This window comes from Anabrus simplex, chromosome 1, assembly GCF_040414725.1.
Source record: "Anabrus simplex isolate iqAnaSimp1 chromosome 1, ASM4041472v1, whole genome shotgun sequence".
Lineage (NCBI taxonomy): Eukaryota > Metazoa > Arthropoda > Insecta > Orthoptera > Tettigoniidae > Anabrus > Anabrus simplex.
The window spans coordinates 1,582,202,020-1,582,346,198 of NC_090265.1; the positions used below are offsets into that span (position 1 = coordinate 1,582,202,020).

The 144,179-nt window shown below is 40.8% G+C and overlaps 1 protein-coding gene across 1 annotated transcript; it reads right to left on the reverse strand.

Annotated features, from left to right (window-relative positions):
- Positions 1-13,168: 13,168 nt before the first annotated feature.
- Positions 13,169-64,040, reverse strand: LOC136881061 (protein obstructor-E). Its single transcript, XM_067153671.2, has 5 exons — positions 63,933-64,040; positions 31,174-31,470; positions 21,321-21,521; positions 18,432-18,627; positions 13,169-13,804 (listed from the first exon to the last, which is right to left on the reverse strand). Exons 1-5 carry the CDS (start codon positions 63,973-63,975, stop codon positions 13,663-13,665), a joined length of 879 nt encoding a protein of 292 aa, XP_067009772.1. The 5' UTR covers positions 63,976-64,040; the 3' UTR covers positions 13,169-13,662.
- Between the last annotated feature and the right edge of the window lie 80,139 nt (positions 64,041-144,179).

Genomic DNA, 144,179 nt, shown 5'->3' on the forward strand with positions numbered 1-144,179 from the left:
AAGGGTCATGAAGGTCGTGAAAATGGAAAACTCCCTAGGATTCGCAGCCTAATTCCGTCGGGGGTCGAAAAGAACAAGAGTTCACCAAGGGAGGTCGAATAGGATGGTTGAAAGTGAGGAGCCTAGCACAAGTAGGTGTAAGCAATGCCAGGACTCAACTAAGAAACCCATGGTCACCAATCCACGCTCCCTAAGTAAGAGCACCTGGGGATCATTTCAGTCTCCTCTTACGACAGGCAGAGAATACCGTGGGTCCTATTCTACCACCCCCACCCATAGGTGGGTCTATTTTAAGGTCATGAAGTGGAGTTCCACTAATTATTATTTGGTTTTCATATTACAAACATCAGTTACTTTGCTAATGTACACGTCCATGCAAATAAAACCACGCCTTGCCAGAAAATAGCACTAACTCAGAATTTAATACACCCGTGTTGACAGTTTAAAGAAACCAATTGCAATAATGTTTTCTTTCAGCTGGATTTCTTGAGCCTAAGATTTACACTTCTGTAACTTTGTAAGGCTTAAATTACAGTTTTCTTGCCATCTGCCGTGCGGGAGAATGTGAAACCCCACTTTGCTGGCCAGTTTCCTTCAAGATTTTCGAGGGGTTCGCTCAAGTCTTTACCAAATACCCTGAATTTCTCCATCAGTTGAGACAGTTGGTTGATTAACTCGAGTTTTTGTTCAGCAATGAACCCACACTTTTTAAAAACTTTTCTTCTTAATTCCAAAACGCGCTTGCACTCGCCCTTCAGGACATTGTTTCCCGAATACTTTTCTCACTCTCCTAGCAGATTCGTGCTTTAAAAATCTACAACACACGAAAATACACTGTTCAGTATATAATTCAGAAGACATGGAGTGCACTAAACCGATCAATTACTGTTGTATAAGAAGCCATCACATTGTACGCTGTACGGAAGCTTATCGCACACTAGCTGAGACCATGACATCACTAGGCGAGCTGTATGTACCAGGCGGTTATCGCATCATCCACTGGCCCAGAAACGACACAAACAGTAACTGGTAATTCAACGGAGGCTGGCACTGTACATGATCGTGGCCAAACAGGCAAACGGGCGATAGCAGATCAAGACATGTTGGTAACAGGAAGACTCTTCAGAGAATTTCAAAGATGTCTTGGGTCTTCAAAAAGTGAGGATTCCGACCACGCCCTGGAAATTAAGTGCCACAATGAACAGGCGGTTCAAGTTCCAGATATTCTTCAAGAGCAATGACCTCAACCTGGACATCAGAATACAACTTCTCCGGCAATTGTTAATCGATGAATCAATCAACCACCATTGATCTGCATTTAGGGCTGTCGGCTCTTTACCCAGTTTTTCCTTAAATGATTTCAGAGAATTTGGTCGAACATTTACCTTGATAATTTATTCCACTCCGTAATTCCTCTTCCTATAAATTAATATTAGCCCCAGTGTGTCCTCTTGAATTCCAACTTCTTCAATCTCGTTCATCTACCAATGTAATTCCAAGCCATCTTTCCACTGACAGTTAGGAACATGCCACTTAGTCGAGTAACTCGTCGCCTTATTCCCAAAGATTGCAACCGTTTCGTAACACCACTTTTTTTTTCGGAAATCACCCAGAACAAATCGTACTGCTTTTCTTTAGATCTTTTCAAGTTCCCGTATGAAGTAACCCTGATGTGAATCCCATACACTGTAACTATCCTGTAATTAGTGTCTCCCCAGAGACATAGAAGCCCTCTCCATCTCATCCTTACTGCAACCCCTCATGACCATATGAAGAGATCAGTGCCTTCTATTGTATTTGCAACCTCGTTAATGTGATTATCCCAATGAATAACGTTCTTTACAATGTAATGCAATATAACAATTAATGTTATTAACACCTAGGTATTTACTGTGATCCTTGTGAAGTACTCTCACCCCATCAACACAATAATTAAAGTCGAGAGGACTTTTCTCCTTGGTGAAACTTACAACCTGAATTCTCACACCGTTTAACATCATACCATTGTCTAGTGCCCAATTCACAACATCTTTCTATAGTCGCTCATAGCCCTGTAACTTATTTACTCCTCTATACAATATAAGTTCATCTGCCAAAAGCCTAAATTGTGATGCCAGTTCTTTACTGAGCAGGATCATGGACACTGAGAAGAGATCCTCTGAAAATAACTTGAGGCATTCGAGACGTGGTGGAATCGCCGTACGTACGCTTTGGATAAGCTGGATAGATAGGATAAGAAACGAAGACGTTCTGACACGGATGAGAAAGGAGTGGGAGATTATCAGCACCATCAAAACCCGCAAACTTGCCTACTTCCGTCATGTGATGCGACAACCTGAGAAGTATGGTCCTCTCCATCTCATTCTGCAGGTAAAAAATATGTGGAAGACGCGGCCAGCGGCAGAAACCCTGTGGTCCAGTCTTTCCTCAATAGCTCCTTTCCGATCAGCCATCATGATTACCGAAGTTCAGTTACGGATGGCACTTCAAGAAGAACATCCATGTAAGAACCAGGAGAGAGAAAGTCACTCTGAAAGAGACATACAATCACCGCGAGATAGTTTGTAATCAGGACCTTTTGTTGATAGTAGTTATATTGCGACATTGAAGTCAACGGCTTCGTGTACTTCGTGTCAATGAAGTATGTCTGATGTGGATGTCATGGTTGCACTGGTGAGTGTATTTGTAAGGGAATGCGACGAAGGAGTTGTAGTGTTGAGCATGGAGTAAAAATTCTTCTAGTAGAGACGACAGCGAGGTACGAACACATTTCTGTCCTGAGTGTTGCGTTCCTGAAAGTGAGCAAACCCTTTCTCAGACCTCAGATGAGAAGATAAATCATCTATAGCACAGGCTTCAGCTCGGATTCATTCACTTCTTAGTGCTCAACAACATAAAATTCAACACCACATTCATCGCCGTCAGTGTAAATTTTGATATACTGTATTATGAAGTAAACAATTATTACATGTATGAAAGAAATACTACATATCCTGCATTAAATTCGTCTAAATTACTATCTTATCTCTCATCTTGCGACAGAGTTATCGAAGCAAAATACCAGCAGTCTTGCTCCACAATTGAACATTTCCTAGGAACCATTACCGAAACTAAGTCAATGTAGCGTTCTTAGCGAACGCAGAATAACTGTGCGGGATGGTAGTACACTATGCTATCAAGACTGTGACAGTGGCCTCGTCGGAATCACCAGTCCCCTGAAAGTAAGGTCATATTATGTAGATCAGATCTCGACGGAGTGGGATACGTCACTTCTCACTACAGTTATAAAGAATACCATAGCGGATTATATCGTATTTATGTCTCAAAACTCTAACTCTTGTCTGGAATATAATTAACACTTGAATTGTAAGTATCAGTAAAATAAATGGTGTCACAACGAATAGAATATTGTTCGTGTAAAATATTTTATTCTCTTTACTTTTACACCACACACTACAATCCTTAGGAGCATGATCTACCAAGCGACCACTGCTCACCCCGAAGCCCTGCAAGGTATACGGTGACATATGGTCAGTGCGACGAATCCTGTCGGCCGTTTTTCTTGGTTTTCTAGACCGGAGTCGCCGCCTCACTGTCAGACAGCTCATCAGTTGTAATCACGTAGGCTGAGAGTACATCGAACCAGTTCTCAGATCCAGGCTTGGCCGGGAATCGAACCCGTTGCCTCCGACATTTTATTCCGCATTATATCGAATTTCATATGTATATGCTTTTCAAAGTAATGTGGGAAGTTGAAGTTTACGATATGGTATCTCAACTTCCACCAACATAAAAATAACCTACCTTCAGAAATCTTTTTCAATGCATGTAAAACAGTTACGTGGCGTAACAGTTAGCTCTATTAGCTGCCGACCTCGGAACGAACGTTTCGATTCCCGGTACTGCTAGAAATGTAATAACAGCAGGAGGGCAGGTTTGTGGTTGAAATGGTACGTGAAGCTCATCTCCATTGGGGGTGTGCCTGGAAAGAGCTGCACCACCTCGGGATGAGGACAGGAGTTTATTTACTTAGATACTTACTAGGGGGCGAATGATATCGATTCCATTATGGATGGGGTCGACTGTTTGAATGGTGGACCCTGAACTAGCCATACTCTGTTCATCTTAATAGAATTTAAGTAAAAATAAAGAAATTTGACATAGTATTTTAAAATATTGTGCGTTACATGGAAAAATGATGTTCGAAATTCCTGCCTCACTGTATCTCAACTCACACGTTAAACATCACTTCCTGCCCTTATAACACAATTAAAGCCTAGCAAATAGGTTTCGACTTACAAAGGCCAGAGCTCTGCATTTGGGAGGTGGAGGGCTGGTCTCACCGCCGGCTGTCCTGAGAATAGTTCTCCATGGTTGTGCACTCTCCTCACTTAGGCAAATGACAGGACAGTTCCTTTAACAGACCACGGCCGCTCCCCTGTCAACTTCTCCGCACTTCAAATCACCGCAACAAATCTCCTGACCTGAGAGAGGTTGTCACCCTCTAGAAGGCCCACCGTACGTCATCAGGGTAAGAAATGAAAGCACATTAGTAGTAGCACGTAAATAACCAAAGCGTCATTTAATTTACCAACATCAATCATTATGTCAATTATTACTGACCTGCATTTAGGACAGTCGCCCAGGTGGCAGATTCCCTATCTGTTGTTTTCCTAGCCTTTTCTTAAATGATTGCAAAGAAATTGAAAATGTATCAAACATCACCCTCGGTAAGTTATTCCAATCCCTAACTTTCCTTCCTATAAACGAATATTTGCCCCAATTTGTCTTCTTGAATTCCAACTTTAACTTCATATTTTGATCTTTCCTAGTTTTAAAGGCACCACTCAAACTTAATCGTCTACTGATATCATTCCACGGCATCTCTCCACTGACAGATCGGAACATACTACTTAGTCGAGCAGCTCGTCTCCTTTCTCCCAAGTCTTCCCAGCCCAAACTTTGCAACATTTTTGTAACGCCACTCTTTTGTCGGAAATCACCCAGAACAAGACGAGCTACTTTTCTTCGTTTTTTTCCAGTTCTTGAATCAAGTAATTCTGGCGATGGTCCCATACACTGGAACCATACTCTAGTTGGGGTCCTACCAGTGACATATATGACCTTTCCTTTACATACTTACTGCAACCCTTAAATACCCTCATAATCATGTGCAGAGATCTGTACCCTTTATTTAAAATCCCATTTATGTGATTATCCCAATGAAGATCTTTCCTTATACCAGGTGGCTCAAGAACGCCGTACTTTCTACTTACAAATGTCCCGCATGCACAAATGATGAGTGGGATGTCTACCAACCGATTTTCACAGGCGCACTACTGCCAGCGGGTAGGTTACGTCAGAATGAAGAGATAAGAACCAGCCTCTCGCTGGCAGCATGTTACTCAGCGATACAGGTCTAATGCACCCCTAGCAATAGTAAACATCGTTTTCCACCGCATATTTCTAGGCTGATGTATGGTACAGGCGCAATGTATTTGCTGTCAGCATATCGGCAATGGATAGTGTGTTCAGCAGCGACAAATAGACAGACATTATTTTAATTTGGACAACCTGGTCAGAACGCAGCCGAAGCTCCAAACAGACGTAGGCCAATGCCCCCTACACACGTATTTCACCGAACAGTATTAGTTTTTGTTTCATACCAGCAAATCTATTATCGAGTGGAATTTCTACACGTTTATAAATTAATAATTAAACTTCCTTTTCTGCATCTTTAGCGTGTTTACAAACAGTAGCGGTGATTAGGGGGTGGGGCGAGGAGGGACTGTGGCACCCTCCGCCCATTTTTTGGAGTAAGCATTATATTTTTTCCACTTTAGACAGCTGGAACTAGGAATTATTTAAAAAAATATTTGTACAAGCCTTGTTGTCTTATCTGCCAATTCTTTCGAGGGACTTGCTTAGGAATGTTAGACACAACAGTAAGATCTAGAATTGCAGCAGCATTCACCCTGAAAGGTTACGAGGTACAAGAAGAGGTGGCATGTGTTGCTGGCGGTGGAAGTAACCGGAGAATAGATATAATCGCAGTTGACCGAAAAAAGGACTTCAAATAATCACACAACATCTCCTGTACAAGGGTTTTCATCGGAGCAAGAGGAACCATATCAAAATTCTTAGTTGAGTTTTTCAGAAGTGTGGGCATTCCCAAGAATCTATACTGTGATTTAGCCGTCTTGACCATTAAAGGCTCCGCCCAAATTGTTACAAATCACCTCTATACTACTCCATACGAGGAGGATTACTCCAGGCGAAGCTTTATATGACCCTGTTATAATTAAGAGGGAAATTCCTCCAGGCAGTATTATTGGACCTTCATGTTTTCTTATATATATCAATGATATGTGTAAAGAAGTGAAATCATATATAAGGCTGTTTGCAGATGTTATTCTGTACAGAGTAATAAATAAGTTACAAAATTGTGAGCGGCTGCAGAGTGACCTCGATAGTGTTGAGAGATGGACGGTGGGCAAAGGTATGATGATAAACGGGGTTAAAAGTCAGGTTGCGAGTTTCACAAATAGAAAAAGTCCTCTCAGTTTTAATTACTGCGTTGATGGGGTGAAAGTTCCTTTTGGGGATCATTGTAAGTACCTCCGTGTTAATATAAGAAAATACCTTCATTGGGGTAATCACATAAATATGATTGTTAATAAAGAGTACAGATCTCTGCACATGTTTATGAGGGAATTTAGGGGTTGTAGTAAGGATGTAAAGGAGAGGGCATATAAGTCTCTGGTAAGACCCCAATTAGAGTATGGTTCCAGAGTAGGATTACTTGATTCAAGAACTGGAAAAAATCCAAAGGAAAGCAGCTCGATTTCTTCTGGGTGATTTCCGACAAAAGAGTAGCGTTACAAAACTGTTGCAAAATTTGGGCTGGGGAGACTTGGGAGAAAGGAGACGAGCTGCTCGATTAAGTGGTATGTTCCCAGCTGTCAGTGGAGAGATGGCGTGGGAGGACATCGGTAGACGAATATGTTTGAGTGGTGTCTTTAAAAGTAGGAAAGATCACAATATGAAGATAAAGTTGGAATTCAAGAGGGCAAATTGGGGCAAATATTCGTTTATAGGAAGGGGAGTTAGGGATTGAAATAACTTACCAAGGGAGATGTTCAATAATTTTCCAATTTCTTTGCGATAATTTAAGAAAATGCTAGGAAAACAACAGATAGGGAATCCGCCACCTGGGTGACTGCCCTAAATGCAGATCAGTAAAATTGATTGATTGGAAAACTCTTCATATTTAAGTGTTATGGTATATTTTGTCATATTTACGAAGCCTATCGTTGTAGAGTGTAAAAATAAATAAAATAATATGCCTGATCTGTTGTGGTAATGTAATACCATATCAACAAACACTTGAAAATACATCGCAAATGGAAATTGAATAATTACATTATTGTCTTTCTGCAGTTTGGTAACTTTTGAACTTACTGTGAATTCTTGATATCGATTAGTATTTTTTACATTTTTTCTAACTGTGAAATCATTAATCCAGAACCTCCGTGGCTCAGGTGGCAGCGCGCTGGCACTCATCGCTGGGTTCCGTGGTTCAAATCCCGGTCACTCCATGTGAGATTTGTACTGGACAATGCGGAGATGCGACAGGATTTTCTCCGAGTACTCCGGTTTTCCATGTTATCTTTCATTCCAACAACACTCTCCATTATTATTTAATTTATCATTGCCCCAGAGGAGTGCAATAGGCTTCGGCAGCCGGTACAATTCCTATCCTCGCCGCTAGATGAGGACTTCATTCATTCCCTTCCTGGCCCAGTCGAATGACTGGAACCAGGCTGAGGATTTTCATTCATTTCAAATCATTAATCCAGTGTTTTATGACAAATAGCATTACGTGTCCCACTACTGGGAGTGTAAACATACACATTCCTCGGTGTTCCAACCTTGGAGCAAGCTACATATAATCAACCATGAGAGAAACACGGAGTTTCCAAATTAGTCCCTGCTACTTTCAGCGATTGTCCTCGAGCCTCGTTTATAGACATCGCGAAACTTGGACGTATTAGAAAATGCATGAAGGAACGAAGACGAATGCAAAACTATGGGACATACGATTAAAGCAATACTCGCCTGAAAGCAACCACTCAGTACTCATTCCAGACAATAAATAGATCAGAGCAAAATCCATCACCTGCAAGAAATTATTTGATACTCATTTATGGAACAATTGAGGTTAATTTCCAAAGAATAAATCGCTAGATTGTATCGTAGATATTCCTAGCTATATTAAGTATGGAACTTCGTGTGTACAGGCTATTACTTAAGAGCTTTGGTATTAAAATTGGTGTCAACGCATAACACCTAACCGTATATCAGATATTATGACCAATTGTCGGGCTCCATGCTAAATGTTTAGCGTGCTGGCCTTTGGTCCACACGGTCCCAGGTTCCATTCCCGGCCGGGTCGGGGATTTTAACCTTAATTGGTTAATTCCAGTGGTTTGGGGGCTGGGTGTGTGCGTCGTCTTCAGAATTAGAATTCATCATAGGTAATGCCCCATCCTCACAGACACGCAGGTCGCCTATAAGGTGTCAACTCTAAAGACCTACACCAGGCCTCTCCGAAAGCCACAAGCCACAGCCATACTATGAAGAACCAATTTTATTTTATTAAATCTTTGAAGATATAACTGCCTCTACAACCCACCCTAGTACCTCATGAGTCCTGGTGTAAATTTTGGTACTGATCAGTGGAGGCGTGTAGATTTTTATAACGAACAAACAAACTTACTTTTGATTGTATTGATAATCTGAAATACAAAAACTTACAATTTCATGGAAGTAAATTCGTGCAATAATCGCGTTAACTAAGAGATCCTGAGGGATAGGATATTTGAGGTACATGGAAATAATTGTTAACAATGCTGAAATGAATTTATAAAGCAATACGATGTACAACAATATCTTGACGAAAAGGGTGCATATAACAGAAGAAATTTGCCATGTGAAGCACGATAGAGCATTAATTAAAATTCCATAACAATTTAAACATTGTGAAAGCAACGAATATATATTTTCAAAATGTATATTTCAATATTTTATGGTACATTGATATATAGTAACAATTACAACAGTCTTGATTATCGCTAAGCAGACCTTTCCGTTTGATTGAATTCCATACTTTATAACTTGTGTAATCTATATAAATAAAATTGTTCGTGTCTGTTTGTCTGCCTGTTTGTCTGTTCCACCATCACGTCGAAACGGCTGGATAGATCTCAACCAAACTTCATATTTAGAGTATACTCATCCCGGGGAAGGTTTCGATATGCATATCATTTTAAAATCTTTGAATACACGGGGGGTTTATAGGAAAACCAGAATGGTTTTTCCACCATCACGTCGAAACGGCTGGATAGATCTCAACCAAACTTCATATTTAGAGTATACTCCTCCTGGGGAAGGTTTCGATATGCATATCATTTTAAAATCTTTGAATACACGGGGGGTTTATAGGAAAACCAGAATGGTTTTTCCACCATCACGTCGAAACGGCTGGATAGATCTCAACCAAATTTCATATTTAGAGTATACTCATCCCGGGGAAGGTTTCGATATGCATATCATTTTAAAATCTTTGAATACACGGGGGTTTATAGGAAAACCAGAATGGTTTTTCCACCATCACGTCGAAACGGCTGGATAGATCTCAACCAAACTTCATATTTAGAGTATACTCATCCCGGGGAAGGTTTCGCTATGCATATCATTTTAAAATCTTTGAATACACGGGGGGTTTATAGGAAAACCAGAATGGTTTTTCCACCATCACGTCGAAACGGCTGGATAGATCTCAACCAAACTTCATATATAGAGTATACTCCTCCCGGGGAAGGTTTTGATATGCATATCATTTTAAAATCTTTGAATAGACGGGGGTTTATAGGAAAACCAGAATGGTTTTTCCACCATCAAGTCGAAACGGCTCGATAGATCTCAACTAAACTTCATATTTAGAGTATACTCCTCCCGGGGAAGGTTTCGATATGCATATCATTTTAAAATCTTTGAATACACGGGGGGTTTATAGGAAAACCAGAATGGTTTTTCCACCATCACGTCGAAACGGCTGGATAGATCTCAACCAAATTTCATATTTAGAGTATACTCATCCCGGGGAAGGTTTCGATATGCATATCATTTTAAAATCCTTGAATAGACGGGGGTTTATAGGGAAACCAGAATGGTTTTTCCACCATCACGACGAAACGGCTCGATAGATCTCAACTAAACTTCATATTTAGAGTATACTCATCCCGGGGAAGGTTTCGATATGCATATCATTTTAAAATCTTTGAATACACGGGGGGTTTATAGGAAAACCACAATGGTTTTCCTCCATTTTCTCTTATACTATTGATTTTCTGTAAACTTCGTTTACCGTACGTGAAACGTCTCTTCATTATAAACAACTTTCGTTATGTTCATAATTTACCTTACTCTTTACATGACGGAGAAATTTACAATTTTCTGCTGGTACCATGCTCTGCATTGAGTGACCGACAGACCGACAACGAACCTACAGGTTACCATGGCAACGTCTCTGACTGCATGCCAGCAGGGAAGTAACGTATTGCCATTTTCCTCATCATGCTTTTAAATACGTGGTTGTTCCTTGGGTAGAAGGCAAGAGAGGCGTCAATCGGCCTATCTGCGGGATATTGGCGGAATATCGTTGGATGTTATAACCGCCTTCGAATAGATTAAGTAATAACACCATTAGTCATCTTCTTATTATTTGTTTACCTAGGAATCAATGGACCTAAATTTCTCCTCTGTTAACGCTTTATTATATCCATAACTCACACTAGCATAATTTATTGAGGGGCATTTGATTTTCCAATACATTAACTTGGCATTTACATATTTGTCGTTATCCGGCTGTCCTCAGTTATAATCCATTTTCTATTACTTTCAACTTTCTTAACTGTATTATTTTCTTCCTTAATTACGCCGTATGTACGCGATTGGTACTGGATGTATTTCCACCAATACTCATATTTAGAATACACCTGTCCTTGATAGGTTTTAGGGCAAATATTGTTTCTAAATCCCTGAACTGACTGGGGGTTTATACGAAACCGAAACAGTGATTTTGCCTTGGTAGAAATTAATTTCTAAATCTTTTTTCTCATGTGCATCATTTCGATACGAGGATTAATAAGGGAGATATCATTAACGGACCATTTTTTCGTACAAGTCCCATCGGACTTAACTCTCGAGCGGGTGCGTGTAAAGCGTATTCCTTACAACTTGAAAACTACTGAAGACATTCGAACCAAAATTCATATTTAGCATCCACCTGTCCAAAGGTAGGTTTTAACCGTAAATAACATTTCATGTTCCGGAATGGACTGGCGGTTTATAGGGAACCGAAATGGTAATTTTACTCTTCCACAATATATACAGAACAAGACCAACCTGACTGGAAATCGACCAAACGTGATGGAATTCCACCTCTAAACCTTTTTTTCATGTGCATTTTTTCGTCAGGAGGATTAATAAGGGAGATATCATGAATGGTCAGTTTTGCAGGTTAAGTCCAGCGGACATAGCCAATAAGGTGTTTTACATGGAGCAGATTCCTTATCTATATAAATCAAATCGTAACGACTGTGTGCCTCTACACTGACTATTTTGGCGAAATTTTCGTACAGCTTTCCGTTTAAGGGGTAATAATGACCATCTGCATAATTTTTGGTTTAGTTTCCTGAAAGTCCTAATTTTTACCCGCCTCGCCCAAAATCCAGATTGCGGCATAATCTACCAGAAGAAAAAGAAGATAATTGAAATTTGACAAAATTATACGTTTTAGCCTGTAACGAACGGAAAACATCCAAGATCATTAAATTTTTCACTTTTTATCCCCGAAGAATATCGAAATATGCAGGCAATTTTAATGATGGTGCAGACCTTCGGAAATTCCTATCACATAACAGATTGCACAATCTCCGTTCAATTTGGAATGATCTACAACCTTGGTCTTATGACTTTTTGCCGTATCTGTATCCCTTTTACGTTTGATTTTTCTCTGTCAATCGATGTTAAGTCAATTTGGAATTTTCACATGCATAATTCATACTTTCGATTACTTATATGAAATACAGAATCACCAAACTCTTCACGAAAATTGGCCCACCGAGTAGCCATATGGGAGCCAAATGCTGTGTATGTAGCTGTCACATAATTATCCGAAAAGTAATGTAATGTGAGATAATCTTACAAAACCTTTACCCTGTTCCACGTTTCTCAATCTGACCCAAGAATAGATGACATATCATAGGACCAGCCCTTTAGGCCACTAAATCCGGCGTGTCTTATGGTATAATCCTTTGTCGATATGACGTACGTTTAGTAGCAGTTAATCTGTAAATGAAGGTCTTCAATATTGTAAACACGCATATACTTTCGTATGTCGATCTCCAACTCCTGTGTAACTGTCATTAGTAAGGAAGGTCTACAATTGTAATGAATAGTTCACTTCTCGATTTGACTTGCAGAAGGCAAGTGAGCATGCAGTTTTGTTTAAAACTCCCCTACCCGATTGTGTTTTGCAGTAGGCAAGGGTGCCCGCTATTATAAAGAAATGTCCTCATCTAAAATGTGACTGGCATTAGGCATAGTGGCCTGCTATTTTGATGGAAACTCACCAACTTGGTGTGACTGGCAGTAAGCTGGCTGGAAGTAGGAAAATGGGCCTGGCATTATAATGATAACTGCACAACTCAATTTCGAGTGATAGTAGAGTAATTACCTGCCATTATGATAGAAACTCCTCAACTGTAATCTGTCTGGAAGTAGGAAACGGGGGCTGCCATTTTAACGAAAACTCCCGAAATCGATTCTGTCCGCATAGTAGGCAATGGGGCCTGCAATTATAATGTAAACTTCCCAGATTGTGAATGGCAGTAGGCAAGTGAGCCTGCCGTTATATCACAAATCCATAACAAACACTTTACATTGGAAACAACGTACGGGGACCTCCCCATGCTCTTTCTCGGATAACGCTAAGAGACATGCAATTTTAAAACAATCTTATTTACTGCATGCACACTATTTACTTCGATATTTGAATACAATGTAGAATACCGTAGCGAAGCACGGGTACATTCGCTAGTTTTACAAATAAAAACCATCTTGGAACTAGACGATAATCGAAATTGCAGAATTGACGTGCCATCATAAGTGACAAATGGTGTTCCAGTGACAGAGGAAACTGCTATCTTGAGGCTTAGTTACCGTTCCTCATTCACTGATGTCCTTGAGAATGCCATTACAGTCAACATACTACCTCATGGATTGCTACTCAAAGCAACCTCATTCCTTTTGCCAGCACAGTACTCTTCAACAACAAGAGTTCTGTAACAAATTTAATTTCCTTATTCTCACATTTTTCCCAACCAATGCTTATTCATAAACTATGTTATGAATTGCACGGATGACTGAGAGCAGAATGACAATAAATCGCTCCGAACGTCCTTGAAGGACTTGCTCTTTGCACATATATTTTAGGTTCTGTAAATAAATCGCGACAAATTTAATGATTAAGTTATGTATTTCGTTGTGACGTGCACCATCAATTGCAGTAAGATTTTGGGGAAATAAGGAACAGTTTTAAGCCTCTTCATCTTCACTCTTTTGTCGTGAACGTCCTCCATTACGGTGCCTGTGGGCGGCGTCTGACTTGGGTTTAGGCTTTGGGTGCTCCAGGGCGTACAGCTCCTCGTCCGTCAATATGCCCTTGTACCAGTCCTTGCTGTAACACAAATATAAATCGTATGTTTTAACACCAACAGCTACATGGTAAATTTAGCCATTCATGATATGGAAGTCTGTAAAGGTGTTCATATCAATCAGACAAACTTAAGTAAACTTTTGAGGAACACGACAATACAGGGTATAGCGATAGACTCGGTTATACCACAGAGTGAACTATGTTCTACAAGTGCATAAGCTTCAAGAAGCAAATTTGAATATTGTATAGCATGGGCTGTGCTGGTGTTTATTTCAAACAGTCGGATTAAATTCTGCGTCGTAACTATCAGGACAATCTGAAGCTCCGAACTGGGTTCAGCTGAATAGAGCTTATATCAGCTCGTTCAGATACGCAGATGGCATGGTACTTGTAAGTGAGAACGCCGGTGTTAATTGAGGACTTAACATTAGTACCAAAAAAAAGAAGTTCATGGTTTTCAGCCATCAACCACATTGGGAGATATCGTCTTCTTGACCCTGCTTTACGGCCGGATGTTAGTATAGTGTAGAGTGTGTTGTATATAGTGTACCCGACCACCTGTTGATCACCGTATGATACGGTTCAATACACCGAGCTCGATATCTGCAGTCGCTTAAGTGCGGCCAGTGTGTTCGAACCCCACTGTCGGCAACCCTGAAGATGGTTTTCCGTGGTTTCCCATTTTCACACCAGGCTTTACCTTAATTAAGGCCAAGGTCACCTCTCTGTCCTAGTCCTTTCTTATTCCATTGTCGCCATAAAACTTGTCTGTGTCGGTGCGACGTAAAATAAATAGCAAAGAAAAAAGGTACGTAAAACTCATCTTATTGAAGGTTTACCTGTAGAGAGCTATACTACTTCGGATAATATGAGGCCATGTAGTTGATTACTGATTTATGAGAAACATGCTAACATAAAAATGATATGATACTAACATATGGACCAATAAAATGGAAAATGAAAAGTGGGAGAGGTAACTGCAAAAAAGCAAGATTGGAATTTTTGAAGTAAATTACGAGCATGGTATACAATGCATGTTCTGTTACTGTGTCTGAAAAGAAAAGGGTAAACAATAAATTAAACCACGGCTACAAACGCCCGTATGAGGATGTAAAAAAACCACGTTCAAGAAGTATTTATGGGATATCCTACAGTATATTAGTAAATTATAAATAATTTTGCAACATTTTCTTATTTGGAATACCTTAAATATTGTGTATTTTCAAAAAGGAACTGCATGTTTTAATTATGATTACAATACAACTTGGTAGTCATCTCTGACTGGGAGAGAGAGAGAGAGAAATCTATTTATTTATTCAATGTAACATAGTAGGCCTACACATGATTTTTGGCATATTAAGAAATAAGCTTCTAATAACATACATCGAATATAAAAACATTTCAATGGGGCTATCAACAGATATTACTGTCCGGCTCCATGGCTAACTGGATAACGTACTGGCTTTCGGCACATGGGTCCCGGGTTCGATCTCCGGGCGGGTCGGGGATTTTAACCTCCATTGGTTAATTCCAATCGCTCGGAGGCTGTTTGTTTGTGCTGTCTTCAGCATTAGAATTCGTCATAGGTAGGGCTCCATCCTCACAGACGCGGAGGTCCCTTGTACGGCGTCAACTCGAAAGACCTGTACCAGGCCTCTTCGGAGGTCACACGCCGTTATTATTAACAGATATGACTAATAGGTATGCAATGTAGTCAAGCATTGAGCATACATACACCTTCGTTTTAGACTGCAATGCCCTTCAGCATTCAGTCTGCAAACCTCGGTGAATTAACTACATGCCTTCACAATGTTCTATTTGCAACAAGCTCCGTGGCCTCGTTTACCTCTGCACCTCTAATCTTTAAATCATGAAAAAACATCATAATAATATATTCCTGTCTTCTAACACCCCCTTGTTGCTATTTATGCACGTAGTATTTTTTTTTCATTGAATGGCACAGCCCAGAGGCAAATGTAGCTTCCATGGTCTCGGTTCTATTTATGCCTCTGACAGTTTGAAAGGTGGTGAGTTATGGGTGGTGTTAATTCAAGACATTTTCCAATTTATTTTTTCAATTAGCTTCACATCGCACCGACACAGATAGGTCTTATAACGACGATGGGATAGGAAAGGCCTAGGAGTGGGAAGGTAGCAGCCATGGCCTTAATTAATGTACAGTCCCAGCATTTTCCTGTTGTGATAATGGGAAACCTAACCGCACGGCCAACTCGCCCGGTAGTCAAGACATTCAGAGCATGACTAGTGTATCTGGATGCTATGAAAGAAACTATTAATTTCAATCTTCGTACAACAGCGCTTTCTAGCGCAGTAAATAAAACAATGGAGAACTACCTCACTCCTCCCATAGTGTTGACGTTGATTTTTGTGGTTTCCCTGTAGTCACATAACTTTCAGTTAAACTATTTGAGAATTCAAGCAGCCTCTGGGCTGATAAATTGATAGACAGACCTCGTTACACACGTAAACATTAAATGGCTCACAAAATTCCTTTCAGAACCACATGAAATAATGTTTAAAACTATCATACAAAGGAGAAAAAGTTGACTATACTTTCAATAAAACTGGAATGACAATATAATTATTAAATTAATGTAGTAATGGTCCACCTTTGAATACTATAATACGCAATATTCTAAATTACATTAATCAGGGACTAGTTTCGGCCGGGGCTGGCCATCTTCAGCCTTAATGTAAAACATCTAATAGCTAAACAAATGTACATGTACAAAATTGACATAAAACAAATGAAACAAATATAGACAAATTGACATTAAAACTGGGATGAAATTATGAGTAAATTTGAAAATAACTAGGTTCTAACATCTTGAGTATGCTCATCATCGAGACTTTTTCATGTATTAGTTTATATACACAGAACTGTTAGTTCTAATACTGCTGAAAATGAATGAAAATCCACAGCCCGTTTCCAGTCATTTGACCGGGTCAGGGATGGAATGAATGAAGCCCCCATCTAGTGGCGAGGATAGGAAATGTGCCGGCTGCCGAAGCCTGTCGCACTCCTCTGGGGCAATGATAAATGATTGATAGGTGAAATGAAATGTGAATGGAGAGTGTTGCTGGAATGAAAGATGACAGGGAAAACCAGAGTACCCGGAGAAAAACCTGTCCCGCCTCCGCTTCGTCCAGCACAAATCTCACATGGAGTGACCGGGATTTGAACCACGGTATCCAGCGGTGAGAGGCCGGCGCCCTGCCGCCTGAGCCACGGAGGCTCTTCTAATACTGCTATCATTACTGATTCAATTGTAAACGTGAACTTGTAAAGGTTGATCCCGTAGTTCATCATCAAATCTATTTGAGTGGTGTTAGCCATATGCAACTCATTGGACACCGCTATAAATAACCACTAGCTGACGGAGAACTGTTAGATGTTGTTTTATCATCAATCAAAGTAATAAAATGAGATTCTCACGTGGTGTTTGTTAAATCATGCTGAAATGTTGTTGGATATTGTCAATTCAATTCATTAATTTAATTTTATCTAATTTATTCAGGTTAACATCATGGGCACCGCAATGAATTGCAAATTTTATACCAGACACAATGTATCTGTTTTAACCACATCTTCATGTGGTGTCCTGACAATGTCCAACAACATTTCAGCATGATTTAACAAACACCACGAGAGCATCTCATTTTATTACTTTTATTGATGATAAAACAACATCTAACAGTTCTCCGTCAGCTAGTGGTTATTTACAGCGGTGTCCAATGACTTGCATATGGCTAACACCACTCAAATAGATTTGGTGATAAACTGCGGGATCAACATTTACCAGTTCCCGTTTACAATTGAATTAGTAATGATAGCAATATTAGAACTAACAGTTCTATTTTTTCTTTGGTATTTGCTTTACGTCGCACCGACACAGATATGTCTTACGGCGACGATGCGATAGGAAAGGCCTAGGAATTGGAGGGAAGCGGCCGTGGCCTTAATTAAAGTACAGCCCCGGCATTTGCCTGGTGTGAAAATGGGAAACCACGGAAAACCATCTTCAGGGCTGTCGACAGTGGGACTCGAACCCACTATCTCCCGATTACTGGATACTGGCCGCAATTAAGCGACTGCAGCTATCGAGCTCGGTTAACAGTTCTGTGTATATAAATTAATACATGGAAGAGTCTTGAAGATGAGCATACTCAAGATGTTAGAACCTAGTTATTTTCAAATTTACTCATAATTTCATCCCAGTTTTTAATGTCAATTTGTATATATTTGTTTCATTTGTTGTATGTAAATTTTGTACATGTACATTTGTTTAGTTATTAGATATTTTACATTAAGGCTGAAGATGGCCAGCCCCGGCCGAAACTAGTCCCTAATTAATGTACTTTAGAACATTGCATATTATAGTACTGAAAGGTGAACCACTACTAAATTAATAATTATATTGTAATTCCAATTCAATACGGTTCAGAACCATGAAGTTTATAAACTATGATCTATAACCTATAAAACTGGAAGTAAAACAAACTATGTTTTATTCTCCTACGCATCTAAAAGTTAATTTCTGAAATTGAAAGTATGAATTAGTCTTAATATAAAGACGCAGATGAATATTTGTGAATGGAAAGGTAATATTCTCAGCCGTGGACTCACCATTCTGGCACATTTCTAGGCCAGTCACATTTACGGTCAACAGCATTGAACACCTGTCCCATCTTACAGCCGTTCCGTCTGGGGGTATCGCCGTTGATACACACATAGAAGAACTGGCAGTCTTCGGGGTCAGCGTAGCGAGGGTGAGTCAGACCTTCAGCCTCGTCCACCTTAGGGCAAGTGAACTGGAAGACATCTGAAACATTATGTTTAAAAACTCATTTAAAGAGCAATATCAGTCAAATAAATTAAGGTCATGAGTCTCACGTTAGTGACTGAAATAAAGTAATAAGAACATTCACTCCAGAATGGCTGCCTTTAGTATTAGAAGTAGACGCTAATGATCTATTGGCGAGTAGCATCTGCTTAGACCACATTTTCTGTACTCACCGTTAGGGATAAATGGCATTTACGAGCGGAAATACACAGTATAACCGTGACAGATGATTTACTGGCCCCTAAATGAAGTCTTTATAATATAAAGTAAACTGCTCCCAAACGTTAAATATACAATTTAAAAAAATATTATTATTAAATTTTTGTTGTATACAGGTTTTTAGTACGGGAAAAGAATTTGAAATAACTATAATAACTCCTACTGAGAAACAACATAAAGCACGCCTGTAGCAATATTAGATATTTCCTTCAATAATTTAAGCCTTAAATTGTAAGTTGTGATTGAATTCTCTAGATATCCTCAATATTAAAATAGAGTTCATTACTGAACAACATTTTAGTACAAAATATTTCAGAATAAGCTTTAACATTGTTAATGATTTATCATTGACAGGCATATTAATTAATTAACTGTACACTCCATTATTATGAAGAATACTGGCCACCAAGCCAAGGTGCTGAAGATGCCTTCGTTCCAACTCTTTGACAATATTCTCATCTCATGCATGTTAATAATAACTTATTCGAATATATTTTTAAAACACGGAATGCATAATGAATTAATTTTGTGATCTCTATGTGTTCTTCTGCATTAAGATAATTTCTACTTTGCTTAGAACTGGCATTATTTAAAAGTTCACATACATCAACTGCTGTTTAAGTATACCTGCAGAGCTTCGAATAGCCTCAATCTAAATGTATACCAGTATTTTATTTTTATATAGTTCATTCATTCATCCACTCAATCATGAATGCTCTCTTCCCATTTGGTGGCTATCCCTGACTGGGTGAGAAGGGTGTTTATTCCTTCATTCATGCACGAACACGATTCAATGATGACATCACTCATTCACCAATTCATATAGCCATTCAATCACTCATTTTCATTCAAAATGTGTCTTGTAATTGGATGATAACTCTATAAAGACTTATGACCCAAATGTAAGCACTAATACAACTTAGGATGGTAAGATAACTCTTTTAACTTATAGGACAAAATAAATGTATAAACTTTAAAGACAAACTATAATTTAGAAATTGGATTGAAATAGTTAATAAGTTTAATGTAGTAACAGATAAATAGTAATATGGAAAAGAATGCACATGTCAAAACATATTTCGGATTCCAGTAAATGATCACTCCCTCCCCAGCTGATCCGAAAGTGGGGTATGGGGGTATTATATTTTATACCGGTCAGTGTTCATAATAATGATGATCTCATGGACGGATGAAATCTTGTGAGTAGTACCATCAGGAAATGAAGTGGTACCAGACCTTTGAATTGAGGGTGGGTGATGGAATGCCCCAAAAGTGAAGGAGGAAGATGACTTGCGGACTTTGTGAACGGTGCTTAAGCCAAGAGCTGAAGGTACTGAAGATCCCGGTACGAGAAGGTAACCAGACTGGTGGTGTAACTGTGCAACATATCTTGGAGGAAACGATTACATCAATTAAGTATTTAGAAATCCTTAGTGTTATTCTGCTGGTCCCGCGGTGTTAGGGTACCGTGCCTGCCTCTTTCCCGGAGGCCATAAGTTCGATTTCCAGCCAGCCAGATCAGGGATTTTATCTGAATCTGAGAGCTGATCCTAAGTCCACTCAGCCTGCATTATCACAATTGACAATTGACGTTGAGATAGCGGCCGCGGTCTAGAAAGCCAAGAATAACGGCCGAGGGCATTCTTCATGCCGACCACACGACACCTCATAATCTGCAGGCATTCGGGCTGAGCAGTGGTCGCTTGGCAGGCCATGGTTCTTTGGAACTGTTGCGCCGTGAGATTTGGTTTAATAATATAATATTGTTATACCTCAACTACTACTCATTCCTGCTTTGAAAAGTGTAACATTTATCTGGCAACAAGTTGGTGTTCACCTGATCCGTCGTGTGATTTAACTTCCGAAATCGTATTTCTATAGGTAGAAGATCTAACATTCCCAATAATTTTAGGGGTATTACCGAATATATGTTTGAGATCTATCACAGTAACGACAACAAGAAATTTTGCAACACTTTCATTATTTGAACAATTTGAACAAAACTCACGATTCTATTCTTCATCGCTGGTCGAGCATGCGGTGCGCTATCTCTTGGCCCATTCTGTACATAAAAACGAATTCTTAAAAGCAAATTTACAGGAATTTTCATTGAAAATTTACTTATAACAATGGGGCGTGGCCCATGAAGAGGCCCAGAGCAGGTCTTTCGAGTTGACGCCGTATAGGCGACCTGCGAGTCTATGAGGATAGGACTCTACCTATGATGAATCCTAATTCTGAAGACGACGCACCCACCCAGCCCCCAAGCCACTGGAATTAACCAATTAAGGTTAAAATCTCCGACCCGGCCGGGAATCGAACAGGGACCCCCTTAACCAAAGCCAGCATGCTAAGCAGCTAACCATTAAATGATATTATTTTCAAAATGCTGTTTGTTCGCCCCTAAATTAAATGATAAATGATCAAATATAATAAGTAATCTGAGTACAAACCTGCAGAGGAACAGCCCTTCTTCTTGGCTTCATCAGGCCAGGAACAGATGCCACTAGCCTCGTTGTAGACCAGACCATCTGGACATGTGATCATGTTGAACTTTCCATCCACGCAGAAGTAGAATTTATCGCACACGTTTGGGCTCTCGTGAGAGAAGTATCCGTTCTTACGGGGGCAGTGGAGGCTGGGCTGAGGGGTCTCTGGAAAGAGATTGGTACACATCAGTAATCTACATATGTATAAATTGTCATTGTGTTCGAGAACAATAAATGTGTATCTAACACTTTGCCTTTTTCCCGCATTAAGTTTACAGCTAAAGGATCCTCTTATATCTTGTCTGTTCTTTATGACATCACGTCAATTCTGTCAACATAACTTGAAGAAACTGACTATTTCAATTAAAGCAAAGCTGACAAGGGGTACACTTGACCTCAAACGCACTGACTCGCATGAAATCATGCTTATAATATAGATAGACATTTCATCATAAACTTATGGGACTTTTTCATGCAAAACTCAGCAATTGCCTGCTAGCACCGTTAGAGTTCTACATGTTGTATCTGTATTGACAAGTATAGCTGCAGTACGAGTGTTCCTCTTGGAGTGTACGTTTTCGGGATAGAGTGTAAACTGTGTACATTGACAACGTGAGAAGAATTATCCCATGAAGGTTGTAAAAATAGTAAGAGACAAAGTTACGATGTGCTGAATATGAAAACAGAAATAGAGTCGAAGTTCGCGAACATGTTACATAGCATAATAATGCAGATATGTAGTGGAGTTGACACAGAAGTGCATGACTTTACACTGGATAGATATACTGATTTTTAACGAGAGGAAGATCCTCCCCTGAAGGTGGCTGTTGAATCCGTGCGAGAAACAGAAACCGTCAAGTCAAAGTGAGTACGACTAATCTCCAGTCAACAAGTCGAGAATATATTGATATATATTGATGACAGCATACTGGAGAACATTAATGAAGACTATCACAATCGTGGATTCAACTCCTACAGAAAAGTAAGTGCATTAGAAGTAAATCAAATTGCAAGTTAATTTTAAATATTGTGACTGGAAAATGACGAAAAGGAGCTCACTTCAAAGGAAATAGACTGACACAATTTCAAATTTTAAAGAACATGCAAGTCGCAATTTGATAGATGAGCGTGGACCTACAGTTCCTTATTGGTATCTGCAAATGTGGGCAATGGAATAGTCTGAAATACTTGGCCTGGACAATTTCAAAGCTTTGATTACTTTCATCGCCAATCTTCAGGCTGACTATGGTATTTCATCCAGGCATATTGCTACATTCGTCACTGGGAAGGGCATAGGAGAAAATAATAGTATACGTCGGAAGGCAAGATAGTTTTTGGAGGAAGTGAAGAAGGGAGTGTAGACAAAGTCGAATTTCATTATGAAACATCTTCAATGTCAACACCATCTCACAGAGGAGAGAAAATTACAGCTTGTGCATTGCAGTCTGTGCATAGCTCTACATACAGTTACACAACTGGTGTGGCTTTATCAGTGGTTGGCATATTAGATATATCTGTTTGCAAGAGACACACGGCAATTTCAGTGTACATCTTTCAAAGAAACTTGAAACAACATGTCCACGAAACATTCATGTGGAGGTAATCAAAAGTGGAAAAATAAGGAAAGAGCATATGAAACGTTTTCTAACTTCAGTCCCTTGTGAGCATGTCAGTGATAAGATCCCTTTGGTAGGTGATTCCTGGTCAGGTTTAAATCCAAGTTTTCCACTCAAGATATCACCACCGAAAACAAAAAATACTGCTAAGTTCTCGATGTGTACTTTATTTGGCAATAAAAGCTTCCTGTTAGAAGGATCGCTGATTTTGTAAGGCTACGATACAAAAACCAAGAAGTAAAGTTACATGATCGGCATTTCATAATTAGAATTCACACAGTGCGGTTCAGAGCGTTCGAGGACAACGGTGTCCCTTGTTAAAGTATAAATCGCCGAGCACTATGGAGTAGAGTGATAATTTAGAAGAATTTTAAATATCTCCACTGATATTAATTCCCTTCAAACATTATGTTAACAAAAGTACTGGAAAATTATTTTACCGGTCCTTCATGTATTTTAATTATTCCCGTCCGAAGAAGGATAAAAGAGATATTTATTACATTTCTCAGTGTTTCTGTTTTAAGTATTTTGTCATTATGATTTTGGTTAAGTGAGGTATTATATTTTTGAGTTCACTAGGTTATATTATATATATATTCCTAAATATAACGTGGTGAACACATATACAGGAGTTAATGATATGTCTTGAAGGCATGGATTTTCTGCAAGGGTGATGATGGAGTGATACAGACTAAAAACACTGGGGTTTTACCGATTTTACCGATATCCCGTTGCTGTTTGGCTGATAAGAACTGCTTTAGGGATTTCCTTTTTCGTAACTGAATTAGCTCGATTGGTTGTACGAAACCGGGTTGTTTATTGAGACTAGAGTGCAAACAGATTTTAAACGTACCTATAATCACCCTTAAGTATAGCAATTTATGAATACAAGTGACCAAAAGGATCAAGAATACTTAAGATTACCATACGACCCGGTTTAGCCAGGACCGTACCGGTTTGGAAGCTCTGTATCGGTGTCCCGCACGGTTCATAGTTTTATCCCGGTATTTATGCTTCATTCTTTGTAAGTGATCTTATGGTGTTGACGTATTTTTATAACACGTTCACCTTTAACATTCACGTTCACCTCGCTGCTGGCCCGCCCATGTTATTGCTGCTCCGCCATTATTGTCGAATCTACTGGCCCCGCACATTATCGGGTTTGATCATCGCATTAATTTCAATCTTGAAACTAACTTACGGTCGGAGCCAGAGAACAATTTCGACTTCCTTTGTCGACTTCTGCAAGAAACTTAGAATAATTAAAGTAGGAATCGATGCCATTGGCCTCACAGCATTCAAAGAATCCATCATATACATTTACATTGGTCCTCATGTTAACGTATTCACTGCACCACAAATCTTTCCTTCTGATATTTAAATTATTTTGTTCATATCTTTAGGCTATTTTACTAATATAATAAGAATGTAGCTCTGTCAGTACATTCATTTTCCTTTTGTTATGATTTTGAGAGGGTTGATAGCATACACGATACGGAGACGGCATCTGCCATTTTTGAAGGTGTTGCCATGCAATTCTGTTTATATTTAATGAATGCAAACAAAATTCATATCCGTTTCTTAATAAAAATGCTAATAATAATATAGAGGCATTCAGAATTCTTTTGCACTTGGTTTGATCTCAGTCCATGAGGTAGGAGCTGAGAAATGACGTTATTAACAACGAGAATACCGTCTTTAAGCCAGAGAGAAGCAAACAGTGAGTTTAGCGACCGATACTACGCCCAGATCTTCTGTTGGTTACTTGCCAACAAGAGTGATTATGTTTGATATTTTATTCCTTTCTTCTCGTTATGTACAATGTGAAACCATTAGAAGTAAATTCTTTAACATACTTTCCACGTGCACTGACTGCGAGACTTGGTCTTTCTTACTGCTGCTCTATTAAGAACTTAGAATTTACTTTCCTTACATCCGCATCTGCAGTACCTCTAGCACCACACATGTTGTTAGACTTCAGGTTTAGTTATGTACCATTTCAAAACGCCAGTAGTAGCGTTTCTTGCCGATCGTGGTGTTATATGCCTAGCCTCAGCGACTTTCCATGGATCGATGGCTTCTCCACACCCTTACTCTCTTCTTTTTGAAAAATTTCAATATATGTGAACTGAAGCCAACATGTTCTGACATGACTAAAACAGTGGACACATTTTGATATAGTTCCCACTGTTCACCAGTTCTATAAAAGGTCACACAATTAATTTCCCCGCGTGCGAAGCCGTGGATAAAAGCTAGTTAATTTGTACATTTTGTTGTAGTATTCTTAGGGTTACCATATTATGTTTTCCACAAACTTTGAGTTAACAAATGTAAGGGAAAATGTTATTAATAACAATAATTACATTATCATGAGTTGAAACATTTAATTTTAAATAAACACTCGAACTCAACTAATAACAAAGATTATCACCTAGTACCGGTGACTGATGAGACTTTGTTCTTTCGAATGGGCCTACTTTGGATAACGCTTGTTCAACTGTTGGGCTTTGATCTTTGCCCAGTATTATCGCATCTTCTGCTGGCGTAACTCCTTTCCCTCTTCTCTTCAGGGGTACCTTTCCTTCGGGTTTTTTCCTGAAATCCACGGACTTCCTTCAGGGTGCGTCTCACAGACTGTTAACTGTTACATTTACAAACAGGAGTTTTAAAACGGAATTTGAATATCAATCAAAAATTACTGATCTGCATTTAGGGCAGTCGCCCAGGTGGCAGATTCCCTATCTGTTGCTTTCCTAGCCTTTTCCTAAATGATTTCAAAGAAATTGGAAATTTATTGAACATCTCCCTTGGTAAGTTATGCCAATCCCTAACTCCCCTTCCTATAAATGAATATTTGCCCCAGTTTGTCCTCTTGAATTCCAACTTTATCTTCATATTGTGATCTTTCCTACTTTTATAAACGCCACTCAAACTTATTCGTCTACTAATGTCATTCCACGCCATCTCTCTGCTGACAGCTCGGAACATACCACTTAGTCGAGCAGCTCCTCTTCTTTCTCTCAATTCTTCCCAACCAAAACTGTCTGTTTTGGAGATGTGTTATTCCCAGTTCTTTAATATCCTTCTAGGTTTCTGTCAACCAAGTGGCACAAACCTTCTTGTTTTGCCAGAAGGTGAACAGACGATTGGTCAGTCGGTTTGGAGGCAATCTTGCAACATGACCATAGAGAGCTACCCTTCTTTTCCCTGCATATTCAGAGAGCCTCTCAATATGTTTGTAGAGCTCTTCTGAATTCCCCATCTTCCTTTGCCGGGCCTGGGATCTTCCTGAGGATTCTCCTCTCTCTGACTTCTAATTTCTCTACCAGACCTCTTCGGTTCAGGGAAAGATACTCCATGGCATACAAGGCTTCTGATCGTATGACTGATGTGTAGTATCTAAGTTTCAGGTTGCTTAAAGACATTTCTTGTTGTAGGTGCTCTTAGTCAGTCGATAGGCTAGTTCCAACTTGTCGACTCTCGTAAATATCGATGCTCTTTCTGATAAGTTAGGTTCAATCCATTCGCCGAGATATTTGAATTTCTCAGTCCTCTTGATGTTTCCTTGCTCTAGTAAAATCTCTCTGTTAGCTTCTTTGATGTTGGTGAAGAATTTTGTGTTCTCTAGCGACACTTGAAGACTCACTTTTGCAGCCTGTTTCCCGAGGCAATTGACCTGAATTGTTGCCATTTCAATAGAATCAGCAATCAGTGCCATGCCATCTGCAAAGGCCAGACAATCTAGAACCAGTCCATCGTTCTTACGGCCCAAGTAGACACCACTCTGAACACCTTGCGCCATTCTCTCACAAACTTTTCAAGGACACAGCTGAAGAGAAGTGAGGAAAGTCCACCCTTTGTCTCACTCTAGCTTTTATCTCGAAGATTTCTGAGATCTCGCCTCTAAATTCAACCTTGGAATGGGTGTTTGTCAAGATTTCTAGGATGAATCTGCAGGTTTTGTTGTCTATCCGTAGTTCCTGGAGTACTTTATTACGTGTTTCTCTATCAACGGAATCGTAGGCCTTCTTCAAATCAACAAAGGTGACGACCACCTTGCGGTTTCCCATCTTGGAGTATGCAAGTAGAGTTTCAAGGTTGAAGATCTGTTCAGCACAGGATCGGGTTTTCCTGAAGCCTCCCTGATATTCTCCCAGTTGACTATCCAGATGATTTTCTGCCCTTGTTAGTACCGCCTTGGAAATAATCTTGTATGTTACCGGGACGAGGGAAATTCCACGGCAGTTGTTTAGATCAGTAAAATCTCCCTTTTTGTGAAGCGGATGGATCAGACCCGATTTTCAATCAGGTGGTACTTTCACTGTTTCCCGCATGTCCTGGATGATATCGGTGAGCATGTCCACGGAATGGCTTCCAGCACATTTCCACAGTTCAGTAACGATAATTTGTTTACTTTTATTGACGTAAACATTTTCCCCAGATCCTCAATTCCGAAGGCCTAGTTGAATTTAGTTAATTACATTTTTACTTTAGAAAGTGGTTCAGAGATAAAACATGTGCGGCAACACCTGATTTTTCAATTTTTCGTTAATTATCACTTCACTGTGTTAACGCCGTAGGATATCTATGGTTACCATCAGTTTCGAGTTTTTAACTAGTAGAGGTAGCCTCACTCTTCTTACAGCACCAGGAATATTTATCACTGGAATAACCTTCTTAAGCACATTTGTGTTTGTTTTGATTTTCTCATAAAATTCCCTGCAGGTCAAATTGAGAGCAGAGCAAGGCTCGAACTCTGTTTTCGTCTAGTCTATTTTTATAAGGCGACCACATGTTTTTCATTATGTAGAACACACATTTCACAAGAGCTGATGCCCCAGGTAGAGAAAAGACAAACTCAACTACTTTGTGAAAATTACGAAAGAGAATAGTCTGTTCATTGGAGTGTTTGAATATTTTGACCTATTTATCTTCAAGTGGCCAAAAACCTGGCTTTGAGTTAACATCTTTCTGTTTAATAAATCTCTTAATCAAAGATAGATCATCAAAAATGTCGTCAATGTTTTATTCTACTCTCTTATACTACTATCCTTCTTGGTTTCTGTCAGCCAAGTAGTACGAAACTTCTTGTCTTGCCAGAAGGTGAACAGAGGGTTGGTCAGTCGGTTTGGAGGCAATATTGAAACATGGCCATAAAACTACCCTTCTTTTCCTTGAACAGTCAGAGAGCCTCTCAATGTTTGTAGAGCTAACAGTATGTCGCCTTCGGAATTCCCCATCTTCTTTTGCTTTAGTGTTAATTAGTTCTGTTGTTTTCTCAACTTCAGACCACTTAATTTCAGTCTTGTTTATCCCGCTGAAGGATTACACTTCATGAACCTTTCCTTCCCACAATTCAATATACTCAGTGCATCTCGAATAAAATGCAACCATTTCTCTAAAAAGTGTTTTAGCTTTTTCTGCTAGGCTTTGCTTCAAGTGTTTGAGTTCGTAGGCCACTTCTGTTGCAGTAGTGTTAGTCTTCTGCATTCTGAGAATTGCCTGATTAAATAAACGCAGCTGCTCACAAACAAACTGCAAGTACACTTGTGCACATTCATCTTGAAGAACTTATTAATTACTGCTGGGCATTGCTCTTTTGAACAGAAGTAGGATTTAAGTCCGTGGAACATCTGGATGGTCCTTTCTAAGCAGGAAGAAGAGAAAGAAACCTTGTGTTCCCATATCGTAAGAGACTCTTGAATTCTACATTCACAGAATCAAAACAAGGTTTCAACTTCGCGACACGCACTGTGTATATGTGAATGTACTTGGATATTTTCACCGCAAGAACTTCAACAACTGTAGGAAGAACATCCACTGCTCTTTGAAGACAATTGTGTACCATATGGGCAGCACAGCCAATACCCAAACGTTCTCAGTCAAATTCGTTATTCAGCTGATGGTACACGTTTTTCCACCCCTTCACTCCCCCAAAGTTTGTGTTCCAGTTATCTGCACAGAAACCTATAACTTTCGGCTCAAGTTCATACTTCTTGATGACAGGTACTAAAATGTCGCTTAATATCTCCGATGTTTCCTTTGGAGTTGACGAAATGTCTAAAAATTTTACTTTTACTCCCTCTGAAGGCAAGAAATACCTCACTAACACTAGTAACATTTTTATCTCCCGCATATTAGAGGTATCAATGGGCACGGTTACTAAAGAGGAGCTAAAACTGCGCATATCACTGATTCACATTTCGTACGTGCGAGACTAAATTTCGCGTCAAACAGTTTCGAAATTAGTCAGCTGGTTTAAAACTGAATCCATGAGAGGCTGTGCGGTAAACGAAAGTTGCTTCTTCCATTGCAGGTTCCTTGTTCTGATGATCCGTGTTCTTGTAATACGAGGTGATATTCCAATTAGATACTTCTGATATAGCAGATATGTGCTTCACACCTCGCACAAGGTATACGATATCAGATCAACCTCATGTGTTACAGAATAAACACTGCCACAATGTGAACACGTAGCTCTGCTTTCTTGATTACACAGTGTTTACAAAAACAAATATTCTTTCCGAAGCTTACTCATTTACAGTTCCGTTTCTGCATTTTGAAAAGAAAGTAGAAACACTTTTTTTTGCTAGGGGCTTTACGTCGCACCGACACAGATAGGTCTTATGGCGACGATGGGATAGGAAAGGCCTAGGAGTTGGAAGGAAGCGGCCGTGGCCTGAATTAAGGTACAGGCCCAGCATTTGCCTGGTGTGAAAACGGGAAACAACGGAAAACCATTTTCAGGGCTGCCGATAGTGGGATTCGAACCTACTATCTCATGGATGCAAGCTTACAGCCGCGCGCCTCTACGCGCACGGCCAACTCGCCCGGTAGTAGAAACAATAGCACAAGAGAAAGACACATTCGCCAAACAACAGAGAAAACAATAACCAAGTGGTGGATTACTTGCGTCATTACACTGATTATGCTTTCCCGTAGCTAAACGACGTATATACAAAGAATCACTGCCTTGTTGATCATTAGTAGTGCACGTGGAACAGCACATAATCATATAGATTTTAGCACAAGCACAAGCGAATTACTGAAACTCGAGTTAATACTGATTATAAATTTAGAATGAGCCCAGAATGATTTGGAAACGGAAATTGGAGTAGGGAACTCACTTTCCTAAATTTCATCGATACGCCGTAGTTATTTGGTTGATAGGAACTGCTTTAGGATTATTATTTTTGTGTCACTGAATCTTCTGCAGGCCTATATAAAGAACGAACCTGGCGAGACTGAGTCGGTCTATAGTCTGTTTCGAGTGAGTCCGTCTTGAGTTCGTCAATCACGAGTGAATGAGACGGTCGCGAGTCCATGACGAGTGTTACAGTGAAGTATGAGTACATCAGACGGCTACGTGGAGTTCAGTGCACCTTGTTAATGATGAAGTGAGTTATTCTAAATCTACATTGCACTTCGGAAGCTGTGTTGGAGACCAGGAGTACGACGAGTGTGTGAGTGAAAAAAAAAACTGTGTCGATTGCAAAACTCAAATGCAAAACTCAAATAATTCTAAACAGTAGTTTAATAAATTTACTGGATAGTAAAAACACTTGACCTCTCCGAGGATCCTGACAACCTGATATATTATTAAGGTAATAGGGGATATACAGACCGGATCTATTCTTTTATTTTTATCAACGTTCAGCACTCTGTGCCATATCTGTCAATCTGATGGTTGAATCCATTATGCACTGTTACCTTTCTCGTCGAGGACGAGGGCGTTTATTCGACTAGAATCAGAATATATTTTGAATCCATGTCAATAAGCACACAGCTTCCCTGATAAGTACGGAATAGCTCATAATATTTTTATGGATAGTATACCTTCTACTTCTTTAGAGCCAAATAGCGATGCATAAAAAATAAAGTTAAAATACTGAGCAAAACGAGATAAAAATAAGGAACATCAGGGGCTAAGATCAGGACTGCTTTAGGATTATTATTTTTTGTGTCACTGAATCTTCTGCAGGCCTATGTAAAGAACGAATCTGGTGAGACTGAGTCGGTCTAGAGTCTGTTTTGAATGAGTCCGTCTTGAGTTCGTCAATCACGAGCGTATTGATCAGTTGGGTGGAGATATATTTCGAACATCACTTCCTCATGAAATGATCAGAGCCCTCTACAAACCTTATCATTCCGTACAGCAGAACATAAAGTTATGCTAATAATAATAATAATATGATACTCACGTAGTTCTGGTCGTTTGGAACAGTCGATACCAAAGGGCAGATCGCACTTCTCGTATTCAGAGCTGTAATCATTGAACACCATACCGTCGGGACAGAGCTTCTCCGTGATAGCTCCGTCTATACATTCGTAGTATTTGTCACACTGAAGAGCGTCTGCGAAGTAGCCATTGGGCTCAGGACATTCGTCACCAACGTCATCGTCACCTCCTATTGCAGTTGGCGCCGCGGTGCTCTGTTGACGGTTACTTCCACCAAACGGGGACTTGCGGGGTTTCGATGACTGGGCATTGGCCACCACTGTGAACAAAGAGAATAGGTGGATAAGTGAAGGTGACTGCACAAGATTAACCTGAAAATGAGTGACTTCACATACTTTGAATCCTCGACTATAAAATATTACACCAGTCAGGTAAAGTAAAATGCCTCTGAATGAGAAACCAATTGCGCATGAAAACAATTATCTTCCACACATTATGAGTTGGAGGTTACAGTATATTTCGCATTGCGTCTCGCCCCACTTTTAGTTACCACTAAAGAAAATTCCTCAGATACTCTCAATCGTGGGACGCATCAAAAGGTTGGAGGGACCTTTGAAATGCTTGCCACTATCGAACATCAAAACTTGGTCTACTACTACTACTTTTGTTTTCATTCCCCACCCTGAGCGGGTAGGACGGGCCACCTAAAGAGTAACGCCCTCTCTCTGGCCAGGAGATTAGACGGGGTTGGGAAGAATTGAGAGAAGAGGGAGATGGGTAAAAGGCGATATGAATAAGTTAAGGAGATGAGGTTAAGGATGTGTAGGGTTTCTATTGCTTTATTGACAGATTTACAAAAACTTGGTCTTTTCACTTTACCTCTTTACCGCTGAAAAGTCGTGGTTTCAGTAGGAGTAGCACAGCCGTAATACAGAAACATAAAAATAAAATATTGGTACTTCATGAAACAGTCTTCGCTGTCACCAAAAGAAAGAAAACTCCTTTTTTGAAAGCGTAATTACGAGTGACTGGGTTATGAATTAAGTCCAGAGAAGAAATAAATTCTATGATTTAGAATTCACCTTAAGTCAAATGTAGGGTAAGGAAACCAATAGCAAACATGTTCAGAGATTGTAAAGGCTTTCTGATTTGTGAATGCCTTCTAACCAAAAATAACAGTTAATGGTGGCCAAGTGTACAAACTCTCCAGAAACTGCATAAACGAAAGGAGTCAGGACAGTTACCCACCGAAGAGAGGCCGCATCATGAAACACGACATGCGAAAATCAGACTAGAACTTCGTTGGAAAAGCACTAGAGGGAAGTTCTGTTACATTCGCCGTACAATCTTCACTTGACCCTATCGTGTTCCATCTCTGTTTTCTATCCGTAAAATAATGTACGAATAAAGTGCACTGCAAACAGAAGTACCTAACCATAGGTGCACAGGAACAGTATAGTGAAGTAAGACGCTGGGATTAATATTTTAATGTAGGTGGTTACTATGTTGAAAAAGTAATATATGTAGTTTAATAATTGTATTATTCAGAATATTCATGGCTTGACAATTTTGTGATATTTTCATTTTCACGCCATTTTCTTAAATTTAAAGAATGAATGTATGTCATCCGGTTCAATCGGCTTCTCAAACACCAGTTTGCTTAATAATAATTATTTATTGACAGACTGATGTTTATGACTGTACTGAGAATAAATTAGTGTATTTTTTTTAACTTTTTCTAAAATAATTACTACTTAATTATTGAGTTTACTTGTTCTGTTTATAGCACTGACAATCGCATGATTAATAAAACTTTTAATATCTAAGATATTTAAACCTATCTCACCGAGCGATATGGCTGTACGGTAAGGGCCGTGTAGCTGTGAGCTTGCATTTGATAGATGTTGAGTTTGAATCCCATAGTCGGCAGTCCTGAAATAGTTATTCGTGGTCTCCCACTTTCACACCAGGCAAATTCTTGGGCTGTACCTTAATTAAGGCCACGGCTGCTTCCTATCCTTGCATCGCTGAAAACCTTTGATGTGTTTGCGTGGCGTTAAACCAGTAGCAATAAAATCTATCTCAATATAAAGGTACTTATTTTTGTTTACATTAATTTTAAAACTAATCAAATCGCCAAAGTAATGTTATTTATTTTCTTTTTGTCATATGTTATCTATAAAACTTGCACTAATTTTTTATCAGTACAGTGCTTTTTCCTTTGCAATGTAATATTCGCCCTTTCGAACCAGATATCAACTATTTTGAGTTATATGTTCTTTTGCGTTTTTTCTAGTTTAGGAAAATCCAGAAAGATATCAGAAGAGCAATGCCACAAATATCCTTTGAAAAACCGAACCCGACGGCACTTACCGCCATTGAATGGGCTCTGGCCTGCCCAACGACCGCTGCTCAGCCCGAAGGCCTGCAGATTACGAAGGGCCGTGTGGTCAGCACGACGCATCCTCTCGGCCGTTATTCTGGGCTTTCGAGACCGGGGCCGCCATCTCACCGTCATATAGCTCCTCAATTCTAATCACGTAGGCTGAGTGGATCTCGAACCAGCCCTCAGGCCGAGAGAAAAACTCTGACCTGGCCTGGAATCGAACCCGGGGCCTCCGAGCGAGAGGCAGGCACGCTACCACTACACCACGGGGACAAATATCCTTTGATGGAATGGGAAATTTTTCCTCAGCCTTCGAATTGAAAAAGAAGGAATTTTACTGAATCAAATGCAAGCAAACAGAACTCTTAGCAATTGCAATTCAATTCTCGGAATGTTTTCCAGATTAGTATTGTACAATTGGTAATGGTGAAAGAGTTATCTAATTAATGCTTCTAGGGTGAACTTAGGACACTTTTCCTACAGATGGCGATATTTTTTGTGTTGCGTGTATATTCAAAGAACATGAAAGGGGTAAGATATTTAAGTTTTGCATCTTCAACAGAGACATATCAAAGATTATCACTGTATTTAATCCGTAAATGTTTAATGAAGTATGAAGGAGAGAATTTGAATTCAGTACCACAGATTAACAAACTTCACTGAATAATATATATTTCAACCATTATTATTATCAGATTTTTCATTAATTTATTGACTTTACAATTGTTTAATTAAAATATATTTTACGTAGGAGACAGCATAAAATTCTCCCCCGCCTTTAGTCTCGCCTATCTACAGCTTCTCAAAGATTTAACTACAGGAGTGTTAGAAAACGTATTTTATAGCATTTATCAAATTTTAACCCCATATTCCAATATAATTTTGTGTAAAATGATAGTAAATAAAAACGAATGCGTGGTTTCACTCCTTTCATTGAAAATATTGAAAAATCACTCATAATTGAACCTTTTGCACATTTCTCCCCTAAGACTATGAATTAGAGTTATCGCGTTTCTATCGGATTTTAGAAATAAAACTAGGAACTTCCTGTACAATGAATGAAATATTATATTTGTATTCAATGTGGTCAGTGGTTTGTATTATAGTTTACTTCTAACGACAGCTAGTTCCAATGGTATGTTTTGAAAACGTTAAGTTAGTCATACACACGCACTGACTTATGCAGGAGAATCAAATATAAAATGTGAGACTGAGTGGAGGGATGGGCCGGTACTTAACAACACACCCAGTAATAACTATATTTGCATAGCTTACAAATTACCTACTTTACATTATCTGTTAGGAATACGAGGGAGGAGGGGTTCTTGGCGTCCTGTTACCATCACCATGCAACATCGCTTAGAATATACATCGCTGTAGGACAAGAGTCCCACTTACGATCAGCTACACAGAGTTTAAAAGTAAGACAGTTTCTTTCCACTTGAACCCTATTTCTTCATCCCATTCATTATCATCGGCTGATAGAACAGGTTACACTTTGTAGCTCCGTGACGTACAATACTTAGGCAACTTTTCCATCGTAATTGGTGTCTAGGTTGCATAACTGCCCCTTCACTGGGGTTAGTTTCTTAAAGGCGAACAATATTACAAGCATTCCTTAGCCCTGAATATTAGACATTGTAACTCATGTACAACATTGAGAAAAATCTTCAAACTGTATTCCGCGTACCAAACAGAAAGTTTCCCTAAATATTATGTAGCCCGTACGAAATACGTAGAATATCTAAAATGATTTAACACGTTCCAATTTTTATTTTATTTTCTATCACCCACAACCCACTGAAGGACTGATTACAGTCAGATTCGTTGCTGAGCTTCATTCCCTCCATTTATTTAAATGAAGATATTTACATTTTAGAATGGTATACGAATATGCTCGAGAAGAGCCTCCGTGGCAGGTTTTTCTCCGGGTACTCCGGTTTTCCATGTAATATTTCATTCCAGCAACACTCTCCAATATCATTTCATTTCATCTGTCAGTCATTAATCATTGCCCCAGAGGAGTGCGACAGGCTTCGGCAGCCGGCACAATTCCTATCCTCACCGCTAGATTGGGGGCTCCATTCAATCTATTCCTGACCCGGCCGAATGACTGGAAACAGGCTGTGGATTTTCATTTTCCTACGAATATGCTCGACAGCCTAATGGTAGGAGTAGTAGATTATTTCAGTGCTGGCGAGAATTTGTGGTTTTTACGATGCTTGCCCTCCTTCATTCGCCTCAGAAATACTGGATTGAAAAATAACGTCTTAATGATAAAAGTAATCCATTAAACTAATTCCAGCCTAGTGCCAGGCCAGGTGATATAGATACAATTAGCCTCAGGATATTGGAACGCAACGAATAATGACGGTAGTCACACATTTCCACGATTATGACAGATGGTTACGAGATGTCACTTACATGAAACTGAAACTAGAAATCCCGGAGAAAATTTGCCACACTTTTATTTTGTCCTACAAAACTTTCACATGGATTCACTGACATTTGAACCCAGGATGCACTGTGAAAGGACAATATCTAATCATCTGAGCTAGGAATGGGGTTCCCTTAACCATTAAAATCCACTATACCGAGCTCGATAGCTGCAGTCGCTTAATTGCGGCCAGTATCCAGTATTCGGGAGATAGTAGGTTCGAACCCCACTGTCGGCAGCCCTGAAGATGGTTTTCCGTGGTTTCCCATTTTCACACCAGGCAAATGCTGGGGCTGTACCTTAAGTAAGGCCACGGCCGCTTCCTTCCCACTCCTAGCCCTTCCCTGTCCCATCGTTGCCATAAGACCTATCTGTTTCGGTGCGACGTAAAGCAACTAGCAAACAAAATCCACTATAATACCACAATACTTGTACCATTAGTTAGTGGTAGGTTTCTGGTGAATCTCTGCCTGAAAATAACATTGTCCACACTCAGAAATACATGTCACAGGTATCTTAAGCTAAGTCACTTGTTGCCACTCATCTCCCGAGTCTGCTCACATCTTTTCGAGATCTATACATCCCACTATCATTGGTTGTGGCATTCGGGAAAGAAATCATCTAAAAATCATATTTCTTCAATCTTGAAATTATTTTTTTAATATCAAAATGTATCACAAGCAAGAAAACCTTTAACAACAACTTTTAATAGTTCTTTGTATACAAGGATTTCTTTTAATGAGCCCTTAGAAGTTTAGAAACTGTATCACTCGATAAAGATAATGTACAAAATTATCTACAAGTGATGTTTCATAGTGGAATAAAAGACATGCGAGGACAAAACTGAATCTCGCGACTGCCAACATGTCGTCAATGTCTAGAAGGTCATTAACTTGTAAATTATTGAGTTACCTAAGGGGTAGGTACGTGTCCGCGGCCTCTAAGTGCCTCTGAATTGGCAGTCAGTTCCGGTCTGGTGACATTCGACTTGCCAAGGTTTGGGCGTGGCCACATATAACAGCTCAACTTTCTGTTTGAACAGTGCCGTATGCATTGGCTTTGAGTCACAAAGCCTCCTGGAACTTACTCTCTAGCGATACCCGAGGTGAAATGCCACGTTCAGCCTTCTGTCGAGTGTGAGACAGAGATCCCACTAATAAACAACCATTTAACACAACGAAGAGAAACTGGCTCTCTTCTCATATAAACTCTGTGAATGAGGTGACACACATGTAGAGAAACATGCATTCACACAGACTGATAAGTTGTAATCTCAATGGCAATAACAGTGAAAGAAATTGTACTTTTTGTAGTGTCTGAGAACGACATGATCTCCTGAGTGGTACTATGATCTCCTTCTGGATTTCCTACAGTGGTGCCACTTGAGATAGTACAGACCTCGATTTGGTGTTGTGTCGATACTCCAGACATTATCATCCCTTCTGAGAGGGTACCCCTTGCGGCCTGATCGCTGAGCTCTGGTATGATCTGCTTGTTTGATACCATCGAAGGGCCATTTTACGGTAGAGTAGTGAGGCTAATCCTCAAACTTTCATTCTAGGCAGTGTCAAATCGAAGGAACAGGTTGTACTCAAAGGGCATGTAAGGTAGCTGTTTCCAGGTAACTTGTAAATTCATTCCATTTTTTGAAAAAATATTTTGGGATTAACCCTTGTGTAATGGGGTATCTGATAAAAGCCCCCCCTCCCCCACTACATACTTTACCCTCGTGATGAACTTAATCTCACTTTTTCAAATCTCGTAAATTGTCAACAACGAAAAATAAATGCTTCCACTATGTAGTTTGAGATTATGCCTTGTTTAATGGGGTATCTGATGTACTCCAGATAGGTTGGCCATAAATATTCTTCATCGTTGTTAAATATTTGCCTCGAAAGAGGGAGTTGGAAATAGCCACTGAGGAAAGGAATACTAAATGAAGCCCACTTCGGTGTCCTAGTTCTATTGTCCCCGTTAATTTTCAAAATTGAGTTGATCCTTCTTGTTTTACATATCGTATGATAAAACTTTTTATTGGTGCTTTACTATTTTTCGGTAATCAGCTCGACCTTAGACAAGCTGGGTAGTTCTTCCCAGCCATTCTTATTATCCTGCTATCCAGCACCTCAGAGATCTCTCAGTATGGCTACAATCACAGTAATGTAAATGGCAACATAACAAGAGGACTTCACTATTTTGATTCCATGCAGATCTTTTGCGGAGGTAATAAATCACGAAAGTGTGTGTTCGTGTCAAAGAAGTGAAGCAATTATCACTTTATCATAATTCTAGTTGGTATAGAATTCGAAAATGATAAGGTGAAATCGGAAAGACTACGAGCACATTTCAAACAGGAGTCTATTTGGATACAAAATTAACAGTTTGTGAGAATAAAACACATCTCGTCTATCAATATGATTTCAGCGTTTTATTTTGTTTCATATCACTTCTAGTTTGTAATTGTAGTTTTTAAGATAACACATAGCGTTGCCATCAGGCAAAATACAACTTTTTACCTGTGTAAATGAATACAGATAGTGGACAGAGGTAATTTTACGGCGCACCTTCAGCTGTACAATCAAACATACATACCACTGACGCCTTGCAGAAAGTGCACATGGCTAGTAGGCAGTAATGATCGATCTTTGAACGTTAAGAGCTGAGCAAAAATTGCGAAAAATCATATATATTTATATATTCCACTATATCACATCACATTCGAATGTTAAGATATTACCCACCGCTCAAGAATTGTTGGTAAGTCTAAGACACTGAATTCAAGTTGAACCTTAAAGCTTGAAATTTTCGTCACGAAACGGGAACGAAAAAATGTCATGCAGTGAAGGGGTAATGAAATGTGGTTCAGCGTAGGAAAGGACCATGAGGCCTAACTTCGCCACTACGAATAACAGCAAATATAATAATAATAATAATAATAATAATAATAATAATAATAATAATAATAATAATAATAATAATTGACATTTATGTCCATTAACAGTTGATTTTTCATACGCCTGGAGGGATATTTTTAAATCAATACTTATTTTAAATATACAGTAAGTACGTTGATGAACGAAAGGAAGTTACGCCATTCCTTACTGAACTGGTTTGAAACTTGATTTTCACCGAGCTAGATAGCTAAAGACGCTTAAGTGCGGTCAGTATCCAGTGAGAGAGAGTGGGTTCGAACCCCACTGTCGGCAGCCCTGAAGATGGATTTCCGTGGTTTCCCACTTTCACACCAGGAAAATGCTGGGGCTGTACCTTAATTAAGGCCACGGTTGATTCTTTCCCACTCCTATCCCATCGTCACCATAAGACCTGTCTGTGACAGTGCGACGTAAAGCAACTTGTAAAAAAAAAATGAAACTTGATTTGTGTTATTAAAAGCAAGTACTCTCTGAGAACTCCAGAGGCTAGAGTCAGTGTTACCCTCACTCTCATATGTAAGTAACAGTAAGTACCCACATAAGTCCTCTTTACAATGGTGAAGAAAACACCACATAGCTTCTCACTCCTGAAGCTAATCTCTCGTCGCGGAGCTGTCCACAGTTTTCCTTTACAGTTGAATAGTTCTGAATTAATACGGTTCGACACTGTGTTCCAGAGATGTCCAAGGTGACAGAACATCTGTCTGTGTATTTCTCATTAGAGGTCCAGAGATTAGTATTAGGAAGAAGGGGAATTATCTTTTCTTTTTTTTTTCTTTTTTCTAGTGGCTTTACGTCGCACCGACACAGACAGGTTTTATGGCGACGATGTAACAGGAAAGGGCTGGAGTGGGAACGAAGCGGCCGTGGCATTAATTAAGGTACAGCCCCAGCATTTTCCTGGTGTGAAAATGGTAAACCACGAAAAACCATCTTCAGAGGAGCTGCCGACAGTGGGATTCGAACCCACTATCTCCCAATGCAAGCTCACACAGCCAACTCGCCCGGTTTATATCACTCTTGTATGATGGAAGCTACAATGTTTTCTATTCAAGATAATGAAAATTTCTGGCAAACCTTGTATTTGCGACAAAAGGATTCCTTTATGATTTACTGTACCATTGCAGTCAACTTTGGCTTTAGTTCCGAACAGAATACTTTGACCAAGTTACAATTATTGATAATTCCTAAACACTAGCTCATGCTTTTGATACATTTCTAATCTCATAATAAGTGTATATTGCAGTTTACTAGAATACTTCCGGAATTTTATATCAATCTGTCATCAACTGCATCATTTGGAACATTTTCAATGAAATGCTTGAAAACTGGAGAATGCTCGGAAATTCTCAATGGCGAAGGCTGGATCACGAACAGCATGCTTGTTCCGACACTGGAAAAATCTATATGAACCGAAGTTCATTTATTGTTATCTGAACTTCAGACGTTCCTTTCTCTCAAACAGTATCGGATTACTTATCCAAATGCTGGTCAAAGCCAATTTTCTTTTAATTCGAATAATTCCACAATTGCGGAATTTCATCGGGTAATGTGTTTGAAACCTCTCCTCCGTCATATATAATATAAAAATTATATAAACATAGAATATTGCCCTTCGTTTCAGAAAACCTGTAATGAAACTCCGTTTCGGAAAAATGCGTTCTGACAATACCATCAGAGTAAAATACTTTTCCACTATAAGGTATATTGAACCAACAGGCTAATCATCTTATTTTTTCTTGAAACAACAATCTTCAGCAACACAGATGAACTATTTGAACGCTTAATTAATGACATTAAAATCGAGGGTTAGTTAATTTGCTCATTAATTGCAGTTGTGATTAATATGCTTTCTGATTTCACGATCTGTTGTGGAATGATTAGTTAAACAACCTTAAAATCTGTAAGATATTCACTTCTCAACTACTTCCATTACTCTAATACGCCTCTTAGATAAAGAAAAATATTTCGTAAATTATTACTTTGTAAATTTCCGTAGGGTTGGTTGTCTTATTCTCATCAGAAAATATATATGGAACCAGGAGTTCATGGACTGACACATTTCAAGATGACCTTATCCTCAAAGACTGTGCAGCATGTTTTCGAGGTGGATGGTGAAGTGATGAGTACCCTGATTGATATCGCATTCGCCACGCACCACAAGCGTCGTGAGTCAAGCGAGACTGGTGTTGAAATTACAAGACTTTCACTCTCCAAAGCTCCCAGACTGCATAAGAGATGAGGAACTGTCTCGGCGATCTGTGCGCTTTTTATACTGCCTGACCGAAGCGGTAACGTATCCCGGGATGACGCCGGACGTCGGGAAGTCAAGAAAATCAGAAACGAAACTTCTACTTCTCGCGTCAAAAATCACTTACAAGTTCATTTTTTCTAACTAAAATGTTTGGATAAAGAGTTGTCTACCCTACTCAGTGCAACTCCTCCATGGCCTGACAGGCGAAATGTTTTACTTTGCTTACATCCATAACACTGCAGCTCATTCTAAAAATAGCATTTCTGTAATATAGATTTCGGCTGTGTATTGGAAGGCTAGGGGCTGCTTGGCCGTGGCGGCAAAGGCGTGCTTAATTCACCCGGAAAGACGTGGGTTCGATTACCCGTCAGGAAGTCGAAAAATTTAAGAAACAAGATTTCCATTTCCGGAGGTGAATATGGTCCTGAGGTTCACTCAGCCTACACCAAAAATGAGTACCTGGTTAATTCTTGGGGGCAAAGGCGGCCGGAAGTAGAGGTAACCACTCTACCGCATCAAGTTCCGGGGTTACGAAGTGGAAGCCTTTAACTTCCACCCCTCCAAGGGCCTTCATTACCTGTCTGGAGATGACTTTGCTTTGCCTTACTTTGCTTACTAGAAGGTTACCTAGGACATAATACAACAGCCTTATTATTAAGATTGGAGAATCCCCTACAGACTATTTTTAGGGATGACAAATTTATTTATTTATTTATTTATTTATTTATTTATTTATTTATTTATTTATTTATTTATTTATTTATTTATTTATTTATTTATTTATTTATTTATTTATTGACTACTGTACTATATCTTGACATTTTAATAAACTTAAACCGACATAACGAATTTAGGAACGTAGCAATATTCACGATATTTCTTGGGTTCCTTGACACCAGCCCGGAGAAAATACTATAGTTCATCCGAATTAAATTTCTTCGGGATATATGTTTCGTAACTAGTTCTCATTTGGGTAATGAATTTAAAAATATCAGCAAGGAAATAAATTTAAAATATAAGGCTATGCACGAATTTGTCAATAGAGGAATATATTTCGAAAATTGGTAGAAAAATCGAATACACCTCCGCACGAAAGTGAAAGGACTTCCTAGCGTTCTCAGCACTACACAGATATAAATGCAATGAGAAGATCACGGAACCCGAAGTGACTAAGACATTACTTACGCTAGGTAACTTGGTGTCCACGAGTAGTTTGGACAGATGGGAAGAAACAGTATGAAACAGGTTGTCATCTAATTTCCATCATAAATTCTCCTGTAAATAGACCAGCTTTAGGCTACATTCGCTGTTAACGGACCAATCTTCGCACACAGAAATCGCAACAGCAAAGGAATGATCTCATTTTCATTACATGGAGATTATTTCATTCAACAAAAAACTATAGGAAGCGCAAATCGGAGATTCACTGAAACAAAGAAAAGTGTCGTGGATGTGGTAGCCGAGTGACATAGTGTCTGAATGCCGTGCTTTGAATCCCAACAGGGCACTCAGGATTATTTAAATGAAAATTAATCTCGCGATTGGTTCGGATTCCACCTAAAACTTGAGATCCCGCCGTAGCTATGATTATGATATCAATCGCCATATAAAACTACAAGCTTGCTGTTGAACAGTGTTACGCAAGGAGTTGGAATACAAGGGAAAAGAGGTATACAGTTTTAAACTGTAAATTATTTAGTGACTTCCTAACGTTCCCAATACTACACAGATATAAATTTAATGAGAAGATCACGGAACCCTAACTGAATAAGTTATTACTTACGCTAGGCTTTTCTTTTCGGTCTTTCCTCCCTTGATCAACTGCCGTTCTTTTCCAATCCCCAAGAAGATACATGTGTGAGGTCTTGCCAGTATTTCCCCTTTTTTCAAGAACCAAGTCTTTAGACCTCCCCTTGAACATTTCATTTTGACAGAGCAGAAAACTATTGTGTTCACTATGACATGATCCTGAACCATTCCTATTTCTAGCCAGCCATTACAAGCTGTACAGTACGCCAACACAACGAACACATGGAAAATTTACGTGATCAGTTAGAAATATGAGATTCCTAGTCCAAATAAATATATCGTTGCTATTTCTTGATGGATTCAGTTTTTTGAATCTGTATCTTGACACAGTATAGCTTCCACCGCAGGCTGTGACAGTATGGAAGTTGCTGGGATATAGGTGGAGGTGATTAAAGGCATTCAGAGTATGTCTAGCTGTTATAAACGGCACTATTCATTGGGCCGATCGTGCATCAATAGCACTTTCTGGTCCAGTGAGGAAATAAAGGGCAAACTATCTTATTTCTCACCATCCCTTGTAAGCCTCGTAATTGCACCACCATCTGCGTTTGCGGTTTCCCAATAATCGCATAAGATTGCGATGGGCGGGTGCTCTCTCCCACAGTTACTGGGACTCAGGGGGGGGGGGGAATTCGTCCGTTCATATGTACTAGGAATATATAAGATGAGGTATCTTGGACACTATAACATCGTTCTTCTTCTTCTTCTTCTTTCCAAGCGTTTAGTCCCGCATTGGTGCACGGTCCGCGTTTCAACATGCCATGTTCCACTTCCTGCGAGCAAGGGCGTCAGCTTCAGTGATGCCTAGAAGACGCATGTCTTCCTTGATGCAGTTGAACCTACGCTTCTTGGGACGACTTCGGGATCTGGAACCTCCAGGATCAAATTGGAGGGCTGTATGTATCATTGAGTCTGCATGGTTAAGGGGGAAGGCTAAGGTTGTAATAAGGTTATAATGTTTTTTATAAATACTGTTTATTATCAAAACGAACTAACTGTATGTATTAATTATGGTTACAATAAATTAACACTCTCTCCCCAGTTGGTGGTTATCTGTGACTGGTAGAGAAGAGAATTCTATTCATTCATTCATCCATTCATTCAATAATCACATAACTTGTAAAGGTGCTATTTGAGGATCCAACCAGCCTCCCGGATGAAAACTTAACAATATAATGACTGAAATTCATTTTTGACAGTGTTTGAAAGACGATAAGTCTCTCTCGATCTTATGGTTCAACAGAAGCTGTTGATGCTCTAATTCTAGACTACATTCATGATCTGATTCCGAAACATCATTAATAAGAAAAACGTGTGATAACTGTTCTGCCAGGAGTAATGTATGCTGTGGAGCGAAATGCGTTACCTTCAAGTTCCAAGGAAATCCTTGACATTACTCAAAGTCGCCTGACCAAATGTGGAGCAAATTATGCGGACGCGTCGTCCCCATTTGTAGTCGAGACCAGACCATGAGAAGCAAGGCCGATATCACGGTCAAACTACCGAGTTTCTTTCAACAAGAGATCAGAAGGTTCCATTAAGTCAACAATTTTTTTTCTGATCTACCCTTCTACAGAAAAAAATAATTAAGTGTTCTGCAAAAATACGGTTAAATTCAAGTAGTCGTTAAAATTGAATTATTGTTAACATGGAATTATTTTGAAACTGATATCTATATGTTATCAATTTAATATTAATAATGATTTTACGTCCTACTGACTACTTTTATGATTTTTGGAGACGCCGAGATGCCGACATTTTATCACGCTGGAGTTCTTGTTAGTGTAAATAAATCTACTGACAAGAGCACCTTCAAATACCACCAGTAGAGCTGGGATCGAACCCGCCAATTGGAAGTTACCAATCGAATCTACCTTCTTCCTACAACCCCTACTACTTTACGATTATACAGCCTGTACAAAAATGAAACGAATCCGCGGTGCATACAGGGCACTAACGATCTTAGCCTGACAACAAAACTGTTGCCAAATCAGGCAGGCTGTAGATATTCGAGTGTCTCGGTCCACAATGTGATTTTATCTTCATTGTTTGTACTACATAATCGAGAGGTACCGAGAATTCGCTACCCCAGTACCTCTCGTCAAACAAGATATTGTGTGCCTCATTACCTGAAGCCACTCGTTTCAGTTGTCCACTGTCAAGAATACTTAGCCGACAAAATTAAATTAAACTCAGACATAGGTCACCCAACATAATTCCATTCTCTAAGTCCTTCGGTAGAGTAAAACGGAACGCCGAAGTTGACAAGCGGCCATCCTGAATGGCATGAAGTCAAAATGTATGACAGTAGCTCATGTCACGATATGATAGTCATAATTTTCAAGGTGACTTTCTGTGACTCGCGTCCTCTTGCGTGATGTTGGGAAACCCCGTTATACAGTGACACAATGAACTAAAACAAGTGCAATAATTAGTCACTAGTTCCCACGCTCCTGTTTTGAAACTGTTCTTTTAATATAATTATAGAGGGAATAGTTAAATTGTTAATTAATCTATTCTACCTTACTGTACTGTCTCATTAAAAGATAATAACTGTAATTAACAGTACATAAGCCTAGCGCGTAAAGTGAGATTCCTAAACATGACATTATAATGTCATATACCATCAAAAAATTAATAAGTAAACAATTAATGTCACCAGTTACGCCAAATTCAGAGTTTTCCTTAAAATACAGCAAATGTAAAGTGAGGTCTCGCGTCAGATGCACCTTTAGAAATAATGCTTGAAATATTTTGTCTATAAATGTAAGTGTTGTTTGATGATTATTTAAAGGACATAAAGAGTAAACCTTACAAAATTATTACCCCCCACCCCCCAAATGAATGAGAGGATCTGATATAGCGAAGATATGCCCTAAAGGTTTCAATGGCTCGAGATGCTCATATTGCCAAGGACATATGAGAACAAGAGTCGCCTACAGAAGATGGGACAGGAAGCAATGAAAGTGTAATTTGTGCTATGTATATAGCTGTTACCAAACAAGAAGATCAGACATAAGATCTCTTCCATAGCTTTATCGACTCTTTAAAGTTTAACTCATAATCCTTAGATCAAATATTTATACTTGATAGCACATGCGTGTTCCTCATGTCTCAGAATCGGTAAATATCATTTTAAGGGGAAGGACAACTTGGCAACCATCCCTTCCTCTTAATTAGAGGAGAAAATGGAAGAGGTCCGACCCTTCAAATAATGAAGGTACGCTGAAATTAAGGGAAAGGGCAAAAAAATTAAAGATTCCTTAAGCTTAAGGGTGGAAAAGAACAAGAGTTACCTAAGACAGGTCGGGTAGGAGAGATAATGGTGAGGAGGTCGGCTCTGAGTCAGCTAGGGGCCCCGTAGTCGCTGAGTCTAACTGCCATGATGAAAGCTCCAGGGAATCCTCTTTTAGTCGTCTCTTACGACAGGTAGCGGATTATCGAGGATGAAGTCTACCGCCCCCGCCTCTTTAATAACGGTCTTAGATGAACAAATGACGCGTGCTAGAGGATACTTTCATCACCAAGATCTCACGAATTTGGAGTTGATTTCTCTCGTTCGGCTAATGTTAACCAAACTGGTGACTCTCCTTCCGTGTTCATCTTCTTCCGTATTCCCGTCTTCCGTGTGACCCTGGCATCATTAAGTGAAATTTCATGGGTTCTATTGCACCCAGTACCAGAAGTACTTCCGGTGATATTATCATCAGTCCGATAAAACCATGTCGGTCTTAAAGGACATTCTTAGCTTAATACCTGTATAGAGGATGGTTGCCTAGTTGTACTTCCTGGTTAAGAAATAATCACCACCACCACCTCCATGATACCTATTAAACAGTGCTTACTTAAAAAAATTATAAATGAGGTAATAATTTTACTGCTTGTATAAATACGTGCTTCTTTTGGAAGTACACAGAGAGCGCTTTCATTGTTTCCTTGTCTCTGACACACACTTATCTTAGCGACAGATAGATTTTTCGTGTGTGTAATTGAATGGGTTATTTTTCAAACCGCGTAAGTAAGATATTGTAAACTTGTAGGAAAACAAAAACTAATTAATCATGTACAATATAGGCCCTGTTTATAAGATTTTATTTTCTCTCTTTGTCGCTGAATAAGATAGTGAAAATTGCTCTTGAATCAAATTGACTAAGTCGTATGCCAGTCGTTTGCCTTTCTTTAGAGAAATATTCATGCCGATTCGCGAACTGCTATCGGTACCCCAAGAGGAGGTATCATCTTGAACGTTCGGGTATGGCCTAAGGGCATCTCTGCAAAACAACACGAGGTAGAAAACTTCCGAAAAATACTAGGGACATGTGGGACACTATTGCAAATATACCATCATGCTTGAAAAGTTTAATTTAATTTTTATTTTTCACAAGTTGCTTTACGTCGCACGGACACAGACAGGTCTTATGGTGACAATGGGATAGGAAAGGGCTAGGATAGGGAAGGAAACGGCCATGGTCTTAATTAAGGTACAGTCCCAATATTTGCCTGGTGTGAAAATGAGGAACCACGGAAAACCATCTTCAGGGCTGCCAACAGGGGTTTCGAACTCACTATCTCCCGAATGCAGGTTCACAGCTACACGCCCCTATCCACACGGCAAAGTTTAAAATTAATATCGTTATTTTTTGCATTTTCTTATTTGTAATGTAATAATTTTGGTAATGGCAAATTGAGGGATGGGGGAGGAGTTAAAATTGTTAAAGTCATACTCGCACAGGGTCTGGTGGGCCTCAGGCCAGGGAGATTTACAACAGTGATGGCGAAGGTAATGTGAATGCGGCCGTGGTCTATAATAGGAACTGTCTCGTATTTCGCCTTAGTTCAGGAGAATGGAAAACCACGGAAAACCATTCTCAGGGCATCCGTCGGTGAGCACCAGCCTCTCCGCCTCCCGAATATAGAGCTGCAAGGATAGACAAAGCTAGTCACTGTGTAGCCGAAGCCTATTCTTCTCGGTAAGAACAAATACTACTACTACATAAGTTTTCATGGCGCGCCTCCTACACGGTACCGCCGTGTCTCAGGCTAGGGAGATTTTTATCGGAAGTTTGATTTGAGGAGAAGGTGAGGTTGATGCGGCCATGGCCTATAATAGGAACTGTCTGGGAATGCCTTAAAGTAAGAGAATGAATAATGAAGGAAAACCATTCTCATGACAACCGACGGTAGGGACCAGTGCACTCGTCTCCCGAATATAGAGTTGCAAAGCCACCCAAAGTTAACCGCTCTTAAGCCGAAGCCTACTCTACTCGGTAAGAACAAATAGAAATATCCATCTTTTCTAAATAGCAGGTGTGTCATACACCCTAATAATTATGGAATCATTCAAACCCTCTCCGTCGTGTGTCATAGAGAAAACAATACAAACCACCCCTGCATTGCATCACGGGTTGCCTACAGTTCAGTAATGACGTACTGTAACAACGTTTCCCATTTCATCTTACAGCAATCTTGTTCCGTAGAGACTGGTCTCTCGTGATTTCGCTACGGTACTCCATAGTTCCTGTCTGAAATGGCAACCTTTACTGGCCTAACTTTGGAAAACATTGAGTTTCTCCGTGACTTGTTGGTGTCGATGTGGAACCTATCTTGCCGAAGTGTCATCCAAGCAATTGTTATATTTCTGTTCAAATTGCGCACTGGCAATTAGAATACCACTAGTTCATCTACATTTGGACTAGAGCAAAGGTAACAATTGTCGGATGTATCTGCGAGAGTTTTGAACGCATTTGAAAAGAGGTCCTACCTTCCCATTTCGGAATAACGACACATTCTCGAGAATACCTGATTACAAATTTCCATTATGACGAAAAGGGTGTTTAAAACAAAGGATAGTTTGCCGTTAATCTTTGACAGCACTGATGTCCGAGATGGGAAAAGGATAATTAGTAACAGCGCAAATTTTACTCAGGCTATAAAAACGTACCTTTGTGAAAAGCTGTTACAGTTTGTACTACGACGGGTTATGTAGTCGAAACCTTGGGTCCCAAAAACGCCAATTTGAATGACGCGGATATAATTACACTAGCCCTGCAATATTTGAAAAAGCTGATACAATTGATAAATGAGGGTGACTTTTGTGTTGTGACTGTTCCTTTAGGGACACAATAGAATATTTGCAAGAGAGATGTACAGTGTTCATGCCGACAGTGAAAGACCGTCACAAGCAGTTGACTTCAGCAGAAGCCAACGAGTCGCACCGTGTGATAAATATGTATTGAGTAGATGAGGCCTTCCATGGGATCATTGGCAGAGTCTCTTCCCTAATCCCGTAGATAATAAGCTACTTCAAAAAGTTTAACATTTATAACAGAGAACTTGCTTTTATATCAATACATTTGGAAAGTAGCTACAGAGAAACGTCAGTCTAAATGAAGAAATTCTCGCACAAATGTAGAAGCAGAAGACCATTCAGAACACGCTACGACAAGACGCCGATGAGCAAGGCTAGAGCAGGCGACCTCGTCCCTTCCAAACTGTTATATCAGAATTCTCGAATTCCCGGCGACAATGGATAAAGAGAATTCACATACTTTTCACAGGTACTGCTCATATCAGCCATCACAGGCGGTTTCATGCCTCGCTGAAATGATCACACCTAAAACTATCGCGTTTTGAAGGAAAGTCCCAAAAATGGTGACATTCGAAGTACATGACACATTAAAAGTAAAACGTACCGCTGTTTATGTTGATCTTACAGCACATTAAACTGGGCACTCAGGTATCAACAATGTTATTTCGAGTGTGCCAATGGCAATAAAATCGTAGCGTGTTCTTCCTATATCATTCAAATCATTCGTCTGGCACAGATTTTGAGTCTAATTTACAGTGAAGACACATGCCTGGTTATGAACATGGACAACAATGGTGATTAAAAACATTGCTCCTTTTCTTCTGTCGTGATTATGGGCGACATTCGATTATTGCATGCGCTGTTCAGTGAGCTCGTGTATATACGGTATAATGATCAACTGTATGAATCACAATTGTGTAGTTTTACGTTTGTGTGCAAAATAAAGGCTTATTTAAAAGTAATAAATAGACGAACACAGGATACGCTGCTACTGTAGGTTTTGATATAGGAGTTTTGTTTCAAATGGAATACTGCCTAGTGTCATTAACAAAATAAGACTAGAGTAAATTATCTATATCAATGGTGTTCTTTCAGGATTCCAGTACAAGTAGCTTACGAACGATAGTAGTTTTAAAATTGTAAATACCGACAGTTATCTGCTTCAAGTGTCAGCATTAACTTCATAAAAAATGAATAAACAAATTCTATAGATTCTGAAGAGAAAAGGGTAAATTGCCTTTAAAGGTTGTGTTCAAAATGACAGCCGCCAGCTTCAATACAAGCTTCCAGTCTGCCATGTAAAGAATGATGCATACATTCTAGCATTTCATCAAAACTTTCAGCGCAGATAGTATTAATTGGTAGTAATACGTCGTTTCGTAACATCTGGAGTAGTCGGTAACAGTGCCTTTTAGCTTTCCCAAGAAAAAATGTCTAAAGGGATTAAATTTGATGAATGGGCCGGCCAAGGTACAGGTCCCCTTTATCCAATCCAACGGTCTGGAAACAATCGGTGAAGATAAGCTGCAGTACGTCGTGCACTATGCGCTGATATCACATGTTCCTCCTAGTCTGCAGTGGAACGTCTTCTAACATCGGTTAGGCAGTTGCGATACTTTCGAGAATCGAGTGTTCTTTCTACGAAAATAGGCCCTATGAGCTGATGATTCACTGCTCTACACCAGACATTTAAACTCCACGGATGCTGACATTCCACCTGACGAAGCCACTGGGGATTGTTTACGGATCAATAGTACATGTTTCGTAGGTTTACTTGACCATGATTTGTAAATTCTGCTTCGTCTTGTGTATCTTGTCTTAATGCTCATGTACGAAAGTTAACTCGATTCTCAAAATCGTTTCCGTGCAGCTCTTGATGTAGAGAGACATGATACGGATGAACTTATGACGGTAGAGAACACGTAGTACACTTCCCTGACTCATGCCACTTTCGCGTGCGATTACACGGGAACTAACGTGCGGATCTACAGCAACAGCATCCTCTTCTGTAGTCACTCGTTTGTTTCTGTTACATTTTCTAGGTGTTACCTTCAAGTTTCACGTAATTGGTTGAAGAGGTTCACAAATAATTGTCAAGATAGGTGACGTCTATTCGGACATCGTCCCGCGTGCAGAGCATAAGAACGAACAGCATTCTTTCCACATTCTCCATACATCAGTAACAAGTCGGCTTATTGCATTGGTAAATACCATCTTCCACAACGTCCTACTTCTTGAACTATCACAAAGTAACTGACAAGGAAGTCGCAAGTGTACTGTAAAGGAAACAAACATAAGAACATCATATCCTCGCAGAGCAGTTGAACAGTGCAGACAGCTGTGGTATTTGCAGTTTTCAAACTACAATATTTCGTAAACTACTTGTATTAGAATCCTGAAAAAGTACCATTTGCATTCTAACTTACTTACTTACATAATCAGGTTACCCTCCAGGGATGGTTTTTCCCTCGGACTCAGCGAGGAATCCCACCTCTACCGCCTCAAGGGGAGTGTCCTGGAACGTGAGACTTTGGATCGGAGGATACAACTGGGGAGATTGACCAGTACTTCGCCCAGGCGGCCTCACCTGCTACGCTGAACGGGGGCTTGTGGGGGATGGGAAGAGTGGAAGGGACAGACAAGGAAGAGGGAAGGAAGCGGCCGTGGCCTTAAGTGAGGTGCCATCCCTGCATTTGCCTGGATGAGAAGTGGGAAACCACGGAAAGCCACTTCCAGGATGGCTGAGGTGGAAATCGAACCCACCTCTACTCAGTTGTCCTGCCGAGGCTGAGAGGATCCCATTCCAGCCCTCGTACCACTTTTCAAATTTCGTGGCAGAGCCGGGAATCGAACCCGGGCCTCCGGGGGTGGCAGCTAATCACACTAACCACTACACCACAGAGGTGGACTTTCTAATTTACTCTAGTTTTATTTTGTTAATGCAAATAGGCATTGTTCCATTTGAAAAATATACCTTTCTAAAATAATACAAGTTTTAATATTATTAAAATCTGTGTATGGGCTACAATTATGAGACCCTCGTTACACTTCATTTCTGTGAAAACAGCACATTAGTAGCACTTCAATTTCAGAAACATTTGGGGTGCAAGTTTTAGGTTATTTACCCTGTATACTAGGTTTTATGAGATTCCTCTCATATACAGCCAATGGCCGTAGCCGTGTTGAAACACCGGATCCCGTGAGATCTCCGAAGTTAAGCAACATTGGGCGTGGTCAAGAACTGGATGGGTTGCCACGCGCTGTTGGTGGTGGAGGGGGAATAAGGGAATGGAGGAGAGGAAAGGAACTGGCCAACCTACCGCACGTAAAATCCGGCTCAGGCACACCTCTGAGCAGAGGTTCGGACCTGCCTTCTGGCAGAATACACCCTTACCTTACCTCATAAAAAATAATTTATTCATTCGAATATTTATATTTGTTGTTACCAAAAATATTATATTTTAACAAAATACCATGAAAAATGTCATATTTAATTTTAAACTGAAAATATTATAGTATGTTTGCACAGGTGACCCACACGTCTTTGGTACTTTGCGGATTTTTTCGACTTCACGTTTAACAGAGATGTATTTAGACCCTACCCACACGTTCAAGCCGATATCTCCTCATGGCGTACCGATAACGGTTTGCTAATTGTTACGAATGTTTCTCTAATGAAGATCTAACACCTGGTGTACGACTTGACTGATTTGACTCAAGGGCTACCTTGTCCGGTTACAGCCTTCAAAACTTGATTGAAGAAGTCATAGATGCATATAATGGACTTGTACAGTGAGTTTCTCTCATCGATTAGCCGGCAGGCACGCCCAGCTTATCTGCCTCCCGTTGACTCATCACTTCCCGTTACACAGCATGGGAATGCCCGCACTTCGCAGTTCATGTCCGTGCTTAGTACGTGTATTAAGTGTTGATCTGTCGCTCCAACTGTTCTCGAGTTGTGAAGTGTTACTTCGGGGTGTAATTCCCATAATGCCTCCAAATGTATACGTGGGAGAGAAAACGGTATTTATGTACGATAATTATGTGAAAACAGAGTCTGCAGGGAGGTCCTTAGGCGATTTGTAACACAGTTTCCAGATATACACCCTCCACATAGAGAGACCATGCGGAAATTCGCAAACAAATAGAGAGGAATTGGTTCTTTACTCGATAAGAATCGAAGTGTTCAAACATGTACTTAACGAGGAAAAAGTAAATGAAATCGCAGAGAGATTAGTACATATGCCTACAAAATCCTTAAGACGACTTGGACAAGTGAGCATGGCAGGCTACAGAAATGTTAAAATTGAAACCATACAAGATAACTGTAGTACACAAATTGCATCTACGTGGTCATGATAAGCGGGTACGTTTTTGTAATTGGATGATGCGAAACGTGTATGATGAAATAATTGATCCACGCTTAATATTTTTCTCTGACGAAACATGGTTCCATTTACACGGGTATGTTTCGACACAGAATAACAGATATTGGAACTCCTCTACCTGACGAACGGATCGGAGTATAGTGCGCAGTGAATGGATATTACGTAGAATGATAGGACCTATCTTCTTTCGGGGCACAATTAATGCACAGAGATGCAGGGATAATATACTCAAACCTTTTTTTTTTTACTAACTGACTGGCACTGAGTGTCGAAATGGATATTTTCAGCAAGACTCGACAACGCCCACACAGCTAATGACACATTAAACTTAATGAAGGAAATTTTTGAAGACGGTGTTATTAGTACGGACTTACGGTCGTCGTGCTCCCCAGATTTAACTGTTTGATTTTTTATTTATTTTTTTTTGCTAGGGGCTTTACGTCGCACCGACACAGATAGGTCTTATGGCGACGATGGGATAGGAAAGGCCTAGGAGTTGGAAGGAAGCGGCCGTGGCCTTAATTAAGGTACAGCCCCAGCATTTGCCTGGTGTGAAAATGGGAAACCACGGAAAACCATCTTCAGGGCTGCCGATAGTGGGATTCGAACCTACTATCTCCCGGATGCAAGCTCACAGCCGCGCGCCTCTACGCGCACGGCCAACTCGCCCGGTGATTTTTTTTGTTTTTTTTATTTTTTTATGGGGGAGCTTAAAAAATAAAGTATATGCAAAAAACCGCACACATTGGACGAAATGAAAGAGACAATGCCTCAATTACGGAAGACGAACTTATTGCTGCTGATTAATCGGGGATCCCCTAAGACGATGCCAAAAGTGTATGGATGCAGGAGGAGAACATTTACAGCGTCTCCTGTCATAAGGTACGAGTTTATTTTCTTAACTTTTAATTACTAATTTTCTTAATTCTAATTGTTATCTCATGTCATGCACGGACATGCAGGGCTGTGCTTGTTGCTATGCCGCGGAGCGGGGAGTGATGAGTCAACGGGAGGCGGATAAGCTGGGCGCGCCTGCCGGCCAACTGATGAGAGAAACTCACTGTATAACATGTTATTACTTTTGTTAGACTGGTTCATAACTTACGAGATTTTGAAAAACAACAAAGTTTAATCATTATGTTTAAATAAACAATAAACTCAAGTTCCATTTGTAAATTAACGCATGTTTATCACAATAATAGGTTGAATTATATTGTTCGTATAGTCAGAAAATGATTCGTGTCATTTCTGAGAATGGTCAGAAAACGGTGTTTGTACAAAACTACATAGAAAATGTTCCCGAAATAAATATCCTTTTAAGTCCATCCCTCAGTCCATGATATCCCAATTATTATTTTCCAGAATCATCTCCTGCCTGATGTGAGAGGTGGCTGGAAGGGGCTTTAATCATGGCAACCTGGTTGGTGATCACGGGGCCCGTATCTGAAACCGACATTGATTCCAGTTTATTGTAACACTTTAATCTTTCCTGTGTGATCTCCCTTGGCCAATCCTTGTTTTGTTCCAACCGTGATGGTACTGTGTTTGCAAGGCCTATGGAGTGTTTCATTTGTTGGAGTTGCTATTTGTTTTACGTCGCACCGACACAGATAGGTCTTATGGCGACGATAGGATAGGAAAGGCCTAGAAATGGGAAGGAATCTGCCGTGACCTTAATTAAGGTACAGCCCCAGTATTTTCCTGGTGTGAAAATGGGAAACCATGGAAAACCATCTTCAGGGCTTCCAACAGTGTGGTTCGAACCCACTATCTCCCGGATGCAAGCCCACAGCTGCGCGCCCCTAACCGCACGGCCAACTCGCCTGGTAGTGATTTATTTCTACTCCCTTCGCGGTCCTTCTCTTTCTCTTCTTGATAAACTTTTCCTCTCATTAGTGTTAAGGGAGGATGGCTGCCCAGCTGCACTTCCTCTTAAAACAATAATCACCACCACCTCCACCACCACCACCAAAGGAATTCACTCAAAAACTTTGCGGACAACTGAGCAGAAAAATTAGTTGATATAATTATTATCCATCCTCAAATCGACTTTCCGTGGTTTCTCTGTTCATTTCCATGTGAATGTCAATGTGCGCCTCACATACAATTACAGACACATACGTAAGTCGCTTAGGTTATGAGATAAACTTTGCAGGAAGTTTTTGTCCACGATGGACATGAGACAACGAAGACATTTTATTCTTATTGTCTTGGTTTTAAACCAGTCACGGCGAGGATGACTTCTCCCTGGAGATGCAATACACAGTACGACCTTACCGGCTTGGCGAAATATCAACAGCAAAGAGAAAGTTAGATCGCCCTCATGACATTTCACAAGGCCGCTGCACTTCTCTACCGTGCCACCATGGTACCTTTCCTACACAGTCATATTCACGTACAGCTGTGGAGTCAGGTACTGGACTAAGATGGTGGTCAATCCGCGGCTTCGCACGCGTGCAAATTAATGCTGTGACTATTTATACAATTGATGATCACCGGAAACTTTCGCTGAATGGTCATCTTTGATGCCTTCGAGTCAAAGAGTTCCGGGTTCGATTCCCGGCCGGGTCGGGGATTTTAATCACGTCTAATTAATTCTTCTGTCTTGGGATATGATGTTCGTGTTTGTCGCAACACTCTCCTCCTCATATTCAGGCAACACACTACACTACTAACCACCACAGAAACACGCTGTAGTGAACACATCCCTGCTGATATGGTTGGAGTCAGGATGAGCTCCCTCTCTAGTCATCAGCCGCGAGGCTGGTTGGCAGCAGCTCTCCACTCTTCACGTTTTTCTCTTTTCCTTTTTAGTTCGTAGTAGGAATCATCTAATCTTGGCCGTACTCTATATTTTTTTCCCTCCCTGGAATCCTCTATTATTTTCTTCAATAATCCATGATGTCTAAGTATATGGCCTATTGGATGATCCCGCCGTCTTTTTATTTGTGTCATAAACTTCTTCTCTCTCCTGCTCTTCTAAACATCTCTTCATTCGTGTGATCTCTTGCTCATGTTTAGTAATCTCCTATAGCACCAAGCTTCAAATGCAAGTAGTCTCGTGTTTCCCCTTGTGTCCAAGTTTCACTTCCATATACATAGGTCTTGAACAGTTGTGTCCTCACATTAAGACAGTTTTGTCAGGAAAGGCATCTGGTCGTAAAATAGGCTCAAATACACATATGCTACACAGTTCGCACTCGCGACCGCACAGGTGTGGGAAAAGCGGTATAAGCAGATGATGATCACTGAAAAGTGTATCAAAATGCTTTCAATATTATAATGTTGGAAGATGTTGGCTTCGATTCATTTGTTGATCAATAGAAAATCGCTGGGCGAGTTGGCCGTGCGGTTAGCGGCGCGCGGCTGTGAGCTTGCATCCGGGTGATAGTGGGTTCGAATCCCACTGTCGGCAGCCCTGAAGATGGTTTTCCGAGGTTTATCATTTTCACACCAGGAAAATGCTGGGACTGTACCTTAATTAAGGCCACGGCCGCTTCCTTCCTACTCCTAGGCCTTTCCTACCTCATCGTCGCCATAAGACCTATTTGTGTCGGTGCGACGTAAAGCCACTAGCAAAAAAGAAAATCGCTAAGTGTAGACAACTAATTCAACGATTGGAAGGAGGCGTTAGTACTGACACCTCCAGTGGTAAACCACTAAAACTGACAGTCCGCCTGTTGGTCATGAACCTTAAGGCATCAGATCCTTATGGTCTGGCACCGTTGTTACCCAGATCGAGTCCTGTTGTTGGAAAACATCCATCATCATTATGTTGGTCTGGAAGGTAGGAGAGGTGGTGGTTTACAGTTTCTAATCACGAGATTGTATCCCAAAATACTGGATTCAGTCCCAACTCTCTCCGCATTGTTCAGATGGAGAGAAGGCGTTATTACGCTGTTGATTGTGATTCGTCCGGCGGATGGGGACGTTAAGCCTTAAACGGACCCCTTGAAGTTATTCGACAGAAGTAATCTATGTGCCGACATCGGGTTTCACCCTCTCCCTACCTCATTATCATCATCATCTCACACCCAAACGCGCACATCGCCCATAGGCGTCAAATAGAAAGAACTGCTCTAGGCGAGCCGAACATGCTTTCAGACACTCCCAACACTAAAATCCACACTCTAAATAAATAAATCTGACTTCTCAAAACAACGTGTGTGGTGCTAGGTTTAGGTAGGCTCTACTTCGGATTCCACACAGCGAGTTACAGTTGAAAGTGAACATCGAATGCTACTAATGACACTTCGGAATGGTACACAACCAAAACCTGTCTCACAGCAACATAATGTGGTGCATGCTATCGTACGTACGGGCGTAAGGAAATTACTTTCAAACATCTTAGTGAAGCAACAATCAGAGAATATAATCTCGAAGTCAGTGCATATGTGAAGGATCAGATCAAAAATCAGATATAAGGCTTTTCAGGCGTTTGCTCTATTAACCAGCGTTTTGTCTTAGGTCTGACACTAGACTCATCAGAGTGGGATGTGTCAGACCCTACCCAGTGTCTAGTGTCAGACCTAAGACGAAACGCTGGTTAATAGAGCAAGACGCCTGAAAAGCCTTACATCTGATTTTTGATCTGATTTTTTATATGCTCTATTGGTGGAAAAATATCCAATTCCCTTCATGGGAATTTAGTATTTCCATTATGAGAAGGATGTTACAGAATGTGTTTCGAATGGCTTTGCGTTCTACACGGCGAGCAGAAGGCAAGAAAGTACCAAACACACTCGTTACTGTTAGAAAGAAAGCAACTGTGGACATTAGCGTGGTATTGGTGATCGGCGAGAGAAATCGCTAAACTCACTGGTTGCTTTTCTCTCGCTGAGAGGCGGTATTCTCGAGGTTAATGTCATTTCTCAGCTCCTACTTAACGGATTGATATAAAACAAAGTGGTAGGAAATTCTCTACTCTACTCTAATATTGGCAAGTTTCGTGAACAATAGATTGGCAGTGTTTGCGCTTATTCAATCCAAACCGAATGACAGAAAGACAGGTCAAATTTTCAAAACTGTAGATATCGTCTCCATATAGTGTATGCTATCAGACCTCTCAAAATCGCAACAACAAAGAATGTACAGAGAGACACTACATTCATATCAACAAATGAAGAGGGACAGGACCATTCTCTGAATCAGTCCAAGAATATGATCTTGAAAATTACGTGAGTCTTGAATTTTATAGGACTTATAACTTGAGAATGAATAGTTGGTGGGAGACTCCTGTGTTGAGTTTTGTATTACTTCCACGTTGTTGTCATTCTCTTGATCAACTCTGATCTTTTAACTACTGCCTACATCTATGACAATGTGTCAAGAAGACTAAAGATTGGCCAAACTCGTAGGGGAAATGCTTAGATGGCACAATATTTCAAGTCTAGTGGCAATCATACATGTGCAGATAATATTATCAGTCACTAACAGTTAGACAACTTTCCCAAATATTTAGTGTAACCTATGGGACCGACGACGTGAAGTTCCTAACCTAAAGGCTAGTGGCGTCTGATTGCCAAGTGAAACTGTCACTAGCATCTCACTCAGGTAGTCATGGATCAAAAACCAAACCAACCCCCATGGCGCAACAGCCGCAAAGGGCCATGGCCTACCAAGCGACCGCTGCTCAGCCCGAAAGCCTGCAGATTACGAGGTGTCGTGTGGTCAGCACCACGGATCCTCTCGGCCGTTATTCATGGCTTTCCAGACCGGGACCGCCATCTCACCGTCAGATATCTCCTCAATTCTAACCGCGTAGGTTGAGTGGACCTCGAACCAGCCCTCAGATGCAGGTAAAAATCCCTGACCTGGCCAGGAATCGAACCTGGGGCCTCCGGGTAAGAGGCACACACGCTACCTCTACACCGTGGGGCAGTCACGGATCAAACCCCAGCAAATTCAAGGGGGATATTTGAAATGGATATTCACGTTCCTGTGGTTCAGATTACACGTATAACTGGACGTCGTATGGCTATGATCACGACATCAACTGTCACAAAAAAAAGAACAAGTCCGCCTCTGTGGTGTAGTGGTTAGCGTGATTACCTACCACCCCCGGAGGTCCGGATTCGATTCCCGGCTCTGCCACGAAATTTGAAAAGTTGTACGAGGGCTGGAACAGGGTCCACTCAGCCTCGGGAGGTCAACTGAGTAGAGGTGGGTTCGATTCCCACCTCAGCCATCCTGGAAGTGGTTTTCCGTGGTTTCCCACTTCTCCTCCAGGCAAATGGCGGGATGGTACCTAACTTAAGGTCAAAGCCGCTTCCTTCCCTCTTCCTTGCCTGTCCCATCCAATCTTCCCATCCCTCGACAAGGCCCCTGTTCAGCATAGCAGGTGAGGCCGCCTGGGCGAGGTACTGGTCATTCTCCCCAGTTGTATCCACGACCCAAAGTCCGAATCTCCAGGACACTGCCCTTGAGGCGGTAGAGGTGGGATCCCTCGCTGAGTCCGAGGGGAAACCGACCCTGGAGGGTAAACAGATTACGAACGAACGAACAAAAAAATAGCTTAGATTTACTGGCAACTTCAAGACCACCATTCAAGACGTACTTCCAGCACTCCATCATCCCTTAAAACCGTAGGGTAGGAACAAGCAACAGAAAACATGTATTATTATTATTATTATTATTATTATTATTATTATTATTATTATTATTATTATTATTAGTGAAATGAGGGCTTCTGAACGAGTTGTGAGACTCGTGCTTCTATATACAGCAGAATCAAGTGTTATAAAAAATATATAATTCTTGTTTTCTCGGTGTCTTTAATAATATTAATTCATACCCCCTTTCTAAACTGAAGCAGATTCCGAGGTTTCAACCATATAAGTGACATTTTAAAAATGTAGAAACTCTAGTCAGGTTATATTAATGGATTGTTAGTGGATAAGTGAATATGGAGTATTGAGGACGTATGTCTGGACTCTCCCCCGCGCCGAGAAGTAGAAAGTGTACAATTGAAAGTATTGGTTTGGTCAGCCGAAAGGAAAGTGAAAAGAACTTCTTCCAGAGACGCGGCAACTCAAGGTTGAACTAACTGTAAATCTCCCAGTCGTGTGTGGCATTGAATTGCCGTACAGTTATACGCTACCTGGAAACTCATTAATTATTTATTCCGCTGTTTGGCCCCGCTGAATCACGTACACGGATTAGAATAATATTTCCATGAGTTGACGAGCTAATTACCAGCCTTTAACTTAGATTAGTGGTTCAGGTTTGGCCTCCAAATTTCAAGATCGTGGGTTCAAATCCCGCACAGCTAGTCGGATTTTTAAAGGGTAAAAAGAAATTCATTCGACACTCAATGTCGTACGATGTCGGGATGTAAAATATCTCTGGTGGCACATTTGATGTTGAACTCAAACTCAGACATAGGTCGCTCAACAGAGATTCTGTTCACTCTGCCATCTGGCAGAGTAAAAATAGAACGTCTAAATTGACGTGCAGGCAACCTATGTGACATCAAATGCCTGCACACGACAGCCGAGGGCATAGCGAACATCTTCTTCTTATTATTAAATAGTTTTCCTTTTTTCTTTTTCTTCTTCTTCTTCTTCTTCTTCTTCTTCTTCTTCTTCTTCTTCTTCTCACAGAAGGTTGACGCCCATCATCCTATTTTGTGTTTCTCATTCCAGAATAGTATCATGGATGTCGAATCACTGTTCGAGGTTTCGCGTCGAGAGTGATCTTCTTCGCCTATGCCCACGTTTACCTTCTGTTCTGCCTTCTATAATAATTTGTATCGGGCCATATTTTTCATGTTGGTAGTTGTGTCGGAAATAGACTTTTTCCCCCTGCATTTTGCGAAGGTTAAGACTCCCCACGATGGAGTAGCTCCTCGTTACTAACAAGTATGGGGGTGAGGTTCTTGTGCGCGGTTTGGATTGCGAAACAGTGAACTTATATTCGGGAGATGGTGGGTTCGAAACCTACCGTCGGTAGACCTGGAGATGGTTTTCCGCGGTTTTTTAAGCTGTTCCTGAGTTAAGGCCACGGTCACTAACTTCCCAATGTTAACCCTTATCCTTCCTTGTGTTGCCGAAAACTTTCAATGTGTTAGTACGACGTTAAACCACTATCAAAACGAAAATCATCCGCACAAGTGTTCACTAATATTTTGTGACATGTAATATACCGCACATTGGCCTACAGTATACTACCACCACCACCTTAATCACTAAAACTGAAATAATATACAGAAATTGCACCTAAAAGACAAAGTAAAACATTATATCCCATCTGACGTATCATATATCACATCCTTAATTCTTCGAAGGATTGAAATTCTAATCTTTATCCTTCTTTTAATACGAGTATTAAGAGGGTTAATAATCTCGTATCCCACTATCGGCAGCCCTGAAAATGGTTTTTCGTGGTTTCCCATTTTCACACCAGGCAAATGCTGGGGCTGTACCTTAATTAAGGCCACGGCCGCTTCCTTCCAACTCCTAGGCCTTTCCTATCCCATTGTCGCCATAAGACCTATCTGTGTCGGCGCGACGTAAAGCCCCTAGCAAAAAAAATCTCGTTTTCTTTCCATGAGTGAATTTTCCAGAAAATCGGTGAAAATGTGCAAATTTTAATTTTGATGTCATAAAATACTACAGGCCTCCCATCTATCGAAATATTGCATCTTCGCTCTACTACCACCATTTTTAAAGGTCCTGTGCCGATTTAAATGTCTTGTAGATTTTAGTGTAAGTAGTGCAGGTAGATCTTTAATCGCTGTTTTCACATGCTTCAAATTTTCGCTGTTTTGCTGTCTATAAAATGTGCCTTGCATTACAGTTTTTGACATAGGCAATTCAGACTTGTTACATTCCTTCACAGATATATGGTGAATTAAAATAGCCCTGGATTTTTCTGAGAAAAAGATAATATATTTCAAAACATTAATTTTGTATATAATGATATTTAATTAAAAATGCACTGTGCACAAATTTGTAAACATTCAAGAGGATTATCTTACCACTAGCGCATTTAACCACAGGACAATTTTAAAAAGAGTATGTATGATGAACCTGTGGGCGAAATATAGAGTTCAAAAACTCAAATTTTCAATACGAGGGACTCTCTACTGTAGGTGGCTTCCCATAAAAATGAACTAATTTGACCATATCAACTGAACCATGAAAGTTACAGTAACGTCATTTTTATAACAGTCTTCTGATAGGCCTGTTATACCATTGGTATTAATTTGAAAAATAGGCTATAGCTTTGATAGGTTAGAACTTTTCGAATTTCACTCATGGGTTACCTTAAAATAGTAACCCTTTCACAAACTCCCATACACACAGCTAAAGGAAAACTATGATCAAATATCCGAAAATGAATCAACAGTGGTCCTTACAATAAGAAAACTCTTTTAACTGAGACAATAAGAGATCAGATCGTTCCTGTTGTCTATATACATAAATTTACTATCTCCTTATAATGTAGCCTATTCCTAAACTAATATGTGAGCTTGTACTTAAAACGAGTTGGTTACTTAAACAAAATTGATCTTGGCTCAACCTGCTGTAATTATAAGAAATGACGTTTCTTAATCAATGCGATTTAAAGGTGATTTTAGTCCGAAAAAATCAGAATGTCAGAAAAAGTATTACCATACAGTATTTCTTCCCATATCGATAGTCTTCATCGGAAAATATTCCAGCTATCACCCCTGCTATCATTGACCTGATAAACCTTTATCCCGCCTGCGCTGTGCTTAATAAATATAACTTTGAAGAATAAAGTAACCGTAAATGAAAAGTAATAATGAGAGTAACATTCATAAGAAACGAATATTACAATTTAATTAGTTTTGTATAATATCTACGAGTTTGTACTTTAATTATTATTAAGACCACAGTAGTTAGAAAAGGAGAACTATTGTCGTCTTAACATGAAGTGACGTCGTTGTCAAATATTTCTTTGCCTTATGGATAACCAAACCAACCATTCACTTTATAGGTAAACTGTACCAATCATCGACAGTTATTTTTTTCATTTGTTTACAGTAGTTTGCACAGAGTATTTTACATTTCTAGTCATAGGGTATTATGGGTATCTATGTCTAGTATTAATTCATCATTCACACATAAGATATCTTTCAAGCATATCTAATGCAATATATTCATGTTTCCCGAAACAACACACGATATTTCAGTGCTCTTCGTAAACCGTAATAGGATAATAGTAACTACGTTATTGTGGTCTTTCTTTTCTTTATTTTATTCTTGAAACCAAAATTCAACATGGCTCATGGTGACTTATTGAGGTACGAAATATACACGTTGCAACAGAGTGAACTATTTTTGCCATTTATCCACTGAATAAAATTACTCCTATTACAGAATGAAGCAGGCAAGCAAAATGTATTTACAGAGTCATTCTCTTTCTATACATAGGAATAAAGTATATTTATGTATTGTAAGTTTTTTAGTTGAATGTTTTAACAATGTGTAGAAGCTCAAGATGGCGCCGTCCTACTTACCAATGGCGGCTGCGAACAGGGCCGCTAGCAGAGATGTGTTCATGGTGGGAAAGCTAGCGGTACTGAGCCAGTCGACCTTGGAACCTGGACTTATAGCGCTCAGCCACCTCTCCCGCCCAAAACATCTCTTGGCGTTTCGTGCGGCTCCACAACAATGTACTGTGTAACCCCGAATGAACAAACAAGATCAGTACCAGAGTTCATGTGGGGACAATATCTTCAGTCAAGTTGCAATTGAACGAGTTTCATTTCTTCTTAGACAACGAAAACAAAACAAGACCACCACCATAAAACGTATTATAGTGGTTACGTCTCAAAACTCACGAGTCTCAAACCTCATGGACTAAAAATAGTAGAAAATAGTATCAAAACTCACGACTAGAAACTAGTAACCTAATTTAACATTCTAATGAATCTCAAATTTCACGACTCCGGACAGCAGGTGCCTGCGGATGACCCAGGAGGGAAAAGGTGCGCGGTGACTCACACTGCCCTTCAACCCATGTTTGTACATCCACTTTCTTCTTCTTCTTTATCAGTTTACCCTCCAGGTTCGGTTTCTCCCCCGGACTCAGCGAGGGATCCCACCTCTACCGCCGCAAGGGCAGTGTCCTGGATCTTCAGACTCTGGGTCGAGGGATGAAACTGGGGAGGAGGACCAGTGCCACGCCAAGGCAGTCTCACCTGCTATGCTCAACAGGGGCCTTGGTGGGGGATGGGAAGATTGGAAGGGACAGACAAGGAAGAGGGAAGGAAGCGGCTGTGGCCTTAAGTTAGGTACCATCCCGGCATTTGCCTGGAGGAGAAGTGGGAAACAACGGAAAATCACTTCCAGGATGGTTGAGGTGGGAATCGAACCCACCTCTACTCAGTTGACCTCCCGAGGCTGAGTGGACCCCGTTCAAACCCTCGTACCACTTTTCAAATTTCGTGGCAGAGCCGGGAATCGAACCCGGGCCTCCGGGAGTGGCAGCTAATCACACTAACCACTACACCACAGACGATATTTCCCATGTATTGTTAACAAGAATTACCACCCTACCACAGACCAAATTCTCCCAGTATAACACTAATCTTTACTCATTCATTACTTCGCAAAAGGGTAAATTAATTTTATGTCTTCTTTCCTCCTTTCTTTCTTTCTTTCTTTCTTTCTTTCTTTCTTAATCTCCAGGGTAGGTTTATCCTTTGGACTCAGCGAGGGATCTCACCTCTACCGCCTCAAGGGTAGTAGTGTCCTTGTGTCGTGGTATACAACTGAGGAGGATGACCAGTACCTCACCCAGTTGGCCTCACCTGCTATGCTGAACAGGGCCCTTGTGGGGGATGATGGGAAGATTGGAAGGGATACGCAAGGAAGAGGGATGCAAGTGGCCGTAGCCCCAAGTTAGGTACCATCCCGGTATTTGCCTGTAGGAGAAGTGGGAAACCACGGAAAACCACTTCGAGGATGGCTGAGGTGGGAATCGAACACACTTCTATTCAGTTGACCTCCCGAGGCTGAGTGGACCACGTTCCAGCTCTCGTACCTCTCTTCAAATTTCGTGGCAGAGCCGAGAATAGAACCCGGGCTTCTGGGGATGGCGGCTAATCACGCTAATATCCAGGCAAATGCCGGGATGATACCTAACTTAAGGCCACGGCCGCTTCCTTCCCTCTTCCTTGCCTATCCCTTCCGATCTTCCCGTCCCTCGCACATGATCACATGATCCCCGTTCAGCATAGCAGGTGAGGCCGCCTGGGCGAGGTCCTGGTCCTCTCCAGTTGTATACCCCTGACCTAATGTATCGCACTCTAGGACACTGCCCTTTGAGGCGGTAGAGATGGAATATCTCACTGAGTCCGATGGAAAACCCGACCCCGGAGGATAAACAGATTGAGAAAGAAAGAAGAAAGAAAGTTCTAAGACGACATGATCATAGTTACCACTGTCTTCAATCATCATCATCATCATCATGTGTCCCACTCCAGTAACCCAGGTGTGGTTACTATCACCAATATCAACACTAACATGTGCTGTATGACAACGTCTATTTATAATATGAGAATTGGTGTCCGCCTCCGTAGTGTAACGGTTCAATCAATCAATCAATCAATCAAACAATAATCAATCAATCAATACTGATCTGCATTTAGGGCAGTCGCCCAGGTGGCAGATTCCCTATCTGTTGCTTTCCTAGCCTTTTCCTAAATGATTTCAAAGAAATAGGAAATTTATTGAACATCTCCCTTGGTAAGTTATTCCACTCCCTAACTCCCCTTCCTATAAATGAATATTTGCCCCGGTTTGTCCTCTTGAATTCCAACTTTATCTTCATATTGTGATCTTTCCTACTTTTATAAATGCCATTCAAATTCGTCTACAAATGTCATTCCACGCCATCTCTCCGCTGACAGCTCGGAACATACCACTTAGTCCAGCAGCTCTTCTTCTTTCTCTCAATTCTTCCCAACCCAAACATTGCAACATTTTTGTAACGCTACTCTTTTGTCGGAAATCGACCAGAACAAATCGAGCTGCTTTTCTTTGGATTTTTTCCAGTTCTTGAATCAGGTAATCCTGGTGAGGGTCCCATACACTGAAACCATACTCTAGTTGGGGTCTTACCAGAGACTTATATGCACTATCCTTTACATCCTTACTACAACCCCTAAACACCCTCATAACCATGTGCAGAGATCTGTACCCTTTATATGCAATCCCATTTATGTGATTACCCCAATGAAGATCTTTCCTTATATTAACACCTAGATACTGAACCCGACAGGGGCATGATCCAAGGACCTTTGGTTGATATGCTATTTAAGGGAAATAATGCTTAAACTGATTAATATCCATATCATTGATAGAGGTAATACCGAAACTAATTAATATTCATACCATTGAGATAGATAAATTGTGTCTTTTAAAATTATTCTACGAGATTTCTTTGTCTGCGACTTATTGCGCAGTATTATCCTTTGTGTGGTGGGGGCCCGCAGAGGAAGCCAAGCCAACTTAGACCCGGGAGGGGTTATGAATGGGGATTCCCCGTGACATCACTCGAGAGAAGTCATCCCTCCTCAAGACTCACAGAGGGGATGAGGGGAAACCAACTTTTTCGAAACGAAATATAGGAGCCATCTTGGACTCGGACTAGCCAACTTAATTACCTACGATCCAGAAAATTAATGAGACTCAAATTATGGAGTCGTCTCCCGATTTAAAAGGGATAAATGTCGCTGGGACATTTATTTAGAGTGTTTAATGTCCCTCTTCTTGATAACTTTCAGAAGAAGAAAGAATGCTGTGTGGTTTCTGCGTGAAAAAGTACTGGGCCATCTGGTTAGTCTCATGACACGTCCTCGAAGAAGGGAGTTCACCACGCAAGGAGGGGGAAGCCGGACAGATTTTAATTAATTAAAGGAGATCCATCGAAGGATAATTGAATGGTTATGTCTCAATCGCATCAACTAAATATTGGTCACCGATTAGCCGTACTATTATACCTCGAGTATGCCGTGAATAGGCGATGCGCAAATTAGTGGAAGGGGTATCGCTCCCTTGTAAAAAACTACTGCAGTAAGGGACGAGCGTCATTCGGGGCTAGCGGCTCATCGACGGCGAAGCTATGCTCGGTTAAGCCCTCGTTAGTTCTTTGTTCAAGTGAAGTTAACTCCCATTTTAAGTGAAATAATAGAATTCGCATAAACAGTGTATAGTTTGGTCTCTGTGACGCCAGTGTTAACCTTTTTATAAAAACGTGATGTGTAAAGTAATATTATTATCTTTACTATAGTATAATAATCTTACGTAGCAGCAGACTGAATAGTGGCCGAGAGATAGACGAGATTCGGTACTGAACCGTGGACTACGTAGTCGCTTACGAGATGGTGACCGGACGTTCACAGTGAACGCTGTTAACCGGAGTGTAAATTAAACAGTGACGTTGTGTGTGTACAGGATTAACTGCCAGCGGCTCCACAAGCATCGAATAATGGATCCTCAACTTCAAGATGGAATGGAAATGGAAGTAACCATCGTGGTGCCCATGGACCAGGAGTAAGCTCAGGATGGACCTCCTGAGCTGACGAAGGTGTCATCATGCAATAGAGATGAGTACAAAGTTTTAATATCTGGCATACATAGAGGGGATGGGAATGTTTATTGTAAACTGACGCTATAAGAGATTAAAGATGTAGTCCTGTTGAAATAGAGCGCCCAAAATGGGCGCGTAGTTGTTAATTCTTAGATTAGGAAAACGACCACAGGTCTGAGTAAATGATTGTAAATAATTTAGGGAATATAATATTTTAGCTTTGCATGGGGTAGAGATTTATTCAATTATTTCTTTCTTGGGAGATTCTGTTTGTTTATTGGCGTCAGAAGACCAGGAGTAATCAGTTTAGGGGAGTGCAGTGAGAGTAGTTATTAATTAGAGTAATCATTAATTTGATAAGGGCATGGCAAGTAAAACGGTAAGTACTACAGTGCGTAGGGCACGTAACTACAAGGCTCAGCGGCCGAACTGACAGCAAAAAAAAACCCACCCTTTGAAATACTTAGATAGGAAGTGATATGATTTAAATTGATTATGTGATAAAATTTACCAGGAAGTGATCATAATGCGTGTGTCAAATATCAATCCGTGTGAATATTAATTAATTAATTAATGCACTGCCGTGTGACGATAAAGTAACCATGGGCTGACCATCGATTAATTAGCAGTCAGTAATCAGATGTTAATTGCCGCGCGAGCACTTAATTGTGTTGTAATTGCTGAATAGATTCCGCACGATGACCATGTATAATTAATGTAGCGGGTAAGCCATGTAGGACGGCAGGAATAATAATAATAATAATCATAATCATAATAATGATCGGGCAAAGATTAGCATTGTAATACCGGAGTCGCGTTGAGAAAATGACCTGATACTGTTGGGTAAATATGTGTTGAATTCAAGGTGATTTGCGCGAGTATTTGAGACCGCAGTTTATCGTAGACGTACTTCCGAGTGAAGTGTTACTGTTTCCTTTGAAAAGGGAATGTCACGCGTGTTATGTGGGCTGTTGATCCTTGGGGTGGCGGACGCGCCCGTCTGACCTTGCCCCAGTTGTGTTTCCTTTTTTTTGTTTGGGTGTCCCGTAAGCTGAGGAAGGAGGGACATTGCTGTTAAAGAGAAGTTGGCTTCTTTGAACGGCAAAATATGTGATTTACCTAACACGCCAGAGCAGTGTAGTTATTAACAAGCGACCCGGCCGATAATGATAATGTTTGCCAATGAATCATTGTTAATTGTTCGAGTATAATATAGATAGGGATTACAGGACCCTGCCTTCATCGCAAGAGGTTGTCAGTTCGATGCTCAACGTAGGCATAGGAGGCCTACAGCGTCAGAAGAAAGATCAAAGTGCCTTTACGTATTTTGTTGCATATCATGTATGATTTATGTGTTCTTTATGTCATGTGTGGTCGTAAATAAGGTCAGTGGTGGTTCTGTCCATCAGCTTGGCGATGTCTATAATAGCGAGGGTCGGTTCGAACACAGGTGTTGTATCATATGTGTGTATTTTCTTTTACGTCATTTCATTGGGGAATCTAGGTCTTCATTAGAATAGGGATTGCTCAGACGTGTTGTCGGGTGCATGTTAGTTTTATGTGTTAGTGATAATATAGCCTCAGTGTTATGATAAAATTACCATTCGCTACATGTCACGATACACCGCTTCGCGATAAACGTACTCATTTCTATCAAGCATAACGGACAGATGTTCACATAACAAGTCACAACAAACATTTATAAATTTTAATGTAATTCATTAGTGTTATTTAATGCGCCATATCCCATCATCATTAAGGTTGAATAAACCGGTTTGTGAGTTAAATATTTTAATTCGAATGTGTTCTCATTTTAGTTATGTATGCTCCGCTTCTCCTCCCCTGTACGCCTTTAAGTTTACTTTAGTTCAGCGCCTATTTATTTCAGTCTTCTTGACCCATGTGCGACCCTGTACGTATATTCCATGCCGGTGCCATTTAGGGAGGGGGCGGGTGCAATACTTACAATGATCCCCAAAAGGAACTTTCACCCCATCAACGCAGTAATTAAAACTCATAGGACTTTTCCTATTTGTGTAACTCACAACCTGACTTTTAACCCCGTTTATCAACATACCATTCCCTGCTGTCCATCTCACAACATTTTCGAGGTCACGATGCAGTTGCTCACAATCTTGTAACTTATTTATTACTCTATACAGAATAACATCATCCGCAAAAAGGCTTACCTGCGATTCCACTCCTTTACTCATATCATTTATATATATAAGAAAAGATAAAGGTCCGATGATACTGCCTTGAGGAATTCCCCTCTTAATTATTACAGGGTCAGATAAAGCTTCACCTAATCTAATTCTCTGAGATCTATTTTCTAGAAATGTAGCAACCCATTCAGTCACTCTTTTGTCTAGTCCAATTGCACTCATTTTTGCCAGTAGTCTCCCATGATCCACCCTATCAAATGCTTTAGACAGGTCAATCGCGATACAGTCCATTTGACCTCCAGAATCCAAGATATCTGCTATATCTTGCTGGAATCCTACAAGTTGAGCTTCAGTGGAATAACTTTTCCTAAAACCGAATTGCCTTCTATCGAACCAGTTATTAATTTCACAAACATGTCTAATATAATCAGAAAGAATGCCTTCCCAAAGCTTACATACAATGCATGTCAAACTTACTGGCCTGTAATTTTCAGCTTTATGTCTGTCACGCTTTCCTTTATACACAGGGGCTACTATAGCAACTCTCCATTCATCTGGTATAGCTCCTCCGACCAAACAATAATCAAATAAGTACTTCAGATATGGTACTATATCCCAATCCATTGCCTTTAGTATATCCCCAGAAATCTGATCAATTCCAACCGCTTTTCTAGTTTTCAAACTTTTGTATCTTATTGTAAATGTCATTGTTATCATATCTAAATTTTATTACTTCTTTGGCCTTAGTCTCCTCCTCTATTTCGACATCATCCTTGTAACCAACAATCTTTACATACTGCTGACTGAATACTTCTGCCTTTTGAAGATCCTCACATACACACTACCCTTGTTCATTAATTATTCCTGAAATGTCCTTCTTGGAACCGGTTTCTGCCTTAAAATTCCTATACATACCCTTCCATTTTTCACTAAAATTTCTATGACTGCCAATTATGCTTGCCATCATGTTATCCTTAGCTGCCTTCTTTGCTAGATTCAATTTTCTAGTAAGTTCCTTCAATTTCTCCTTACTTCCACAGCCATTTCTAACTCTATTTCTTTCCAGTCTGCACCTCCTTCTTAGTCTCTTTATTTCTCTATTATAATAAGGTGGGTCTTTACCATTCCTTACCACCCTTAAAGGTACAAACCTGTTTTCGCATTCCTCAACAATTCCTTTAAACCCATCCCAGAGTCTGTTTACATTTTTATTTACCGTTTTCCACCGATCATAGTTACTTTTTAGAAACTGCCTCATACCTGCTTTATCAGCCTTATGGTACTGCCTAACAGTCCTACTTTTAAGACCTTCCTTTCTATCACATTTATTTTTAACTACCACAAAAACAGCTTCATGATCACTAACACCATCTATTACTTCAGTTTCCCTATGGAGTTCATCTGGTTTTATCAGCACCACATCCAGGATATTTTTCCCTCTGGTTGGTTCCATCACTTTCTGAATCAGCTGTCCTTCCCATATTAACTTATTTGCCATTTGTTGGTCATGCTTCCTGTCGATCGCATTTCCTTCCCAATTGACATCTGGCAAATTCAGATCTCCCGCTACAATCACATTTCTTTCCATGTCGTTTCCCACATAGCTGACTATCCTATCAAATAATTCCGAATCCGCGTCAGTGCTACCCTTTCCCGATCTGTACACTCCAAATATATCAAGTTGCCTATTATCTATAGAAATGAGCCTTACACCTAGAATTTCATGTGTCTCATCTTTAACTTTTTCGTAGCTTACAAATTCTTCTTTCACCAGAATGAACACTCCCCCTCCCACCATTCCTATCCTATCTCTACGATACACACTCCAGTGCCTTGAGAAAATTTCTGCATCCATTACATCATTTCCTCAGCCATGATTCAACTCCTATTACAATATCTGGTAAATATATATCTATTAAATTACTTAATTATATTCCTTTCTTTACAATACTTCCACAGTTCAACACTAACAATTTTATGTCATCCCTACTTGATTTCCAGTTCCCTGTTCCCTTATCACCGCTCCCTAGGCCATCCCGTTTCCCTGAATGTACCTCCCTATTACCCTTCCAAACAAATTTCCTAACTTATACGTACCACTGCGGTTTAAATGAAGGCCATCCGAGCACAGATCCCTATCTCCTACCCACCCATTAGGATCTAGAAATTTCACTCCCAGTTTCCCACATACCCACTCCATAGTCTTATTTAAATCCCCAATCACCCTCCAGTCAGTATCCCTCCTACACAGTATTCAACTAATAACAATCTCCGCTTTCTTAAACTTCACCCGTGCTGCATTTACCAGATCCCACACATCTCCAACTATGTTGGAACTTATATCAGCTTGGTACCAACGTGAAACACTACCACCTTCTCCTTCCCCTCCTCCTTCTCTTCTACTTTCCTCAACATCTGCATCAACCTAATTCCTGGATAACATTCTACCCTGGTTCCCTTTCCTCCACACACTTTCCCCACGTGTCTAACGATGGAATCCCCCATGACCAGAGCCTCAACCCTACCCACCTCATTTGATCCCCTCCCCTCCTAGTCAGCCCTATCTTTCCTGATAGCTGCAGAAGCTACCTCCTCTTCCCTTTTCTCCTTCCCATGACCCTGTTCCACCTGTCTTTTCCTATCCTCTACTCTACATTTCCCTTTTCTACCTTTTCCCTTCCTCCTACTTCCACACATCTCAGCAACAGTTCCCTGTCCCTCATCTTCCCTCTGTTGTTCTAACTGGAGTGACTCGTACCGATTTCGCACAGACACCTGTCCTGAATTCTGATCCTGAATAGAGCCCTTAGCCTGCAATCTCCTTCTCCTTAGAACATTAGACCACCTGTCTTCTACAACTTCTCCCTTTCCTTCCCCTCCCTCTTGTACACCTACTGTAACCTGTACATTGTTTGAGGGAGTCCTATCTTCCTTCCTGTCTTCTGTGAGAATCCTAATTATCTCCCTCAAACTTTCCAACTCCTCCCTCATACCCCTCAATGCCTCGCCACTCCCACAGTAAGTACACTCGCGCTCCTTAGCCATTCTTTACGGAAAAAATGAAATTAAAAATAAAATAACTTATTTGCTACAAAGAAATGAACGGAGGGATATATTGTCTGGGATAGTACACAACAATAAGGTAATTACGACTACACTACAATACTACTTAGTCGTGCTCTATTTTTTTTATCCTACAACCCCTAACAGGATAAAAACTGCTGTTAATTACTGAATATCGAAAGTAATACACAAGAACAACACAATTCCAAACTGCAATTAAGCCTATCCTAACTACAACAACAGTATTTTAGTAAGAGTTTCTACGGATACCTCTACTACACTAGTACTACACAAATATTTTACAATAATAAAATAAGCACACTAAATTCTAATAGGATATTACTCGTATACTACTGTACAGTACACTACAGTAATTTTAAACTACTTTCAGACGTATCCTAATTACGATACCGGTACCGTACCGTATGTCACTACTAAGCACAACAGAAATGAAATTTGCAAGAACTACTGTACTCAAAGATTTCCAACGAAGCTAAATGCTTCGACAAATTATTATTAGCATTACGGTCTAATAGATACACTCGAAAGATAACACACGAATATAGCAGGCAAGATACGGCACTATCTAAATGTACTGGATCTATACTACAATGTATCTACACTACACTACACTGCGTTTGGTTAAATGCTTAAGTATCGAAAGGATTGCCGTACACGAAGAAAAACACGAATATAACTGGCAAGATATTATCTAATATATTATACCTTATCTTCACTACAATTCTACTGAAATGTGGTTATGTGATTATTACAGCTGGTGGATTACTATTATTTTCCCTACTCCACGGGACGGAGAATAAAAGCTTCCTTAATTAGGCCTACTGAAAAATACGAGGTTGTCTACAATAATTTCTCAAATATTTCTATCAAAACTACTCCTACTACTCCAGGGACTTGAACTGCAATTACTGGGATATATGAACTTTTAGCGCTATTAGCTGCCGTACTCGCAGGTCCGGGTTCGATTCCTGTTACTGCCATAAATTTTAAAATGGCAGGATGTCTGGTATGTGGTTAAAATGACACATGCAGCTCACCTCCGTTGGGGGTGTGCCTCAAAAGAGCTGTACCACCTCGGGACGAGGACACAGGTTTATTATAAGAAATGATTAGATATTCAGATAGAGAAATTTTGAGAGCCTCGAGAATATCATTCATTCTTCTTCCTGACTTTTCCCTAAGTTATATAGATCGTCACTTGATGTTTGATGATGATGATGATGATGATGATGATTGTTGTTTAATGGTGCCTAACATTTAGGTCATCTGCCCCTAATGGTATGAGATGAGATGAAATGTAATGACAATTAAAATTCAAAAATTCATCCACTGACCAGAATTGAAAACATGATGATGAAGAATGAATGAATATTAATTAAAAATAATCAGGGGATCCGACCTGAAATGACCCACCTTCCCATACGGTAACTTGAAACAGTGGTATAAACTGAACAAGGGGCAGCTTCCAAAGTCAAATCCTAAATCGATTATACTTGTTGTCTAAAGGGGTCCAAAATCCAGGTCACCGACCCCTCGTAATGGTACTAATCGCTGGTAAAGTAGAACCATGGTGTTCCTCATGTAGGGTACTAATCACAAGTAACGTATACTCACGGTGTGGTACCAAGTGGTACATAGTGGTACCAATCATAGGTAACGCAGACCTATGGTGTTTCTCACATAAGTTAGTGGTACTAATCAGAGGAACAGCCCAGCACCGTTGTGTTCCTCGCATAGTGATACTAATCATTAGTAACGTAGACTAATGGTGTTGCTCATATAGTGGTACTAATCACAGATAACGCCCAAACCCGTGGTGTTAATCGCATAATGGTACTAATCACAGGTAATGCAGACCCATGGTGTTCCCCACATAGTGGTGCTTATCATAAAGCAACGTAGATCCATGGTGTTGCTCACATAGTGGTACTAATCACAGATAACGTCCAGACTGGTGGTTTCTTTCATATAATGGTACTTATCACAGGTAAGGCAGACCCATGTTGTTCTTAACATAGTAGTACTAATCATAGGCAACGCCCAGACCTGTGGTGTTCCTCACATAGTGGTACTAACCACAGATAACGTAACCCCATGGTATTCCGCATATACTGTAGTGGTACTAATCACGGTTACTATAACCCCATAGTGATCCACCCACGATGATACTAATCACGACGCATGGTGGAACTAATCACAAGTAAAGTCGACCCATGGTGTTCCTCGCGTGACTGGGAAACGAAACTCGTGGCTCAGTACACTAATCAATCAGCCAAGGAGCCATATCGAGAATGTTATTGACTAAATAATGCTAAATGTTGGAGTTTGCAAAGCTTAACATCCGAACTATAACCAATAATACTGTAAAGAGGGTAAAAGCATGACCCTCTCGACTAACGAAAGTGTTGGACAAAGGAAATAGGTTAGGGCATTAATCACCTTGCTGCTTTTTTTCATATTCAGGTCACAAAGTCTGCATTGTTATGTTACCATGTGTTGAATATTCCAAATTCTTTGAAATAATTTACCATCGAGCGAGTGGCTGCGCGATTTGGGTCCCGTAGCTGATATCTCGCATTCGGAAGGTAGTGGGTTCGAACCGCACTATCGACAGCCTTGAAGATGGTTTTCCGTGATACCCCAATTTCACACCAGGTAAATGCTAGTGGCTGTAACTTAATTAAGACCACAGTGGCTTCCTTCCCACTCCAAGCTCTTTCCTATCCCATCGTCAGCAAAAGACTTTCTGTGTCGGTGCGACGTAAAGCAAATTGTAATAACATAATGTGTCCGCCTCTGTGGAGTAGTGGTCAGTGTGATTAGCTGCCACCCCCGGAGGCTCAGGTTCGATTCCCGGCTCTGCCACGAAATTTGGAAAGTGGTACGAGGGCTGGAACGGGATCTACTCCGCCTCGGGAGGTCAACTGAGTAGAGGGCGGTTCAATTCCCACCCCAGCCATCCTAGAAGTGGTTTTCCATGGTTTTCCTCTTCTCCTCTAGGCAAATGTCGGGATGGTACCTAACTTAAGGCCACGATCGCTTCCTTCCCTCTTCCTTGTCTATCCTTTCAATCTTCCCATCCCCCTACAAGGCCCCTGCTAAGCATAGCAGGTAAGGCCGCTGGGCGAAGTACTTGTCCTCTTCCCCAGTTGTATCCCCGACCCAAGGTCTCACGCTCCAGGACATTGCTCTTGAGGCGGTAGAGGTGAAATCCCTCGCTGAGTCAGAGGTAAAAACCAACCCTGGAGGGTAAACGGATTAAGAAAGAAGAAGAAAGAAGAATAATAAAATTTCTAAGGAAGATGTTCGATAAATTTCAAATTCTTTGATACCATTTACGAAAAGTTTAGGTCAATAACTGGTCGGGAATCTGTCACCTGGCCGACTGTCCTAAATGCAGATCAGTGGTGATTGATTGATTGATTGATTGATTGATTGATTGATTGATTGATTGATTGATTGATTGATTGATTGATTGATTGATTGATTGATTGATTGATTGATTGATTGATTGATTGATTGATTGATTGATTGATTGATTGATTGATTGATTGATTGATTGATTGATTGATTGATTGATTGATTGATTGATTGATTGATTGATTGATTGATTGATTGATTGATTGATTGATTGATTGATTGATTGATTGATTGATTGATTGATTGATTGATTGATTGATTGATTGATTGATTGATTGATTGATTGATTGATTGATTGATTGATTGATTGATTGATCGATCTTACAAGGGAGCTAGCGCAAGTTGCGATCGCAATTTCAAAAAAGTGTTGGTTTGCATGTAAGAGTTTTACACCGGGCGAATTGGCCGTGCGGTCAGGGGCGCGCGGCTGTGAGCTTGCATCCGGGAGATAGTGGGTTCGAATCCCACTGTCGGCAGCCCTGAAGATGGTTTTCCGTGGTTTCCCATTTTCACACCAGGCAAATGCTGGGGCTGAACCTTAATTAAGGCCACGGCCGCTTCCTTCCAACTCTTAGGCCTTTCCTATCCCATCGTCGCCATAAGACCTATCTGTGTCGATGCGACGTAAAGCCACTAGCAAAAAAGAAGAGTTTTACATGCGCATTACAAATATACCCACAATGTTTGCTATTGACAATTATACTGCACTTCACAATCATGCGCATGTTCAGTCACCGAGTTCAAAGGTTGGTTGTTGGTAGCTCTTGGCCAAAGATTACGAGGATGAACCTGTCCACAGAGTATAATGTGCCGGGAACAGAGTTGCTTATCACAGTAGCAGCACTTCATGAATGCCTGCATTAAGTATTCTTCCAAATCACACTGCTTTTGAACATCAAAAACACGTTCGGGCGATGTTTTAAACCTCTCTGGTCTGAAGTCATCATATCCAGCTACAGTCCAGGAGTCTGCGAAGGCTGGAGAACAGAACTGATTGTTTATAACACACATCAGCAACGAAATTAAATCCCTCGAAGATGGTGTCAACTGATAGTTGTTAAGGATAGGGCCTACTGTGATCTTCAATCCGCTTCAGCACCATCTTGGACTGTCGGAAGAATAGCACACCAAGGGGATGAACGTAAGGTGTGCACCCAAGACCTGAATACACCATGTTTTGAAGTCGGATAGCATCGATATGTCCCGAGCGGGTCAACCAGAAGAAGAGACGCCTTCGCTGCATATGGGAAGTAGATATCTTGAAAGAATTGCGTCAAGATTTGTTTCGTGATTAGGCCGGACTTCGAGGCAACTTGGATCAGATGTTGCGGTTTCAGCATGTGTTGCACTACTCGCACTCCAAACTGACCTGTAGGTTCCTGGTAAATTACTAGCGTCTTTGGAAACACGTATCCACTTGCCGACGTAACGGGTTGGATGGTGTAAGAAACTTCTTATCGATTTATCTCCCTTGAAATGCAGAGTTCGCGATGAGTGAAGTTCTTTCCGTATACCACTTTGATCTGCATTATAAATCTGTATACGTTCCATGGTGTTCATTAAGGACATTACCTCCTGCGAAATTCGTCACATCTTTCATTCACGTCACCATCTGAATTCCAGGTTTTAGTGGTTTCACATTTCGTTATTGCCCGTGAGCCAAGATGGTGTGTCTTTTAAAACCTTGCAACCCATCCATGGATAGATCCAGTGAATTTAGTCAGTCCTATTTCTCGGGTAATTTACAAACCCCAGTCGTGAACATTAGCGCCTAGAACAGTTCTCGCCAACCTGAATTGTTCAGCTACTTAATCGTCAAGCACGTGAAGTTTGGCCTTTCTCCCCTTTCTCTACCACGTGACGTAAATACCATAGATTATGTATGTCTTGCACCATACGATATATTTTCTGTACTGTACTGAATCTTAATCTTTTAGTTTTTACAGAATCCTGGAAAGCAATTATCTCATTTGCCTTCTTCCTCTTCGGTGGGCTTGGCAGATAAACAGACGACTGGTTTCCATCGCTTCTTAACAACTCGTCTTCACTGTCAGGTTCTGGATCATCCATTTTTTTTTCACAATCAGACAAGTCTTCTTCCGCGTATTCATATTTTCAACAGTCTATAGTATTTTCGTGATGTATTTTATTATCATTGGTTGCCACGGTTCCATCTATCACACTGATTATTAATGCAACCGCATTTATCTCCTTTCCTGTAATTCCTGTGATCTTCTTTTGTGTTTGTAACGGTTAACAATCACGCTCACTATATTTGCAGGATTCATTATCAACGATTACGTTGACAGTGAGAGAAACGTGACTCGCTACGAAATCGGTAACACCATAAACGGATGGATTAACTGCCGAGGTTGGTGCAACACAGACGAGAGTTACTATTATACTGGTTTCCTTGCTTTTATGCGGCATATCTGTCTGATTCCCCTAGAAATCGCATCGGACACTTCATCATGTGACCTTTGGTATGGCGCGGCGAGTGTTGACCGTAGCATACATTGCAAATAACCACATTGACGAGAGAAAAGATGCTTACGATGTCTAAAGTTACGAAAGTCACGATATCATGTTAGGTATGGTCCATTGTGAGCGGAATATCGAATCTTCGTAGCCTACTCTGTAACTGGTGATGGCACGTATACGTTTTGTAATCAGCACCTCGAACACATTCATACAAACCACAACTCAACTGCAATCGCGATCGCAACATGCGCCAACTCCCTCGTTAGTTGATGAACAGATTAATATATTTATTCATTCCAAGTAATTATTACAAATGTCTTGGATCTGAAAGTCAAGTCCACTAACATGGTAAAACTTCAATACATAAATATACATTCTATGCATAAAGTCCTCAGTAGTGTGGTAGGTGGTAAAGTATATTACGGATTCTTATGAATTATACAAAGAGTTTTGGATATACTGGAATGAGAAAAGAATTTAACTGAAAAGGTAGACTTGGCCTTAATTGAAGTACAGTCCTAGTGTGACTAGTGTGAAAATAGGAAACCATGGAACACCTTCTCTGGGCTACCGATGGTGATGTTGAAACCACAGGTATACGATTTGTACCGCTTAGCCAGCTCGCTCGGCAGGTTTAATTGCGCTTGTGTATATATATCCATCATCATATCTCAAGAAGTCAACTGCATCTCATATGCAGCTAGGAAGTTTGTTTTTGATAACATCTCGACTTACAAATTCATTCGAAACAGTATACAAAGACATAAAAGAATTCCAAAGTATTCAAGAACTTTAGGACTTTTCAGATATGAAATTAGTAGCATTTCGCTTCACAGTAGCGATGATGATGATGATGATGATGATGATGATGATGATGATGATGATGATGCTTGTTGTTTAAAGGGGCCTAACATCATGGTCATCGGCCCCTAACGGTACGAAATGAAATAACAAAAAGTTCAAATTCATCCACTGACCAAAATAAAATAAAAATGTCATGAAGAATGAATGGATGGACATGAACCCAACAAAAAACAAAAAACTAACAAATAAACAAAAAACAGTGGATCAGACTCAAGAAAAGATCGTAAATAATAGTGTTACTGACCAAGGGACCATTTATAAAGCAAAATGATGCTTGATGTCGAAAGGGTGAAAAATCCACGTCTAAGGCCCCACATAATGGTACATTTCGCGAGTAAAGTAGAACCATGGTATTTGTCATGTTAGGGTACTAATCAAAAGTAGCGAAGACTCACGGTGTTCCACACAAGATGGTACTACTCACAAGTATTGTACTTCGTACAGGTAACGCAGACCTATGGTGTTTCTCACACAATGGCGCCACTCATAGCCAACGCAAACCGATGAGGTTCCTCACCTAGGTGTACTAACCACAGGGACTCGCACTATCCCGTGGTGTTCCTCACATAGTGGGTACTAATCACAGGCAACGCAGATCCATGGTGTCGCTCATATAGCGGTACAACTCACAGGCAACGCCCAGACCCACAGTGTTGCTCATATGGGTACGACGCACGGATACTGGAAAACCCCAGGCCACACTCTTGGCTGCTACTAATCACAAACCTATTTCGTACCTAATATAGTGGTACTACTCGCAAGTACAGGCAACCTATGTTGTTCCCCGCGTGATGGTACGAATCAAAAGTAGTTTCATGGTTCTTATTCAATCATCCTTTGGTCGCCCCTTTTAGTCGCCTCTCACGACAGGCAGGGGATACCGTGGGTGTATTATTCGTCTGCGTCCCCCTTCCACAGGGGGTCTTCAAAGTGGCATAGGACGCATCATTTGGATTGTCACACCTCTCCAGGACGCAGGCAAGGAGTACATCTTTGAGACACCATTGCAAGCTTCCTCTTGAAGCATATGCAGTGATAGCACACTATGGGAAATATCTACTTCCCCTTATATTGACAATCGGTGAAATTAGATTATCATTTCCTTCTGGGAACTTAATTTTTGACATAAAATAATTGTCAAGTGACTTATTTCAATAGCAGTTTGTTTGAATCTTATCAAATAATCTCAACTTTGTATATTTTCTTAAACTAAATATTAATTAAAATAATTAATGTTAATGTTATTATTTATAACTTGCATTACGTCGCACCGACACAGATAGGTCTTATGGCGACGATGGGGCAGGGAGAGGCTAGGAGTGGATAGGGAACATCCGTGGCCTTAATTAAGGTACAGCCCAAGCATTTTCCTGGTGTGAAAGAGGAAAACCACGCAAAACCATCTTCAGGGCTGCCGACAGTGGGGTTCGAACCCACTATCTCCCGAATACTGGATACTGGCCGCACGTAAGCGACTGCAGCTATCGAGCTCGGTAATTAAAATAGTTAAGGTGTAAGTTACTTCTTAGTTAAGAGCTGCGGAGAGTTCGATTTCCGAGTCGGACAACTTTCATTTTCACTAGATTTTTTCTCTGTTTCATTTCAATTATTTTGAATCGTTTAACCTATCGGTAACAAAATAAAGTACTTATTTCCAGTCTCATCAGTAGCAACTTACAGCAAGTTTCACAGCACGTCATTCTCAAATCGAAGAGAGGACACTCCATTACTTCAAAATATCACTCTAAAACAGCTGCGAATAAACTATTAAGTTAGATAACATTTGAACAGAGTACCGGATGGTCCACCAGCTCCTTGCGACCTAGTGTTATACATACTGGCGCTTTTACTACAGTTCTAAAATGTATCGATCCATCTCCCTAAAGCGAGGTCCTATAACAAGCTTATGGGCTGGAAGACAGCAGGAATCGCGAGTGCCACTATTAATTAATTAGGGTACCCCGAATGAACCCGTAAAACGAGCACAGATACGAAGAACACTTACCTTACAACAGGAGGTTCATTACAAGATATTAGAATCATTCCGTATTGACGGTTTTCACTTTACAATGGCGAAAAATGAAAGTATCCTCCAAATCAATACATCATATATTCCGTCATTAGACGGAGTAAACAAGATCAGACATGTTTCGGCTCGTTTGAGCCATCTTCAGTGAAAAAATTAGGGGGGTTGGAATAATTTACATAATATGAGTTGAAAAAATGCTAAAAAACATAATGAAAGCGCAAATGAAAAAATAAACAAAAGAGAGCCTATACGGAAACAAAATTAGCACAAATATACAATATTTACATCAATATGCAGTCCGACTCGTTGGCTGAACGGTCAGCGTACTGGCCTTCGGTTCAGAGGGTCCCGGGTTCGATTCCCGGCCGGGTCGGGGATTTTAACCTTAATTGGTTAATTCCAATGGCACGGGGGCTGGGTGTATGTGCTGTCTTCATCATCATTTCATCCTCATCACGACGCGCAGGTCACCTACGGGTGTCGAATAGAAAGACCTGCACCTGGCGAGCCGAACATGTCTTCGGACACTCCCGGCACTAAAAGCCATACGCCATTTCATTTTTTTCATCAATATGCAGAGCAAAAAACAACTTATTGTGACAAAATTCAGTGAAACAGGTGTTAATTTGAAATAATAATAGATACTAAAAACTGCGTTAACCTAAGAAACAAGGGAATGAGAAAACAAATGATGTAGATGGAAATGAATGATAGTAGCACATGGTGAGGTTGTGGACCTCATAGTTTACAAACTATTGGTTTATAAAAATCACAAAACAGTTTGAAATCGCTGTCAAAATCATCTTAGTGGAAATCCATCACATCAAACTGGTCAGGAGGAGAGCGGGAGCAAACATTTTGAGAGAAACCAAGCCTGAATTAACCTGCAGGCGAAAAGCCTGTGATAAGGAGAAAAAACACCATGAAATTTAAGGCTTTAGAAATAGCAGCATTCTCAATATCTTCTCAATATAGCGGTCCCTTTCTTCATTATTGTTTCATAATGTTGGCTGGTGTTTTGCCTTATTATAGAGGGGTCGGAAGAGCCGCATATAGAAATATGAGAAGCTGTGTTAGGTGGAAGATAGATGCATAGTAAATTGTAGTAATCTAGTGGAAACCGTCAATGAAGTTCTAATCTGTAATGGAAAAAAATGAGGTTGTATGAGAAACATGGGTTGATAAGTAAAAAGTGTGGAATGGTTGTGAAGAATGCTTAAACTTACAGTGTGCAGTAGGTGGTGTCCTCTCTAGTGGCCTGGCTCTCTCAAAGTAACGGTCTCGTTCGCGTGATCGAGTCTATTGTTGGTTCGGCTGTGTTTGCTAGGATGGAAGGAGCGGAGGGGGAAGGGGAGGTGCAGGGCTGGTTTGAGGAAGGGAGGGGTGTTGAGTTGGAGAGATGGAGGTGGGTTTGTTTGGCAAATATAAGGAATGAGTGTTTCAAGAGGATGTTAGTTTACTCACTGACTTCTAAAGCTCGAATGGCGTGGCCTTCTCAAAGTGACGGTCTCGGTCGCGTGATCGAGTCTATTGTTGGTTGGCTGTATTTGCTAGGTTGGAAGGAGCGGAGGGGGAGGGGGTTGGTGTGGGGAGAAGGGGGGGGGGGAGTGGTGGTGAGTCGGGGAGATGGAGGTGGGGTTTGTTTGTGTTATGGAAATTCTGACAAATGTATGGGATGAATGTTTCAAGTAGAATGTTCTTTTTCTCGCTGACTTCATTTAAATTGTGAGTGGGGTTCATAAACTGATCTAAATCGATGTGGATGCTCTCGAGAATGTTGAGCAAGGTGCCTTTTTGCTCATAATGCAAGATCTTCAGGTCTTTATCTATCGAAGTGTATTTGTGGCAGGATGCTTTATGGTGTTCGCTCATAGCTGAAAAACGATTATATTTGAGAGCGTTGCGATGTTCGGCGTATCTTATGACAAAATTGCGGCCTGTTTGACCTATGTAGCTGGAATTACAGGATTGGCACTTTAATTTGTAAACTCCGGAGTTCAAATATTTGTTGTTGATGTTGCTATTGTTCTTGTTGACAGTGTGTGGATTGAAAATGAGTTTGCAGTTGGTGTGGGAGGTTCTGTAAGCTATTTTGATGCTGTGTTTCTTGAAAATGTTAGAAATTTGGTAAATGCTACTATTATTGAAAGTGAATGTGGAAAATTTATCTTTTGGAGCGGAATCTTTAACTAGGGTAGTCTTGGGTCTGCTTTTGTATCTATTGATGATTCTGCTGATGAAGGTTCTATTGAAACCATTGTGTTCTGCAATGCTGTAGATGGTATTAATTTCTTTTTTGTAATTCTTGCGAGATAAAGGGATAGTTAATGCTCTGAGGACCATGCTATTGTAAGCTGCTTTTTTATGTATGTCTGGGTGCACAGAGGTCTGATGGATGGTATTGATGGTGTGGGTGGGTTTCCTGTATATATTGAAGGATAAAGTGTTGTTGCTGTTGCGCCTAATGGTTAAGTCCAGGTAATTAAGGGCTTTATTGTTTTCTGACTCTATGGTGAATTTTATATGTGGATCAATAGAGTTGAGAAATCCAAGTACTGTGTTGCTGTTAGTAACGTGGGAGTCTAAAATAACAAAGGTGTCATCTACAAAGCGTGTCCAGTGTTGAATGCCATTGATCTTGCCAATGATGTGAGAATGTTCTAAATGATCAATGTAGATGTCTGCAAGGATTCCTGAAGCTGGTGACCCCATGGGAAGACCTATCTGTTGGTAAATGACATTGTTGAAAGTGAAGAAATTGTTGTTCAAAGTAAATTCAAGAATTCGAATAAATTCATCTATTTCGCCTATACTTAAATTGCTGAATTTGGAGAGATTGTTTTTGATCAATTGTACGGTGCTGTTAACGGGAACATTAGCGTACATGTTGGTAATATCAAAAGAATGCAGAGTGTGGTGTTTGGATAATATCTTGTAATGGAAATGCCATCCAGGCAAAGAAGAAAGCTAACCTTTATTGCAATCTCAAAATAAAGGTCGCCAAATTAGGGCAAGACTTACGTTTTTTGAAAAAATGCTTGATTAATGACGTAACCCCCAACTTTCTAAAGTTTACCAAGAAAACTCACAGAAATACAGCAAAAACTCGCGCGACTCAACTTAAAACCGATAAAATCTGGATTAAAGAGGAAATCAAATTTCTCCATAAAAAGAAATCTCTCCTGAACCACAAACTATATGAAACTCATTTAGAAGTTTCCACTCTCCTTTGCCCCCTCGAATGGACGTCCTATCAATTACACGTCTCCAACAAACTTAACCTCACTTTGTTAAAGAAACAAAACACACTTGACAAGAAATGGAATGCTCTCTCAAAAACAAAAACAATGCTTAGCAAACATAACAACTCAAATAACACAAGGCCTAATGATTTTCACCAACCTGTAGTAAACTTAAGTAAAATCATTCTTGATGCCGATGATCTTGATGTGCTGAGCAAGGGACCTAAACATAATTGGGGTAATCCTTCTAACCGTGATAATTTAATTTCCACCATAGCTGAATCTGAATTGGCCATTAATAAATTACCAATAAATATACAAGAAGAGGTCCGATATGAAGTCAAACACAAGCTATCTTCCATCCTCAATCAACAACAAACCATTAAACCCAACACAGTGCACGTAGCTAAAGTAAACAAACTTAAGAAAAAAGTGAAACAAAACGACTTAATTATAACAAAAGCCGACAAAGGAAATGCTACCGTAATCATGGACAAAAGTGACTATGTTAATAAAGCACACACGTTTTTTGCAGACAACAACTTCATAACCTCTAAAAAAGATCCAACTAATAAAATACAAAGAGACCTAAAAACCATCATCAAGAACATTTCATTTCTGTTTAATGACCTTGAAAAATACAAAATGATTATCATGAATCCGAAACTTCCCACAGCCAAAGCGCTACCCAAGATCCATAAAACAGACATCCCCATAAGACCCATTATCAATTTCAGAAACAGTCCGACCTATGAAGTATCTCGATTCATTCACAAATTCCTCAAGTCACACTATCGTTTTCAAGCCAACACATCAGTAAAGAACTCCTTAGAATTCTGCAATAAGATCAAACACTTTAATTTATCCAAACACCACACTCTGCATTCTTTTGATATTACCAACATGTACGCTAATGCTCCCGTTAACAGCACCGTACAATTGATCAAAAACAATCTCTCCAAATTCAGCAATTTAAGTATAGGCGAAATAGATGAATTTATTCGAATTCTTGAATTTACTTTGAACAACAATTTCTTCACTTTCAACAATGTCATTTACCAACAGATAGGTCTTCCCATGGGGTCACCAGCTTCAGGAATCCTTGCAGACATCTACATTGATCATTTAGAACATTCTCACATCATTGGCAAGATCAATGGCATTCAACACTGGACACGCTTTGTAGATGACACCTTTGTTATTTTAGACTCCCACGTTACTAACAGCAACACAGTACTTGGATTTCTCAACACTATTGACCCACATATAAAATTCACCATAGAGTCAGAAAACAATAAAGCTCTTAATTACCTGGACTTAACCATTAGGCGCAACAGCAACAACACTTTATCCTTCAATATATACAGGAAACCCACCCACACCATCAATACCATCCATCAGACCTCTGTGCACCCAGACATACATAAAAAAGCAGCTTACAATAGCATGGTCCTCAGAGCATTAACTATCCCTTTATCTCGCAAGAATTACAAAAAAGAAATTAATACCATCTACAGCATTGCAGAACACAATGGTTTCAATAGAACCTTCATCAGCAGAATCATCAATAGGTACAAAAGCAGACCCAAGACTACCCTAGTTAAAGATTCCGCTCCAAAAGATAAATTTTCCACATTCACTTTCAATAATAGTAGCATTTACCAAATTTCTAACATTTTCAAGAAACACAGCATCAAAATAGCTTACAGAACCTCCCACACCAACTGCAAACTCATTTTCAATCCACACACTGTCAACAAGAACAATAGCAACATCAACAACAAATATTTGAACTCCGGAGTTTACAAATTAAAGTGCCAATCCTGTAATTCCAGCTACATAGGTCAAACAGGCCGCAATTTTGTCATAAGATACGCCGAACATCGCAACGCTCTCAAATATAATCGTTTTTCAGCTATGAGCGAACACCATAAAGCATCCTGCCACAAATACACTTCGATAGATAAAGACCTGAAGATCTTGCATTATGAGCAAAAAGGCACCTTGCTCAACATTCTCGAGAGCATCCACATCGATTTAGATCAGTTTATGAACCCCACTCACAATTTAAATGAAGTCAGCGAGAAAAAGAACATTCTACTTGAAACATTCATCCCATACATTTGTCAGAATTTCCATAACACAAACAAACCCCACCTCCATCTCCCCGACTCACCACCACTCCCCCCCCCCTTCTCCCCACACCAACCCCCTCCCCCTCCGCTCCTTCCAACCTAGCAAATACAGCCAACCAACAATAGACTCGATCACGCGACCGAGACCGTCACTTTGAGAAGGCCACGCCATTCGAGCTTTAGAAGTCAGTGAGTAAACTAACATCCTCTTGAAACACTCATTCCTTATATTTGCCAAACAAACCCACCTCCATCTCTCCAACTCAACACCCCTCCCTTCCTCAAACCAGCCCTGCACCTCCCCTTCCCCCTCCGCTCCTTCCATCCTAGCAAACACAGCCGAACCAACAATAGACTCGATCACGCGAACGAGACCGTTACTTTGAGAGAGCCAGGCCACTAGAGAGGACACCACCTACTGCACACTGTAAGTTTAAGTATTCTTCACAACCATTCCACACTTTTTACTTATCAACCCATGTTTCTCATACAACCTCATTTTTTTCCATTACAGATTAGAACTTCATTGACGGTTTCCACTAGATTACTACAATTTACTATGCATCTATCTTCCACCTAACACAGCTTCTCATATTTCTATATGCGGCTCTTCCGACCCCTCTATAATAAGGCAAAACACCAGCCAACATTATGAAACAATAATGAAGAAAGGGACCGCTATATTGAGAAGATATTGAGAATGCTGCTATTTCTAAAGCCTTAAATTTCATGGTGTTTTTTCTCCTTATCACAGGCTTTTCGCCTGCAGGTTAATTCAGGCTTGGTTTCTCTCAAAATGTTTGCTCCCGCTCTCCTCCTGACCAGTTTGATGTGATGGATTTCCACTAAGATGATTTTGACAGCGATTTCAAACTGTTTTGTGATTTTTATAAACCAATAGTTTGTAAACTATGAGGTCCACAACCTCACCATGTGCTACTATCATTCATTTCCATCTACAACATTTGTTTTCTCATTCCCTTGTTTCTTAGGTTAACGCAGTTTTTAGTATCTATTATTATTTCAAATTAACACCTGTTTCACTGAATTTTGTCACAATAAGTTGTTTTTTGCTCTGCATATTGATGTAAATATTGTATATTTGTGCTAATTTTGTTTCTGTATAGGCTCTCTTTTGTTTGTTTTTTCATTTGCGCTTTCATTATGTTTTTTAGCATTTTTTCAACTCATATTATGTAAATTATTCCAACCCCCCTAATTTTTTTCACTGAAGATGGCTCAAACGAGCCGAAACATGTCTGATCTTGTTTACTCCGTCTAATGACGGAATATATGATGTATTGATTTGGAGGATACTTTCATTTTTCGCCATTGTAAAGTAAACAGGAGGTTCATACACAGACCAGGAGCAGGTATTGTATAGGCTGGGATTTGCGCGCGGCATGTTAAGTCTCTTATTAGCTCACATGACAAGGACGCGGTGGGAGATGTGATAGTAGGCAGTGCTCGAAGGTTCTAATCCCTCGCAAGCACATTTTCACCGCCAAATGCCTGGGAAGTTGTAAGGTTGTATACTTGATGGCTTCTACAGACTGATTTATGTATGTGGCCCTTTATGGTGGCATATGATATGGAGCTGAATTGCACGAGGATAAGAAGATGATGGTCTATGGTTAAGACACAGGCAACCAGTTAGATACGCCGTACATGTTCAAAGCTTCGTAGACCACAGGTAAGGCAACGTGTGCCCAACTGGAACATGAAATGACAGGTAGATATGTACAGTAGCTGCGGGAACTCCGCTCCTTCGAAGCAAGTCAGAACACAACGCAAAGCTTATTCACTGCCTCGTGATGTATTCCTACGACGAGTATGTGGATATGTAACTCATCTATGGAAAAACTAGACAGAATTCATACCAGGTACAACGCTTGTATCAAGAACTCTATCCGGATGGACGAGAACTGACAGGCATGACAGCTCGGAGTGTAGAAAGACGTCTGCGGGCTACTGCGTTCCTGCTCACTATGAAGAGGTTGTGCTGGGTGCTATCCGGCATGACCCTCACACGACAGTCCTAATATTAAAAGAAGTATTCTGAAAACTAGCGCAAGAGGGAGGGCCTACTGCAGTGACGTTGCAGTGTTGCCACATTTTTACACCCCTTTCTCCTTCTCGCTCTCGAGTTCGTTCAGACAGCTGTATTCTGTTGTAGCTTGCGACAGAAGTGAAAGATTTGACAACTCCAAGGAACTCCAGGCGAGCAGCAACTCCAAGTGACTCCAGGCTGGCAGCAGGCACGTGTCCATGGTGATCGCAATGGGTCTGCAAACGTTTCCATGGCAACCATACCCCTACTCCCTTCTGCCCAGCCAGGCAGGCAGTAAACGGACCCTCCTTCCACTAGCTGTCAGAACTTATCTTTTAATATTACGGCTATAGCACAAGGGCCATTGCAAAGGAGACGAACATCAGCCGGGCATCAGTTACGCGGATATTGCATACCCAGCTGTTTCACTCGTACCATCTGCACTTACAGCAGGAGCTCCATGGTCATGATTTCAAAACCCGGGTGGCGTTCTCTCAAAGGATCCTACAGCATATGGACACTGATCCTGCCTTTCTAGTGACTATCTTATTTACGGACGGAGCGCGATTCCACAACAATGGAACCGTTAATCGCAATAATATGCATTACTGGAGTGTGGATAATCCCCATTGGATACGACAGACGGTGTTTCAGCTACACTGGGACGTGAACGTATGGTGTCGCATCGTGTCGATCACCTCATTGGTTCCCATTTCTTTGAGGAACCTCTGACGGGAGAATGCTGTCTGCGGTTTCTCCGAGATGAACTATACTGCTAATAAGAAGAGATGGTGTCTGACAGGTAAGGTTGGAGGGAGGAGCACTGCACGTGGCATTTCACGATGTTGCCACATTCCAGCATTCCTTTCTGTACATGCTCTTGCCCCTCGCTTCCTGCTCACTTGTTCTCTCCGTCATTCTGACCACTGTGATCTGTTGTAGACTGCCTGGCCAGGCGGTTTCGTCCCATTTGCGATCACCCTTATACAATCAGGTTCTTATCAGTGACATACAAACAGTCAGGTTGCTGTGAGGAAAATCCTTACTGAAGGATTAGTACAGGAAGACACCCCTCAAGTAACTGGCGAAACTGGGAATCTTACGAATCGTATGTTGAAAGTCATTAAATTACTTGTATTTACCGTTTGAGACTTATGCGTTTATATCGGGATTGACAGGGAATAAACAGGACTCAAATAAACCTTTTATTTACCGAGCTGGATAGCTTCAGTCGCTTAAGTGTGGCCAGTATTCAGTATTCGGGAGATAGTGGGTTCGAACCCCACTGTCGGCAGCCCTGAAGATGGTTTTCCGTGGTTTCCTAATTAATTTACACAGTATGTTTCTACTGCCGGATGCCCTTTCTGGCTAATGAAGACGAAATGTGTTATGGTGAATAAAATTGGGTTAGGGGTGCCTATGGATAGGAACTGTACCGGCATTTGCCTGGAAGTGAAGATATTAAGCCACAGAAAACTATTCTGAGAAGAGCCAACGATGGGATTCGAACCCACGCGTTTCCCGAATGCAGAGCTTGGCTCCATAGCCACAGAGCGTTAAAACGCGCGGCCACTCGGTCTACTTTCATCTATATAAATAAAATTATAATTTTTGTCTGTACGCTTCGATTAGATGTACAAGATTCCAGAACTTAATGTTAAGAAAATGTTTAGATTACAATAAGTTGAAAAAATGACGATTCTATAATGATAGCGCGAAGAGAATATATTGCGTTCGGAAAATAGTGGGTTCGAATCCCATTGTCGGTAGCCCTGTAGATGGATTTCCGTGGTTTCCTATTTTCACAACAAACACAACAAGCCAGGATCGTTTCCTTCCCACTCCAAGGCCTTTCCTATCCCATTGTCGCCGTAAGACCTATATGTGTCGCTGCGACGTAAATCCAGCGGTAAAACAAACCCTTGTCACCAAACATCCTCATTTTTCCGTAAATTTCTGTAAGAGTATCCATTATATAAAGCTACGCCTTAATTAGCAGTCCCCTTGCTGCGTTAAAGTTGGGAAACCCTGACAGCTGCTGAAAATTTTACAGTGATCGCAAATGAGACAAGAACTGGTCTTTCTTCACATTCTTGTTTTCCACTGTAATGGAACTGGTCGCAAATAGAACAAATTTTGCTCTGGAATGGAATTAAGGGAACATTCCTTTCCGATAAACTCGTAGCCTCCTCTTCAAAGAATTCTCTTGCAGCACATATAATTTCTCTTCCTTGGTGATGAATTGTCACACCATGGCCGGCGGTATATTTTTCACGAGGTGGACGAGTCCTGGGCCTCCCTCTCCCTCGAGGAGTATTCATCGTACTCAAAATATAAATACAATGATTGCACGTGCGTACGTACGTACATAGTATTTAAAATACAATTAGAAACTTACTAACGGCCACTCACACTGAAATGCTTGCAACAAGATCTAGCTCACAAGTGAAGTGAGAGGTTTGGCAACTCCCAGCAAGACGAGCCTCCCTGAAGTTTTATCTCCATGGCAACCGCAGTCGCCCCACCCTCGTTTCCATGGCAACCACACAGCCACTCCCTTTATCCCGCCTCGGCAGGCAGTAAACGGACCTCCCTCTACGAAATGTCACAAGCCATCTCTTATTATAAACAGTATACCACCGTTCTTAGAACATGTGCCACTTCTATGAGATAACCCTGTGTCTCCATATGTATTTACCTCATTCTTTGGTTCATAACTATTCCGAGTTAGTTGAAACTAATCTCAAATAATGTCTTCAGTCTGTAATTGTACTCATCTTCCTCCTTCTTATTTGTGTTGGTAGATTGCGTAGACTGCGCAGATTGCGGAGATTTCTCTTTGCTTTGTCCGCCTCTTATTGTTCCTTCACTTTAAACCTTGCTCTAACCTGTGGATAAAATGGAGACAATAAGCCACAGGACCGCCTTCCTGAGTTATAAACGTGTATTTACTCGTCTTAGAGATTAACAATATACCGGATTTCTCATTTAAGTAAGGTTCGTAATACTTTTGCTTGGTTTGATACCGTAACTAACATAATATCATTTATTTCTACTGCTAGTGGCATTGGCTGTTTCGGCCCTTGCTTTGGCATGGCTACCATAGGTACTCGGGTAATTTTGTTCGGACCTTGTTCATGTTTACTATTTCATCTATGGCTCTAGCCTATGACTTAAGATTTTGCGTGTGTGTGTTCCAGATTCATTATTTAACACTATGTGAATGTTTTTTCTCTTATGTATTTTGTCTCTTGGTATGGTAGCTAGTGTATGGACTGTTTGTTTGTCTTGCGTGCTGGTGTGATTGTATCAGTATGTGCCTTTGAGAAACGAAACTTAATTTCCTGTGTCGAAAATGTTTTACGAGCTCGGCCTAATGCCTAATTCCTTTAATAATTATCTCTGTGACACGTTTGAATTATTTTCGTCGAAGCTCACTCTAGAGGCAAGTTTAATGCTTCTTTGGAGGCCGTGAAAGGCAACTTACTTACTTAAACAAGTTATTTCATTCCCCTCCACAAGCAATGAGGGGTGGGCCATCAGCTCTACTAAGGAGCTCTTAGGCCGTAGAGCGGGAAAAAATGGCAGAGAGAGAAACTGAAAACGGAGGTGTGTGTCGTACACACCGGAAAAGGAAAAAAATTTAATGAAGCTGGCGTAAGGGCACCGGCACAACAAGGCGGAATCCAGGGCGAAACCCGCAAAGCCCCCCGCGAAGGCTAACCCCCACGAACAGCAGGGAAAAGGGGGGACTATTGACTTTATTGAAAACAGATGTATCTCGGGCGCGCGTTACAGAGAATGACAGTAGTTACAGACATAAGAGTATTACAGATACGGGGTGGGTAGAAATTGGGTGTAAGGCGGGGCGGAGTATTGAGAGAGAAGGTAGGAAAGGGAGGCGGTAATGTTGGTAAGGGAGGTAGCAAGAAGACGGAGGAGGTCTAGGGTCGGGAGGGGTGGGAGGAAGAAGGGAGGCTGTGGAGCTGGTAAGGGGACCTCTTGCGGTGGTGGCGTGGGTGGCGAGGTGGACGGCGGTCTAGGAGAAGAGGTACGAGGAGGGGAACGAGCGGGGCGGGGTGGGGAGCGAGAAGGCTCCACTCGATAAGTTCGCCCACGAAACCGGACGCCGGTTGTGATGAGATGGTCGACGGCGGTTGTAGAGGAGACTTGGAGACGAACCATGAAGGTCGGGCCGCTGGAGTTAAAGATGCGGAGCGCGCGACGGCCTGGAACGCCGGCGGAGGTCAGTTCAGCCAGGATGTCTTGCTCGTTGAAGGCTGGGTCCAGGCCACGGATGACACAGCTCGATGACGAAGGCTGGTCGGGAGCTGGTACGGAGGAGTCTGCAGTGTCGGAGGAGAGTGGCGGAGCGGCAACAGTGGCATCAGTGAAAGGAGCAGGGGACGGCGGTGGATGAGCAGGGAGGGAGATAACTGGGGCAGACATTATAGAAGAGGGGTGACAGGACGAAAGAGTGCAGGTGGAAGGCGACGGAGCAGAATGGACAGAAGTGGTGATGGTGGTGGTGGTAGTAGTAGTAAACGTGGGGGTGGAGTGGGTAACGATGGGAGGTATGGTAGGAGAGATGGGGAAGTCAGGAAGGGAAAGCATTTGCTGGAGAAGATGCTCCGGAGTAGCGACCGCAGCGTAGTCTGCATCATATAATCGTATGCCATTTTCAATGATGCCGAGCGGTGGGCCTGGAAAGCGGAAGAAGGCGACGACATCTGGAGAGGGTTGTCCGGAGAGGCCATCCTGGAGGCGAAGAACTGAGTCCACAAAGGTCCCATTGCGGCGAATTTCGTCACGGATGGAAGTCGGCGAAAAAGATGCGTCCACGCCCTTGATTAGGCACGAGTACATGGTGGAGAGGGGAGGCGACAGCCAACGAGGCGTCTGCCCGTTTGATTGTCCTTGGGCCGACTGGGTAACAGCAGAGATGAGCGCCACCCAGCCGAAAAAATGGCGTGGAGAGTTGTCACCGAAGCCCTGTGGATGTGACGTGTGTATGTGAAAGGCAAGAAGTGGATAAGGTAGTACTATAGTGTTGGACACTGATCGACGGTGAGTGGTAAGGGTAGACCGGTCGAGCTCATTATTCCTGGAAATAAGTGGGAATGTTATGTATCATGCTACGAGTTGAATTAAGGCACTACTCTTGTGTGAATGTCGTATCTGACTGGTATTTGGGGGTTGTGTGGCAAATGGGCCGTATACCGTTGTCAGTTAAGAAGAGGAGTTTTGGTTTTCATATTTCATTTCGTTTCCTTATGGTTCCATACCTTAGTTTTTAATGTGATTTCCCTAAATGGGTCCTTTTCTTTCAGTCAATTTAAACTTCTTATTCGTAACTATGGTAGCCTTGTATGTTTATACTGTTTCTAGCCTGTCTTGGATAGCCCTCCATGTCTCTACGTAGGCTCTGCACAAAACACTCCTTTTTCTCCCTTGCTTTGTAACCTTTTATTCCGCCAGCTTTCACTTCCCTTTGATATTTTTCTCTCGAAAAAAAGTGTAGGTATGTAACAATCGCTTTCATTCCACGTGGGTGTATTCTTCTTGGGCCCATTCATTCTAACTTTGGGGAGGGGGCACGTAATTAGACTACGATAAATCTGAGTTGGTCCGTTGACTTATTTACGGGCATATATTCAAACGAGATGGAGCTTGGAAGTCTAAAAAGAGAATATTGACTGAAATTATTTAAACCACCGGTGTTCATGTCGCTAAACCATGTAGAATGTCAATCTATCCATTGAAAATATATGTATGTTTTGTGAGTACTTTCTACCCCTTTAGTGTTACTGTTATTTTGGGCTGCCTATATCCATCCTATATTTATGTGATTTTTAATAAATGTTATAGTCCCATTATCCTCTCTCTCGTTATTTTACTTTTCCCTTAGGTAGGTGTATGCTGAAGCTAGTTGATGCGGGTTCAACTCCAAACTGTTTTTCTGTTTGCTCTGATCGGGTTCACGTCAAAGAAAAGATGCATGTTTCCACTGTGCGCTTATATCTGCTGCCTTTAGTTTTATCATGTGTTTTAGATACTTCCTGCTAGTGAGTTGTTAGTTTATCTATGGAGAATATAAAGGGGGTTGGTGGTGCACCTTGACCACTGCAGGAGGTGGTTTCAGTATACCGGAGCCCCACCGCAAGATGCGGTGGACGTCCGGAACCATCTTCATCCGACATATCCTGATAAATGCATAGAGAGGTGAGGACCTGACCCTGGCCCGCCAGATCACCCGACCTTCCGCCCCTGGAGCTTTTTGCGTGGGGCCATGCAAAACAACTGGAATATGACAAAGGAGCCAGTCAATCCTGATCACTAAGGCATGCCGATTCGTTACGCCGGAGATGCGGCAAGCTGCCAGACGGTCCTTACGACATCGCGCGCAGTATAAAACTAGACTGCAAGAGATGGGCGAACCACTCAGCATCCCTTTCAGGGGGCGAAACAAGCATTCTCATCATCGCGCCTTGAGGTCTCAGTTCGAGCAGGTACTGCGTTAAACGACATAGGTAACTGAAACCCTGGCATATGTTTCCTAGCCTCTTCAACCCAGCTCCATACCATATGCCACCATACTAATGACCTTTCTCAGGGCCAAATAAACAAATCAATCTGTGGAAACTATTAAATATGCAGCTTTGCCACATCCTAGGCAACTGACGGTAAAAAAGAAAATAGCTGCGTGCGATTCGAACCTCCTAACCCTCGATCGTTGTTCACTTTCAGATCTCCGGCCGCACCACTGCCAAATGAGCTATTGTCAGGCTTGACATGCAATGGACAGTTTCCAGCCTATACAATGCCTGTTCCTGGTCGGTGTGTGCACCTTCTGTTGTAAACTACATGTACTTCGTATCTTTGCTAGTTCATTCCGAGAATTCGTAATGAATTAATAGCAATGCCCACGACTCTTGCTGTTTTCTCGCCCGTACCACACATATCTTTAAAGGCAGATCAAATATAAACGGGAATTTGAATGTACCGCTGCTGTTAGTTATAATTCTGAGGCGGGATTTTTCCACGATGGTGGTGGGAGTGTCTGGAGAAGGGATTTGCACGCGCGAACGACGATGGAGAGCTAAGCTGCTTCAGTACGCAATGAGTGAGCGAGAGGTGCACACGCCTGTTGCGCTAACATCATCATCAAATTTCTCGCAAAAGGAGAGCACCAAACCTTCCGAAATTTTGAGACGGCTCCGCGCGAAGTTTGGGGAAGAAACACTTTCGCAGACTCGAGTGTATGAATGGGCTAAAAATGTGTGGCGGGAAGAGAAGCTGTGGAAAAGGAACCTCATGAGAGGAGACTGCAGACAACAATGTTGCCATTCGTGACATTATTGGAGAAGATCTGCGAATAAAAACTTCGCAAATTGTTTTAGCCGTAGGAATAATTTACGGAAGTGTTCAAACCATCATCCCAGATGAATTCCATTTCATAAAATTGTCTGCCAGGTGGGTTCCTCGTCTCCTCAACCAGGAACAAAGAACTTTACGTCAAGAAGTTTGTCAGAGACTCCTGCATCACTACGAGGATGAAGGAGAGGATTTCTTGCGTCGTATTGTGACTGGTGATGAAAATTGAGTGCATCATTACACCTCAGAGTCAAAGCAAGCAAGTTTGGTGTGGCAGCGGAGATGAAGCAGGTCCCGTCAAGGCTAAAACAAGCCCATCTGCTGGAAAGGTGCTTGCAGCCGTTTTTTGGGACTTCGCGGGAGTTTTGCTCGTGGATTTTCTTCACGAACAAATAACAATCAATGCAGCCTATCATCGTCACCTTTTGGATGAAGCAAAAGCTGCGAATCGCAACAAGCGATGCTGGCAACCGATCCGAAACGTCATTCTTCTCTATGAGAATGCAAGGCCACATACTGCCGTTTTAACGCGGGAAAAACTGGAGGAAATTCACTGGACACCTCTGGGACACTCTCGATACAGTCCAGATTTATCGCCCTGCGAGTACCATTTGTTTGGACCACTCAAACAAGACCTAGGAGGACAGCGGTTCAATGATGATGCAAGTGTAGAAGAGCTCGTGCGCAACTGGCTCCGCAGACGTCCCTTTTCTTTCTATCAGGACGGCATCAAAAACTTACCAATCCGATGGAGAAAATGTATATCGAAGACAGGGCACTATGTAGAAAAGTGATCTCTATGTGTGATTTTTTGGTTGATCCAATATATTCAAAAAAATAAATCCCGTTTATATTGGATCATGTTTGAGGGGCCAATGTATTTCAGAATTGTATTAAATGCGGCGAGATTCATAAAACTAGATTGCAAGGGGCGAGTGAATCACTCTGCATACCTTTCAAGAGGCGAAACTAAGATTCTCATCATCGCGCACAGGGGATCTTAACTTGGGAGCGTGGGTTGGCGACCACAGGCCCCTTGGCTAAGGTCTGATATTGCTTCCACTTACATGTGCCAGGCTCCTCACTTTCGTCTATCCTATTCGAGTTCCCTTGCTCAACACTTGTTTTCTTTCGACCCCGACAGTATTAGGGTTGCGAGACTTATGGAGTCTTCATTCTCATGCACTTCGTGGTCTTCGTATTCTTTTCTGGCCGATGTCTTCATTTTTCGAAGTGTCGAATCCCTTCAATATTTTCCCTCTGCTTAATGTTAATAGAGGATGGTTGCCCAAACGTAACGTCTTCTTACAACAATTATCACCACCACAACCTCTCATATTAGCCACTACGGTAAAGGTTTCATAGGTGCGAAATTTGGCTATGCAAGTGCTGATTCGAATCCCGGGCATTTAAGGATTTTTTATTACTATTCATATGATAAAGTTGCATAACACATCGATTCTAAAGAAGAAATTTTAGTTGACTTTCACTGCAGGAATGAATGAATAATATTGGGTTTTGACCTTTATTCAAATGTATTGTTATGAATAAAACACCGTCGGTTTAATCGTTCTAATTTATTTCAGGATGACCCAATAAAAACACATACACTATTATGCACGTACACAGTTACATTCAACCAGCCCAATCACCCCACAGCACAGGTGCGTGCCGACGGCTAGGTTCGAACACAGGGCTACGGGCCACCCAACACACGTGGACTGTTTCTTAGTTCGACTCCAGAAAATTTCCGCAGTTACATACAATGAACACCTAAACAGCAAGAGTTCAACAGTGCTAAACAGCAGGCCAATACTCCTCACAAAATGATCAATAACACTGTTACAATTGAGTCACCCATTTGCAAAGTGGGCCAAGTCTATTTTTAACATATGTTGCTAAATGAGACAAAACTGATTTCTATTATCACAGCTAACCTAAAATCGTAAATTTGTCTTTAAGCAATAGGTAACAAATAAGTGGTTTAAATTGTTGAAGCTGTGATATCTATGATCAAAGGTTAGCTTAATATGTTTTATTTGAAATGTGCATCTAGCCCGTTTTGCAGCCGAAGGATGGAGTTAGCCCGCTTTGTAAAACCCTGGGTGGCCATAATGGGTGCGATTTGTCAAAATCGGACAGTTACTTTTTGAGATATCAATCAAAACCGCATTTTAGCTTTTGCGTGCCGCATCAGACGGCGTACGTTTGGCTAAGGACGAATTGACACGCAAGCTGTCTCCTGGCATTGATTCCAACCACAGAACGGATACCAGGCATGTACTGTAAACTATCGAACACAAAATGTGATGTACCGTAACATACCCTCCGTGTGCAATGTTATTGTATGACTGGCAAACACACAACGGGAAAGGAAGAGTTGAGTTGAGTTAAGTTAAGTTAAGTTGTTTAGTTTAGTTAAGTTTAGTTTAGTTTAGTTTAGTTGTTTAGTTTAGTTTAGTTTAGTTTAGTTTAGTTTAGTTTAGTTTAGTTTTAAAATCCATGTGTAACAGGTTGCGCTCAGTTTGGCGTCTTTCCGCACGGATTGGATTGGGAAGAATTTGGAAAGGACGTCGGACGCGGCCTATCTCAAATGTATCAAGTCAAAGTACAGTAATTATTTTATTCCTTTTAAAAATATTAACCCTCCCTGTCCTGTCATGAGTTCGCCTGTGATACACACTTTGCAAACCCATCACATGTGTACGAAATGTTTACATGCCTAGTATCCACTCTGTGGCTGCAATCACACCCAGGAAACTACTTGCGTGTCAATATGCCCTTTCCCGACTGCATGCCGTCTAATGCGGCATGGAAAACTGCGCATGTTGTTCTTACTTATATCTCAGAATGTAACTTTCCGATTTTGAAAGTACTTACATATTTGAACTTGTACTTAGTTGAACTTTTAGGCTAGCTGCACGAATTTGTGCCGTTCCATTTTAAAATATGGAGTTAGTATTAATATCTCTGTTATTAATCACCCCATGAGAATACGTAGCACATTATTTTACAAGTTCCTGGGTATCATTTACGAATATGAAGACGAAATACCGATATATTTAATGGTTCAGGCGTTATTTTCGTGTAAACACCTTAGGTGAATAGCCCTGTATATAAGAAAACATAAAGGTCCAATAATACTGTCTTGAGGAATTCCCCTCTTTATTAGTACATGGTCAGATAAAGCTTCGCCTACCCTAATTTTCTGAGATCCATTTTCTAGAAATATAGCCACCCATTCAGCCACTCTTTTATCAAGTCCAATTGCACTCATTTTTGCCAGTAGTCTCCCATGATCCATCCTATCAAATGCCTTAGACAGGCCAATAGCGATTACTTCCCTCCATATACGGGCATCCGACCATAGAACCGGGGCAGATCCACATGTGTGCCACAGTTCACACTCGCAACCCCAATAGTATGGGAAAATCTGCAGTAGAAAAGAAATAAATAAATAAACGCACCGCAGCGCACGTCACAGCTAACAGCGCCCGTTGTAGCATGACCAGCCAAGTCAAAAATGCGACGTGTGTTGTGCAGCGGGCGATGCAATCAACGGACGTGAAATGAATACATCAACCTACCTATAGCTTAAAAGGGATTGGCTGTTTAAGAAATGATATTAGAAGCACCACTCACACCTTTCACTTTCATACTGCCAAACCCCCTGAGGGTGGGGGGCACGGTATACCCTGCCTGTCGTAAGAAGGGAAGCAGCTTAAGAGCGCGGGTTGGTGACCACGGGCCCTCTAGCTGAATTGCTTCCACCTACTTGTGTCAGGCTCCTCACCTTTATCTTTTCTATCCGACCTTCCTTGGTCAACTCTTGTTCTTTTCCGACCCCAACGATATTAGGTTTACGAGGCCTCCAGAATTCCATTTTCATGTTCTTCGTGGCCCTTCCCTTTCTTTTGCCGATACCTTCATTTTTCGAAGTGTTGAACCTCTTCAGTTCTGCCTCTGAAATGAAATGAAATGAAACGAAATTAAACTACATTAAATTGAATTGAAGTAAATTAAATGGTGTATGGCTTTTAGTGCCGGGAGTGTCCAAGGACAATTTCGGCTCGCCAGATGCAGGTATTTTGATTTGACTCCCGTAGGTGACCTGCGCATCGTGATGAGGATTAAATGACGATGAAGACGACACATACACCCAGCCCCCGTGCCAGCGAAATTAACCAATGATGGTTAAAATTCCCCACCCTGTCGGAAATCAAACCCGGGACCCCTGTGACCAAAGGCCAGAACAACCATTTAGCCGTGGAGCCGGAGAGTTCTGCCCCTGATTAGTGTTAATAGAGGATGATTGCTCAGTTGCACTTCCTCCTAAAATGTAATAACCACCACCACCACCACTACCATATTGTCAGTCACAAAATTGAGAGTGAAACAAGCTTCTTCTAGCCCACACTATAAGACATATTGGTAAATCGTGGGTTCGAACTAGAGCCTGGATTATATAAAAATGAGAAATATGTATCTAAAATTGACAATATATATGGTTAAGTATTTATGATAAATTAAAAATATGTAACTTAATACCTAAGCTTTATTTGATGTATTCTTGTACACAGAAAAGGAAACAAAACAGAAGAAAGTTAAAAGTGCAGAAATTATTCAATCTCTAATTTTCATTTGGAGGCACAATTATTAACTAATTTTTTTTTAAATTTCCGGCGGTCATCGAATGCTTTCTGTCTGTTAGGCTGTTCTTATATATATATAAAGACCTTCCAACTTCACATGAGGTCACTGGCGCGTATTTCAAATTGCTCGACAAAGAAATATTCAATCGTAGACTTCCTCAAGCAAGGAAGGTCCTTATTAAAGAAAAAATTTGATATCATCAAACACAAATATGCTTATTAGAAAAATATTTCTGAAGACTTTTGCATGGGGTGTAATCCTTTATGGAAGTGAAGCATGGGCAATAAAATGCGCTTTTGACATATTACATTAAACCGAAGACTGGCGAAGGGATCACTAAAGAAGAGTCACTAAATCTGAGAGGAAAACAATGTGACAAAGTTTGTGCAAGGGAAAATTGATAGACACAGATCGAGACACCCAAGACTTGCACCGTCAACACAGCTAAGTGACGCGATTCTTTGACAGAATACCTCACTTTAAATTATGCAATTAGTTCTTAATGTTAGAGACGTACAGGCTTTTTGAACTATTTTCAAGTGTTTAATTACAAAAATTAAATTAATGTAAAATTAGTGAGAAAAGTATTGTGTTTTCTTTCAAATGCGCTATATTCTTCAAAATATTTAAAATATGTAGTATTTACCAAATATTTATTATGCATCGAAACATATAAAAAAATGTAACTAAACTCCTGGAATAATGGTCCTTTTAGTGTGATTCGCCGACATTTTAGCTTGCCTTATAGCTACATATGTGTGAACAGAATATGTAATTGCATATAATCCGGACACTAGTTCGAACCCTACTGTCGGTTGCCCCGAAGATGGTTTCCCGCAGTTTCCCATTTTCAGACCAGCCAAATGCCGGGGCTATAATTTAATGAAGGCTACGGTCGCTTCCTCCCCACTCCTAGCCCTTTCCTATCCTATCGTCGCTATAAGAGCTATCTGTATCGGTGCGACGTAACACAAATTGAACAAAATACTAGAACAACAATAAAAACAACAAAAGAAAAGAAGAAAACACATTGCATGTAAACACTATATTTCATCGAAGATACTCTGCGTCGTCCAGGTCTGGCTTTTTGCCTGAATGGTCAGCACAATGGCCTTCGGTTAAGAGGGCCCTGGGTTCGATTCCTAGGCGGGCCTGGAATTTTTATCGCTTCTAGTAAATTCCAGAGGCCTTAATTGAGGTACAGCCCCAGCATTTATCTGGTGTGAAAATGGGAAACCAAGATATATCATCTTCGAGGTAAATTCCTCTGGCTCGTGGGGCTGGATGATTTGTTCGCCTTAATAGACATCTTCTTTTATATAAAAAATCACACTATAAACCACTATAAAAACCCACAATAAGTGAATACCTCCCTTCACATAGGGTTTATACAATCACTACTGATCTGCATATAGGGCAGTCGTCCAGATTCCCTATCCTTTTCTTAAATGATTGCAAAGAAATTGGAAATTTATTGAACATCTCCCTTGGTTAAGTTATTCCAATCCCTAACTCCCCTTCCTATAAACGAATATTTACCCCAATTTGTCCTCTTGAATTCCAACTTTATCTTCGTATTGTGATCTTTCCTACTTTTGGCGTCAGGGAAGGCATCCGGCCATAAAACAGGGTTTAATCCCCACAGTGTCGACCCCGAATAGTTGCAGAGAAGGCCAGGAAGAATGACACACTGCCATTCTGAAAAGCTCACTTTGTTTTAGTTTTTAAGAAATGAAATTAATACAAGTATGAGCTCTTCTGCCGGCCCCGCTGTGTAGGGGCAGCGTGCCGCAGGATCAGGGTTCGATTTCCGGCGAAGTTAGGGATTTTACCTGGATCTGAAGAGTGGTTTAAGGTCCACTCTGCCCATGTGATTAAAATTGAGGAGCTATCTGATGGTGAGATGGCGGCCCATGTCTAGAGAGCCAAGAATAACGGCCGTGCAGACCTTCGGGCTGAACAGTGGTCGTTTGGTAGGTCAAGGTTCTTCGGGGCTGTTGCGCCATGGGGTTTGGTTTTTATGAGCTCTTCAACCGAAAGCCTGCAGTCGAATATCTTGGAAGTTGAAAATAGGTGCAATGAGTATGGTATGAAAATTAGCCTCTCGAAGACTAAGTGAAGTCAGTAGGTAAGGAAGTCAACAGAACTGAATGTCAGATTGGTGATACAAAGCTGAAACAGGTACACAATTTTAAGTATTTAGGTTGTGTGTTCTCCCAGGATGGTAATATAGTACGTGAGATTGAATCAAGGTGTAGTAAAGCTAATGCAGTGAGCTCGCAGTTGTGATCAACAGTGTTCTGTAAGAAGGAAGTCAGATCCCGGACGAAACTATCTTTACATCGGTCTGTTTTCAGACCAACTCCCCTTTATGGAAGTGAGAGCTGGGTGGACTCAGGATATCTTATTCATAAGTTATAAGTAACAGACATGAAAGTAGCGAGATTTATTGCTGGTACAAACAGGTGGGAACAATGGAAGGAGGGTACTCAGAACGAGGTGATAAAGGATAAGTTAGAAATGAACTCAATGGATGAAGCTGTACGCATAAACCGGCTTTAGCGGTGGGGTCATGTGAGACGAATGGAGGAGGATAGGTTACCAAGGAGAATAATGGACTCTGTTATGGAGGGTAAGAGGAGTAGAGGGAGACCAAGACAGCGATGGTTAGACTCAGTTTCTAACGATTTGAAGATAAGAGGTATAGAACTAAATGAGGCCACAGCACTAGTTGCAAATAGAGGATTTTGGCGACGTTTAGTAAATTCACAGAGGCTTGCAGACTGAACGCTGAAAAGCGTAACGGTCTATAATGTATGTATGTATGTATGTATGTATGTATGTATGTATGTATGTATGTATGTATGTATGTATGTATGTATGTATTTCGAAATGCATTATAACCACTGAAGGTAAGTAATAATATGTGAAAGTGAAACGTACCTCCAGGAAATCAATATCACCGAGGAAATTATATGGGATAGTGTGAATTCCGAACACTAATCTATTGTATAATCACCTATTTGCAGACAAAACTAACACCAGAACCACTAAAAAAAACTCTTAAACTTTGGAGCTTAAGTTGGTGTCCACGGGACCATTAGCTGAGTCCTGGCCTTGATTTCACTTACTTGTGCCAGGCTTCTCACTTTCATCTATCCTACCTGACCTCCCTTGGTCAACTCTTTTTCTTTCCCGACCCCGACGCTGTTAAATTCGGAGGGGTAGGGATTCTTTCTTTTTCATGCCCTTCGTGGCCTTTGTGTTTCTTTGGTCCATACCTTCGTTTTTCGAAGTATCGGATCCCTCCCAATGTTCTTCCCTGATTAATATTAATAGAGGATGATTGCCCAGTTGTGCTTCCTCTTAAAACGATAATCACCTCCACCACCACTTCTTCTCGGTCATAACGTGTGGCCTCCGGAGAGGCCTGGTGAAGGTCTTTGGAGTTGACGCCCATGGAGGACCTACGAGTTTCTGAACATGAGGCCATATACTGTATAGGATGAAATATAATGTTGAAAATGGCACGAACCCCAGTCCTCGAGCTAAAGAAATAATCCATCAACGTTAAAATTACCAACCCGACCGGTAATCGAACCCTGGACCTCTTGGATCAAAGTCCAGCATGCTAAGCAGGTATTCACGAAGCCTTACATAATAATAATAATCATATTCAAAATAGTGAGAGATATTTCAGAGGAACGTTCTTTGTCCCAGGTGTTACATCAACCAGAAGACAAATGTCCGTTGAAAAATAACATGATTTAATACTATTCATTATAATCTGTGCTAAGTTGTCTACCGTTACTTTCCATCAAGAGTTTTGAAAGTAATCATTTATATTCTGTACTACGAAACGCATCACTTAATAAGCAGTCCTTCTACGGTAGCGATGTAAAGCTATGCAAATGTCCCGACAGACCAGTTAAGAACGCACCTAGCAGATCCATAAAGGTCACCTATACCCACGTAAGTTACTATGCACATAGTTTACATGTCCCTTATTATATTAACCAACTAACAAAGTCTAATAAATACATTTACATGGCCGATGAAGTAGGGATTACAGCCATGGGACTTGTAGATATGCATGGAGTCCGGACCACAATTCACTTCATTCTTATGCTCGTATACACTGACCATCGTAGCTACCTCGGTGAATAACCAGCGGCAATGTCACTCTGTTAACCTCCTATTTCCACAGCCTCTCTCTAGATATCTCCTCCTTGTCTGTATACCATCGTGCAGTCTCAACTTTTCGAAACGCAACCTGAGTCCTAAGGAATGCGGCAAAACAAACGACATAATTGTGAATTCAGTGTCGTGATATCTGCAATTATGGTTCTCTCATCAGAGGAGAAGTTGCTTATCATGGAACGTTATTTCCGGGCATACGGAATGAGGCGTCAGAATGGGCCTAGTTTACTTCACGTTAAAGAACAGTGTAAGGAGGTTTTTTTAAAATACTACTAATGGCGTTCGGCCTCAGAAGATCATACGACCAGCATTTACAGAGTGAGAGAGCAAACATTTATACAGATCTTCATAACCGAAAAAGAATCAACCGAGGTCGATAGCTGCAGTCGCTTAATTGAGGCCAGTATCCAGTATTCGGGAGATAGTGAGTTCGAACCCCACTGTCGGCAGCCCCGAAGATGATTTTCCGTGGTTTCCCACTTTCACACCCGGCAAATGCTGGAGCTGCTCCTAAATTAAGGCCACGGCCGCTTCCTTCCACTTCTAAGCATTTCCTTTCTCATCGTCGCCATAAGACCTATCTGTGTCGGTGCGACGTAAGACAACTTGTTTAAAACAAGTCATAACTTGTAAATTAATACTACAGTCTGATAAATATTGACAATTACAGTACATAATTGTGGAGTTAGTTTTGATAATAGAATGGAAGTTGGCAGTAGAGTATTGCGGTATTTAACTTCACTAAAGAAGAGTACAGATGGTTCTGCTGTTGGGAGTACTTCTTACATGACAGTAGGATGTGGTTCAAGTCGGCTATTTCTTCAGGGTCTTCCGGGCAGTGAGGGGTATCCAAGACCTTGATCCTGTGTAGGTGACTCGGATAGCATCTATGACCCAGACGCATTCTTATTAAAGATGAAAGGTGTCTGCGTGATAGTTTCAATTTGCATGAACAAGATTTGCGTTGAGATGGTGGGCTGAATTTTAGGATAGTGTTTTCCTCTTGCAAGTTGTGACGTTCTCCAGTACTCAGGCCATTCCATGTAGACCTGTGGTTTGATTGTGGGTGAGAAATCATAATCTAGTAACTGTAAAGGCGGAGTTCACATGTTGTAGCTATCCAACACTACTTCCTTCTCGTACAGTGTGTCAGTACTCCTCCTTGTCCGTACCGAGTGTCAGTTGTGGTTCTCTTCCGTAGTGATTCTCTGGTTCCCGCCGTTTGATCAACCTTTATAGACATCAGCATTCCCCTTCCTCTCAGATAATACGTCTGAAATGGTCCTTGCAGGCAATCATGAGTGATGCTCTCGTCAAGACCATGCCCTGAACCCATACTTGGTCCCAAGACAATAATAAACTCTGGGGTATATTACATGAGTCATCAAACTTTCCTAGTCCCACAACAAGCTCATCTCCTCAGACTGGGATATATACATGACTCATAGAACTTCCCGACAACAAGTACATCTCAACAAACACTGGGATGTCCGCATGAGTCATACAAATTACCACAGTCCAGCATTTTTTGAGTTTTTCAGGAAAAAGGTATTTATACCCGCGCAGCATGTGCAACGCAGAGAATATTTTCTGGGTGATGTTCGTGATATGTGTTTTCCATGACATGTCATCATCCAAAGTAACGCCTAGAACTTTTACTGATGATATGAATGGTATGTTAGTATTACACAACCTTATAGATGGAATCTCTGGTCGATTGACCTTCACGAGTAGTTTCGGGTATTCAAGGATGGTGGCTTGCGTTTTTGCGGAGTTTAACATAAGACCACATCTCAAAGACCAAGAAGAAAACGATGTTAGATCCTGATTGATTTTGTCTATGGCCGAAAGTATTAGATTTGGAGATGTATAGAGGTACATTTGTACATCATCAGCATAAATATGATATTTGCAGTGCGTTAGGTTTTGGGAGACATCATTAATGTAAATAGAAAAAAGAAGGGTCCTAACACTGACCCTTGGGGCACACCGCACTGCACAGACCGCCAAGTTGATTTGTTTATTCTATCTGTAACACACTGACGACGGTCATACAGGTAGGAATGCAACCAAAGGAGGGTGCTGTCCGAGAAATGGAGGGAATACAATTTCGAGAGCAAAATGTCATAGTCAACAGAGTCGAAAGATTTGCTCAAATGTATGAGTATTAAAACTGTCACTTCCTTGTTGTCCACAGCTTCTCGGATGTCTTCTGTGACCTTCAGTAGTGCCGTTGTAGTACTGTGTGCTTGATGAAAACCAGATTGTAGTGGGTCAAATAAGTTGTAAGTCGTCATGTAGTCTGTAATTTGTCTATGAGCTATGAACTCTAGCTCTTCAGATAAAGCAGAAAGTATGCGGATGGCTCTGTAGCCAGATGGTTCAGAAGGGGAAGCTACTTTTTTTAGGGGACGTATAATGCCCGCTTTCCATATTTCGGGAAATGTGCTGTCTACGAGGAAAGAGTTAAATATGTTAATTAGTGCAGGTAATATCACATCCAGAATAATTTTTATCATCTCTATTCGTATACTGTCATTTCCTTTTGCCGTTGATATTACCCGATTTATAGCAAACCTGACTTGTGAGTGGGTTGCTGCACGGAAGTAGAAGTTTTCTCTATCTGTTCGCGTCTTTGCATGATTCCCGTCTAGAACTTTCTGTTTCAGGGTTGCATTTATTGTGCATTTACAGTAGATGAAAAATAATCGTTCAGTTTTTCCAAGGGTATATTTATTTCGTCGTCGTCTCGTCCTTTGGTAATTCCAAAGCTCTTTATGGATTTCCACAACACAGGTGTTGAAACATTTGGTTGAATTAAACTGTGAGCGTGTCGTAGTTTTGCGTTTCTAATCTGTTGGGTCGTAGCGTTTCTCAGTCTCTTATAGTTCAGTAGATTGTCAGGAGTGCAATGTTTCTTAACTCGGCTATAAGCAGCATCGCATTCAGGTATTAGTGCTCTAATCTCATCTGAGAGCCAGGGAGCTGGCTTCCGCGTAACTCGAGCCTTCTTTCAGGGGCATGTCTATCGTACAGTTCAGGCATATGTTGATCGAAGAGAGTCACTTTGTCATTTATGTCTTTAAGTTTAAATATGTCATGCCATGGCACTGCAACTGCGTCTTGTAAAAGTTTAATCTTAGCAATTCTTCGTAGATCTCTATATGAAATTATTTTCGGTTTGAACTTGGGACTTTTAATAGAATAGGACATAAATATAGCATCATGTCGCGATATACCCGGGACACTAATTTGACCGTGATGAAGAACTAATTCAGGTTGGTTAGTGGCAATGAGATCAATTAAGGTGTATGATGTATCTATGCGATGTGTAGCTTTGAGAGGGAGAAACGTTAAATTGTAAACTTTAAAAGAAGTTAAAAGTTGGGTTGTCTGAGGAGAGTTAGGTTCAAGAAGGTTTATGTTGAAGTCGCCCATTATAATTATATTTGAGTAATCAGTGGCTAAATCTTGTATTTGAGTCTCTAGATCGCATAAAAAACCGCTTTCGGTGGCTTATATACTACACCCAGAAGACATTTTACTTCAATCACAGTTATTTCCAGGAATATGAATTCAGGTTTCTGTTCGTACGGACCTGGAGACTACAGATTATTTTAGGGCGTAAGCTGATCATAACATATGCAGCGGTACCCCCGGAGGGCTTATTTAATCTGTCGGATCTAAGAAATGTATAACCCACCAGCTCCAGGCTTTCTATTGCGTGTTGTGGTTTTAACCAAGATTCAGAAATTAATATTGCGTGGAAACTGGGAGGCATAAATAGGTGTTTTATTTCGTCCATTCGCGCCTCCGCAAGGAAGCTTTGAGCGTTTATATGGCAAATCTTTAAAGCATTACTGTACGGAGAAAGCTGGTGGTTAATTATGTCCCTTGTCTACTGGGAATGGCAAGAAAGCTCAGATGACAATAGGTGTATGTTGCCTGCACAGCTGGTTCTAGCGACATGGGGGTGAGGCTGGAGTAAGTGAAAGGTTTTGAGGAATGTTTACAAGGAAGAGGGGAGCCTGTTCGTTTGTCTCAAGTTCGTTATCAGGGGTACTGTAAATTACGTTGTTCTCAGTTATGTTGGAGATGATTATGACAATAATGGGAATGGAAATAACAATTTACAGCGATCAATACGATAATGGCAATGTGTCAATAATGTAAGTGGAAATAAACAAGACAAAAATAAAGCACTGAACCCAGTCTACTGCTACTAACACCAATCTACCACTACGGCAAGCAAAAGTAAACTATATTACTAATTACGTTCTAATAGAGAGTTAAAGTTAAAAATTATTATATATTACAAGGATAACTCTAAAATTATACTGCAATAGAAAGTAACAAAATGTTGTGATCATTTCTCCCGCATATCACTTTAGTTCATTTAACTGTTCCATGGTGCACACTTTATACTTATTTGATCCTATTTTTATATTAATTACACCATCAATGCTCCATACCTGGCGTACACCAAACCTCGAAATTGCCTCCTTAAGGACTGCGAGCCTTGTTGCAGTCAGATCCTCTCTTATTGTGACCGCCGTTCCCTTAAGGCCTCTTTCCTTGTGGAAGATTTCACTCCGCTTACGGTAGGAGACGAATTTCACTATCAGAGGTCGTGGCTTCGCGCCCAGTCGTCTTCCAATGCGATGGCTCCTGTCAATGTCCCGGAAGTCAAGGTCGACACCAAGATCTCTTGCGATGCTTGCGATGACATCGGGATCTTCCCCTTCCTTTTCCGGAATGCCGAAAATACAGATACTTTGGCGCCGCTGGTATTGCTCCAGTTCATCTTGCTTGTTTTTAAAGTCACTTTTTATTTTCACAAGTTCCCTGTCTTAGCCTGAAGCTGATCTTGTAATAGTTTGACATTTTCCTTGTATTCCGCTCTTAGTTCCTAGAGCTGCAACATTAGGGGCTGTAACTGTTCGGCTACGGCCTGCTTAACGAGTTCTTGTATGCTAGCGCCATGCGGCGGGCTGGCTTGGGGAAGCTTCTTAGGAACCATTATGACAACTTAGTAGTAGAACACTGATAGTTTACTGAAGTTAACTGCTCACGTTGGACTTCAGCCAAAATGTAATAACGTCTTTATCACTTCAAGCACGTTGAACTTCAGCACGAATGTAATAATGTCTTTATCACTTCAAGCACGTTGAACTTCAGCACGAATGTAATAACGTCTTTATCACTTCAAGTACTATATCACCTGCGATTTACAATTTTTGCGAGAGAAAGTTTGCGTGTGACTAGCAGCTAGCGGCCATCTTGACTCACATTGTTTACGCTCACTGAGATAGAAACGTACCCAGCATAACACATTATTAGAAGATTTCATCATTTCTAATTTGGCTAGTAAAATGTCTTCGTCTGCGTAGTCAAATGCCTTTATAAGGTCGAGAAGAATTAGAATTGTCATTTTTCCGTTATCCATTACTAGCTGAATGACGTTAGTTACTTTTACTAATGCTGTGTTGGTACTGTAATTGATCTAACCCTGATTGATATCTGTTGAGTAAGTTATGCTGCAAGAGATAGTCCCTCTTTTGTTTGTGTACTAGTTTCTCCGGTACTTTTCTTAGAACAGGGAAGATACTAACAGGGCGATAATCCTCAAGGGTTGTGGGGGTACTATTTTTCGGCAAGGGTCGGATGATGTCATTTTTCCAGTTCTCAGGAAAGATTCCCGTCATAAGAGAGGTGTTAATAATGTGCATTATTGTAGGAAGAATGATGTCTAGAATTTTTCTTAAAAGGGACAGTTTTATTCCGTCGTGTCCAGTAGACCCTGATTTTGTGTCATTGAGGGCGCTCTTTACATCACCTGGAATCACATGAGAGAAGTAGAATGTTTCTCCGCCATTCTTTTGCTTTGAAGATATTCTGCCAATAGTGGCTCTCTTGGTACTTCCGTTCGTCTGGACGTTTCTTGAGCTAAAATAATCATTCAGATCTTCCAAAGGTACATTACAGTTACTATCCTTTGTTTTATTTAGACCCATATCGCGGAAAGTTTTCCATACAACTGTAACTTTTGATGATTACCCATAAATAATAATAAAATATCATTAAAAAATATATAAATAAATAACTGAATAAATAAAATTGAAATGAATTAAATTAATAAAAATAGTTAATTGAAATGTCCGTAGTATGGACGCCAGAGTTCACCAGAATGGATCCCTCGAATTTTGATAGAGCATGATAAACTTTATATCCCAGGGCGTGCACATAATGCTGCGTACTGGTACATCTGCTGCAGGCCTTACCTAACCTCCTGAAAACGACTAAATAGATAGGAACTGCACCTAGGTTCATCAATAACTCCACTGATGCTAAAATAGCTAACTATATTCTTAACAAAATCCGTGCATGAGCACCTCATCAACACACAAAATTATACATATAATACACACACGAAACATTGCTGGAAGACTCCATATTTACAACAACAACAACAACAACAATAATAAAAACCGTGGGAAAACGAAAGCGAGAACTAAGCTACCATTTGTAGATAGTCCGATGAACAAAGTACATATATGTAGATAAATACCCTTCACTGTCTCTGTATCAATACTGCTTGCCAATTCTCATAATCAGCACTTCTAACATCACACAGATACTGTACCTCGTAATACTGTGTTCACAGACTTTAAAACTTGTTGTAAAGATATATACATTTATGTAACACACGCTTGCCGACCCTGAACATAAATTATGCAAAGTCTGAGATAGCTTTCACCAACATATAATGTCAGGTCGCCACAAGTGCTACAATACTTAATGCGCAAGCACTCCACAATCTGCCGATCAGCCACTTTCCACGAACATAACAAGACTACGCTCCACGAACGTTTCAAGTCCAGTTCATTGTAGCCGTGTCACTCGAATACCATATATCCAACACTACTTCCTTCTCGTACAGTGTGTCAGTACTCCTCCTTGTCCGTACCGAGTGTCAGTTGTGGTTCTCTTCCGTAGTGATTCTCTGGTTCCCGCCGTTTGATCAACCTTTATAGACATCAGCATTCCCCTTCCTCTCAGATAATACGTCTGAAATGGTCCTTGCAGGCAATCATGAGTGATGCTCTCGTCAAGACCATGCCCTGAACCCATACTTGGTCCCAAGACAATAATAAACTCTGGGGTATATTACATGAGTCATCAAACTTTCCTAGTCCCACAACAAGCTCATCTCCTCAGACTGGGATATATACATGACTCATAGAACTTCCCGACAACAAGTACATCTCAACAAACACTGGGATGTCCGCATGAGTCATACAAATTACCACAGTCCAATATAGCAATGTTTCCCCACTCGTGCAAAACAAATTACTCATACCTACATATGTGGATATCTCCCAGCTTACAAATATAAATGACAAAATATACAAATGAAATACAGATAATAATAATAATAATAATAATAATAATAATAATAATAATAATAATAATAAATCGAATACTAACAATAATATCTTTTTCTACATATAATTCGGGGGTGTGATATATGTACTATCACACAACAGGAGAGTTATGTGTATTTAAAATTTCGTACGAGTAGTGTATTTTATAATGTCTTATCATCTGCGTTGTTTTATTTCGGAGTCTTTTTTAGTTCTCAAAATGCCCTGTACTGCATGTTTCACATAGTAACTATAGGCTGCGTCTCTGTCTTTCATTTGATCTCGAATTTCTTGACTGAGCAAAGGGTTAGAGGGTCGCTTTAATCGATCAGTACGTAATGGATCATGTCTGTCGTATAAAGTTAAGAGAAGTTCGTTAAAATGAGATACATTGTCGTCAATGTCCTTTAGATACTGAATTGTGTGCCATGGTGCTCTTAGAGAGTCCTCAATGAGGGCTTCTTCGTTCAAATTTTTTAAATCCCTGTATGTGATTATCTTAGGCTTGTATTTTGGACACTTCAAAGAGTATGCAGCGCAAATCATATAATGGCGGGAAAAACCTTGCACAGGCATAGAAAAACCGATTAGAAAGTTAAGAGGAATTTTTAACGGGGGTACATCACTCGTGCTTCCATATACTTCACAACATCCCATCAGGGCAAATTTCAAAGTACGAAGGCAGAGAACGGAAACCTACATGAATTAAAGCTTACCAGAGAAAACTCTACATTCAAATTTAAAAGTAAACGGAAACAGAAATTACATTCTAAAAAGGGGCCGTAGAAATATTTCCAAGTACACACACACAGATAAATCACATAGTTGGTATCCTGCCTGCCTTATCACGCCAGCCGGACCCCTACCTCCAATACCCCTCTTTCAGAGGGACCCTCCTCTCAGTAACTCAATACAAGCTACACCGCCGCCAGACAAGACCAAGAGTACTGTAAAACCCGCCCTATAAATAGTCACTGAGCCGGACACACCAGTAAGAAAAAGGAAGAGAGAGAGAAGCAATATGATTGGAGGATCCCTTCACCAGTAGGAATGCCAATACCCAATCAAAAAAATACCAATTACATGATCAAATATCACAATGAAAAGTTTCTTCAAGATTATTTAAGTCTTTTAATACTAAGGCTGCGCTCGTGAATCACCAGTATTGACATGTGCTTTCTAGAACTGAAACTTTTTCCGTCAGAGAGCTCATGAAATTTGAAGTAGACTACACTACACTAGAGTTGGTGGACGATTTAAATAGCCGGAAGGGCCTTACTCACGGTTCAAATATTATTATTATTATTATTATTATTATTATTATTATTATTATTATTATTATTATTATTATTATTATTATTATTATTATTATTATTATTATTATTATTATTATTATTATTATTATTACAGAAGTGATCACCAATGGGGTCAGATAGTGAACCAATCTTAGGATTATTTGAATGAATATAGAAGTTTATAAGATTTCCAGTCAGGAGATGAAACTAGGTTGGAAAAGTCAGGACTCTTTTAGAAGGCCAGTTCCATTTCTGATGAGGTATGAGATTTATAGTGCACTATGTTTTCTGGTATTTTCTAGAATAAGTTTATATTAGTACTTTCATCAACTTCATCATCAATAGCTAACCCGAAAGACATGTATTATTTCAAAGGATCAGGATGTATGAATGTCTAGGTTCATTCAACGTGTAATCAAGAGAATTAATGATCGTAAAATGTTAGGATTAGGTCTATAAATGTTCTGTTGTGAACTTGAGACAGTTTTGGTCAATTTGTACCTGAGCAAGTAGGCTTAGGAAATAACATTATTTCCTAATATGTGTATAAAGACTATGGGACTATTTATTTTTAATTTAGAAATACTGTTACTTGTTTACGAAAGTAGCCAGTAATACTCATTATACACTCATAATGGTGTAATATACAGTACACAAATGCAAAATTTATAGCAATGCTATAGTTAACTTACACTAAAATGACGGCTGACTTTTTCAGTGTAGATGCTATAGTACAATTTCATCTGTTTGATTAATGGGTAAGCCAAAACGCTTCCTAAATTCCTTAAAGAATTTTGAAATAGTTCTCCACTCCCCCTCTAGGATACCCAACACTTCGATGTAAGCCAGTATTAACTGTCCTTGAAATATGGAATGGTGGGATCATAAATTATCTTATTTTCATTGTCCATATCAGAAGGTTTATCAATACCTAGTTCAAAGTGAATTGTTGGATTCGTCATAAACCCCTGCCTAGTTCTGGTATTGTAGGCTAGAATGTCAACGTCTTACTGATCCATCCTCAGCAAAACAGGAGCATTCCTCAACAAAATATACAGCCAGTCTAGCCGATTAAATGACTGAACTGGTAGGAATGGACCTTCGCATGGAGTATCTCACCACGAAACAATTTAGTAACAACAGTGCAGGCAATCGCTGAGCATGCACGATAGAAAATTATCCGACACGACATCATACGACAAATAATTCAGAAGTTATAGTAGACCTATAGTCTAAAACAAATTATTTTGATCAGCTTGTCTCTGTTTCGTGTTTGAATTTCACAATATTAATCTGCGATATTACTATACAGTTAGGCCCTGCGTGAAAGTATGGCTCACCGAGCTCGATAGCTGCAGTCGCTTAAGTGCGGCCAGTATCCAGTAATCGGGAGATAGTGGGTTCAAGCCCCACTGTCGGCAGCCCTGAAGATGGTTTTCCGTGGTTTCCCATTTTCACACCAGGCAAATGCCGGGGCTGTACCTTAATTAAGGCCACGGCCGCTTCCTTCCAATTCCTAGGCCTTTCCTATCCCATCGTCGCCATAAGACCTATCTGTGTCGGTGCGACGTAAAGCAAAAAAAAAAAAAAAAAAAGTATGGCTCGTAGGGTCAAGTAGTGTATACGCATTTCAGTGAACCTTGGAGACTTGTATGTAGGCTAAAGCGCCTCTGGTCGAGCGAGGCTAAAGCAACGAGAAACTTCCTTACTCTTCAATTCTCTAGAATATTAAATGGCTCCTGCCCAATCAAGAACGCCGTGTCTTCAATTCAGTAAAATTAAATCATCGTTTCAGGGTGGGAGAAGTCCGGCTCCTTTGCTGAAAGGTCAACGTGGTGGCCATCGATTTTGAGGGTCACGGATTTGATACTCAGTCGGACCGGGTTACTTCTTCTGACTCGAAGATAATGTTTCTGTGTTCATCTGTATACACACCGTTTCATATACATACCACTCGCCCAACCCTCATAGAGACACGCAATGTGGAGTACCCCCCCTTCCCCCCCCCTCCCAACATAGGTTTAGCGTCAATAAGGATCCTGCCGTAAAATGGGCGAAATCCAAAACTAAAACGTGCCGACCCTAAATAGGAAAACACTAAAAAGGAGACAAATATCAATTATATTGACAATTTCCAGTTCGCAGGATCAAGGAGGCCGAGGAACGTGTTACTTGTTTACGAGAGTTCCAAAAATTCTGCTAATCAATGGAGTAACGTTTTTAACAATAATGTCTTCATTGTTAAACGGTGAGGAAGACGGTTTAGTTCCGTAAATAAATACTGTAATATATTCTTACCTTATTGTAACGCCACGGAAGAGCTTTCTGCTGCTTAGGAGGCCCCGAAAACTGTTTTGTTATAGGGTGATACTTATTTCTTCTCAGTAGCCTGGCTAGTTTATTCGCCTCTGTAGTGTCTGGCATGTCACGAATTCGAGATGCCGAATAGGCTCGTACTGCCATTACAATAGGAGTGTTAAAAAAAAAAAGTGGAAATGGACTAAAGAATGGTTGAGAAGGCGCATGACACATGGGCATGCAGGTACTTTCTGTGGAGCCAACAATCATTTTTAAGGATGGACGAGGAATCATTCACAATTACTGATCCCTGTCTCACCATTTATACAAAAGCTAAACACTGTGATGAAGGTGATGGTGGTGATTATTGCTTTAAGAGGAAGTACAATATTGGGCAACAATCCTCTGTTAACACTAATCAGAGCGGAAGAGCGGAAGGGGCCTGACACTTCGAAAAATGAAGGTATCGGCCAAACAAAGACAAGGACCACGCCTCTGAAAATGAAAGACTACCTACCGTCGGGGTCAAAAAGAACAAGAGTTGACCAAGGGATATCGGATAGATAAAAGTGAGGAGCCTGGCACAAATAGGTAAGGGTTATACTGCCCGAAGGCAGGTCCGAACCTTCGCAGAGGTGTTCCTGAGCCGGAGTTTACGTGCGGTAGGATGGCCAGTTCCTTTCCGCTCCTCCATTCCCTTATCCCCACCAACAGCGCGTGGCAACCCATCCAACTCCTAACCACGCCCAATGTTGCTTAACTTCGGAGATCTCACGGGATCCGGTGTTTCAACACGGCTACGGCCGTTGGCTGGCACAAATAAGTGGAAGAAATTCCAGGACTCAGCTAAGGGCCCCGTAGTCGCTAACCCACGCTCCCAAGTTAAGAGCCCCTAGAGCCCCCTTAGTCACCTCTTACGATAGGCATGGAATACGGGGGTATAAAGAGATGAAGAGATGGTAGATGAAGAAGGCAACCTTTCTCTATGAACACTACGTTATTTGGCAACGGAAGATAGTTTTTTTTTTTTTTTTTTTTTTTTTTTTTGCTAGCGGCTTTACGTCGCACCGACACAGATAGGTCTTATGGCGGCGATAGGATAGGAAAGGCCTAGGAGTTGGAAGGAAGCGGCCGTGGCCTTAATTAAGGTACAGCCCCAGCATTTGCCTGGTGTGAAAATGGGAAACCACGGAAAACCATCTTCAGGGCTGCCGATAGTGGGATTCGAACCTACTATCTCCCGGATGCAAGCTCACAGCGGCGCGCCTCTACGCGCACGGCTAACTCGCCCGGTGAAGATAGTATTGAAGATCTAAAATTTTCGACTTACACCTTACCTACTGCTATCAGCAGTATAATCAAAGGCACGCTTTTAGCTCTTTGCATTTGCTTAGATGAAACACCGCATTCTGTTTTAAGACGTCTTGTATTTCAGCTCATACCGTACGTATTTTTTGTTTTATAATATATTGTGTTCGACCAACTGGAAAGATTAACTTCACACTCTAAACAGGGTAGGTTAAGCGATAGCCTATTACAAAATATTTGTAAATGCTGGACGATTGTATAAATTTTAATAATGAATTACAGAGCGGAAGTTGTAAATCAAAGAACTGAACAGTATAACGTATTGTTTAGAGTGCATACAACACATCATACGAACTCAGAAAAGAACTTAATATGTCACTACTCAAAACAAAGGACACCAAGTAGAGATCGAGTACGGCTACGCAACAAGTACGTAACTCTGGCAACGACGCGACGGCTGGGCGTAGATTGACAAGATATTGCGCAGTACGCTCCTCACACGGAACAATACAGTATATTTACAAGTTTCAACAAAATATAATGTTCTTCAATATATTATGCAAACCTTCAACCTGAATAATGTGCAATAATATTGATCGTGTAAGGCCCCTTTTACAAAGGCATTTTGTAAGATACACTGTGGGTTGACACAATTTGAGGAAGCCCATTTACTTGGATGAAACACGTCTTTCTGTTTTAATAATGTCTTGTATTTCAACTCATACGCTTTTTTGTTTGTTTTATAAATTGGGTTCGACCAACTGGAAAGTTCAACTTCACACTCTTAACAAGATGACAATTCTCTCTAGCTTTTGTTAGTGTCGAACGGCGTTTCTTTTAAAATGTCGTATATTCTCATTCAAAAAATTCTCTGCATACCCTCTACTCAACACAAATACTGCATCCCGCCGGCCGCGTAGTTTATCGGAATCAAGCATCGCATTCTCACATGCCACAATGCTACCGCTTCCAAACTCACGAGACGCTGGACTTCTGACCCCAACTTGGCAGGTTCGATTCTGGCTCAGTCCAGTGATATTTGAAAGTGCTCAAATACGTCTTCTTCGTGTCGGTAGATTTACTGGCACGTAAAAGAACTCCTGCGGGACTAAATTCCGGCTCCTCGGCGTCTACGAAAACCGTAAAAGTTATTAGTGGGACGTAAAGCAAATAACATTATTACCAAACGCACGAAATTGACTGTATAGGCTGACATACATGCCAGCGTGACAACCTTAACAGCTCATTATCAACACCTACGGCATGTGACGTCTGATAGGCCTAATGTCACTATGCATGTACCAGTCTGAAAAAATAGCTCATAAGTCTTGTGAAGCTCAGTATAGATCATCTTCTTCATGATAATGACAAATTGAAAAAGTAATCTTTAAATGTATGATATTCAGTTCAATTCCTCCGATTTCATCAATGGTCTCACGACCATGACTTGCACGTCCTTCAAATGATCAGGCACTGGACTGGCTATTCTTGGTTGGGTTTCAGAGTCTGGTATTATTTCTACTTGGCTTCAACTCGTCACCCTTTGCAATCAACTCTTATTTTATTTTCTTCCGTTATCTGTAGCCTTAAAACAGGAAAGGTTACAGATTGTTGAGTTTTAAAGCAACTTCTGTACACTGATATTTCCATACCAATGTTCTCAATCTTAAAGAGGAAGATGATAGAAGATGTTAAGTCCCTTCTACCGACAATGAATGGTGAAGTCTGTCTACCCTACTGCTCTGTTCTTCGCCCCTTGGCTTGGGCTTCAGACAGGTTTGCAGATACTGTAGTTATAAGGATGTTACAGGTAATGCGTTGAACTGGCGTTTGAGCTTAGTTGCATCATGTTGAACACGGGCCAGTATCAAAACAGTTGTTCTAGAAGAAGGTGACCAGCGTGGTGTGATTGACCATTGTGCAGTTTAAGGTATTTTTTGTCCCAGTAGTCAGTGTCATCACCAGATCGATCTCGGTTCGTCTCAACAGTTCTTACGGCTTTCTTTGAGGAGTCTGTTTCATCACTTCACGAAAGAATCATTCTGGTCTCACCTAGTTCACAGAATGTTTAGCTTCTCTCAAGACATCATCTTTTTTGAAAACCTAATGTTCAACAGTCATAGTAACCGGATCGTCCTATAATCTGCTTGAATAGGGATGTACTAAAACACAACCGACAAATGTCTCAGGAGTAGTAGACAGTATGCGTTTCTCGTTAGTCATTTTTTCGTCGTTTTCTTAATTAATGGCAGTTCCTCCGCTGACGGACGAAGTTGTGCACTATTTAATTTTTAATGCATAATAATGACTACAAAAACCGGAAAGAATTAAAACTACAACCTACTAAAATTGATCATCCAGGGTAAAATTGATGGACATTATAACAATTGCCTAGACGAATTTCCTGGAAACTGTACTTTATCTACATTCACGCCGCATTCGCCCGCAGCAATCTCGTCTCTCCCGGGTCAGCCATCACTCGCCGTCCTTCTACAACTGATCGCTAACCTGCTCTGTGGGCCTTCGTCTCCGTCACAGCCAGGCGTCGCTCCATATTGCGATTTGCAGAGCTGAAGAACCACCAGAATGAAAGCGACTATGTTCCCGTCCTTCATAATAATGGCATACAGATACTGGTGATCTAGCAACACTGTTTAGATCTGTGAACGACTGAACATTAAGAGAGCACACTTAACTACAGCTTTCTTCCGACAGGTGGCTAAGAGTCGCCCATAAGGTTCTGTATGAACTACCGTTGCCTACGTTATACACTCACAAGCCCGTGAAATGCAGGTCTTTTCAAACCAAAAAATCGTGCACAGTTGTTCCGTCTTTTTTCCGCTAGGTGGCAGGTTTTAGACCTGCCCTAGCTGAGAATTAACATTGCAAAGATAGCTCTTCAAAGTATTAGTGAGTCCTTCCTGTCTTCAAAAATGTAAAGATCTAGTACCGGTATTAGTTCATTCCTTCAGCACCAGAGATTCATAGCATAGAAAGCGACACTGTTCACGGAACACACCTCGCCAAGTGGACATACTCTCCGCCGTCGCAACTTCCAATTTTTGATCGGCCGGGCGGCCTTCATCTCTACCTGCCACCCAGCCGACCCCAATCAGCATATAGTTGACGCCTCGCTGGCTGTTGACCTCCCCACGACCATGGCCTATTGTATCATCCCCGGGGTGGATCCAGCCGTCTCCGAAGAAGACATCATCGATGACCTTCTCGCCGCTGACTTCCCAGTACACAACGCCTACAGAATGACGGATGGCCACACCTGTACATCCTCTACGCAGATTCTAGTGCATCTCAGCGGAGAAGATTCCCTCCGCCGCCTCCGGCGCGATGATCCATTGTAAGAACTACGCAGTGGTGGCAACCCCTCCGTACATTCAAGCCCAGCTCTCTGAAACACCAACCCTTGTTCCAGTTGTTCACGAGCCCACATCCCGGACGACGCTTCAGCCATCGACACCCTCCTTCCCAACAACAATCACCACCATTATCATCACCACGACGTCCGCTAGTATCCTTTCTTCTCTTCCTGACACAACGGTTACCACTTGTCACCCATCACCTGTTATGCCGTCATCTCTCCCAATTTCTTCGCCCACTGCACTTCAGCAACTCCCTGCTAGCACGCCGGACTCAACTATCGCCGCTTCGCCAGTCAACACTGCAGCAGCCACCGCCCAGACATCATCGATCCAGTCATCTTCACAGTCCCCTCCAGATGTGTATAGCTGTGTACTACGTGGAATTACACCTCAACTCTCCGACAGGGACGTTCTACAAGAACTTCGTGCTATTCGGATTCGGAACGCCCATGGCCCTACATTTATGGTGCTGCTCCAACTGCCTACATCTGATGTCGTCCACCAGCTCATCACCACCGGTGCCAGTGTCCACGGCCAACATTATCGAGTGGAACCCTTTCATTCCCCACCCTACGATCATACGTCTCGTCGTCCCCGGCCAGCCCCTCCTCCTGTTTACCCATTTCCACCAGTGTGTCCACCCCTTCCTCCATCTGGTTTCATCCCTCCAACCCTCCCAACGTTTGAACTCCTTCGTCTTCTCATCGCTTCCTTCAATCAAATGACAGCTACCCTCCAGCTCCTTACCTTGGACCTTTACCCCGGCACTTCACTCTGAACTACATCTCTTCCACTTGCACTCCACCTTTTCCCTCACACCCTTCACTAAATCATTTATTGTCTCTCATGTACTTCTGAATTAATTAAAGCGTTTGTTCAATCCTTAGGCATAGACATAATTCCTACCCCATCTCCTACTTCTTCACATCCTTTACCCACCTCCTTTTTTCCATAACATCCCCCAACCCGCCCGCGTCTCTTGGCCAGAGAGAGGGCGTTACCCTCTAGGCGGCCCGCCCCACCCAAACAGGGTGGGAAATGAAAGCATTGTTAAAAAATTCCTTTAAATACCTTAGGATCTCTGTGCAACCAACAATACACATAAAGGAGGGAGTAGCAAAATCTATTCAGAGCATAAAGTTAAAGACCTCCATTAACTCTTTAAAAAAGCAACACTAAAACTATTTCACGCTGATCCTATTGCTACCAATGTCATCGAAATTGGAAAAAAACTATCTTTAGCCTATCTAAGAACTTAGGTGAAAATAAAGGCAAAACTCCGAAAGCGAATATTATGCGGACCTATGAATACGTAATTGAGACTAGTGTACGAGCTCTGTCCATAGAGGATGGAGAAAGGATGAAATAGGACCATATATATGGCTTTAATTCTACGCCACAGGCGCTATGATAAAGCAGAAATGGGCTGAAGTAAAATAAGAGGTACGACATTCAGTCATTTACGGAGGAAAGGTGGATTTAATGACATGCTGGATGCGAGATCATGCTTGTATACCATGGAAACAACATTGAAAACTGGCATGATAAATACGTCGGATACCGGGCGAGTTGGCCGTGCGCGTAGAGGCGCGTGGCTGTGAGCTTGCATCCGGGAGATAGTAGGTTCGAATCCCACTATCGGCAGCCCTGAAAATGGTTTTCCGTGGTTTCCCATTTTCACACCAGGCAAATGCTGGGGCTGTACCTTAATTAAGGCCACGGCTGCTTCCTTCCAACTCCTAGGCCTTTCCTATCCCATCGTCGCCATAATACCTATCTGTGTCGGAGCGACGTAAAGCCCCTAGCAAAAAAAAAATACGTCGGATACAAGTAATACAGAAAGGAAGACGTTCAAGACATTAGATGCCATCAAGCAGCAACGTGCCGAGGATGCAGAAAATTAACTCCAGTTTTCTACCCAAGACTATTTTAGAATTACTTGACTTACCACTAGAAGGTACGTTTTTCATGTATCAGCTACAAATAATTGTATTTTCTTGTTTAAGACGCCTAAAGTAAATAATCCATTATTTGTCTTTTTCAATGCCCAATCTCAATAGAACCGACATCATTGGCTATGATAGGTGGATACTTGATTGAATTGCCGAGGACAACGCACAGTGCTCGTTCTGTCTAGAGCAACTTTCGGCAGTCAATACCAACAGTCCTTTGATGTGCTTAATTTAGTCACAAGACCGAGGCACATCGCGTTACCCATCGAGAAAGTTCGTTTTCTTCTTAAGAAATATTCTTAAATTCACTTCGCATGTTACATGTACAAAATGCAAATGTACTTAGGAAATTTAAATTGTTCGTTGTTCCCAAATTCATACAAAACATGTATATGTGAGGAATGTTATCAGGAGCCACACCCTGACATCAATGTCACAAATTACCTTGCTTTCGTGAAGAATTTCATGGCGAAACCTCTGAGTCGGAAAGTGCTAAAATTATTATTCTCATTATGGAGCATAGTATTTACAGATATTTACCGTTTATTATTAAAGTAGGTATTTATTAAAAGGTGAAGTTTCCTTGTTCCCATAAGTGTATCATATCTATTTATTCAATTAATGTCTGATGAATTATGTATCCCCGAACAATAAAACCCTACTGTTTAACAGGTCTAAACAATGCGATCTAGCGGTGAATTCTCAAACAACGCTTCTTTAGCTGGTCTCCCTTGAAAAGTCCGTGCATGCAGAGGATTTTAGTTGCTTTGTAGACAAACGTCCTGGTTCACAAGATCCACTGCGCCAGCGCGCTCGCGACGTCACGTACCACAGCTTGAAACTAAAGCTCCTTGGTGGTGGTGGTGGTGATTATTGTTTTAAGAGGAAGTACAACTAGGCAACCATCCTCTATCTAACACTAATCAGAGGGAAAATTGGAAGGGATCCGACACTTCGAAAAATGAAGATGTCGGCCAAAGGAAGAGAAGGGACACGAAGGGCGTGAAAATGAAAGACTCCCTAGCTCTCGCAAACCTAATAGCGTCGGGGTCGGAAAGGAACAAGAGTTGACTAAGAGAGGTCGGATAGGATAGATGAAAGTGAGGAGCCTGGCACAAGTAAGTGGAAGCAATGCCAGGACTCAGCTAAGGGCCCCGTGATTGCCAACCCACGTTCCAAAGTTCAGAGCCCCTGAGGCCCCTTTTAGTCGCCTCTTACGACAGGCAGGGGATACCGTGGGTGTTATTCTACCGCCCCCACCCACAGGGGGCTAAAGCTTCTTCAGCGAAGTTTCCCGAAGTCCTCTGATCATCTTCTCACAGCGCTATGCTATATGAAACTATTGGTCCCTCAGGAGTTAGACTCTTGTCTCTTTCACGGCCTTGTAAGTTTATAACGTAGGCAACGGAACTGCATGCCTTGCAGTATGGCTGGCCTATTCGCATGTGTGTCGCTGAAACTATCGAGTTAGTAAATAATACACTAGAAGTAGCACCAGCGTCATCGTCCCTGAGAGAGTCACTGCAGCGAGCGAGCATGTTCAAATCTCAGCTGCTTCGCAAAAAGCTCCCTCCACTGTAAACATCAGAGCAAATAGAGAACTTTTAAAACTGTGTGGATATTAATATGATTTAAAATTCTTACATGTCAACATTCTCAAATACTACAGTATACTTTTGATGCTTCTGATCAATAGAAAGAAAACCCAAATAGCTTAAATACAGGAGAAATGCGTGATAAAAGAGAATGGTTGTGATTAAGTAACACAAAATCAATTAACCGTTCATGTTAAGTCTTCAAACAACGTACTTTAAAGTTGTGGGTATGTATATTTCTCTATCTCATACGAAGCGAATGAGCGAGTTCTTAGGTCTACAAGTAATCGCGTAGATGTTTCTCCGTAATGGTAGTGTATTCATCCGAGTTAGGTAGTCATGAAAATGAAAACAGGAACATTAGAACCATCAGATGATGTTCCCCCTCCATTAAGAAAGCCGACTCCCAAAGATGTATGCAGGTCTCGGAACCTCTGTAAATATGAGTGTGTCGATACTAGATCAACTATTTTCGATAAGAAGAAGAGAGGCTTTATTTTTCGTAACATTTTAATTGTTTCTTTTGTACAAGTCAGTTATTTATATCGTCGATGTCCCTCGAAATCAGGGTCTTAAAAAATTGAGATGTACGTCTACCTGTATTTTTTCTGTACATTTTCGGGAACTTCACACTGATAGCCCATGGAGTAAAGCGGTTTCCGCGGAGTTGGAGGACGGGTGCACACGAGCTCAGCAGGCATTTCCCGTATGCAATACGAATTTAGATGTGTCTATTACACTTACTGCAGTGGACTGGCCGTCACAGAGCAGAACCACCAACATAATTCAGCACGAGCCGCCACTGGTCACAGCTGACATCACATACATTTCTAGAAAAATAGAGGACTCCACGTTCTTCTAGTGCTTTCTGTAAATTGTGCTATATAATAGCGCTGTGAAGAGGAGGCGGACCTCCTGTTGATTGAATCGGATAATACGATTACAGCGCTCCTCCGGAGATCTCCGGTAGTCCTCCGATTGAATTCACTGGCGGAAAATTCAAACGCTTTGATGTGGGCAATGTTGCAACGGTGATCTTAGGAGGAATTACAATTTAGATTTCAGTACTAATTCCACAGATGTATGTGTTCCCCTACGTTTGTCATTCAAATGATGTAGTCGTTTCAAGATCGCCGCATTATTTGTTACGTTATGAATAACAGATTTTGATCTGCTGACGTTCAGTTTGCAATAGGTGCAGGTGTATAGAATACTGTAGATTGAATATTGGCATATATTATACTGTTGCAAATGCGTTAACAATATTATTAATACTGGTAGTAAAATAGTTTAAGTGGTAATTATATTCCATTGCATGTAAACATGTATTATATACGATGTTCTTACATTAATTATACTCGTAGCTCATTTATTAATCCGGCTCCATGGCTAAATGGTTAGCGTGTTGGCCTTTGGTCACAGGGGTCCCGGGTTCGATTCCCGGCAGGTTCGGGAATTTTGACCTTAATTGGCTAATTTCGCTGGCGCTGGAACTAAGTGTATGTGTCGTCTTCATCATCATTTCATCCACATCACAACGCGCAGATCGCCTAAAGACGTCAAATGAAAGGACCTGCATCTAGTGAGCCGAACTTGTCCTCAGACACTCTCGGCACTAAAAGTCATACGCCATTTCAATTTTTACTGAAGAGTACGAACTGATTGAAACTGGTTATATGCTGTACCGGGCTGAGTAGTTCAGACGGTAGAGCGCTGGCCTTCTGAGCTCAAGCTTGCGGTTTCGATTCCGACTTTGCTCGGCGGTACCTGAAGGTGGTCAGGTGTACCGGCAGTAGCGGCGATTGGGAATTAGAAGTAGGGGGGGGGGGAAATGTAAAGACAACAAAGTACCCCAGTTTGTGGGATATAGCGGGGGGGGGGGTATATACGTTATACATTAAAACTGAAAAAAAGCTACTAAATGGAATTTCGACAGAGAGGTAAAGATTCTCAGCCTACCAACTTACCTGTGTTGATAATATTTATTTGAGATTTTGATTCAATACTATACAATAAAACTTTCACGAGAGGAACAATATTACACACGTATTACAATTAAATAGACGTACGGCGTGATTATATAATTAAAATCATTTAGTATTTGACTACAAACTAAAAAAAAAACTAACTGACACTAAATAGACTGCCAGACTAACGAATGCACGCGTACCCTTCCTCACAGCACATACAAAGTCTCTACTACAGTACTCGCTGTGGCGCTATACAAATCGGTTAACCGCGTGAATGACTTTGTTGCGTATTTCCGGCTAATAATTTCGTTATTAATTAAAGCAAATAATAATGTACATGGCTTGTACAAATTGCTTGTTTTAATAATTCCTATAATACCTTGTTTCATCCAGCTAAAATGGAATACAAATGCAAAGTTTTCTCCACAAAGTAGGGGGGCGAGACTGTCCCCTCTCGCCCCCCCTAATCGCCGCTACTGTACCGGCACATGAAAGAACTCCTGTGGGACAAAATGTCGGCACCTTAACGTCACAGAAAACCACAGAAGTGGTTATGGGAGTACAATAATAATAATAATAATAATAATAATAATAATAATAATAATAATAATAATAATAATAATAATAATCCTTCCATCAATTTACCCTCCAGGGTTGGGTGTTCCCTCGGACGCAGAGAGGGATCCCACCTATACCGCCTCAAGGACAGTGTCCTGGAGCGTGAGACTTTGGGTTTTGTTTTATGTCGCACCGACACAGGTAAGTCTTATGGCGACGATGGCATAGGGAAGGTTTGGGAGTGGGAACGAAGCGGCCGTGGCCTTCAGTTAGGTACCATCCCGGCATTTTCCTGGAGGAGAAGTGGGAAACCACGGAAAACCATCTTCAAGGCTGCCGACAGTGGGATTCTATCCCACTATCTTCCGGATGAAAGTGGGTTCGAACCCCACTGTCGGCAGCTCTGAAGATGGTTTTACGTCGTTTTCCATTTTCACGCCTAGAAATTACTCTCCTTAGCCGTTCCTATCACATCGTCGTCATAAGACGGCATGACGTAAAGCAAATTTTTACAAAAGTAATCGACAAATGAAACACGAACGATAAATGAGAATGTATATATTTCCTATATTCTCCTTCGTCATACTTATAAAGCAGTATTTACTATGTCGCTAGCACATCCGTTGCGCACCACGGATGGAACGGCAAGCGAGGCACACATTCAGTACTGTTGCTCCGTCCTCCGCTCGCCCTCCGCTCGCGTGCCGAAGCACTGATTGGTTTCCCAGCAACAATTTACTACCGGAGAATACCGGAGGGAGCGCTCACTCGCACTACCGATTGCAATCATAGGAGCAACTGCTCCGTTCCCAGCTCTATTCGCAACAGTAGCTCCGAGTGTAAAGACTTAGTGGGCTGTAATTTCAAACGTCCATGAATGTAGGCGCCCTATAAAAATCGTTACCTACATAAACAAAAATTGATCTATATCACCGATATTCCATACAATACCCCTTAACAAAGAACGTATAGTCATTCAGAATAATTAATGCATCCTCTCAGTTGTTATCAAGAAAATGCAATTATATCGACATGTAATACATACCCCATATACCTGTAGGTATAAACCCTGTAGATACAACAAACAATATATCTTAATAGGTTCAGTTGTTCCTCAGAAAAGTACAGGCCCTACCTGTGCAGAACTTACACAGTGATTCGTTCATTATTATTATCATTATTATGGAAATATTCCCATTATATTGGCGCTAGAATACAGTAATTTCAAGTTAAATTAGAATTCGTTTTTAATTTCTGGACATACGTAAAACACGTGAAAGACGTGGCAGAAGTAAGGGATGATTATTTACGAGCGGAGGGAGGAGTTCAAGCGGTTCAAATCTGTAAATGCTGCTCTGTAAAACATGGCACAAATGACTCCTAACCACTGGTCTTGCGGTGTAGGTGGCAACGCGTCCGCCTGTCACCCAGCGGCCCCGGGTTCGATTCCCGGCCAGGTCAGTTTTTTAATTGTAAATTATTAATATCCCTGGCCTGGGGACTGGGTGTTTGTGTCATCCTTAACGTTCCTTTCCTCGCATTCAACACTTTACCCTACCGCCATTTGCATAATACACGCAGGTTTCCTCATATATGGTGCAAATAGGGGCAAAGGATCTTCATAGGTCGATGCCCCGAACAAATAGCATTAAAAGAAGTTAAAGAAGGAGTGTAGTTTCGCGCAAAAACAGCGACGTCATAAATTCCTGTGAAAATGCTCGTTCATTCCTCCCGTATGAAGTTCACACTACGCGCTTGTCATTCAATGTTTTTTTTTTCTTTGCTAGTTGTTTTACGTCGCACCGACACAGATAGGTCTTATGCGACGATGGGATAGGAAAGGTCTAGGAAGTGGAAGGAAGCGGCCGTGGCTTTAATTAAGGTACAGTCCCGGCATTTGCCTGGAGTGAAAATGGGAAACCACGGAGAACCATCGTCAGGGATGCCGACAGTGGGGCTCGAACCCATCATCTCCCGAATACCATCTTCAGGGTTGCCGCCAATGGGGTTCGAATCCACTATCTCCCGGATGCAATCTCACAGCTGCGCGCCCCTAACCACACGGCCAACTCGCTTGGTCGTACCGACTGTAACAGCCTGCCTGTATATTGGTGGGAAGTAGCTGGGGGGTAAGATAACTTTCTTCTTTAGCATGCCATTCCTCTGGTTCATACATTTTCTGATATATCTGGTACGTAACACACTGGTTCATCATTGTATTCGAGCTATAAAATCCCTACTCTGAGCCACTGATTGGAATGAGTAGTGTGCATATTTAACGAAATAATGACAGAGGAGTGGTCACGGCAGTCTGCGACCTGGTTATTCCAGTTCTGGAACTTTGGACTCTTAGATCGGCACCGTAGTACTGTTCGTTGAAAGTGAGAAAGTGTGCGGTTTTTCATTTGATCGAGTATTTTATATGATAACACTGCTTTCAATCGCTACATTTCTACTGACGTTTTTGTAATGACCTATGTTGAATTCAGTTAGGAAAACCACCAAGTCAGTCTTTCTGAGAATCCCGTAGCGAAGCACGGGTACATCAGCTAGTAATAATAATAATAATAATAATAATAATAATAATAATAATAATAATAATAATAATAATAATAATAATAATATTGGCTTTACGTCCCACTAACTACTTATAAGGTTTTCGGGGACGCCGTGATGCCAGAATTTGGTTACGCAGGAGTTCTTTTACGTGTAATTAAATCTACCAACACGAGGCAGACGAATTTGAGCATCTTCAAATATCACCGGACTGAGCCAGAATCGAACCTGCGAAGTTGGGGTCAGAAAGCCAATGCCTCAAACGTCCGAGCCACTCAGCCCGGCATGCAATGATAATAGTATTAATTATTTCATAACGAAGTAATTTACAGTCACGGACAAGGCCTAAATTATAACATGTTTATATTTAAGAAAATACATAATTATGTTTATACGTAAAAATGCTATGTGCAATATCGATAAATAGTTAAGGTATTAACTGAGGGGCCTAGTTTCGCACAATAGTAGCGACAAGTTTTAAATTCCTGAGAAAATGCTCTTCCATTTCTCCCGTACCAAGTTCACACTACGCGCTTGTCATTCAATCGAAGGTTCTGTTACATAATTATTATGTCTGTACGTAAGAATGCTAGGCCTATTTGTAAAATCGCCAAATAACTGAAGTATTAACGGAGGGGCGTAGTTTTTCACATTAATAGCGACAAGTTATAAATTCCTGTACAAATGCTCGTTCATTTCTCCCGTGCCAAGTTCAAACTACGCGCTTGCAATTCAATCGGAGGTTCTCCGGAGGCAAACGATTGAAAGCGCCCGGAGCCTCCGCTCCGTAAACAACCGCTCCGTTAACAGCGCTACTATATAAGCTCGACCAAACCTACCGTTTAAGTTAATGGGGACACCGCGGCCACTTAACTTACTACTACCATAGGAGTTCTAAGTACCCCTTAGTAGGCCTACTCCCACCCCTGCCCATCAAACCTCCCCTCTTCCCACCACGCTACCGCCTTCTCAGCCATGTAATACGAGGTGTTGACCCCTGTATTGCAGAAAAACAATCTCAGAACTCAACGCGGAAGGTATCCCAGTCAGGAAGGCATTCCGAATCAAAAACTCCACGGGTCCCAACTATGTGGTGAGAATTCTTCTGCCATCTCCCAAAGATGTCGACCGTGTCTCTTGGCCAGCGGAGTCTCCATACAATGACATCACCATAAAGTGTAACCATCTCGCGACTACCTCCACAACCCATCCGGTGCGAGCGCTGTCTGATCTACAGTAATCAAACCACCATTCAATGTACCGCCTAGACTTCTAAATGTGGCCATTGCAGTCAAGATCACTCTACACCCAGATGTCCCAACACGTCTCAGTCCCCCCACTGCCATATCTGTGGAGGTAATCACGCAGTGTATTCTCCCCGCAGCCGTCGCCTCTTTGCACCTCCACAAAATCAACCAAAACTCATGGCCCCTATCCAAACCATTGATTCACTTACATCACCAAACCGTTCCCCTTTTCGATAACCTACAGTCAATAATCTAATTCGCTATATCACCATTTAATTATTAAATATCTACCCGTACAACAGACCGTTAGGTCTCACCCGCTTACAAGCCGCAGCAAATCAAACATTCAATCTTCACTTTCTACCCACCCATTCCGTCCTAAATTCGCACTTCAGCTTTACACCATTGTAAAGTCTTGTTTTAACACATCCCCCTCAGCTCAAGCAACTGTTTCGAGAATCACATCCTCTCCAGTCTCGCATCCTGTTAACGTAGGCTTGTGAGTGCACCAGGGAAATCATATGTCATACTTCACATATTTGCTATCCTTTCTTCAGAATAGAACACCTCGGGGAAGGAACGAATGATTAAAATATTTAATTGATGTTATTATCCCAAGTACAGTTGAACTGTAAAATGTATATATATGTAAGAAAAAGGAACACCTTGCAAATAATAATGAAATGAAGTAAAGTTGGTACTTTCCCATCTCCTCCTTCCTCACATTTAAAGTGTACGATGAACCCGTTATGATGCAATTGAATATGAACCTCGAAAGAATGATTATGAGAAACCTAAATGATAGAGTAACCCTATAAATATATACATACACACACATATAAATGTTATAAAATGGCGATTAAATACACAAATTCAAATTAACCACATGATATAAAATATATGAGTGATCTGTAACGACCTAGACGTTACATTGTGTTCAGAATTCGCAGGAGTTCGGAATGTTTGACACAATAGAATGCTCGGACATAATCAATGAAGTAGAAATATATATATCTTTAGACTTGTCTCTAAAATTTTGTACACCCAGCTCCAGAACCAGAGGAATCAACCAACTCGGCCGGGAATCGAAACGGAACCCTATAAAACAAAGGCCACTATGCTCTTTATCAATCAAAAAGGAGCTAGACGGTCGGCTCTTCAAGTCTGAATATCGTATTTCTTGCAAATGAATATACAACTCTCGAATCAATACGGCACTTTTATTGGTTACCACATTGATAAGTAGAAAAATATTTTATATCAATGGAATAAAACATGACGGTCATGAAACTACGTCATGAAGGTGGATGTTTCAACTTTTAATTTTTTTAAGCAGTAAGCTATTATTCATGTTATCGAATGACCGTGGACTGAAGGCAAGCTGTTTGGCGACACAACGACCGCTGTGACTATTATAGTGGTTTTCCTTGGGGAATCCCGTTACTTGACGCATGAACTTCACAATAACAGAACACTAGTTATACGATTCGGTAGCGTAGAGGTCAGATACTGTTCAAGAAAGCCAATCACGATTCTGATTACCTGATCTGTTCATCTAAGACCATATGTGTACTTGGCGCAGTGTGGCAGTGACCTTATCATGCAATCATAATACAGTAAGTGGAACTTTACGCAAGGACTATTAATTGAAACTCAAGTTCCCCGAATACTTTTCAGACCATGAACATTGAAGTTTAAAGTCGTTCGAAATGATTACCAAATGTAAAAATGCACGTTTATATCAATACACGTTGCATAAACATGTCCAGACACAAAGGACTCTATATCACAGAAATTATGAAACTGGAAAAAATAGAAGATGCACTTCAAAGCACTTCGGAATCAATGTGTGTCCTTCTATTAAGCTTTACAGAGGTATTGGGTGCCAGAACATTAAACTACAGCGTCCTGAGATTACTCTGATAAGATAAAATAGAAATATTGCAACACTGTAAATAACCTAGGTGTGCTCTCTCTTGAAATAACAAATCAATCTGTTATTCCCTATTTCTAGGATATTTACATCTAATGTATAACTAGACAGAAAACTTTAGCTCTAAAAAGTGGGATTTTAGGTGCTTATAGCTCTATTTAGGTATGTAGGTTCTATCAAATGTAAAATAGGCACTAATAATTTATTTACTGAACATTAAATGGAACCTAACACATATTTCAATCTTTGAACTTCTACTCGAACTGAATACCTTTTACCTTACAGTGCTTTTATTCATTACTATTCCCATAATTTACTTCACAATAGCCCACCTCCGTAGCGAAAATGGTTAGCACTATTAATTGCCGCCTTCGGAGGGACCAGGCAGTAATTTACACTCATGCTCATAAAAAACAGAACACCTTGAAAGACTACAGATATGAAGTTCATATTCACAGGACATGTTCATTACTATGTTTTGCAGAAACGATTAGCATTTCAGTCACCTAGGTTCAGCATGTGTCCTGTTGCCTACACTGGGTCCTCCATGGGCACTGATAACTCGTTCCATGCGTGATGGCATCGACGCGTATAAACCACGAATGGCCTGGTTCCACAGTTCATCTTTGGTGGTTGGCATTGGGTCACAGCGCCGCACCCGTCGTTTCACCATATCCCACACATTTTCGATTGGCGAAAAGTCCGATGTTCGGGCGGGCCAGGGCAACAGCCTGACGTCCCGTGACAGCAAGAAGGCACCTGTTCGTGCAGCAACATGTGGTCCCGCATTGTCCTGCTGAAATATGGCGTCTGGGATGTCGTGCAGAAAGGGTCGCAGGATGTCATTCACGTACTGTAGGTCAAACTGGTCACAGTACCCTGGACACTGACGTGCTATGAATGATATATGATAATTCATGTCACGGTAAGTCTATATATATAAAAGAGTTTTGTCTGTACATTGCTCAGAATTCGAAAAGAATAGTATTTTCTCTATGTGTCATGTCCACAGTAACAAGGAAAGGCACTTTTTACCTTTCCGTAATGTCTGTCTGTCTGTCTATCTGTCTGTCTGTCTGTCTGTCTGTCTGTCTGTCTGTCTGTCTGTCTGTCTGTCTGTCTGTCTGTCTGTCTGTCTGTCTGTCTGTCTGTCTGTCTGTCTGTCTGTCTGTCTGTCTGTCTGTACACGCATCACGATAAAACGGTTGAAGAGAATTTAATGAAAATCGGTATGTAAAGTCACGGGATGAGCCACTAAAATCTAGGATATAAATCATTTTACTCACACTAAGTGAAATGGTAGTTTAGGGGAAGGCCTAAAATGTAATTCTCGAATATTTACATTGTTAGTGGTCCTATCGATAAATAGTACATAACTAAGGTTATATAGAATTAAATTTCTGATCATTTACGTCTTATACATTTTTTCCGTACCGGTTCCTATAACACAGATATTCATAAATTTGTATTTTAGTTGCTAAGTCCATATCAACGCCGAGCCACGAGAAAATGAGTTAACAAAATTTAGTAAAAATCGACATATAGAGCCGGAGAATAAGAAACTACAGTCTAAGCTATTAACAATTTTATTTACCCTGGATGAAATTGTAGTTGAGGGGAAGGCGCCTAAAATATTTAATTTTTAAATACCTACGTTATTGGTCCTATCAAAGGTACTACATAACAAAAGTTATAGAGAATACAATTTACCATCATTTGTTTTATTCAGTTTTTACCGTACTGACTATAATTAGAGTGGCATTTCTGAGTCGGACGAAAACTAAATGTGAAGGCCTACAATATCGAAAGCGCATGATATTGATCAACAATAACATTACATTGACCATTGTTTTTTGTGATGTTCTTTGTCTCTTATGCCTGCCACTCAACTCCGATAGATGGGATTACTGCTGCGTACCGAGTATAACAGCCTGACTAAATATTGGCGGGAAATAGCTGGGGAGTTAGAAAACTTACTTCTTTAGCATGCCATTCCTCTGGTTCATACATTTTCTGATACTGCTGGTACGTAACACATGTTCATCATAGTATTCCAGCTATTCAATCCCTACTCTGACGCGCTGTTGTGAATGAGCAGTGTGCACACTGAAGGCAGAAACTCGCTTAGTAGTAGTAGTATGATATGGTCTAGAATTACAATTTAGGCCTATTCCAAATTATAGCACCACATGTCACTAAATAACTGAAAATTCAGCCCTGAAAAGAGTCGTTTCTTAAGAAAAGCTTCTTCCTATTTTATTAAATTATGCATTCGTTTTATTCCAAATTAGCCGTGAAGAGGTCGTTTCTTCTCTGGCTTGGAAGAAAAATTTGCCTCCAAGTCAATGTAGTGAACTGAGATTTTCCGACTCATCGGGTACTCCTAGGAAACGGATTAGTAAAAGGGCATAGTTTCCGTCCTGGGACTCTCCACTATTTGATGACCCCCCCCCCCCACTCTCTCTCCGGAAAAAGACTAGGAGTGTTCACTGATCACGACTGTCTGCGGCTTGGTCATTCCAGCTCTGGAACTTTGGACTGTTAGACCAGCAGCGTAGTACCGTTCGTTAAAAGTGAGAAAATGTGTGGTTTTTCATTTGATCGTGTATTTCATATGAAAGCATTGCTTTTAAACGCGCCATTCCTACTGACGTCATTGTAATGACCTATGTTCATTTCAGTTGCGAAAACCACTAAGACAGTTTTTCTGAGGATGTAAAAAGTCAGGTGGAGAGTGAGTGTCTGCCATTATAATGAAAACTCCTCAGGGTGATTGTGACTGATGTAAGGCAAGTAGGCCTACCATTACAATGAAAATCCTCTAACCCAGTCTGTATACGAGAAAAGACGTTTGGGGACTTCCCCCGTCGATTTTCTAGGGTAACGTTAAGAGCTAAGCAATTTATTATAATCTCACTCACAACGTGTACACTACCTAACCTAGAATTCTGTATAAAATATAGAATTCCGTAGTGAAGCACGGGTACATCAGCTAGTATACAATAGAATGAACGGATAATTCCAGGAATATGCGTCAAAAAGGGTGGAAGCATATAGCTATTTTTAGGCCTTCACCAGAGGAGGATCCGTGGATGTACAGAATAATAAAATAAATATTTCAACGAGATATTCAAATAATGGCAATCATCGGTGTGCGTTTAACACGGAACTAGAATTTTTTTAACAGAGATAACAACACAACTTTAAGAACAGATATAACTGTGATTATATAAAAGATTGACAAACTAATCTCACCGGGAAGTAAAACAAGCCATGATCAAAAAACTAATATATCTTTAAAAGAAATTACAAATTAGAACCTTAAGAAGACTAGAATAACAATGGTAGATACCTGAAAATAAGGAAGATCGATACGTAGATAAGTAACCTTTTCCTCACTGAATCTCACCTTGTAAGATTCCAGCAAGGTATAGCAGATATCTTGGATTCAGGAGATCAAATGGACTCTATCGCGAATGACCTGTCTAAATCATTTCATGGGGTAGATCCGGGAGACTACTGGCAAAAATGAGTGCAATTGGACAAAACAGAAGGAGGACGAATAGAAATGAATAGTGTGACGACTCCCTCTGAATCACATGTTAACAGACACGGTGTACATGTTCTCCGCCACCTGCAGCGCTGCTGTCGATAAAAAGGCCAAGTACGCGCGCTTTTCGTCGGCTTACTGTGGAAGTGTGCAAACAGTTTGTGGTCTTTTTCAGTAGTTTTATACATTTGTATAAGTTGTATAGAACGTACACTTTGACATATGCTTCATTTACTACCGCATGTGAATATGCCTACAACTTGCATTGTCCCGGGTTGTAATTCGGGTTACAATAAACATTCGAATGATAAGCGTCATTTTTGTTTCACCCCCGAAAGATCCCACTTTGTTCTCAAAGTGGTCGAAGGCTATCCCACGTCAACATCTGCTTTTAAAAGTGCTAGTAACCTTAACATAATTTTTCAGTCAGATTAGAGCCATGGCAAAAGCTGTTGTCAAAGAGAATGCCAAAATCACAAGTACAGCTCAGGAAAAAATTACAGCACGCTTACCTTTGATCAGCCACAATTATCTTTTTCTTTTTTTGCTAGTTGCTTTACGTCGCACCGACACAGATAGGTCTTATAGCAACGATAGGGTAGGAAAGGCCTAGGAGTTGGAAGGAAGCGGCCGTGGCCTTAATTAATGTACAGCCCCAGAATTTGCCTGGTGGGAAAATGGGAAACCACGGAAAACCATCTTCAGGGCTGCCGACAGTGGGATTCGAACCCACTATCTTCCGGATGCAAGCTCACAGCCGCGTGCCCCTAACCGCATGGCCAACTAGCTCGGTCCACCATTATCAAGTTGGGAAGATGAACAAATAGCTCCTTTCACCAGTTCAAAAATTAATGTAATTCATCAGTTCTGTGGGTATATTGTTAAACATGCAAGCGAAGTGATAGGCTGTACAGCATGTATTGGTTCTATGCAAAACAATACAGAGGAGGACCTAACAAGTCTAGAAGAATATTTTAACGCATCCAACTATCTTATTTATCCATCGAGTGAATTATTATTGATGATTTCTCATGTAGAGGAAGTTGTTGTGAGAAATATTAGTGTACAAGAAGCATATGGGGTGAAATGCCTGGATAGTTTACCTTCAATTACTGTTTCTTATAGACTTGGGTGCTGTACTGAACATGCTCAGGACTTGGTACCAAAATTTATTTTACATTACATACGATGCCGATTTTATTTCCGAACAAAAGAAGTACTGAAGAATGTAAGCTTGTACGACCGCAAAACATACCCGGAAAATGTTCAAGGTGTCCAGTTAACTGACTGATGGGGTGAAGTGCTGATAAGATTCATGAATTTGAGCATGTTAATATATAATTTAACTTAAGTAGTTATGTAGGAATTACATATGTATGACACACCGGTTCGTAACATCATGTGGGTGCCTGCAGAGTTTTAATGTGTTTATATTACGCAGCATATACACTAACAGTCGAACATGTGTTTTTTTTTAAGGTTATAGCTGATCATTGCAACTGAGTTTGATTTTGTGGTGAATTAATGAAATAGCTCTATACACACAAACCCGTTTGACATATTCGTTAAGACACTGACGAACCAATTTCAGAAGTAATGTCATTAAATCATTACTAAATGTAAAATATTTCCTATGAATTTGTCACATATTACTTTCAAAACAAGGAACACTATAATCTTAATCTGCACGAAACACAGGTCGCAGTCAACGGTCGGTAAAGAGAATGCACATTCCTGAAACATAACAATAATAAACACACGGTTTTAAATAATTTATTTAAACGATAAATTCCGAATGAAGTCACATCAGATCTCATTTAAAATCACATGTTCAGGGACAGCTGATCCCTGTTTACCTACACCAGCGCCGCGTAGTGTAGGAACATATCAAACAGCAGAAGTCGTCACACTATGTACTTCTATTCATCCTGACAGAAGAATGACTGAATGAGTTGCTATATTTCTAGAAAATAGATCTCAGAGAATTAGAGAAGGCGAAACTTTATCTGACCCTGCAATAATTAAGAGGGGAATTCCTCAAGGCAGTATTTCGGGACCTTTATGTTTTCTTATATACTGTATATATGACATGAGCAAAGAAGTGGAATCAGAGATAAGGCTTTTTGCGGATGATGTTGTTCTGTACAGAGTAATAAATAAGTTACAAGATTGTGAGCAACTGCAAAATGACCTCGATAATGTTGTGAGATGGACAGCAGGGAATGGTATTGAGTAAACAGAGTTAAAAGTCAGGTTGTGAGTTTCACAAACAGGAAAAGTCCTCTCACTTTTAATTAGTGCCTTGCTGGGATGAAAGTTCCTTATGGGAATCACTGTAACTACCTACGTGTTAATATAAGGAAAGATCTTCATTGGTGTTGTGTGAGATCAGTTAGTGTAACCTCTTTGATTCTTGTTACTCCTGAGATTTGTTTTCGAGGGCTTTGAAATAAGCAAAGAAACATACTTCAAGTTTTAGTTTGGGATCTTTTGTTGTTCGCAAGATGGCTTCCATGTATGTGTGTGTGTTAAAATAAATGTGTTCGATTATTGAGGAATTGTACCCGTGTTTTATCGTTTTCGAAGTGCATTCCCAACACTTGGCGACCGTGACAGGACATTAGACAGTTATATAATTATATAAACAGTTTCATAAGTAGTATTTCAAGCATGGAAGTGAATATATATGTGACAAAGAAATCCAGAGTGGTATTACGGCGATCAATAACCAAGATCTACAATGAGCTCGACGCGTTACTACGGATGTCGGAGAAAGATACGGAAAGTATTAGTGCACATAAGGATCTATTAGAAAAGAAATTTCATGAATTAACAGGTATTGATACTCTTATCTTCACTAATATGATTGAGAACGTGGAGGTTAGGGATGACGAGTTAGACAAAGAAATCATTATGGCTGACGAGTATAAGTTCAAATTTTATAAGGTTAAGACTGTTGTGACGAAATTATTAAATGAAGACCGGAACTCAGAAGCTACTGCAGTATCAGTTAATTCTAACTCATCACTCCATGTTAAGCGTTCATACAAACTGCCTTTGTTGGAATTGAAGAAGTTCGGAGGTGAACTAAACGATTGGTTTCCTTTCTGGTCACAATTTAAGAAAATTGACGAGGACCCTCTTTTAGACCCTAGTGATAAATTCCAATACCTCATACATGCCACCACTTCTAGATCCAGAGCAAGAGATTTAGTTGAGAGCTTTCCTGCTACCAGAGAAAATTATTGTAAAGCAATATCAAGTCTCAAAGCACGCTATAGGGAGGGTGATTTGCTGGTAGAAGTGTACATTAGGGAGTTGTTAGGTTTAATCTTACAGAATGCTGTGAGCCCTAATAAGGTGTGTTTATCATCCCTCTATGATAAGCTTCAGAGCCACATAGGAGCCATAGGAACCTTAGGTGTCAAAACGGACAAGTGTAATTCCATGCTTTTACCACTAGTAGAGTCATGTTTGCCCGAGGACTTTCTAAGAACTTGGAAGAGAACTTCTTCAATCGCGCTCATTGGCCAGTCTTCTTCAAATTCAGCTGTTGAACCAGGCGGCGCTAGTGTCGGTGACCAGAGTGTGAATTCCAAGAATCGTTTAGACAGTTTGATGCAATTTATTAGATGTGAAGTAGAACAGGAACAGAAGATTACTTTGGCTATGTCAGGGTTTGGGGGTTTGTCTTCGGTAGCTGTCAAGGGAGGCCTAACGAAGAAGGAAAAGAGCTTGAATTACACCACTAATCCGAATGAGAACATTACTACAGCGGCAGGTCTCCTTACTGCATCTGATAGAGAAACAGCAGGGTGTGTATTTTGTTCGTCTAATCACAAGTCTCAAGACTGTATTAAGGCCCAGAAGATGACTTTGCAAGAACGTCGTCTTGCTCTTGAGACTGAAAGATGCTGTTTTTCTTGTCTCAAGGTCGGACATCCAGCGAAGAAATGTAGAAATAGGCCTAGGTGCATCATTTAACACCACTAATCCGAATGAGAACATTACTACAGCGGCAGGTCTCCTTACTGCATCTGATAGAGAAACAGCAGGGTGTGTATTTTGTTCGTCTAATCACAAGTCTCAAGACTGTATTAAGGCCCAGAAGATGACTTTGCAAGAACGTCGTCTTGCTCTTGAGACTAAAAGATGCTGTTTTTCTTGTCTCAAGGTCGGACATCCAGCGAAGAAATGTAGAAATAGGCCTAGGTGCATCATTTGTGGTCGAGGACACTTTGTGGTTATGTGTGATAAGTTGCCACAAACCCAGATAGACTCAGCCGTAGAGAGACCGAACTCAACAGGAGACAAGATGGCTTCTAGTGCGCAAGTCCAGAAAGATGAGGCTTTAGCTAGTTTGCCGAACCATTGCGGGGTGCTGATGCAAACACTAGTTGTCAAGGTTCGGGGCCAAGGAGTTGAGCGAACTGTAAGGGCATTAATTGATTCAACATAGCAACGTTCCTACGTTTTGAAGAGTACAGCCACGAAAATGGGATATCAAACTGGCAGACAGGAAAATATCCAACACTCACTATTTGGAGGTACAACCACTGGAGTATACCATCATTGTGTGTACACTATTTATCTCTCTAGTCTGGATGGTAGCTACAACTGTCACTTTGAAGAATTAGACCAAACAAGAATTTGTGGTGCCATACCTTCAGTACATCAAGGTCCTTGGATTGAAGTACTAAGTAGTCAGGACATTGTTTTGAGTGACATCGAATCTTATGGACCAATAGAAATATTAATTGGAGCTGATGTTGCAGGTAAATTGTTTACAGGAAGCCACAAGATACTAAGTACTGGACTAGTGGCCATGGAAACTCGTTTGGGATGGATTTTAATGGGCAAAGTACCTTCAGAACATAGGAATGAGGAAAGTGTGGCTATGGTGGTGACTGCTATGCTAACAAGAGAAGCCACCATCACAGATTTGTGGACTCTAGTTACTTTAGGGATTAGTGATCCATCTGAGAAACGCAGCAGATCTGTGATTGAGTCTACTACACAGCAACATCTCCTTGATACAGTATCAGTCAATGAAGAAGAGCGTTTTGAAGTTCACCCCCCATGGGTTCAGAACCATCCTCAACTGCCTGATAATAGGGAACATGCATGATCCGGGGTTTTAATTAAAAATATGCTAATCGGATTCAAAATTTCACGCAGAATTCAAAAATGTGATCAGAATATACAAATAATAACTCCAAACATGATAAAAATCTAAATTAAAGTACGAAAATGTCACGTCACGCAAGTACGCGATCTCATTGCTCTGACGTCATCGTACAGGTTGACTGAATTAGCAGACGAAATAACACATAGTGTGCTGTGAGAAGCTGGTGATATATCGGAAAAGTCTACAGTTTATTTTTTTAAAGATCATTTTAACGTAAGTTGAATTTGTTTGAATTTTTTACAATCACTTTTCCATGTCAGCTGTTCTAGTGGTAACACTTTGAATTTTAATGTATGATGCTTTAGTATTTCTACTTTATGTTAGTGTCTGGTTTGGTTAAATTCGAAGTCTATACATTGGATAATAATCTGAGTGGTATATTTTAGACTTAAAATGAATCCTGCGCAGACAGTGAGGCAGAAAACTTATTAATGGTGTATAGATCCGATGAGCAATAGCACATCGCATACCATCCCAAACAAATTGTTTATAAATGTTCCAAAGACGCTAAAACTAGGGAGAAATGGATTTTGGCGAGCCGGAGAAATGCTGGTGATATATCGGAAAAGTCTACAGTTTATTTTTTTAAAGATCATTTTAACGTAAGTTGAATTTGTTTGAATTTTTTACAATCACTTTTCCATGTCAGCTGTTCTAGTGGTAACACTTTGAATTTTAATGTATGATGCTTTAGTTAAATGCTTCATTTACGTCTTGGAATATGAAAGTAATAAACAGTGCATTAATTAATGCTGATTATTAAAGTATTCTCAAAACCTAACCTATGTTTTGGGTGATCCATGTCTAGGTAATAAACCAAAGGGGTTATGAACCATATTGACAGCTCTAATTATACCTATTTATCTTGGGATGCGACAGTTATTTATGTCTTTATTGAAAAGCTCACATTTGTAAAGAAATTTAGGCTATAGCTAAATACTCTATAATATAACAAAAAATAGGCGTGTACATCATGAAAGAAAACAACGTGAATTTAACAAATATATATCTCTACACAAAACCAATGCTTGTCTGTTGGGGTCTTATAAGTTAACATTGCTCAATTATAATAATTATCATAATATTAGTGAAATAAATAACATAATTGCACACAGGTGAAAATAGTGATGTTGGTGTTTAAAATATTATCCAACTTAACCTAAGTTGAATAGCCAAGTCAATAAACCGAATGATTAAAATACCGGGCGAGTTGGCCGTGCGGTTAGGAGCACGCAGCTGTGAGCTCGCATCCGGGAGATAGTGGGTTCAAACCCCACTGTCGGCAGCCCTGAAGATGGTTTTCCGTAGTTTCCCATTTTCACACCAGGCAAATGCGGGGGCTGTACCTTAATTAAAGCCACGGCCGCTTCCTTCCCATTCCTAGGCCTTTCCTGTCCCATCGTCACCATAAGACTTATCTGTGACTGTGCGATGTAAAGCAAATAGCAAAAAAACCCGGTAAAATTCACAGTACCCTAAGACATTCCTGTATTGAACGACTAAAATGTCACGAAGACACTTTTCTTGCGTGATATGCTCAGCTTGTTAAAAGCCAAATGTAATTAATGTTATTGGCATTACGCCCGCTAACTACTTCTACGGTTTTCGGAGACGCCGATGTGCAGGAATTTAGTCCTACAGGAGTTATTTTATGTGCCAGTAAATCTACCGACACGACGCTGACGTATTTGAGCACCTTCAACTACCACCGGACTAAACCAGGATCGAACCTGCCAAGTTGGGGTCAGAAGGCTAGCAACTCAACCGTCTGAACCACTCAGCCGACTTGTGAAAACTAGATGAAGTCATATTTATCTTTATCTTTATCATGTTTAACTTTTTCCCTCCACCAAGATATTTAATGTTTCTCTTTCATGGGCCCCGGAAGTGGGTAGGCCAGTTGCCCCAACAATAAATATATATTTTTTCGGGAATGATAGATTATAGACTTATAGTACTATGATCTTTCTTTCTTTCTTTCTTTCTTAATCAGTTTATCCTTCAGGTTTGGCTTTTCCCTCGCACTCAGCGAGGGATTTCACCTCTACCGCTTCAAGGGCAGTGTCCTGGAGCATGAGACTTTGGGTATGATGATACAACTGGTGAGGAGGGTCATTACCTCGCCCAGGCGGCCTCACCTGCTATGCTCAACAGGGGCCTTGTTGGAGGATGGGAAGATCGGAAGGGAAAGACAAGGAAGCGGGAAGGAAACGGCCGTGG

Excerpts from the sequence above, each read along its gene's own strand:
- LOC136881061 (XM_067153671.2), bottom strand. The coding sequence starts at position 63,975 with ATGAACACATCTCTGCTAGCGGCCCTGTTCGCAGCCGCCATTG. Across the intron at positions 21,522-31,173 it reads TTCCAAACGACCAGAACTAC|AGACCCCTCAGCCCAGCCTC; the intron begins GTGAGTATCATA and ends ATCTCTTTCCAG. Across the intron at positions 18,628-21,320 it reads GAAGGGCTGTTCCTCTGCAG|ATGTCTTCCAGTTCACTTGC; the intron begins GTTTGTACTCAG and ends ATAATGTTTCAG.